The 125902-nt window shown below is 40.5% G+C and overlaps 1 protein-coding gene across 1 annotated transcript; it reads left to right on the top strand.

Moving 5' to 3' along the window:
* The first annotated feature begins 6364 nt into the window (after positions 1–6364).
* Positions 6365–123996, top strand: gad2 (glutamate decarboxylase 2). Its single transcript, XM_039753912.1, has 16 exons — positions 6365–7582; positions 7872–7931; positions 8086–8226; positions 11396–11629; positions 48343–48433; positions 64027–64139; positions 68324–68439; positions 91720–91799; positions 91907–91961; positions 94568–94684; positions 100377–100441; positions 106895–106973; positions 108691–108840; positions 109994–110101; positions 116358–116447; positions 120706–123996. Exons 1-16 carry the CDS (start codon positions 7510–7512, stop codon positions 120877–120879), a joined length of 1746 nt encoding a protein of 581 aa, XP_039609846.1. The 5' UTR covers positions 6365–7509; the 3' UTR covers positions 120880–123996.
* Positions 123997–125902: the final 1906 nt, after the last annotated feature.

Below are 125902 nucleotides of genomic sequence, written 5' to 3'. Positions count from 1 at the left end.
CTAGAGTCCTGGGTTTGGATAGATAGATAGATAGATAGATAGATAGATAGATAGATAGATAGATAGATAGATAGATAGATAGATAGATAGATAGATAGATAGATATAGATAGATAGAAATGAATGGCACTATATGATAGATAGATAGATAGATAGATAGATAGATAGATAGATAGATAGATAGATAGATAGATAGATAGATAGATAGACTATATGATAGATAGATAGATAGATAGATAGATAGATAGATAGATAGATAGATAGATAGATAGATAGATAGATAGAAATGAATGGCACTATATGATAGATAGATAGATAGATAGATAGATAGATAGATAGATAGATAGATAGATAGAAATGAATGGCACTATATGATAGATAGATAGATAGATAGATAGATAGATAGATAGATAGATAGATAGATAGATAGATAGGCAGACCTCCAAAGTTGTGGCAAAATGGCTTAAGGACAACAAGGTCAAGTTATTGGAGTGGCCATCACAAAACCCTGACCTCAAGCCGATTGAACTGAAAAAGCATGTGAGAGCAAGGAGGCCTACAAACATTTTCCAGTTACACCAGTTCTGTCTGGAGGAATGAGACAAAAATTCCACCAACTTATTGGAAGACAACCCAAAACATTTGGTTCAAGTGAAACAATTTAAAGACAATGATACCAAATAATAACAAAGTGTCTGTAAACTTGTGGCCCACAGGAATTGTGACATAGTAAATAGAAAGTGAACACTGTTTGGAAAAAATTACATTTGCCCTGCACAAAGTAGATGACTTAAATGATACATCAAATCTGTGGAGAGCTTAAAGCAAGTTCTAAAGAATTCACCCCAAGTATATGGAAACATCTGATTTTAACTGTACTTCCTCTATTTGTAGAAATGTGTAGAAAAGACAGGGACTTAATCATGAGAGTTTCTGTTATATGCTGTTATATGCCATTAGGTATGGGATATATCTCATTTATTTGTAAAATCAGTGTTAATGTCTATGATGCACCATTTATTGGAGTGACAAATGCAATGCACTTTACTACAAAATATTTTCATGATACCCTGCCCGGGGTTTGTTTCCTGCCTTGTGCCCTGTGTTGGCTGGGATTGGCTCCAGCAGACCCCCGTGACCCTGTAGATAGGATCTAGCGGGTTGAATAATGGATGGATGAATGGATATTTTCCTAATGTGCCATCTGTTGGAATGGCAAATGCAATGCATATGTTTCTGTTATAGGCCATTTAGTAAGGGACTTGTAAAAGCAGTGTTAATGTTGGTGATGTGCCATCTGTTGGAATGTACTAGCTGTGTAAGCCCGTGCTGGAAAAAGCCCAGGCTCCTAGAAAGCATGGATTCAGGCACTTCAATCAATTAATCAATGGCATCGGTCATGCATTAATGGCTAAACGAGGTTCTCTTTCCTTTGCAGTTTCGTTTGGCCGATGTGCTCGCCTTGCTTGTGTATTAGCGGCTAAGCAAATTTCTCATTTCTCGGTGGTTTCAGTTTGGTGACAGAGTCACTTTCTTTGAGTTTCATCCTGTAGCCTCGCACTCCTGGGCCGGACAGACACACCACTTCCATGCGTAGATGTTTGTAATGTATATGCCTCTGTTATATGCCATTTGGTATGGGATTTGTAAAAAAGCAATATTAATGTTTATGATGTAACTATTGGAATGACAAATGCAATGCATTTTATATTTACCACAAATATTCATGATGCACCATCTGTTGGAATGACAGACATAGCAACTGGATGGAAACACAAATAGATACACAGATAGTTATCCCTTTACAATAGATAACACCTACATACACATTGAAAAAAATATTGATTATTTTATGTGATATTCATATATTTTTGGGCACCAAATTCAAAATTGAAAATCATTTTTCTCTATCACGCAACATTTCTTCACAAATCACTTTTTAGCATTTTCTGCATGAGAGTTAACAACACAATGAGCGCTCAGTAAAAGGCACAATGACATTAATGCCGCTAAGAGAATAAACAAATTCAGGGGTCTTTGACTTGACAAACAAAAGAGAAGCTCATCTGTCTGTTGTCTCGTGTTTTACATATCATGACAGGATGGAGAAACAAAAAGGGTCGGGACTGTGTTGGCGGTGAGACCAGTATAGTCAGATGTCCCTTCTCCCCACCAGCTCATCAAAGTCCTAAATATGGCGGCATATAGATCTGCCATTGCTGTATTCTAAACTTTATGGGTACCCTGAAATGGGGGGACCATGTAGAAAAAGTGCCGTCATTTCAAAATATTGCGACCGAAATATATACAAATACATTTGAAGGTCTACAATGTGCACTTTAATCACGATGTCTCAATGGTCTGATTTAAAAAAAACGTAAACTTTGGAGCAAAGGCGTAAATATGTCTTTGTCCCAAACGTTATAGAAGACAACAAACAAAAAAGAAACAAAGAATTATAATCCACATAAATCAAAGAATCAAAGAGAAGAGACTTTAAACAGGAATTTGAGCCCCAGCCAGGGGTAGAACTCTGGCTGACATGTGACCCTTCGGTTAGTCGGTTTGTCGCAGGGCTTGATGTAATAAAGGAGGTCCATCTTGGATTCACCGTTAGCGGTGACGGACGACTTCTTGTTATGTGCGGAATATTTTTTTTCCCCTAACACGACATCAATATATTCCAAAGTTACACAACCTAAAGACGAATGAGGCCAAAAGCACTCTTGACACCGCCAAGCTAACCCTCCTGGCCACTAAAAGTCAAACCTAAAGCATTCCTTCCAACATCCCCGGTCTAATAAAACCAAAATAAGGACTGTCTGGATTATTATTACAAATAGAACCACATTCCAATGAAACCGCAATTCTGAAGGTATAAACGGCATCTAGCGGCGCATCATTCATAATCATTGGCTGTCGTAAATAAATAGATGCTTATTACGAGGCGAATCGAGTTCGCTGATTGAAATGATTACACAGTATGGAGGACATCAGCTGCATCAGGAGTCCTCAGCGCTCAGTGCTCCTCGGGGGATCCCTGTCACTCTTCATTCTCTTTCAAGCCCTTTTTAATTTATTAATCCGTTTATATTTCGGAGTTTTGTTCTTGGTTCTTCCATCCGTGCCCTTTCTTTCATCGCCATCGTGATTGTTTCATTTGAGACACAATTTATTTTTTTATTAATATTCTTTGAGTTTCTTTACTGCGTAACGATCTGCGGAAGAACAACACAAAAGTGAAATGGACTGAAGTGTAATAAAGTGGGCTCCTTGCCTCTTTGTATATTCAGTATTAAAGGTTTGGCTCTCATATACCTGATTTTTAAGAGTAGGCAGGCTCCGTCTGTATGCCGATTAGTTTTACTCTTTTTTTTTTTTAAATTGCTCCACTCTGTAGTGAGCAGACGCTCTCATTTATTTAGAAATAAATTGTAAATCTCACGTCACTGGCGAGCTGCGCCTGCTTTCAGAGACGATTTAGAGGGACCTCAAATACTGATGTGATTTTTCATTAAAGGTCAAGAGAAGAATGCAAATATTGTCACATTTAAAAAGGCGACAGACGGTTTAATCCAAAGATGGATTGCTGAAGGAAAGATTTTTAATTAAACAAACAATCCTGTCGAAATAAATGAGCGGCATTACGTGAACGAATCGAGAGAAAACGAAGAGCTTTTTACAGAGTTACCACTGAAGAATCTCAAGCCCACCCGTCCATCATTCCATTTTTTAAACCCTCTTTATTCAGTGCAGTCCACCGTTCACGTTCATAAATTAGTTCTGGCACAATTAAGAGCACAGCAGGAGTCAGTGCGCCAAGGCAAAACTAAAAGCGCTACATTAGGCTTCAAAATACACCACACCTTTACTGAACTACGCAGTGATGTGCGTTTTGGTTGAGCGGTGACTCAGCTGGTGTGTGTGTGTGTGTGTGTGTGTGTATGGTAGTCCTGTAATAGACTGATGACCTGCCGCACAGCTCAATCATATTTTTAGCCTAAGCACACTTTAATAATATTTAGTAAATGTGTGGTATATTTTGAAGGCACTCGATAGATAGATAGATAGATAGATAGATAGATAGATAGATAGATAGATAGATAGATAGATAGATAGATAGATAGATAATGGTCCAGATCTAATTATGCAGATCCAGATCGCCTGCATAACTTTGATTTATGTGGGGATGATTCCACTTCGGCACAAAGACGATTCTTCATGTCGTCAGTTCGCACACTTCTCGATGGTCCGGAATTTTTGGGATGAATTTCTATGTAATAAACTTAATAAGTTATAGCGTAATGAAAATTGCATAATTAGATCTGGACCACCCTATAGATAGATAGATAGATAGATAGATAGATAGATAGATAGATAGATAGATAGATAGATAGATAGATAGATAGATAGATAGATAGATAGATATGAAAGGCACTATATAAAAGATAAATAGTGTAAAGGGCAGCACATATACAGGCTGGCGTCCCAGTGGGAATTGGTCCATTCCTTTAACTGGCTGGGAGGCCAATATAATAGAGAGAGCCGAAGAAGCTCCATTTCAAAGCTGAAAACTCCCCTGACCCGGTAGATGGCAGTATCCTTGAGCTTCGGTAACCACAAGGAATGCTGGGAAATGTAGTGCAATACAGCAGCCCTGCTGGAGTCTGGGAGTGCTGCCAGAGGGTGCTGCAGGGAGCTATGCACCCTACTTTTGGGACTTCCAAACGACCAACGTCCATCAGGTTATGCCCTGGCACCAGCAGTACTCTTAGATTCAAGATATGAGGAGCCACTTGACCTTAATTAGGCGAGTTGGAGTCTGGTGGAAGAGGGCAAGAGACAGAGAAAGTGGGAAGAAGAATTGTGGCTACTTTATGGCACTTTTGACGCCTTTCTGCAAGATATATTGTCTGAATAAACATTTTATTTTTACCAGGCTTCAACGTATATCATACATTTACTGCATATTTAGAAGGTTGAACTGTGTGGCAGGTCAGCAGACGATTACATGTCCGTGAGGTTGTGTCTGAGGTTTGGGGGTGATAGATAGATAGATAGATAGATAGATAGATAGATAGATAGATAGATAGATAGATAGATAGATAGATAGATAGATAGATAGATAGGACACTACATAACACTGCTTGACTGATGTGAAAGGTGCTATAACTATCTTGATTTACAATCTTATTGCAAGTACAGTCAGATTTATAGATAGCAGACTACAGTATAAACACAAAATATACAACTTACAGGCTTTTATTCTAATTTTACCATTACACAGTAATTTTCTATAGAACATAAAACGTCATTAATACCCCCAAATTTCCTTAAGAGTTCTTATTTGATTGGTTTATGATAGATAGATAGATAGATAGATAGATAGATAGATAGATAGATAGATAGATAGATAGATAGATAGATAGATAGATAGATAGATAGATAGATTTTTTTTTTTATCAGAAAACGAGATTTGTACCAAAAGCACTCCTAACAAATCATTATTGTGCAACGTTTGTTCGGCTTCATTCTATTCTACGTCATTTTCAGCCATTTTTTTGAGTCGATCTTTATTTTAACAGATAAGGTATAAACGCGGCAGTATGCCGTTCTTTGTGTTTTGCATATTCACTTATCTAATTTCTATTTTTTATGTGTCACTGTATATAAATATTGGATGTATGCTACCAACACTTTTTTCGTTGATACAAAAGTTACATGCAGGCAGACATAATTAAATGATGGATTCCTTTTAATGATGTGACATAATCGACTGTTATAATTTATACTTTTGAATTAAATTTACAACAGAAAATTGAAAGACAACATTAAATCTTTAGATAGATAGATAGATAGATAGATAGATAGATAGATAGATAGATAGATAGATAGATAGATAGATAGATAGATAGATATGAAAGGCACTATATAATAGATAGATTCACTTCATATTATTTATAATAAGTAACACAACTAAGCTTCGAAATCTAATGTATTTTGTTATTTTCTATTTTTAGTTAAAATATGAAATACTTTTGTTTACAGAATTATTTTTGAAATATGTTTTAAAATCAAGGCAAAACAAATATTATTCTGGTTCCGATATTTAAAAAGACAACTAGTTCGCATTGCAAACGCTAAATATTTTAAACGTCGTTTCATCAACAAAGAAAAGGAAATAAGGCCAAATGAACGCTAATTCAAACCAACAGCCACTTCCACCGGCTTGCCGCTGTTTCTAGCATACCGTGCGTGACGCCAGGGCCGGGGGTCGCCGCGGTACCCAGAGGGGCCAGTCACGAGCCTCCACAATAAATGGACTGCAGACTCGAACGCTACGCTTGATCGGGCGCTCAGTTTGATTTCGCACAAAGGAGCTTCGCGCTGTCCCTAATGATGTCACTGTGTTCCCGAGCCTATTTGTATTCCTCTGTTTTATCTTGAAAGAGGCAGGCGTTCGGTAATGGGGGGACATAACAGATGTAAACGAAAACTGTTTGTTTAAAAAGCCTACGAGACTGTCGCTTTGACACGGGTTTTCTTTTTCGTTAAAACCTGCGCACGAGTAGATAAAAGGAAGATCGACTACTGTATATGATGTACCAGTTAAATGTGACGAGTATGAGTTAGTAGTCACGACTTCGTATCCGATGACTCACGAGAGAAGTTGTCTTCAGACGTTCAAGTGGAACCGAATTATAATATTTTATGCTGGTTTAACCCCCTCTTTTTCATCACATCATTGTTAATTCCTTTGGCAATTTCACGGTGGATTGGAGCAAATGCCCTATAAAATTAAAATCATCCATCTCTATGTGCAGAGTAAACCATGCGCTCCGCACAAAAAGGACACCTCTTTTTAGAATTCGAATTTTCGTAAAAAGCAACAGCGGATTTATCTTCTGTTATATTTGGACAAGCCCTTCCACTTTTAATTTAGATGGGACAACTGTTAAATAAGCCGCTGTCGCTGTGAAAGTGGACATTACCACACACCTCCTGATACCTTTGCAAGGTGCTCTTGCGATGTGCTCTGAATAATCTAACGACTGGGTGTCCAAAACAGAGCGACGCACGAAGTCCCTCTCGTCTCCGTCGAGCTCGTTCTCTCTCGCACACACACACACACACAGCAGCTGAAATGCTCCACGGCTGATGCGTATTCGCCTCGTCCATACCTGTGGCAATCTGGACACGGGAGAACAAAACAAAAAAAAAGGGCTGGAAGCCTTTTAGTGGTGCTTGAGGAAGAGAGATCCATCAGATCCTGAATGCCAACTGTTTCGTTTCGGCACCGCTGGCCAGGACAGCTTTCTTCAATCAGGAGGAAGGAAGTCAGCCACGAGATCAGCAGCTGCGCCGGCTGGACAGCTCCAGCTCGTCTCGCACTCAAGTCGGGGCAGGAGCACCAAGACGCGTCTGGGAAACGTCGCCTCCAATTGTGACAGCGATTTCTGTGTCTGCCATTCCGATGGGAGCTGCGTATTTGTCCTTATAAGCTGTCCCAATGGCATCGCAGGGCTTTTGGCCGTTTGGAGCCGAAGATGGGGGGGATAATATTAACCAAAGCCCCAGTGCACGTAAGTGTCGCCGGAATTCAGAAAAAAAATTATAAAGTTTACTAAATGCAGAATATACAGCATGGAAAAAGAATGTCATATTAATTGGCGTGACAAAAATGTATATCCAAAAATCTTTTGGAAAAGAAGTGTGCGTCCATAGACGTTTATTCTTTTACATACATGTACGCAAACACGTGTGTCTGTGTGGGGTGTACGTCTGTGTATACACTTTAATGGATATTGTCTGGTATTTGAGAAATTAGACATTTAAAAAAAATGATGCGTTAATTAATGTTTTATTTTTCAGCAAGAGCATGGTGTCAGGCTGCTCAGAAATTCACAGGAGGACTGGGATCCAAACTTTGTGGTAGGTTGTCTTTCAAATTATAGCCGAATGCTATTTGGAATAAAGAAATTGACAACACCTCAAAACAAATGGCAACAGTCTCTTAGTTGGATTAATGTTATGCATTTGTTTTTGTTTTTTTCGAGTATTGAATGACTTCCCCTGTTATCTGTAGCTCTCCTTTCTGTCGGCGAAGGCGAAAAAACGGGCAGTCCGGCAAGAAAACAACAAGAGGCAGGCGTAGAGAGCTGTGGGTGCAACAAGCCGTGCGGCTGCTACAAGTCCAACATCGACTTCTCGGTGCTCTACTCAACAGGTAACGAACGGCGGGACCTCGCAAAACCGCGACGCACTTGGCCCAATGTTTTCTTACAAAATTAGTTTTGAACTATTTGTTTTTGGATATTGTCATTTATATCGGCAAGATTCTTTTTGTGTCAAATTAGGCTTTCTTAAAATCACATTGAAGGAATAGAGCCACAGATAAGTTATATTAAAAAACAGGGCGCAACAGAGAACGGCAAAAGCGTGACAAGGCAGAAATCTGTAAACTATAGATTTTTATTGATTTATATTTATTGTAGCTAATAGCTAGTACCTATGTAATAATAATAATCATCATCTTTACCGTCATCATCATTTCTGTTAAGTATATAAATTTTGTATTATTATTATTGTTGTTGTTATTATTATTAGTAGTAGTAGTATTATTATAGTAATAAGAGGAGTAGTAGTAGTAGCGTGCTAGTGATGTCATGCTTTAAATATTTTGTTGTAAATCTTTTAGAACGTATGTCAACAAGAGTATCTAAAAAAATACAAACACTACACCTTTAGGCAGACAGACAGTCACAGACAGATATATATGAAAGACACTGCATGCCAGCCAACCAGACAGACAGATAGATAGATAGATAGATAGATAGATAGATAGATAGATAGATAGATAGATAGATAGATAGATAGATAGATAGATAGGAAAGGCATTATACATGAAAAAAATAAAATTAAAAAATTGAGGTTAAAATACAAATGGAAGCATCAAAGTGATACGACTATCAAAATCAAATCAGAGTCCCATTATTAGCCATGGTTTGATCTCGCCTTCAATTTAGGGCCGTTTACTGAGGCTGTAATTACAGATGATGACATCTTGGCAGAGCAACTAACACTTCATGGGTCTAGAGTCCTGGGTTTGGATAGATAGATAGATAGATAGATAGATAGATAGATAGATAGATAGATAGATAGATAGATAGATAGATAGATAGATGTCAATGTCAATTTATTTATAGCACATTTAAACAACATAGGAATGCTGTGGCCAAAGTGCTTTACAATAACAGAATAAAAGAAAACATACAAATAACATAAATAACATAAGTAGAAATAAAATATATAGATAGTATGAAAGGCACTATATATGTGTATATATGTATGTATGTGTGTATGTATATATATATATATATATATATATATATATATATATATATATATATATATATATATATATATATATATATATAAAATGTATGTTTGTTTACAATTATACATCTTCTGTTATATTAACAGGCACCAGTTTACAACATAAATAAAACATGTATAACCTACGGGCTTTTTTAGAGCGAGAGATAGATTCTTAACAATTCTGGTTCTTTAATGGCACTTTACTGGGTTTTGTGGGTTCTTGTAGAACCGTACGGCTTGACAATTAAGTCAGGAAAGACGCTTTCCCATATGAAGTTAGTTCTTTTTGGCATAGAAAAGGTTCCTAATATGTGGACATCTTTATTGTATAGTCGAATGACTCTAGCAGACTAAGAAAAGCGTAACTGAGCCTGTTCTGTGCTTTTGTGTGCAGCAAGGGTCTTTTAAAAATCAGAAGCCCTCTGATATTTTACAAGTCTGTTAGCACCTATTCATGGCTATTTATAGAACCTGTTACGGATATAAATAAATAACTGTTCTTTCTGGAATCTTCATGTTGATGGCTCTTTTGGGAACAAAAAAATAAAAAATCCTCTATATGGCATCGCTCTGAAGCGCTTTGGTGCCTTTATTTTTAACGGTGCAGATAGATAGATTTTATATATTAAAAAATATTTTATTGTAGTAAGTCTTGACAAAATGTAAACATTTAAAGCTAATATTATGGACATTGTAAAATGAGCGAGCAAATAGCTATTGGGTGTTTGAAATCGTTTGTTTGCACAGGATTTCGCCAGGGTGCGGCTAAACTTGGGGTTCGATTTTATAGATGACTTGATTTGACGCGTTATCATTTTCTGACAGACTTATTCGTTCATCTTTCAAACGCTTTGCTTTAAATGTGATTTTTACTAAAAGAATTAGATCGTTTTATTTGTATTTTTTTTAATTATATAGAATTCATTATTTATTTAACCTTTAAAATAAGTTTTAAAACGAAAATAATTTACACATCCTGCTGCGGATCAAAGCGCTCGCCTTCGGTACACTGATGTACATGAAGTGATTAAGTGGCGGTGGGACGCACATGAGGGTAGTTTAGTGGGGGGCGGGGGTTGCTAATGGGGCTCATTTTCGTCAATCATAACCACAGCCCCCCCGCCTGACGTGCTGAGATGAGCTGCGCTGCACGAACAATTAGTGGAGTTCACTCACACACACACACATAGAAAGATAGACAGAAAATAGAGGCACTTTATAAAATAAACATAGAAAAACAGAAGAAGGCGATAGATAGATAGATAGATAGATAGATAGATAGATAGATAGATAGATAGATAGATAGATAGATAGAAATAAAAGGAGCTTCATAATACTGATACTGTTGTGAAAGACACTATTACAGATGATTTTTGTTTTTCGATTTTAAAGCGATTTTTATTTACAAATACATTACAAGTACATTAATGGTAACATACTTCTGTTTTCCAAGTTAATAAAATCTTTTCCACCCACATGCTTTTCTACTAACATTTTACTACTTCACATTTATTTTCTACAGATACGTTTAAATGTATTAAGTCTTGGTAGAAATTAAAAATTTACTTAGTGTTTTATAGATAGATAGATAGATAGATAGATAGATAGATAGATAGATAGATAGATAGATAGATAGATAGATAGATAGATAGATATGAAAAACACTACTTAATGCTAATATAGACGCGAAAGGCACTATATTACAAACAGTTTAGATTACAGATAATTCAGGTTACTAACAATTATTATGATTAACAATATGTAATTGGATACCTTTAAAACATCAAAAATATCTAAAATTGATCATCTCAAAAAAATGAAAAGACGAAACAATAAACCTCTAGACAGACAAACAGATAGATTTATTGATTGTGAGTGCTATTACAATGATCGCACGCTTCCTATTAATTTGCCCCAGAATGTTCCAGATTGATGTCGTTAGTATGCTGCACACATGTCAGTCACACTTTGGCGTGCGCGTCTTTCACCCTCGCATGTCTGATTTTCTTCCCTCACAGATCTGTTACCTGCAAGTGAAGGTGAAGTAGCGACCCTCTCCTTCCTTCAAGAGGTTGTGGACATTTTGCTTCCTTACATTGTGAAAACATTTGATAGATCGACGAAGGTCATCGATTTTCGCTATCCAAATGAGCTACTACAGGAGAACAACTGGGAGCTTTCTGATAATCCGGAAACACTTGAAGATATTTTATTAAACTGCAGGACATCACTGAAATATGCCATAAAAACAGGTAATTCAAACGAGTTACGTTTTGGAGAAATAGACGAGTGTAAAAAAAGCTTTAAAAGTTGGAGTAAAGAAAGAAAAGAAAGAAAGATAGAGCCTTCTTTATTTCCTTAAACTGAATATGCTCATAAAACTGATGCGTACTCATAAAATAAATAAATCCAAAAGAATGCAAACACAAGTCTCGAAGTAACAAGTAATTGAAACAGAATAACATGTAAAACATCTTAAAACACAAATACAACCCAGGGTTTCTGAGCGAACGTATCAGTTCATATTCACGAGTCTGGATCCACTTAATGAAATTAAGTACAATTATACGAATTTATAGTATACATTTATAAATGTCTATAAAACATTTTTGTTGATTATAAATGGATGTTTTGGTGTGCACGTGTCAGTATCAGTAAATCAATATTATAATAGATTTGTGCATTTAAGGCTTCATTCACTCAGCCAGCTTTTTGAAGTTTGAGTAGACCGGAATGCAGTTCACATTTAGCTTCTGCTGCCTCTGATGCCACCAGAAGGTATAGGCTTCAAAGTCCAACTTTAGTAAATTACATTTTATTTATCTCCCCACTGAGTCAGCGCCATAATGTGGCAGAGTAGTTTGAGCGACCAATCATCCCCTGAGCGAAGTCGTTGACGGTCATGTTCTCCAAGTGTGACCTTTAATGACGGCAAGGTCGGAGGTGGGATCCTGACTTAGACTGACTCAGCCATCTCCCCATAACACCAAAGGGCCATCCAACTTTCTGGCGTCACTCGATGTCTTGCATACAGCCTGTCACGTGGAGTGACGTCATGGGTGGACTGCACACCGTCACTGGCACCGCAGTCTCTTCCTTCATTAAGTCTTTTTACTCTATCTATCTATCTATCTATCTATCTATCTATCTATCTATCTATCTATCTATCTATCTATCTATCTATCTATTACTTAGCGTCTTTCATATCTATCTATCTATCTATCTATCTATCTATCTATCTATCTATCTATCTATCTATCTATCTATCTATCTATCTATCTATCTATCTATCTATCTATCTATCTATCTGCCTTTCACATTTATCTATCTATCTATCTATCTATCTATCTATCTATCTATCTATCTATCTATCTATCTATCTATCTATCTATCTATCTATCTATTATATAGTGTCTTTCATATCTATATATCTATAGTGCCTTTCACATCTATCTATCTATCTATCTATCTATCTATCTATCTATCTATCTATCTATCTATCTATCTAACTATTACATAGCGTCTTTCATATCTATCTATCTATTGTAATAAGTGGAGACCAGAGGCGTGGAAAGGTTTGGGGCAGCCACCCATTTAATTCGGTTTCCTGGCTGCAAAAGTCTTTGAGGCATTGTAAACAGTTTTTACAACAGAGTCCAAAACAGAACTGCCTGCCAGAGCAAAGGCAGTGTGCTTTATAGCACAGAGGGCGGAAGTGATGTCGTCCTCTGGGCCGAAACTGGAAGTGACCTCATCCTTGGGGCCGGAGCCGGAAGTGATGTGTCCTTCCTGGAAATGGCGGCTCCTGGTGGGATTTCCCGGGTAAGACCTGCAGAGAACTCAGAAAGAGCGTCAGCGTACCCCGCTCCCCCCTGGGCAGATGTATAATCAGTATTTTCTAAGCCCTTCAGCTGCCTCCCATGCACACGTATGTGACACTATCTATGTATTTTAGTTTTTTCTCCTTGTTCTATCAAATAGTTATTTGTCTTTATATTATTTTTTTGTTATATTTTTATTAAATTGTCAATTGGCTTGTTTAATTTTATTTCTTAAACATTTTATAGAAGTCAACCAATTTCAAGTAAACCAAAGTTTACCTAAAACAAAAACTCAGTTAACATCTGCTAAAAGTTATCTTTAATCAGATGGGTAATTTTTTTTTATCTCAGATCAGTTAGGCTGATCACAACTAGCTATTATTTTTGAGCCCATTTAATAAATAAATAAATGAGATCTGCCCCTTTGATTTTTACAGCACAATACTTGTTAAAATCAGTCACTTTTGTTTTATTCAAGCTTCACTTGCTTTGTGTTCATTTGGATTTATGACTCATACTTTATAAAGATCTATAAAAATACATTTATAAGCAGTTTATTCTGAATGGATTGTAAAAATATGCTGCTAGATAAGTGTTGGTAGGGTTAGTTGTTTTACTGAAGACCATCATCATGACATTTATTATCTACATTTGGTTAACAAAAAAAAAAATGTAACAAAAAAAGCTTCAGAAGATGGCAAGAGCGGCCATTGTGCCGTAGTGATTAGTCCTCCAGTCCCGGATTCAGACTCCTGTCTTGATAATGTACATGTGTGTTCTTGCTGTGTTTCATCTTCCAGTCACCGTGTAAGTGTGTCTTGTAATGGAAGGCTATTCAATTCAACATTTACTTTTAATTTGCATGCTGGATTGCCAGCATCAGCTGACATTAATAAAATGGAACAACTGGGTTCTGAAAATGGATGGAGAAATGGAAAACAGGAATCAGTCAGATGATGTGTGGCTCTGTGCTCTACACACACTCTTCAAAATGGCCGCTCTTTAATTTCACTTACTGGGTTGTGTGGTTCCTCGCAGAGCCATTGCTCGACAGAGAACTATTTCTTTCTGGGAAGGGATTTTTTTGCATCTAAAATTGGTTCTTTGGGCTTTGAAAATATGTGGACAAAACAGAAATTGTTAACCCTTAGTATACTTTAAGATCAAGAAACCCGAGCTTAACCTGTGGAATTGTGTGCAGCAAGAATCCTTTTAAAATGAGGAGCTCGCTGCTGTTTCACAAATTCGTTGTCATCTCCTCATGGCTCTTTATGTAGAGATCTAAATAAAAAAATCAAAAAGGTTCTTTCTGAAACCTTCAACTCGATGATTCTTTTAGGAAACAAAAATTGGTTCCCTTGGGTCTTCACCCTGAAGGACCACTCTGGCGCCTTTTATTTTTAGGCGTGTCGGGTCCAGGAAGCTTTGCAGCTTAGCTGTTCAAATTGCAGTGACATGGCAGACATTTTTGACCGACTTGGTTTGAATGAAGGATGGTGCAAATAAAGTTCTAAAAGGCTGATCATACGAGGGGTGTTCAAAAAGTTTCCGCACTTTGTTTAAACTCCATTTATTAAGAGTTTCAAAAATATATGACATCAGTTTTCTACACAGTCACCTTCCATTGTGATGCAATTTTCCCAGCGATGTGCCAACTTTTTAATGCCCAATTATTACTCCTCCCGCCTTCACCATTTCAAAAGAAAACATAAAAGTGTGGAAACTTTTTTGAATGTTCCTCGTAATTTAGTGACAGAGGGCATCATTCTGCTATTTGCTAGGTGGGCTTTTCACAAGGTTACTTTGTTAGACTTATTATTACCACCACTACATACAGTATTCGGCTGATGACTTTATCAATGTTAGGAATCACAACAATGGTTTACATGCATTTGTGACACTGGCAGAAGAGCAGGCCGGAGTGATTTGCTCAGCAAACCCGTCACTGTCCCTTGTTGAATATGAGGGCCCACCAGAGGTCCAGGTGGAGTTTTAAGATCGGTGTCTCAGTTGAGTTTTGAATACAATGCTACCATGCCATACTACAGAGCAGTGCTTCCCAAACTCGGTCCTGAGGGCCCACTGTGGCTGTAGGTTTTTATTCCAGCCAAATTCCCATTTATTTAGAGGGTCTTTTTTCCATTCTTTAATTCTTACCTTTAGAAAAGCACAGCAGTATGATTTTTACATTTATATACTACTTGCCATCCCCTGCGGCTTCGCCCGCATATTAGTGAAACAGGACAGTGAGGAGGGTCCCGCCCAACTCCCTACCTCTGACATCATGTTTCCACCTCCCCTTTGCCCGCAGCCTCTGTCTCTGATTAATGTGTATATATCGTTCCATCAAGTGAAGTATAATTCTTAGCGTAATGAGAGAAGTTGCAAAATAAACCAGAATGTCCAAGCAAATTATAGAAAAAAAAAGATCTGAATCCGTTAAGTAGTTCTCTCGTTCATTAACTAAGTGGAGTTAAGGTTACCTTGCGAGGCAGACACGTGACTGAGGAAGGCCCTGCCCCCCTCCCCGCAGCCCGATGAGTCTCTCTCGGATTTGCGCTAATGCATCGGTACCACAAGCGAACTATGATACTTAGCGCGATGAGAGAAGTCGCAAAATCAACCGGAATGTTCCAGCAAATTATAGAAAAAAAATCTAAATCCGCTAAGTAGTTCTCTCGTTCGCTAGCTAAGTGGAGGTAAGGTTGCACCATGAGGCAAACACGTGAGTGAGGAGGGCTGCGCCCCCGATGAGTTTCTCTCGGATTCGTGCTAATAAAATGGTACCGCAAGCGAACTATGATACTTAGCGCGATGAGAGAAGTCGCAAAATCAACCGGATTGTTCAAGCAAATTATAGAAAAAAAATCTAAATCCGTTAAGTAGTTCTCTCGTTTGTTAGCTAAGTGGAGTTAAAGTTACGCCACGAGGCAGACGCGTGAGTGAGGAGGGCCCCGCCCCCCAATGAGTCTCTCTTGGATTTGCACTAATAAAATGGTACCGCAAGCGAACTATGATACTTAGCGCGATGAGAGAAGTTGCTAAATCAACCGGAATGTTCCAGCAAATTATAGAAAAAAAAAAAGATCTAAATCCGTTAAGTAGTTCTCTCGTTCATTAACTAAATGGAGTTAAAGTTACGCCACGAGGCAGATGCGTGAGTGAGGAGGGCCCCCAATGAGTCTCTCTTGGATTTGCGCTAATAAAATGGTACCGCAAGCGAACTATGATACTTAGCGCGATGAGAGAAGTTGCAAAATCAACCGGAATGTTCCAGCAAATTATAGAAAAAAAAATCAAAATCCGTTAAGTAGTTCTCTCGTTCGCTAGCTAAGTGGAGGTAAGGTTACACCATGAGGCAAACACATGAGTGAGGAGGGCCGCACCCCCGATGAGTTTCTCTCGGATTTGCGCTAATAAAATGGTACCGCAGCGAACTATGATACTTAGCGCGATGAGAGAAGTTGCAAAATCAACCGGAATGTTCCAGCAAATTATAGAAAAAAAAATCAAAATCCGTTAAGTAGTTCTCTCGTTCGCTAGCTAAGTGGAGGTAAGGTTACACCATGAGGCAAACACATGAGTGAGGAGGGCCGCACCCCCGATGAGTTTCTCTCGGATTTGCGCTAATAAAATGGTACCGCAAGCGAACTATGATACTTAGCGCGATGAGAGAAGTTGCAAAATCAACCGGAATGTTCCAGCAAATTATAGAAAAAAAAAGATCTAAATCCATTAAGTAGTTCTCTTGTTCGCTAACTAAGTGGAGTTAAGGTTATGCTGAGAGGCAGACACGTGACTGAGGAACGCCCTGCCCCCCTCCCCTCAGCCCAATGAGTCTCTCTCAGATTCACGCTAATAAAACGGTACCGCACGCGAACTATGATACTTAGGGCAATGAGAGACATCGCAAAATCTACCGGAATGTTCAAGCAAATTATAGAAAAAAAAGATCTAAATCCGTTAAGTAGTTCTCTCGTTCACTAACTAAGTGGAGTTTAGGTTACGCCACGAGGCAGACGCGTGAGTGAGGAGGGCCCCGCCCCCAATGAGTTTCTCTCGGATTTGCGCTAATAAAATGGTACCGCACGCAAACTATAATACTTAGCGCGATTAGAGAAGTCGCAAAATCAACTGGAATGTTCCAGCAAATTATAGAAAAAAACACAATCTGAATCCATTAAGTAGTTCTCTCGTGAAAAGTGGACAGACATACAAACGGGTCTAAAAAACTATAAGAAATTTCGTGCTGGGACCACGGCCCTTTTTAAAACCGTTTCTTATCGATCACCTAGGGTCCAAGGCTAACCTACATTCCAAATTTCAAGTCCCAAGTCCTCATGGTTTGGGAGATTTTGTGACGAGTGAGTCAGTGGTATTTGACTTATATATATGGATTTAGAAATATTTCTACTTTTGCTTTAAACGCTTACCTCTCTTTGGTTGTTGAAAATTGTTTTTTGTTTTTTTTTGCACCCTTCATTGTATCCTAATAATGATAATTAAAACAAACAGAACTGACCGCCAGGTAAACAGCACCGAATGATGAAAGGCTGCAATACCTTTAGCGTCAGACCCCACTAATTAGTAGATAATAAATGAATGAAAAATCAGGCTGAAAATTGTTCAAAAGGTAAAAAAAAAAACTATCCACTTATAAGCGCTTAGTACATTTTAATAAAAAATTACCAGACTTAGTTTTGTCATTTCTCCAATGAGTCTAAAACACAGAAACTGGGAAATAACAAGTCACTCCATTGAGCTAAGGAGTCCAATTAAAAACAGAAGTTGGTTGGAAGAAAAACGTGCAGCTATGGGGGGTTCCCCAGGACCGAGTTTGGGAAGCACTGCTAGAGAGTACTGTTACACCCCGAGAACAGCTCAATCCAAACCAGAGACGCAGAGATGAGAAGATGTCGGGATGAAATGAATGATTCTAGTTAAGATTAAATCTCAGTGTAAGTGTGGCTATGTGAGATAGAGGGCTGGCAACCCATCCAGTGTTGGTTAAGTTAGAGAAAGTGCAGGGAGAGCTGTGGAGATTCTTCTTACAATTTTGGACTACATAGGACAATAGAATAAGAAAATAAAAATGACGAGGAAAGGCTGCTCAGCCCTTAAAAGCTTGTCAATCCTATCCACTTAATTATTCTAAAATAACATCAAGTTGAGATTTGAAGGTCCCTACAGTCCTCCTCTCCACCGCACTATTTGGTTATTTATTCCAAGTGTCTGTGGTTCTTTAAACAAAGGAAAAACTTTCTAATATTTGTGCGGTCTGCCCTTAACAAGTTTCCAACTGTGTCCTTGATGCAGAATTTATTTTAAGGTAACAGCTGGGATCCACTGGATTAATACCTTTCATAATGTTAAACACTCCAGTCGTGTCACTTCTTAATGTCCATTTGCTTAAACTGAAAAGGTTCAACTCCTTCAAACTTTCCTCATAACTCAGATATCTTAGTCCTGAATCAGCCAGGTCGCTCACTTCTGCGGCCTTCCTCTACTACTGCTTTGTCTTTTTTTTGTAGTATGGAGACCAGAACTGCACACAGTACTTCAGGCCTCACCAGTGCGCTACATAAATTAAGCATAACCTCCCGTAACCATACAAGACCTCTAATATTATAAGAGACAGAAAGAGAGAGACAGAGATACAAACGACATTGAAAAAAGAAAAAAACGTCTTCCCAGCCGGGACTGTAGCAGTCCGCTGACAAAAGATGGTAAAGTCTTCACTTTAAACTCTTTCGAGACTCATTTTGTTTCTCCTTGTGTCCCAGAGCTGAATAGTTTTCCAAAAAAAAAAATATACTTATTTATGACAAACGTCACTCTGTTTTATGCTCTAAGAGCCTTTACACTATGTGAATTCACATATTGAAATTTAAGTCAAGTCAAGTCGGAGAGCATGCACTGGTACAGTGTGTTGCCTCACCCACCACACAACGAAACAACTCGGGATCCCGGTTGGCAACCTCCCAGGCAGACACGCGGTCCAGTCTCACCATCTGGAAATGACCCTCTATCTGCCGCAGCCAGGTGTTACATGGGTGACCCCTTGGCCTGGTTCAGCCACTCAGGTCCCCAACAATGAGGATCATATGAGCTGGTTTACCCTCGGGGAAACGTGCCACATGGCCGTAGTGCTGTAACTGACGCTCCCTCACAATGCAGGTAATGTGCCTCATTCAGGACTCCATGAGCAACAGCAACAGCAAAGTCAAAACAACAATAACCAAGGATTTTCCGGAGAGACACAGTACCAAAGGAGTCCAGTCTTCATCTAAGGTCACTGAATAGCGTCCATGTCTCGCAACCATATAGCAAGACAGGAAGGACCAGCACTCTAAAGACTTGAACCTTCATCCTTTTGCATAGATATCAGTAGGGCCACACACCCCTTTCCAGCGACCTCATGACCCCCCATGCTCTCCCAATTCGTTTACTGACTTCATAGGAAGAGTCACCAGAGACATGAATGTCACTGCCGAGGTAAGTAAACCTCTCAATGAGGTTGACACTCTCTCTGCAGACAGACACACTGCTGATGGCTGTGCTCAAAGAGGTCATTGTAAACCTGGAACTTGGTTTTTATCTCACTCACTCAGACTCCTCGCTCAGTCTCTCGAGCGCCCGATCAGAGCCTCCATTGGCTTCATGAAGATCACAGCATCGTCAGCAAAGTCAAGATCCGTGAATCGTTCTTCACCAACAGATGCCCCACAGCCACTGGACCCCAAATTCACCTTCTGATAAGAAAAAAAGGCCTGAAGTAATTGAGGAGCTGGTAATCCGTACCGTCCCCTAGCACACCATGTTGTTTGATAAAGTCCACTTGCCAGTTTGCCTCCCACAGATCTATGTCTGTGCAGTCATCCCAGGGTGAACGTTACCACAGGCGTGTCAGCTACACGAGCACATTCAGCACTACGATCAGATGGTGCACATACAGTGCATCCGGAAAGTATTCACAGCGCATCACTTTTTCCACATTTTGTTATGTTACAGCCTTATTCCAAAATGGATTAAATTCACTTCTTTCCTCAGAATTCTACACGCAACACCCCATAATGACAACGTGAAAAAAGTTTACTTAAGGTTTTTGCAAATTTACTAAAAATAAAAAAACTGAGAAATCACATGTACATAAGTATTCACAGCCTTTGCTTAATACTTTGTCAATGCACCTTTGGCAGCAATTACAGCCTCAAGTCTTTTTGAATATGATGCCACAAGCTTGGCACACCAATCCTTGGCCAGTTTCGCCCATTCCTCTTTGCAGCACCTCTCAAGCTCCATCAGGTTGAATGGGAAGCGTCGGTGCACAGCCATTTTAAGATCTCTCCAGAGATGTTTAATCGGATTCCAGTCTGGGCTCTGGCTGGGCCACTCGAGGACATTCACAGAGTTGTCCTGAAGCCACTCCTTTGATATCTTGGCTGTGTTCTTAGGGTCGTTGTCCTGCTGAAAGATGAACCGTCTCCCCAGTCCGAGGTCAAGAGCGCTCTGGAGCAGGTTTTCATCCAGGATGGTATTGGCCTGGTGATGAGAGATGCCTGGTTTCCTCCAAACGTGACGCCTGGCATTCACACCAAAGAGTTCAATCTTAGTCTCATCAGAGCAGAGAATTTTGTTTCTCATGGTCTGAGAGTCCTTCAGGTGCCTTTTGGCAAACTCCAGGCAGGCTGCCATGTGCCTTTTACTAAGGAGTGGCTTCCGTCTGGCCACTCTACCATACAGGCCTAATTGGTGGATTGCTGCAGAGATGGTTGTCCTTCTGGAAGGTTCTCCACTCTCCACAGAGGACCTATGGAGCTCTAACAGAGTGACCATCGGGTTCTTGGTCACCTCCCTGACTAAGACCCTTCTCCCCGGATCGCTGAGTTTAGATGGCCGGCCAGCTCTAGGAAGAGTCCTGGTGGTTTCGAACTGGATGATGGAGGCCACTGTGCACTTTGGGACCTTCAAAGCAGCAGAAATTTTTTAACCCTAACCCTAACCTTCCCCAGATTTGTGCTTTGTGACAATCCTGTCTCGGAGGTCTACAGACAATTCCTTTGACTTCATGCTTGGTTTGTGGTCTGACATGAACTGTCAACTGTGGGACCTTCTATAGACAGGTGTTGCGGTTGTTTTGTCTACACTACTCACACACATACAGGGATTCAACATCAAGTCAACAAGTCTAACACTCCTCCTAACAAAGAGGGTCTACCCATAACAAAACAATCAGTTTTATCGACGTTTACAGCTTTTTTTCACCCTTTGCCCCTGGATGTCAACTTTAATCGACATCTGCCATAAAACCCCTTGTATCAAAAGAAGTCGACATCCACCCTAAAAAAGTTAAGCAATTTCAGGTAGGGGTGTAAGAAATAAGACTAGAACAGCATAAAGTAGAAACAGCAAACCCCTGTATTGGTTGAGAAAAGAAATAAAAATTGTATTTTACAACGAGAGTTAATTACATCTTCTCAGATGAGAGTCCAGTCGTGACTCCAGCACAAAGAGATGGGTCGAGATGAATGGACACTGGAAATGTTAAAGCCATCAATCTTCTGGTCTACAGAGGAGGAAGAGGAAAGGCGTTAGTTTATAGCACCAACTTGTGGAACAGAGGGGAATTACCATAACTAGAACCCCTAAGCGTGACACGTGCTATTAGCCTTCTTGATCACGTCTGTCTACTACCTGGATGTTGATAGTGATGAGTCCACCATGACTCCCAGGCCCATCTCATAACGTGCAACTTCAACTTTCAGAGCTCCCATTGTGTATTCAACTCTAATAGTTTTACTTTCCATGTGTAACACTTTACATTTATTTAAATTAAATATATTAGATTTAATAAACTTTATATCTGGAAACAGAAAACATGTGACAACATTTTGATCATAATAAGTGATAACAATATGTAATTTATATTTTCTTGGAATATAAAAAATTGGGCGGTTTGGCAAATGACAGGAGACCATTCAGTTCATTGTGTTTTTTAGGATAATTAACAGTTACACTCCCCGAATACCTCATCTAGACACCCTTTAAAAGTTGTCGAGGTTTCCACTTCTGCTACACGACTAGGTCGTAAGCTCCAGTCACTGTGATTGAGTCTGTAACGTACGTCCCTTTAATTCCTACTCAAGCACATATTTCAATGTTCAATTGAAAAGAAAAAAAATTCTGCAGGATCTGTTAATTTGATGACCTTTGACCTAAATGAGGACCCCCCTTTCAGGGCTCTGATCTAAATTAGGTCCCCACACAACATTTTCTGCTTGGTGTAGTGTCAGTGAACCGACAAGGGTTTGTGAGGCAGCCAGGAGACAGAAAAAGGGGTCAAAACCAAGAGTTTAAAAATAAATGTTTTGAATCAAAAATGAGCAAAAGCAAACACATCCAAATTACATAAAAACAAGAGACAGTTCCTTATGAGCAAAATGCAGGGGACAAAAAGCAAAGATATCCAAAAATCATAAACCAAACACACAGGATTCCAATCAAATCAGTGCCCGCTCTGCATTTTTACTGCTGGGCGCAGTCCCTCATAATCAGGTGGCACTGCCTCCTTAGGCTCCACAATTAGGAGAAAGGGCAGATGTTTTATTGTATAAACTCCTATAATGACCTTACTTTCCCCTTTATTGTCTTTATTGTGTAGACCTTAATAAAATGCTGTCAATCCCATACACATAACGCTCTGTGATCAGGTGCTTCAGCACTTCATGCCCCCTACCCTTTCTCATCTGTAACCTCGGGCAATTAGACAAGGTAAAGAAACAGGCAGGAGTTAAGTTACATATTTAATTATGTATTATTGATAAAAATGCCCAGAAATATTAAGGAAGCAGAACACTATGTGAATATTGGCCAAATATAAGTAGTAGTGCACCTTGTGTCCACAGACGGCTCTCAGCTTATTTTCAGTCTAGCTTGCATTGCTACCACATGGCTTTTGAATGGAGTATTGAAGTGTGTGAAATATGGCTGCCCTGATAGACGTCTTTTCGTCAAGGCCAGATGATTAGAGAGAGAGAGAGGAATAGGCAAGGTGACCAACTTTATGCCATTCTTACCACAAAACACAAACCAATGGAGCGTTGTAGTACAGAATGGCCTCTAATTCCAAACCAATTATAAACAGCCATACTTTAGACCAATGGAATTTATTTACTTGTTCCTTCTAAGGCCATCTACCAATAAAGGTGCCCAGGTACATGGTGTGACAATTTAATTCCCAGAATGAACCCATAGAAAAAAAATTGAGAGTGCATCTGTGCACAAGCCGCCACGTTCACCTTCAAAGTACACTTTTTTTGCAATTATGTATTTAATTGGATGATTCTGTCATTGCTGAAAACATTACCTGCAACTCTGTTTCTGGAATACCCTTGAGTTCCTTTGGCATGTTATGCTGGACTGTCAGAAATGTCTGAAAACCTTCTTAATTTTGGGCAGAGCCAGAAATCACAAAGGGCTATTTGGGTGAATAGAGTGGATAATCTAATTTGGTAATTGATTTCTTAGGTAGGAAGTTGCAAACACTGAGAACGTCATAGTTTGGGGTATTCTCGTGATGGATGATCCATTTTTCCGACCACATTTCAGGTGTTTTCCATATAACAGAATCCTGTAACCTTTTCGGCACTTCTAAATAGCACCGTTGGTCGGCTGTTGATCCCTGCGTGATGAATTTGTGATGGACTGACTACCCCCTTCTGATCGATCCCCCTCAACCGTGTGATACAACACAGTCATTCCAGGAATTCAACTGTCACACCTCGTACAACTCATCCTCCAGTTGCTTTGTTTAGTCAGTTTATGGCTTTCCTAGAGGTTCTGTAAGTCCAAACGCAGTCACTCTTACCAAAGCTGATCTGATGCTCCATCCCTCTTACCATAAACTCCTCATCCTGAGTCCGCCCTAAAGTCTGGGTGTGCGAGCTGTTTAGACAAACCTCAAAGCACCTCTGTCAGCATCATAAAGTAAAACATGTCAAGCTTTACATTTGCGTTGTCTAGTTTACAAATAAAGACATACAAAGTATGTATCAGCTTATATACTAGAAATCACTCCCCTACCTTAGATAACAAATAAAACTGCTTAATACCAAATAGCAAAGTCATTAATAAACAACACACTATAACATAAAGAAAACACAGACATAAGACCCTCAGAAATATAATTAATTAAAAAATATATACAAAATAATACTAATAAAACAGTTAAATAAACAGGAAAACTCAAGCTGGGGGAAGAATTCTAACATAACCAGGACGTAAAGTGCAAAAAGCCATTTCAACTAGACTTGTGGTGGTAAAATGTATAAATATCAGAGTCCAACTCAAGCAAAATGCAAGCGTAAAACAATGCAGTTTTTGTACAATTGTTAGTTGTTGATTTCAGGGGGTCTACAGCTAACTGCCGTTCTTATAAAACAGGGGTGTCCACACTTTTTCGGCTTGTGAGCTGCTTTTAAAATGACCAGGTCAAAATGATCTACCTACATTAAAAATTATATATATATAATATATGTGTGTGTATATATATATATATATATATATATATATATATATATATATATATATATATATATATACACATACTGAGTATATTTTATACATAAAATGTATGTTGTCGTACCTTGCATAACTGAATAACCTTTATGGCACAATAACAATTCCATACATTTATGGTCACAACGGTATTTGGACTTAATAATCGTCATGTGGGGAAAAGCCTGACTCGTATAAATAAGCAGAGCCAAATAATGCAGTCAAGGAGCTTTTGAATTCACCTGAGTGAAAAATGACGGCTGTCCAATTAACTGCAATTTTAGTTCCCTTTCTTTTCTCTTTCTCAGATCGCTTTTTGGAAGGACGTCAGTTTCGTAGTTTTTATGAACAGTTCAAAAGTGCCTTTCCACATTTTTCTTCTTTGGAATAGCAATGATAGATTGACAGATGAGACAAACGCACTTCGATTGTGACATTGTGAGAAAAAAATCCTCTTCCAATTCCACATCCAGCCCATACCCTCCCGAAAATAATTTTTTTTAAATCCCTTCTTTAGTCGATATAAATTGGAAAGCTAACTAGATTACAGCTGGAGTTTTGCAGTAGCTCGCGCGTGTGTTAGAAGAGAAGAGATCTCAGACTGGCTGCCCTGTATGTCAATCAAGTGGCAAATGCCATAGGGAGGATATATGATAGACTAACGTTTAAAATAAAATTTTTTTGAATGCAATGCGATCTGCCTGCACTACCTTTGCGATCTACCGGTCGATCGCGATCGACGCATTGGCCACCCCTGTTATAAAACATAACTTTTTCTAAAGAAGTACCTGGCGGAAATGTAAACTCTGTGTTGAAGTCTTGAGTTAAAATTGTTGGCTGTAGCAGACCGCGATGGACACCCGGTCGTTGTTTTGTTTTTTTTGGATTTGATATGCATTGTTAATCCCTGAGGGGAACTAGCCATTTCACATGATCTTTTTGGGGTCACAGTGCAGGGTCAGCCAATGTACAGCCCCACCTAGAGCAAGTTGCAGGTTAAGGGCCTTGTTCATCTGCCCAATGAAGAAGAACCCCTTCTGGCAGTAATGAGATTTGAACCGGCAACCCTCGAGTTACTAAGTGTCTACATGAAATACTGAATCGGTATAATCTGCAGATAATGCAGTTGTGAGGTTTGTTTTAGGATGTGTTTATTCTCTGTATTCATAATGGCTTACAGGGCCACACTTAGGGAGCCCCTTTCCTCTGGCATTCATCTCTGCATAAGTTAAGTGACGTTTTGGTTTACTCGCTTGTACTTGTTTACTTTTATAGATCATTTAACATACAGTTAATATATCAGATATGTATGTCAGGGCATCTTGGGGCTGTCGATGATTTCTACAATTAATCTGGCGCCCTGCCCGGGGTTTGTTTCCTGCCTTGCTCCCTGTGTTGGTTGGGATTGGCTCCAGCACACCCCTGTGACCCTGTAGTTAGGATATAGCAGGTTGGATAATGGATGGATGATTGTACATTTTTACTGCAAAAAAAAAACCCAGGAATTTAGGGCGCATGTTTTAATGTTTTGTGTTATCACAAAGTCGCTTATTTACAAACAATGAGTTGTTTTGGGCTATTTTTTTTAATCTCTATTATATTGTTGCTATGATTTTCATCCATCTGGCACCCTGGTTTTCATGCTTGTCTATATATTTTATCATTGCACAATCACAGAGTGAGAAAACTTCAGTTCAGCTTGCTTTGCTACCACATGGCCTTTGAATGGAGGATTGAAGCAGGCCTCATGCTTGTCTCAAAATGGCCGCTGAGATCGAGTTCTCTTCATTATGACCTTCCGTTTATGGACAGATGGTGAGAGAGAGAGAAGGGTAAAGGCTAGGTGACCAACGTTACAGTATTCTTAGCACAAAAATACAAACCCATGGGGCATAGTATTACAGAATGGCTTCTGATTTAAAAACAAATCCTAAACAGCCATGCTTTAGACCAATGGAATTAATCTTCCAGTTCCTTTCTCACCAGTTACCAATGAAAATACTCAGGTACAATTCACCCCCACCACCCCCCTGTTTGTTTAGTCAGAGGGAAACCTCCCCTTCTCCATTTTATGATAATATTTACTCATATCACACTTAAATAGCTCCAAGGGGGGCCCACACCCCAGGCTTCGATGGTAAATACTTAATCCTCTGTCCTCTCGTCGTCGACACTGCCCCCACTGCCCCTACTTTCCAGTGTTATTTTTGTGTACATCAGGTATTGACCTAGATTTTTGGGCATATTCGCTGTTTTTAAGCTGTCCTTGGGCTATACATTTTTTAAGGACCTGGCAACCCTGATTAAGGTCAAAATATAAAAATTCATATCTCCGATTATTAATTAACTGAGGTTGTGTTTTAACTTGGTTCCTCTTAACTGTCTGTGAGTGATCATGATTGACTGCACCTGGTAGCTTCTCTGTGGTGCTTATTTGAACACTAATTGTATTGACCAACACACATTACAATGGCAAAGTCCAATGAGCTCAGTGCAGATGTGAGAAAGAGGACCATAGATTTCCACAAGTCAATAGTGCCATTTCTAAACAACTTCAGATTCCAAAATCATAAGTTCAACTATTCGTTAACTACACGTTTTTTGGAGCTGTAGTCACTTTGTCAAGGTCTGGAAGAAGACCCAAACTGATACCCTCATTTGAGAGAAAACTGTTCCTGGTGGTCAGATACAATCCAAGAACCAGCAATCAATAGGTCTGCCATGAAACTGAACGCTGCTGGAACGCCAGTGTCACTGTCCACAATCAAGTGAATTTTACATGACCATGGGTTGAGAGGCTGCTATCCAAGAAAGATGTCTCAGCATCTTCAAGCTCAACTAAAGTGTGTGGCTGATCACATTTAAAAAGAAAAGCCATCTGCATAAAGGTTTTATGGTCATAACAGACCAAGATTGAGATGTGTGGATACAAAGACTAGAGATATGTTTGGAAAGAAAATGGTGAGAACACCATTCCATTTGTTAAGCATGGTGGTGGTAGCATTGTTCTTTGGGGTTGCTTTGCTGCTGGTGAAACTGGTGCATTGCATAAAGTCAACGGGTTCTAATAGAACAATGACCCTAAACACCCTTCATGCTAACATGAAATCAGGCTAAACATGAATTCCTGACCCCAACCTTAAGAAACCAACAAATCTGGTTGGAGTCCACCAATTCTGCTAAGGAGAAGAAGAAGTATCCATATAGAATTCTGCTAGAAGTTTGTTGATGGCTACCAGAAGTATCTGATCAAGGTGAAACATGCTAAGGGACTTTTAACCAGATATTAGGTGTGGTGTATGGCTATCAAGCTTGATTGAAGTTTATGGCTGATCACATGGACAAAGCAATATTCCTCTGTATGAAGGTTTTATGGTCAGAAGTGACCAAGATTGAGATGTGTGGCTACAAAGACTAGAGGTATGTTTAGAAGAGAAACAGTGAGGCATTCAACCCCAAGAGCACTGTTCCATCTGTTAAGCATGGTGGTGGTAGCATTGTTCTTTGGGGTTGCATTGCTGCTGGTGGAACTGGTGCATTGTATAAAGTCAATGGGATAACAATGAAGGAGGATTACTTCAGAATTCTTCACCACAACTTTGGTCCATCAGCCTTAAGGTTGAATCTTGGACAAAACTGGGTTCTATAACAGGACCATGACCCTAAACACCATTCAGATATAGTTTTGGAATGGCTAAATCAAGCTACAATGAAATGAGGCAAAGCATGAATTCCTGACCCCAACCTTAAGAAACCAACACATTTGGTTGGAGTCTACCAATTCTGCCAAGAAGAATGGTCAAATTTCCATCCAGAATTCTGCTAGAAGCTTGTTGATGGCTACCAGAAGTATCAGATCAAGGTAAAACATGCTAAGGGACTTCTAAACAAATATTATGTGTGATGTATGGCTATGAAGCTCGACTGAAGATTATGGCTGATCACATGGAAAAAGCAAAATCAATCTGTATGAAGGTTTTATGGTCAGAAGAGACCAAGATTGTGATGTGTGGCTACAAAGACTAGAGGTATGTTTGCAGGAGAAATGGTGAGGCATTCAACCCTAAGCACACTGCTCTATTTGTTAAGCATGGTGGTGGTAGCATCGTTCTTTAAGGTTGCTTTGCTGTCGGTGGAATTGGTGTATTGCATAAAGTCGACGAATTAATGAAACAGGAGGATTACTTCAGAATTCTTCATCACAACTTTGGTATATCAGCTAGAAGGCTGAATCTTGGATACAATGACCGTAAGCACTCTTCAGATTTGGTTTTGAAATGGCTAAAGCAGGCTAACATGAAATATTTGGAAAGGTCTTCCAAAAGTCCTTAAAAAAACAACAAATTTAGTTGGAGTCTACCAATTCTGCCAAGAACAGTGCTCAAATATCCATCTAGAATTCTGCTAGAAGCTTGTTGATGGCTACCAGAAGTATGAAACATGCTAAAGGACTTTTAACCAAATATTAGGTGTATTCTTTGGCTATAAAGCGCAACTAAAGTTTATGGCTGATCACATGAAAAACGCAAAATCCATTTGTATAAAGGTTTTATGGTCAGAAGAGACCAAGATTGAAATGTATGGCTACAATGACCTGAAGTATGTATGGAAGAGAAAAGGTGAATCATTCAACCCCAAGAACATTACAATACAATACATTTTATTTTTGTATAGCCCAAAATCACACAGGAAGTGCTGCAATGGGCTTTAACAGGCCCTGCCTCTTGACAGCCCCCCAGCCTTGACTCTCTAAGAAGACAAGGAAAAACTCCCAAAAAAACCTTGTAGGAAAAAATGGAAGAAACCTTGGGAAAGGCAGTTCAAAGAGAGACCCCTTTCCAGGTAGGTTGGGAATGCAGTGGGTGTCAAAAGAAAAGGGGGTCAATACAATACAATACAATACACATAACAGAACAAATCCTCAATATAGTATATTGTTCCTACTGTCAAGCTTTGTGGTGGAGGCATCATTCTCTGCGGCTGCTTTGAGGCCAGTGGAACTTTATCTTCAGCTTCTAGGATTCTTGCTTTGCCGCACCTCATTTACATTTGCCTTTGTGTTTATCGCTTGTCTCTGCTCCCTTATCTTTGCTTTCTTTACATTTTTAATTTTCTGTACTTGACCCTTGCATTCTTTTTTGCAGGGTCGGACCCTCTTATTAAATGGCTACTTTCAGGTGCAGCAGCCACGTACTGCACAGTTGCTCTTTAAGGCATCTGCTGCCCCAGACACTTTGCTGTGGTATTAGTTTGCTTCATTCTTTGGGTTCTTTCTTCTTCTTGTTTGTAAGAGTTCTTGGACTCTGTTGGCTTTGATTGTATTTTTTAGCGTTTGTGCTTTTGAAGTTTATGTTATGAACTTTTGGTTTAGTTGTTAATTCTGTAGTAGCTATCAATTTTAGTTAGTGCATTTTTGTTGTTCTTTTCATTTCTTTGTTTTGAATTTGGAATTTTAACTTTTTTTAGATTTTATATTTTTAATATTGAATTCTTTCTTTTTGTGTTGAACTGACTGATAAGCAACCTGAATAAAATTTTTTTATTAGAAGATTTGGATCAGGGAAAAAAGAATGTTTTATTATTAAAGGGAGTAAACGTTACCCTGGTCAAATATCAGGCAATGGTTTAGAAGTGTTATATTTTGGCCTGTCGCTGGGGTTCATATCCTTGTTTCATGTCCCTTTTGTTCCTTTTTGTCTTATTAATGTTGTTGCTTTTGTTAATTATTTGCATTGTTCCTTGTCTTTGATTTTGCCTCTGAGCCATTGTCATGTGCCTTGTGTCTTGTGGGTGGATTCCCCAAGCAGAAGGGGCTGCCTTCAGCCTTACAAAGGTGGGGGTACTCCTACAGTTCCTGGCGGTTCATACAAATGCACCAAGGAGTCGGTGAATTTACTTGTTTATTTTGCGGTGCTTGTGCTTTTTGTGATTTCATTCGATTTTGACATTCTGCTGTTTTTTGACCATTACAGCATTGGGACTTTGTATTGGATTGTCTTATTGTTTTGGTCAACTTCTATTGCCTTTTGTGCTCCATGTTGTTCCAAAGTGTTTTGGAAGGACACATCTTTTTTTATTTTAAGATTCTATATTTGTATTAATATTTAGCTTAGGTGTGATGATATACCCCCTAATATGTGCATTTCTAAGCATTTTTTGGACTCTCCGTTTATAAAAGGTAACTATGCATCTGATATAACCTATCAAATCACCGGAACCAGATAACATTCAGATAACATTTATCCTCAAGTGCTTAAACTAGCCATTGACATATAACTTTAGAAAGTCCTCATTCTGGCTTTATTTCTAGCCAAAAGACAGAGATTTAACATCAGAGATACTAGGGTGGCACCACCTCCTGAGGCTCCATTCACAAGCCACAGAAAATGGTAGCACATTTAAAGTTGCAGAACAAAACATTAAATACCCATAAATACATGTAATGCCACACAGGGATCCCAGCCATCCACCACAATATTTACTGTATATAAATACCATATACAGTTTATATATATATATATATATATATATATATATATATATATATATATATATATATATATATATATATATATATATATATACAGCGATCCCCCACTAGTACACTAGTACATCCTACCTGTAGTGTACTTTGCAGCATTTGGTTTTCAGCAGTCACTACAGTAGACAAAGAGTTTTGCGTTACAGTACCCAGATGATTTCTTACAAGCCCCGTAATTGGCTGAAAGAGGAGACTCAACCAATCCGAGCGGGATTTTCATTCTCTTGGGCTCTGATTGGCTGCTGCTAACGTGGGTCCCCGACGGATCTCAGTTCTCTGTGTATTGCATAACTTCGATTGTTGTGAACTTTTCATTTTGTTTTAAGCCTTACGATGGCTCCCAAGCAACCTGCATCTTCTAAGCCTTCTGGTAGTAGCGAGCCTAAGCACCAGAAGAAGAAGACCTTGACCATTCAGGAGAATATAAAACTCATAGATATGCTTTGGGGAGGAAAGAGTTACGCGGACTTCGCTCACCATTACAAGTTTACATGTGTTTAAAGCGTGTGGGAGGGGTATTTTAAGGCTTAAACTATAAAACAAAATGTATTTATATGGTCTTTCTATATCGTGGATTTTCACCTATCGCTGATGGGTCTGGAACGTAACTTCCACGATAGGCGGGGGACCACTGTATAGGACGTTCAAAAAGTTTCTGCACTTTTTTTTAACTCTATGTAATAAGAGTTTCAAAAAATAAAATGACATCACTTTTCACACAGTCGCCTTCATTTGCAATGCAATTTTCCCAGCGTCGTATTGACTTTTTAATGCCCAATTACTACTCCTCTTGCCTTCACAGTTTCCAATGAAAATATAAAAGTGCAGAAACTTTTTGAACGTCCCTCATACATAAATCAGTTCATTGATATTAGCAGTTAAACACTACTTAAATGTAAATATATACTTATAGGTTTTTAAACACTTTAGTTATTCATTGCATCACAGCTTTTTTTGCTGTTAAAATATGCATTCACTATATTTATACAGGCGTGTTTCCTTTTTTCTTTAGTGTATCAAATAGACATTCGTAATTCTTGAGGTGTAATTATAAGTACGGATTACCACTTTAATGAGGCAGTACTTGTTTCTTACCAAAACTTGTGTTATATGACACACAGCAACAAATAAAAAACACACAAATCTTTAAAAAAAAGTCACAAATGTACAGGATGGTCCAGATCTAATTATGCAGGTCCAGATCGTCTGGATGACTTTGATTTATGCGGGGACAATTCCAGTTCGGAGCGAAAACGATTCTTCATGTCGTCAGTTCACACACTTCCCGATGGTCTGGGATTTTTCGGCTAATTTTCTATGTCATAAACTTAATAAGTTATAACATAATGAAAATGGCATAATTAGATCTGGACCACCCTATATACACCGTCCATAAGATGTTTAATAAGAAAATACACAGCTAACAGGCTTAACAAGTTTACAAGTCAAAATAGACAGATTTTGCTGTTACACTAACAAGTCGGTTATTTATTAAACAGCACTTTCAAATTTATCTTTATCTTTTCTTTTTCCAAATAAGAAGAACAGAAGAGAGAGTAGGGGTTAGTGCCGATTTTGGAGCCACCATGAATAGTAATGCTGTCCAAACTCAAATGGGGTCACATTTTAATTAAAGAACAAAATAAAAAAAGTCTGAATTCATTAAAGTAGTCTAACTGTACAGGGTGACTTGTCTGATTCCTTTTTCTCAGCTTATTACTCTACTTTCTTTAACATAAAGGCTAATAATCCAATCGTCTCTCGCTCTCTGGTAAAACAAACCTTGACTTGTTGCTCTTTGTTTACACTGCTGGACGTTTGCTGTGCATTAATTCAACTACTGTAACACGTCACATAAAGGACCACTGCAATTATTCTACTGTAAAGCTTAGAAGAGCAGGGGCTGATAAGATTGTTTTTTGTGATCAGCTAATTTTACTGACTACCAATCAAGTCTTTTGTAGCGAGAATCAGCCGATATAGCTTGGCGGATGATTGATCGGAGCATCCCTACTTGGGGACTAGAGAAGCATTGATGAAGTAATGAAGTATGTCAGACCTGTGGGCAAACATGTGATTTGAGCTAACCACTGTGCCGTCGTGCATATGTACGGGCGCCATTGTCATCCTTACCACCGTCACCGTCACCTCCTCTACCTCTTAAATCAGCGGTTCTCAAACTTTCATATTTCACAGAGCCCCCGACCCTCTACCAGGATTAATTCTGCGGCCCCTGCATAATATAAAATAGATGAGAATAACCCAAGATACAACTAACAAAGGTATGATACTCGTGCGGTGTCGCGGTATCCTATAATTTTTACTTCCATAAGATTTGCATGTGTTCGGCTAACTTTGATGAAATATTTGCAATTTATTTTTTAAGTGCTTTAATAACTGTTAAAATGCCTTGTGTGGTTTTTGGTAGTAATTCTAATCCCAAAAACAATGAATAAATGATTTATTCTTATTTAATTATTTTTTTATGTAAAGACATGATTAAATATGTTTTAATTTTTAAAAATCTCGTAAACAAGGACACCGATCAAGTCAATCTGCGTGAGAGGAACGTATTTCCGTCCGACAAATATTATACCGCTGTTAGTTGTATCATGAAAATAACCCAATACTCAGTAAATTATTTAACTAAATTTGGCAATATTGGATATGCTGCCAATGTGGTGTAGTCATGCCGCATTATCACCTGATCTACTGTTACCCAAATGTTTGCGACAGATACCGATACATCTCGAACTTTCTGGACTGAAAATACGTGATTATAAAAGCAGCAGCAGCGGCGACGCTCATCATAGAAACAAACTTCAAATAGAAAAGGTGCTCCGAGTGTCTCGATATCTCGAATATCAAACCAAACCTGGACAGGCCGTGTACTTTAAAGCAGGCACATATTAGTCATTAGATCTCGTGTCTTAGAAATGTTTTATTTTAATTTTAGTTATAATGCATTCATTGTGATTATATGCTTGCAAATTTAAATTTAAATTAAAAATGTAAAAAGTTCATTTTGATGTCTTGTTCATTTATTCGACACCCCTTTGTACAGCTAGGGGAGTGCGCCCCACAGTTTGAGTACCACTGTCTTAAATTATTCTTGAGGCAGATTGAAGACTTAAGTGCCAGCTTAAGTGAAAAATTAAGCAAAAACATACTAAGAAATTGCAACACAAACACTGACTTAATCAGTTTTAATGCGAAAAGATGCCAACGAAAGAAGAAAAGAAGTGGCCGCTAGGGTGGAGAAAAGAAGAGCTGCTCAGGAAGCAGCAAGCACATCAACCTCTGAGCAAACGAATGGTAAACGTACAGAGAAAGAGGATGACAACTAGGAATGCTCAAGTCAAGTGTATTCACTGCACGTTATCGTATTATCATTACTGGTATAAAATAAAAGTCTATTGTATTATACTTTGGTTCTTCTTAATACCTTTTGAGATGAGCTACCGCCCTTGGAATTTCTGTGCATATAACAAATGTCCATTCTCATTGTTTATAGGACATCTGCTGAGTTCTTAGTCATCTCTTAGTCATCCTTCAGTACATTGTGTACATCGCATCAACCTTTCTTCTGGTACATTCTTTATTTGACCATCTCAGTATTTTTCCTAAACCAGTTTTTATATTTCAATGTACATTTTGTTGTTCACTTGACCTTTATCTGGTTTCCTGGTGTACCTGAACAGGTTTCTGACATTTATTAACCCTTTATGCTATTTGTTCAAGACGAATGCCATGTTACCCTAAAATTATTCTTCCAAAATCTCTGATGGTGAACCTACTTAAAGATGACCTTCCACGGTCTGCTTTAAAAATCCGACATTTCCATGATCTGTTAGAGTCAGGTAAAGTACACAAAAGGACAGCAGTTAACAGTTTTTCAAAGGATTATGAATTCCACGTGCCTTAACATATTTTTTTAGATCCTCTGGCAGAAAGGATTATGAGAAATGCCTACTGCCAAGTTCCAAGCCTTCACTAATACTGGGCTTTGTTGCAGTGTGTCAATCACGACCTCATTTAAACACTTCAGAACAAATGGAGTCTACTGAGCGCAGAAATGAGATCTTTTGTAACACTGGCAGATACAGCTTCAGAGCGCTTGGCTCATCTTATTCCAGCTTTCAAGGCAGCAATAATTTTCATTTCAGGTAAAAATGGTTCTGAACTCATTTCCTTAACTTTTTAATGAAAATGACATTAGCCTTATTTTTTTTTTTCAAGGCATTTAAATTGATTTTAAGATTAGCAATAGAGTAGGAAAATGGTTCTGTCTCAAAAATCTCAGAGTGACTGCTCTTAGGAGTAAAAACATTTTATCAGTTTTCCTAAACTACTTCTAAATTCACCAGCGTTTAGCTTTTTTTAAAAATGTTTTATTTTATTTTATCTTATTTGACGAAAACATACAGAGCCCCTGAGGGGACACGGTGTATTGGATAAGGAGAGTCTCGCAGAGAGATTAAGGGGGATCACTAAGCAGACGGACACGTCAAACGACTCTAGAAGACAATGGGGCACAATGCAAGAGTGAACACAACTTCAGTAACTACGACTAGTTGCAGTATAACCGTTACTTTATGTGGTACTTCCCATGACCGTTACATCTGTGGATCATTCATTGTTAAATATACGCCCATAATCGGGATTAACTCTTGCTTTTTCATTTCAGTGTTTATTACAGTATTATTCATGATGTTGCAAATGTGTGCTGCTTAGCATAATATCCTACCTTATTATGTTTTGAATATTATTATTATTATTATTATTATTATTATTATTATTATTATTATTACTATCTTTGTGGTGAAGCTACAGCATTAATATCAGAAAACTATGAAACGTCATCATGGGTGTTAATTTGCCTTGAAATCGTGATGTTGTTCATTCTCAGATGTGGCACCTACTCTTCTCTAGGACTGCGAATAGGACATTTTGTAATGTCTACTCATGGCCTACTCTGAGGTAGGATAAATTCTATCTAGGACTGGGAATAAGACGTTTCATAATGTCTTCTCATGGCCTACTCTGAGGGAGGATAAATTCTAATCCGAGTCAGACTTCTAGCGCAATTCGTAAGAGTAATTCTAATATCTAATATGTAAAGCAGAGTTGATGTATGTTTGTTTGTCCGCCATACAAATCTGCACCGGGCATCCGGTCACCACCAAACTGGGCATGGGGCTCCTTTGTGACCAGGAGGAGGTTATGGGGTATGTTTGGTTGGGAAAAATGTTTGGGGTGAATTGCAGGCACCTTTTCACCGACAGTTTCGCACATGTCCCCATACTGCCAACAGGAGAAGGGCTGCTGATGCAAGACCGGATGAATCATCTCAAGAAAGGGAAACCAGGCTGTCTGCCAAAAGAGAAGGGCTGCTGATGCAACAGCGGATGAAGCACCTGAAGAAAGGGAAGGCAGGCTGTAGTCGATGTATGTTTGTTTGTCCGCCATACAAATCTGCACCGGGCGTCTGATCGCCACCAAACTGGGCATGGGGCTCCTTTGTGACCAGGAGGAGGTCATGGGGTATGTTTGGTTGGGAAAAATGTCTGATGCAAGTGCAGATGAAACATCTCAAGAAAGGGAAACCAGGCTGTCTGCCAACAGGTGAAGGGCTGCTGCTGCAACACGTAGACAAATGCAGCACAATTTTAAAAATATGGCTTTCGCATACAACAGACAGGGTGCATATCATGAACATCCTGACGCTGTTATTGGCCGAATGGATCATATCTGTGTTTATTGTAGAGCTCTAAAATGGAAAGGAGAGTCACTGGGATTGTGTTGCTCAAATGGGAAGGTGCAACTGCCATCTCTACTTTGTCCACCTGAACCTCTACACTCTTTGATGTCAGGATCAACACCAATTGCAAAGCATTTCTTGAACAACATCAGGAAGTACAATTCCTGTTTTCAAATGGCTTCTTTTGGTGTAACTAGACAAATATGAGAGAGTGGGCTCGTGCCCACATTCAAAGTGCAAAGTCAAGTTTACCACACAATAGGATCATTACTTCCATTAACTGATGGGACAATTGAGTTCCTTCTGATCTACTTCATGGGAGATATTTCCACGACAGCGCATCATGGACACAGCAGAATACCGAACGTGAGACTGGACATTGTGATGGATTTAGAATGATTCCTTCATGAGAACAACGCATACGTCACCCTTTTCAAGACTGCACTTGAACGTATGTCAACAGATGATTATAAAGTTGTCATAAGAGCTGACAAAATGCCATAGGGAGAACATCACCGACGATTCAATTCTCCAACACTTGATGAGGTTGCCATTGTAATGGTAGGCAATGACTTTGGGAGGCGGGACATTATCCTTGAGAAAAGCAACAGAAGTCTTCAGCATGTGGCAGACACACACTGGTCGTATGATGCCCTTCAGTATTCACTAATCTTTTGGCAAGGCAAAGATGGGTATTACTTTGGAAGTCCACAAACAGATCCATCTATGAGCAATTCTGTTGCTGGCAGGAAACTCAGTGCAATGGACTTTTGTGCTTACTGACTAATGAGAATCACATCTTGAAATGCAGGCAACTTTTCCATCAATACATATTATCGAAGCAACTATCATAACAGGTTGCGCAAGACGTGAAAATGTTTTCATACCAAGAATACCGCTGATTCTGAATGATTTACCCTTTGATTTCAAACGGCTACAATTTCCTGTTTGTTTTTGCTTTTGCTATGTCAATAAATAAGGCTCAAGGGCAATCACTGCAAGTTGCTGGCATCAATTTGGAAAACAACAACAACAACATTTATTTCTATAGCACATTTTCATACAAAAAAATGTAGCTCAAAGTGCTTTACAAAATGAAGAATAGAAAAATAAAAGACACAGTAAGAAAATAAAATAAGTCAACATTAATTAACATAGAATAAGTAAGGTCCGATGGCCAGGGTGGACAGAAAAAACAAAAACAAACAAAAAAAAAACTCCAGACGGCTGGAGAAAAAAATAAAATCTGTAGGGATTCCAGACCATTAGACTGCCCAGTCCTCTCTGGGCAATCTACCTAACATAAGTCAAACAGTCCTCTTTGGATTTAGGGTTCTCACGGAAGGACTTGATGAAGATGGTCACGTAGACTTCTGGCTTTTAATCCATCCATCATTGTTGGAGCATCATGAAGCTTTGAGTAGGTGGAGGTGGCGCAGGCCACCACCACAAAGAAACCGGAAAAAGAAACAGAAGAGAGAGTAGGGGTCAGTACGGATTTTAGAGCCACAATGAATAATTATTATGATGAATTGAACATACAGAGTATCAGGATTAAGTTAAAGTGAAGTTAGGAGAAAGCCATGTTAAAGTAATGTGTTTTCAGCAGTGTTTTAAAGTGCTCTACTGTATCAGCCTGGTGAATTCCTACTGGCAGGCTATTCCAGATTTTAGGTGCATAACAACAGAAGGCCGCCTCACCACTTCTTTTAAGTTTAGCTTTTGGAATTCTAAGGAGACACTCATTTGAGGATCTAAGGTTACGATTTGGAATATAAGGTGTCAGACATTCCGATATATAAGATGGAGTGAGATTATTTAAGGTTTTACAAACCATAAGCAGAATTTTAAAGTCAATTCTGAAAGACACAGGTAACCAGTGTAGTGACATCAAAACTGGAGAAATGTGCTCGGGTTTTTTTTTCCTAGTTAGGATTCTAGCAGCTGCATTCTGCACTCGTTGCAAGTGATTTATGTCTTTTTTGGGTAGTCCTGAGAGGAGTGCGTTACAGTAATCTAGTCGACTGAAAACAAACGTGTGAACTAGTTTTTCAGCATTTTTCAATGATATAAGAGGTCTAACTTTTGCTGTGTTTCTTAAGTGAAAAAATGCTGTCCTAGGGATCTGATTAATATGCGATTTAAAATTCAGATTACAGTCAACAATTACCCCTAAACTTTTTACCTCCGTCTTAACTTTTAATCCTAATGCATCAAGTTTATTTCTGATAACCTCAATGAATTTATTATTGCCAATCACTATGCCAAATCCATGCTTTTCACTCAGACAGCTCTACGTAGCATGTTCTAGAGTGGGCAATTCTCAGAGTTTGCTCATTTTCGCACCACAAAGGAAAACAAAAAAATATAGTGTATCCAAAGGTTCTGGAATAACCATTTGTATTACCTATTACAATAAAATGTGAATCAGAAAACTGTTTGTTTTGTTTCTATGATGTGTTTCTTTCATTTGGGAAATTCATTATACATTCCCAGGCAACACCAGGTACTCCTGCTAGTACTTGATAAATACGAGCCCTGGTGAGAACTTTCTTCATGGCCCCATGTTTTTTGATTTTTTTTTTTTTTTGGTGTGTTCCCATCCTATGTAGGAAAGAATCTCAAAGAGTTTTCATACACATAGTCCATTTGCTTTGAACTAAATCAGAATCACATCTACTTTGCATTTGCCAGTACTTAATGTAAGGGAATATAGTTAGCGAAATTCAGCAGCTGAGCACAACATCACATATCTTATATGTAAACGTCTACACGTGGAAGTGTGTGCGTCTGTCCAGCCCGGAAGTGGTAAGGGCTCCACCTCCAAAGAAACAGAAAACTCGCTTAGCCACTAATAACACAAGTAAGGCCAGCACGTTGGCAAAGCGAAACCTCCAAAGAAGGACAAAGTTGCTTAGCCGCTAACAAAACGGTATCCCTTTTACTTTTCCTCCCTCTGCTAAGGCACAAGCGATGCAAGCATGTCGGCAAAATGAAACCTCCTAAGAGAGAGATGCCCAGAGTAGTTCCTTTCAATTACCTGACATCTCTACATTTCATTCTTTTTTCTATTTCAATAGTTTCTAGGACTCTGGGCTTTTTTACAGCACAGGCGTACCCAGCTAGTCTTATATATAAACATCTACGCGTGGAAGTGTGTGAGTCTGTCTGTCTGGCCCGGAAGTGCAGGACTACAGCATGAAGCTTGAAGAAAGCGACTCTATTGCCAAAGTGAAACCACCGAGAAAAAGGAGAAACTCGCTTAGCCTCTAATACACAAGTGAGGTGAGCACATTGGCAAAACGAAACCTCCGAAGAAAGAGATACTCGCTTAGCCACTAATGCACAAGAGAGGCGAGCACATTGGCAAAACGAAACCTCAGAAGAAAGAGATACTCGCTTAGCCACTAATACACAAGAGAGGCGAGCACATTGGCAAAACGAAACCTCCGAAGAAAGAGATACTCGCTTAGCCACTAATGCACAAGAGAGCACGTTGCCAAAACGAAACCTCCTAGGAGAGAGATGCCCAGAGTAGTTCCTTTCAATTAACTGACATCACTACATTTCAGTTTTTTTTCTGACGATTTTAATACTTTCTCGGACCCTGGGATTTTTACAGCACGGGCTTACACAGCTAGTAAATAACATATATAACATAAGTTAAGCAACATACATTAAAATAGTTGCAGAATACTGAAGTTTTACAGTAGATGTGAAAGCACATGGGTGTTTAGTGTGTATGCACACACTGATGCTGTATCGGTTCTAAAAGTTTGACTTCGGTATCGTTCAATCTAAAGCAAATAATGGACAGCTCCCACCATTCCACTCCAGCCTCCCTGATGTGTGGCACAATCTGACACCTCCCTACCATGCTGTTCCCATTCAAATTAATTGTGGTTTCCGAGCAAGACAAAGGAGCGAGTCTCCGGCACTTTAAAGAGGGGAAGTTGTCTCTTGTGGAGTTTCCAGTGTTGCCGAATCTCCCCGTGGAGCTTTCAGTACATTCAAGAGCTGAGCACAATGTCTTTTAAACCTACTGTTTACTTCTGTCACTGAACGTACCGAACTGCTGGTACTGTATACCACACATTCTTACACATACACACATGTGTATATGAATACACACACACCTTCATATATTAAAGAAAACACAAATGCGTGAGGAAGCCAGGGTAAGCTATTTGGCTCTGGCAAAGAAACTGTTTAGGTGTCTATTAGATTGAGTTTTTATTGACCAAAAGCGTTTACCAGAACAATTGATGACCTGAGTGAGATGAGTCAGTGGTGATGCTTTACTGGTTTATGACGCTCAGTGCCTTCAGATCCGCAACACATGGAAGAGCACAGCTAATTATCCTCTCAGTAGGCCTTACAACGCATTGTAATTTATTGTTGGAGTGGACCGCTGCTGAACCAAACCAGTCAACAATCGAAAATGTGATTACAGTACACTTTCAATTATGGCATTGTAGAATTGTACCAAAATGATACAGGATGAAACTCAGGCAATTTGACAGAGTAAATGAACAGGCGGGAGTTAAGTTACACATTTAGTTATATATTATTTGATAATATGCCCAAAAATATTAAGCAGGTGTGTTAAAATATGAATATTGGAAAACCGTACCCTCACGGCCTAAGCATCCATAGGCGTCTTTGAGTTTATCTTCTGTATAGCCTGCTCTTTGCTACCACATGGCTTTTGAATGGAGTATTGAAACCGGCCAAGTGCCAGTCTCAATATGGCTACCGAGACAGAGTTGTCTTCGCCATGGTCTTCTCTTCATGGCCAGATGGTGAGGGGGAGAAGTTAAAGGCAAAGTGACCAACTTTATACCATTCTTACCACTAAACACAAACCAATGGAGCATCATCATACAGAATGGCCTCCAATTCTAAACCAGTCATAAACAGTCATACTTTAGACCAACGGAATTAATGTTCCAGTTCCTTTCTGACCAGTTACCAGTGAAAGCACTCAGGTACAACTCAAACCCCAGTTTGTATGTTTAGTCAGAGTGAGAATTCCCCATTTTATGATGGTGTTTACTCATATCACTCTCAAATATCTCCAAGAGGGCCACATTCCCCTGGATTTCACACTTGTATATATACTTCATCGTTGCAAAATCAACGAGGGAGACCAACCAAGTTTAGTTTAGATTGCTTTGCTACCACATGACCTTTGAATGGTGTATTAAACAGGCCACATGCCTGTCTCAGTATGTCTGCTGAAATAGAGATGGTCATGGTCTTCTCTTCATGGCCAGATGGTGAGAGAGAGAGAGGTAAAGGCAAGGTAACCAACTTTGTACCATTCTTACCACAAAACACAAACCAGTGGCGTGTTGTAGTACAGAATTGCCTCCAATTCCAAACCAATCATAAACAGCCACACTTTAGATCAATAGAATTAATTTACTTGTCCTATCCAGGACCATCTACCAATGAAAGCACTCCGGGGCAACTCATCCCCCAGTTGCTTTGTTTATGCAGTTTATGGCCTTCCTCAGGGGGATGGCTTAGACATTCATGTAAGTCCAAACACTGACACCCTTGCCAAGCTGGTTTGCTACATGTGCCACCCCCTTGCCATAAATTTCACATTAAAAGACTCGGGGATTGGGAGAGTGTGATGGATATACACTCCACTACAGTGACTCCATGACAAGCTCTGCTGAGGGCTTACATCAATTTCCTTTAGACAGTAGACGTACAGAATGTATTTGGTTTCACTGTATGATGCTGTCTATAATGATACTCTCTAATACCTTTAATGTCACTTCTATTTTAATTTTCTCAAATCCTGTGTCTGCTGTCTTTAGGCCTCTATTTATTTGTTAATAATGTTCACTTTGGAATATTTGATTCACATTTGCTACGCAGTATCAAAGTTAATGTGCTTCCAATGTCCACATCGTGCCAAAAGTGCGATCGCTCTGACAGGATGACCCACCTATCTGCATCACTCTTGCAATGTAAGATTGAGGGATTTGATTGGTGGTTGCAAAGGAAAGTCATTTTTCACCAACTCTGTATGGGGTTGGTTTGATCTACCCGATCACAACTGAATCTTCACCTTTTTTCTGGTGGTCAACTGCTACCTGATCCAATCATGTGAGAGAAAAAGAGGCTGAAAGGCTGAATCAGCTGCTGGAATTGAACTGATTGATCGGTACTAGTGCAGGTTGTTTTATGCAAACTTAGCCATGTGTGGATGTATTTTTTTACTGTGGTTGCCTAATTACCGGTAGAAATGTTTGGTATGGTATCACTTTAGATTAGGTGTCCTTAATTACTGTTTACTATACTTACCATGTAATTGCCTATATAGTTACTTAGTAACTAAACGTTATTACCTTGTATTTACTGCGTAACAATGCTGTGGTTAAGCTCTTAATTGTATTGTTATTCCACAATTTATATGCATACCTCCTTATAAAACTGTGAAATAACAATTACAATTTAGTACTTAATTATAGTATTACAATGTAAGAACAAGGTAATAACACCTACTTACTAGGAATTATACAGGTAATTACATGGTAAGTACAGCATAATTATGGACACCTAATCTGAAGTAATATGAAATGTTTCCCATAATGCACAGTATTTCCTTTAGTTAGATCGGTCCCCATGTCAGATCACATACATACCTCACGCAGAGTCTCAATATGGTTGTTTCGGTTCACATCAGAGTTTGATTGGTGCGTTCATATCTGTCTAAACCAGGGGTCTACAAACTTTTTTTCCCCTTAGAGCTACTTTCACAAAATGAAAATGGCCGAGAGCTTCTCATGTTTTCTAACGTTTATTCTCATAGCTTATTTCAACCCAAATAAACAGAATAAGCTTGTTTTCCCTTAACATTGACAAAATGTTGGTGTCCACAACTTACATTTTGCATTAAAACATCACAAAAAATATTGACTTCAGCTGCAAGTGCATTTTGTATGTTTGTATGCATTTTCTATTGTATCTCACACTATTGAATTAAAACATGAATGCTGTCAAAACAAAACAATGCAATTACAACTACACAGATATGAGTTATTGATTTGTCATTTTGTTCCATGTCACTGTGTCACTTTATTCACATGTCCAGTTGCAGGTGTGATGCGTTGTTTAGTTAGTCAGATGACTGGCACTGAGGTGTTTGGTGGAGTGGAGCCACTGAGGTTCACTTTTATGGAGTCATTTCAATGTTCGTCTGTCCGTCGTGTTCTGAACTTTGACTTCATGACATTCATGTCAGACTCACAGAGATATGGAGACCCAAACAAAGCAGACATTTTCAGAACTGCTTCGTGAAGATTCTTATAGTTATTTGGCTCTACTAAGCTCTAGAAATGCTGAGAATGCTGTTGAGACTTTAACTGCACATTATTTTGAAGGTTTACTAATATATAATACGTATATAAAATCCAATGTCTCTCTGTCTGTATGTCTGTCCGCTTTTCACAAGAGAACTACTTAACGGATTTAGATCAGGTTTTTTTCTATAATTTGCTTGAACATTCCAGTTGATTTTGCGACTTCTCTCACTTCGCTTTGTATCAGAGTTGGCTTGCGGTAACAACGTATTTCCACGAATCCAAGAAACATGCAGCGGGCCGAGGGGAGGGGTCTTCCTCACTCACTCGCCAGCTTCGGAGCGTGTGCCTTAACTCCACTTAGCTAGCGAACGAGAGAACAATTGAATTGAACTTTGTCTGATATTTAAAATAAAGTGTTACTTAGGTCTTGATGAGTTTGAGTTCGGATATTCTCTTAAGTGTATGCCACATTGAAAAGATAGATTGCAATTCAGATTGTGGATCGCAATATGATTTTTTGGAAAGATCACCCACCCCTAATTTGACTAATCAAGTTTTCAAATTTATGTAGGATTCGTTAACCCTTTGGTGAGCTACTTGGAAAGGGATTGTGAGCTACCGTTGTGAGCGAGCGACGTGTTGGAGACCCCTGGTCTAAATGAACCAGACTTTAATCACTCCAGAGTTTGAAAAAAAAAATCTCTAAATAAATTATATCTGAAAGTGAGTCCACTTTATTGTTCACAGGTTTGGCTTAAGGCATTTTAGCAAGAATTGTGGCTTTCCACTGTCTCCTCATGATCAGATGTGGACATGTGTTACTTGAGCGTTAAGGTTTGAAAAAGGGGAACATAACAGCAGTGATATGAAAACCACAGTACAGGCTATGTTTTTATTAATTTTCTAGCATTATTATTTTCAACTATTATTGCTGTTATTCTAATTTTGTATGGCTTGTTTATTTATTTTCTAATTGGCAATGACAGTTCACAATATTTTAACATGGGTACCGCAATATTTGTTACAGTTATCTGTTACCGGTGATGTGGGCATGACATTGTGACATCACATGGGCATGGCTATGGTGTCATCATGTCGATACCATTTAATCCAAACCTTGGGATTCTTAATAGAAAAGGATCATAGGTGGTGCAGTTAGTTAGCGTAAAAACTGAAGAATAGGCTCAGAAACTTTTGTTTCTTTGCTTTATGACTTAGAACTTTGAAATATTGTTTTGAACGTCAGTGTTGAATTGCTTTTGGTTATATTTTGGTATTAGATCCTTGCCTGTTTCTTGCCAATGGTTTCTCAAAAGTCCAATGTATTACTTTTAATTTCCTGTTCTTTTTTATTCAAGCTGAATACAGGGTGGCAACTGTTTTGAAAAGAAATTAAATCAGGAGTAAAGGAAATGTATAAATTAGCCACAGCCAACTCCTGTCAGATTGATAATTTAGAAATAAAGATGAATATGATAGCCTCATGCAGGTAAGGCTGCCAAGTTTAAAAGGATGACCAAACATGGAAACAAGCAGAAATATTGGGTACATTTATACAACTCTCCCATTCAATGTGTTTATCAGTTTTGTCCATTTTCCTATTTTTTAACTCTCTATCAAGTAATAAAGAACCAATTGTATGATTGAACTCTCTAGTCCTCGATTCTCTCCGTGTCTGTAGTACCGGCCTCAGATAGAAGTGTTTAAGTTGGTATTTTTGACAGGAAAGTAGGAAAGCATATAGAAGCTAGTTAAAGTAGGCAGGTGCTCGAAATGCTTGTGTTAGAGTCAAGGGGAGAATACATCACGGTAATCTGTCCTGGTAGAGACAAAATTACTTTGTTCTAGAAACTGGGACACAAGATGTAGTGCTTGGGTCTCCCTGTTATTATTGAAGGTTTTAATAAATGTGAATAAGGTCTGAACAAAAAAATACACAATGAAAACAAGGTTCAGAACTCAAAGATGGTTCCTAGATCTTCATGATTCAATGGCTTCCAATGGCTAGTGTGGCTCCAGCAGATGTGAATCTGAAAATAAATGTCAACTTATTACTTAGAAGGGAATGGGACAAGAAGGGAGGGGACTTCTTGGGAAGATCCAGAAGTAAGGTCATCATTCTTCCTTGACCTCCTCCTTTATTTTTTGGGCAGGACAAGGAAGGGGGTTTAATACTTGTCCTTCAGCTTAACCCGTCTGTCATGGTTTGGTCTGAATATTGACATTTTGTAGCCAGAGATGCTATATTCTCAACTGTTGTCAGGGTCAAATCCCGCATTTCTAGGGGCTACGTCTCCAGGGTCGTGGCCTTGACTTAATTGACAGATGGCGTTAAAGGTCAACCTTTTGCTCGGAGCTTTATCCAACCTATGGATAAAATCCTTACTTTCATTTTGACTTGTTGTGTGTTTACTATCCTTGTCATGCCTGGTTTTCATCTTATAGCCTGTTTTATTACCTCAATTTTTGCCTTTCATCTGGGTTGCTTTGTTTTGCCTTTCTATATTCTCTTTTGTTTTGCCCTTTGTCTATCCATCCATCCATCCATCCATCCATCCATTATCCAGCCTGCTATATCGTAACTACTGGAGCCAATCCCAGCCAACACAGAGTGCAAGGCAGGAAACAAACCCTGAGAAGGGCACCAGCCCACCGCAGGGCGTGCACACGCACACACACACCAGGGACAATTTAGAATCACCAATGCACTGTGGGAGAAAACCCACGCAGACTTGGGGAGAACATGCATACTCCACGCAGGGAGGACCCGGGAAGCGAACCCAGGTCTCCTTACTGCGTGGCAGCAGTGCTACCCACTGTGCCACCGTGCCGCCCTTGTCTATCCAGTGATCTGAAACAAAGACCGACCACACTCCTTGGGTACTGTGTTTCTTCAGAGAATACTTGGGTACCGCTGGTTGGACTTTGTGTTGCTCATGGAGTCCCGAATGAGGCCTGTTATCTGCATTGTGAGGGAGCATCAGTTACTGCACTACGGCCATGTGGCGCGATTCCCTGAGGGTGATCCAGTTTGCATGGTCCTCATTGTTGAGGACTCGAGTGGCTGGACCAGGCCAAAGGGACGCCCACATAACACCTGACTGCGGCAGATAGAGGGTCATTTCCGAAGGGTGGGACTGGACCACATGTCTGCCTGCCTGCCTTGCCAACCAGGATCCCAAACTGTTTTGTCGTGTGGTGTGTGGTGAGGAAACGCGCTGTACCAGTAAATGCTCCCAAACCTAACCTGACCTGACCTGACTGCCTTTTGCCCGCTTCTTTCGGTTTATGAGTTATCTGAGTAAATCAGTTATCTGTTTCCTACCGAGTCAGGACACCGTCCCTGGTGTTTTCACTTGTGCAGAACCCCCAACATACTCCGAAAGTACACTTTTTTTTAAATTTTTCTGCATTGCAGCATACTTATTTGTCACTAGTGGACATCTGGTGTCGTGAAAAAAGTTACACTGTTATAGAAGTGGATAAGCAAATCTGTGGGGATGCAATCCACGGATAGCAAAGATTTGAGGCTCTGCTTTCTACTCTGCTCAGAGCTGCATCTTGTCATCTACCTGATGCTGAAGGAATAAACTTTGATTTCCAGCAAATCATATCCTCCCCAAACTGGATTTAGAAAATAGATGCTGTGTATAAAATGAGTGTACATGTGAGGAGAGGTGGTGGTAGAGATTTAAATGTAAGCTTTTCATGGACGACTGCGGCGAAATTGGGTTTCCCATTCAATAAGGAGATTTTCTTGACAGGAACGAAACCCCCCAGGTAGGGTTGCTTTTTCTGCATATTTTGTGTTTGAGGTGAGTCCCCCAGAGGTATTTCTGGTTATGGGGTCCCAAACGACCTTTGAACGGTCATCACGTTTTACTGCGGGCTGCATGCCGCCAAGAGCAAATGATTCTCATTTGTATAAGTGAATGCTAAAATGGCTTTCTTTTTCTGTTTATAGGCCATCCTAGATATTTCAATCAGCTCTCAACAGGATTAGATATGGTTGGCTTAGCAGCGGACTGGCTGACATCTACTGCTAATACTAACATGTGAGTATTTGCTTTTATGGCGCTCTGACATCTCGCCGCTTGATGTTTCACGTAGAAATGTCTGGAATGTCAAAGTCTTTGTTATTTTAGCATTTAAAGAATACTTTTAATAAAAATGCGCTTATGGTATTTATTGGATAATCGCCATGTTGCTCTTCAACGGCCACTAGAGAGGTTTCTTTTTTTTTTTGAGAGAGAAACAAAAAACAAAGCATCTTTCAAAAAGCAAATGACATTAAGAAATGAAAAAGGGGGGGAATACGGCCAGCATGTCCTGAATAAACAAGAATTCAGTATTTGTTTTGTGTCTCACGCTGGTTTTCTGGTAAAATGAAGACGTCCCTGCTTACAATGGCAGAATCCTGAAATCTCCAGTGAATGTGGATTAATTTAGAGTTGTTAGAATGATAATTAGTTTTATAAATGAGCTCCATTGTCATTTGGGATCTTATTTTTTTAGGGTGGGGGAATAGGACTGAGCAGGATATGAATCTTAAACCACACACAGTGTAGTGCCATCTACAGGGATATTCTTATCATCACCTTTGCTAAAATCCATCACATGTAATCCCACGGCTTCCTTGGCTTGTCAAATTTTCCACACACTTCCCCTATGGCAGTGCAATGTTTTTCAAAAGATTGTAAATAATAAAGGGTCTGCTTACCATTGTCAACATGTCACAGCAGGCTGCACCTGCCAATATGACATCTGTCCTTATCCTGCTAGATCTCTCCTCTGCCATCGACGCGGTCAACCACCAGATCCTCTTTGCCATTCTCTCTGACTTTGACATCACTGGGATTGCCCTCAGGTGATATGAGTCGTACCTCTTGAGCAGATCCTACCATGAGTCCTGGCATGGCGAGAAGTCAAGGGTGCATCAGACAAGCATGAGGGAGCCCCGAAGATCGATGCTGGGCCTTCTCTTCTTCTGCCTTTTTTCCTCCTCACTGGTCCCTTAATCATTGAGTCCCATAGTTTCTCTTATTTAGTGCTATGCAAATGATACACAGCTGTATCTGTGGTTCCAGCCAGATGACCACATGGTATCAGCTAAAATCACTGCATGTCTCATTGGATGAAGGAACGCTATTGTATCTCCTGCTAAACCTAGCAATTACGGATCCTTTTGCTCAGCTCACCCATCAGCTCAGCAACCTATTTCAGTTCATTATCACTAACACCCTGCAAGTCAGTACATAATCTTATGGTGGTGATCGATGACCGACTGTCTTTCATAGACCATATTGCTACAGTCTCTCCGTCTTGCAGATCCACTCTGTATGATATTGACAAGACTGGTCCGTACCTAAAGTAAATAGATTTAAGAGAGATTACAGCACAAAACTTGGTCCAAGCTTTGGTCTTTGTCATGTCTGGACTACTGCAATTCTCCTCTGGATGGTGCACCAGCATGTGTCACCATATTGAAAGATCTGCAGCAGTATATCTGGTGTCTAGTCAGCCGAGGAGGGTATATGTCACTCCTTTCTTCACATCACTACATTGGCTTCTTGTAGCGGCACATATTAATGTTCAAATCCTTGACTCTTGCCTACATAGTAGTCACTGGGTCAGTACATATTTTCACACACGTGTGATTAGGAGGAAGCTAAGTGGACCAAGTGGAGGTAATTACTCACTGGGCCAGGGTTACACTAAACCTACTTCTGTTTTCTCTGTAGGCTAAATACAGGAAACACCTACCTGATTTAACAGCAATGATGTCACTTTCCGTTTCTGGTGCCAAGAATCAAGTCACTTCCAGTCCCGGCGCCAAGTATGACGTCACTTCCGGTTCTGGCCCTTTGATGACATCACCTCCACTTTTGGCATTTAAAACTGCCATCATCTCAGCACTGTAAAAGCATCAGTCTCAACACACAAAAGAAGGTTTGGGGCAGCCACCCTTATAAAAGGGTAATGAGTAAAGCAAGTAGTGCTCTGTTTGAGTTCCATGGTGAGATGTAGGCAGTTTTAAATGCCAAAAGTGGAGGTGGTGTCATCAAAAGGCCTGAAGCGGAGGTAACGCTGTTCTTGGAAGTGACATTGAATCAGGCAGGTTTTCCCATATTTGGCCTGCAGAGATAACAGAGGTAGGTTTAGTGCACCCCGCCACCCACTGGCCTGGCGGGTAATTACCTCGAATTGGTCCACTCAGCTCTCTCCTAATCGCACATGTGTGACACAACCTTATTCATGACCTCTAACCTTTCCTAGGAATGTCTTTAGTTTTATGAGTCAGCTTTGTTTTCATTTCCTCTGTATGTTGTAATCAGTGGTTCTCAACCTGTGGGGCAGGCTCCCCTAGGGGGGCACGAAGTAACAAAGAGGGGGGCGCCAAGATGTGAAAAAAAGAAAACAAGAATCAAAAATATGAAAAAAAACATCTGTTGAAACCAAAACAAATTAACTTAAACTACATTCTGATACTAGAACAATACATATAGAGTTAGATAAATGTCGATAAAAGTTAAGTAGGTATAATAAAATATCCATCCGTTTTCCAACCCGCTGAATCCGAACACAGGGTCACGGGGGTCTGCTGGAGCCAATCCCAGCCAACACAGGGCACAAGGCAGGAACCAATCCTGGGCAGGGTGCCAACCCACCACAGGACACACACAAACACACCAAGCAGCCAATTTAGAATCACCAATCCACCTAACCTGCATGTCTTTGGACGGAAACCGGAGCGCCCGGAGGAAACCCACGCAGACACGGGGAGAACATGCAAACTCCACGCAGGGAGGACCCGGGAAGCGAACCCGGGTCACCTAACTGCGAGGCAGCAGCGCCACCATGCCGCCTAAAATATGCATCTACATTTCAAAAAAATGTTAGGGGGGAGCGCGATTCAAACTGTTATGAAAACTCGGGTCGCAAAGAAACAGAAACGCTGTTGTAATCTGTTATTAGATCATAATTAGTTCGTAAGAATTACTTGTGAACGTTTTGATATCACTTCAGGGTTTTTTTTTTTTCTCCGGCACCTACTTTCTGTGTAAGAAATGAAATGTTTGTAATGTCTGTATGTTGTCTTTTATGCACCTGTTTTCTATGTCTGCACATTAAGTCTGGAGAAATGCAATTTCGTTCAGCTATGCATCCATTGTTGTACTGTTGTATGGTATTAATGACAATAAAGTTCACTTACTTACTTACTTACTCCAGACTCACCACTACGAGAAAACCCAAACATGTGATATACTGTTTGACTCATCTTAATGTCTGCTTATGCAAAATATCCCCTTAACCCATTTATGCCTAGGGTTGAAATTTTTGAGTTTGTGCATGAAATTCACATATGTTAAGTAGAAAAATATAAGGAACAAGAATTTGAAGAGGAAAAAAAAACATTACATTCCATTGTTGAGTTATGTGGCGTTCCAAAATTGGAACACTAGGCAAATCCACTTCTTACATTATAGATAACGTATAAAATTACCTGACTTTCATTCCAATAATGGAACACGAGGCATTAATGGGTTAATTTTGACTCTCTAGAACAGAACATTTGTCATTTGCAGGCCATTGTTGGACCATATTTCATGCAGGAAATGACACTCTTATGTTAAAAAGTAAACCAATAGGTGTCTTCAACAACAGTAATTAGAAGGACCTCAAGTTGTGCATACCACAATAACTGGCCACAGGGGTTCACCCCCTAATAGGATATGAAGGGTCAAATGTATTCCTTTTCACAAAACTGGGTATCAGTGATAGATAGATAGATAGATAGATAGATAGATAGATAGATAGATAGATAGATAGATAGATAGATAGATACTTTATTAATCCCAAGGGGAAATTCACAGTGATATAAGTATATAGAGTGTCATTTTATTCTGTGGTTACTGGTCATGAATACAATAATATTTTGGAGATTTGATTCTTTAATGGTGGTCCTAGCCCTCTGAGAGCCTCTCCCAGAAAGCTAAAAATAATAAATTTTAAACATAAGCATGTGGAATATTGTTTTACAATACTTCAAGGTCAGTGATGACGAATATGATGTTATTTTTTTATTTTTGATTCTTTGCTATTTTGTTTTTGGATCTTTTGTGTTCATAAGAATTACTTATGATTGCATTGTACATCACCTCTTGTCTGGGTAGACTTGAAATTAGGTTTGGCTTGTTTCTGGCGTTTCATCATCTGGCTGCACTTTAGATTCTCATGGCGTCTTTACTCAGACATCACAACTGTGATTTTGTGTTACAACTTCCTTCTTGAAATAGCAGACTGGTAAAGATGGAGCTGTTAGGAATGTGTTAGGTAAGTGAGAGTCTAACCATTTTGTTTATCTATGTTGTTTTCTGCTTTGAAATACTTTACTTTATCATTATTGCAGTTTTCTATGGGTGCCACTTTTATGTTTATCAAGTGGATTCAAAAAGCATTCAGACTCTTCTTCACTGTCTGCACACTTAATTGTGTTATATATTATTTTTAATGTATAAATTTGCAATTTTTGTACATTTCTCTAAACTTAATAAGAAACATGTTTTCCGAAAGGTTTGCAGATCAAAAAAAAATCAAAAAGTAAAATCTTGTTCATCTAATTATTCAGATCCTTTGCTTGTGGCACTCCAAATTGTGCTCAAGTACATCCTGTTTGCTTTAATTAGACTGGAAAACTTGATTTGGACTCGACCTGTGGCAAATCAGATTGCTTTAGAAAGGCACACTGCCAGGCTTTGGCCTACATGGGCCTAAAAGGGGTTTTGGCTTTAAAGTTTAAAAATGCCTTTAAAGTCGTAAAATATCTAGGATGACTCTCAAATAAGATAAACTGTCATAAAACTCTGACTTGAAAATATTTCATAACAGGATTTTTTTTCTAAATTAGAGTAAAATAAGAATGAAAAAGCTCAAAAGGAACATAAAGGAGGTGCCTGAAAGGAAATCAAGTCCAGGAACAGGATCCAAAACAGACACCCAATAACCAGAGCAAAAGAAAATCAAAAAAGAGTAAATCCAATACAAAAACAGCACTTACAAATGACTCCTACAGACCGAAATCCATCAGTCCTGAGATCCTCTACCGCAGGCGTTCCCAAACCTTTGGACGTCAAGTACCACCTGAGGTTAAGTGAGTTGCGTTGCGTACCACCCGCACCTTGTTGAAAGGGAGGGAGAGCTGTAAGGGGGGGAGTTCGGGTCTAAACCGCCCCAAAATCTGAATAAAAACTTAAGAATTGGAAGAAATTATGCATAAAATTAATGAAAAAATTTGTGCATGTACATAAAATGATAAATTCCACCCCGAAACTAAATCCTGCCTTCGGCCAGTATGTGACACAGTTACCGAAGACGAAATGGTTTCGGCTTTGTACTTAGATCTAGTGACTACGATGCAATACACCGGCAGTGCACGTATAACGACAAACGCGAGCGGTTTCTGTGAGGCAGAGTCACCTAAGACTAAATAGTGTCGGCGTTGTGCTTTCATCTAGTGACCAAAAGCTCAAACAGTGAAGAAGTAGAAGTTGACTTCCGCGAAACGGAATTATGGTAGCGTTAAATGAACTAAATACTGATTCGAATAATAGGTTTTATTTATTCAGATGATGAAATTTCACACCACACTAAATTTGGGAATCCACGTATTATTGTATTTAAACAGTTTCATTGGTTTTTGCTCACAACAGGCTTGTCATAAAGGGTTTTGCAAGGATAAATTAAATTTCAGGGACTGCGATGCGTACCACCTGAAAAGGCTCCGAGTACCACAGTTTGGGAACCACTGCTCTACTGCAGCTCTTGAACAGCCAGAGAGATGCCCCAGGAGTGGTGGTTTATGTACCTGCATTCCAGTCCACCAAGGCCTTCTGCCTTCAGCCGCCACCCAGGTCACACTGCACGCAACCCCTACTCCTCCTACAGGTGGTGGGCCCACAGGAGGACAGTCCCATGTTACTTATTTGGGCTATGCCTGACCAGGCCCTGTGGTAGGGCCAGCCACCAGGTGCTTGTCTGCAGACATTGCTCCCAGGCTTGGCTCTAGGAGGAGGCCCTGGTAACCCCATACCAGACAGGGTACTTTTTTCAAATTTATGGGTTTGCATTATTAGGGGTTTTGAACTACTTTTGTCTGACCCCTCACCTGGGAGAAAATTGTCTTGAGAGGCCCTACCAGGAGTTTCTGCTCCTCCTGGATGAATCCTTTTAGAGAATTTAACGGCATGGTCAGCTGGGAGGAGACCCTGTGGAAGACCCAAGGCTTGCTGGGAAGAAATCACCCAGATGGAAAGGGAACAACTTGGGATTTCACAATATGAGTTGGCAAGTGTGGCTGGAGAAAATGACATTTGGGCCTCACATGACCCAGATAAGCGGTGAAAAATGAATGAATGAATGAATGTCTCAGGAGTGGTGATGTCAGGGTAGCTCTGCCTCTTGGGGTACCATGAACAGGGCACAAGGAATAGACACACATTTAAAGACATAGTAAACAATTAATGAAAATGAACAAAACCATCAGTGACAGCATGAAAAAATGAAAAATAATCGTTCAAATTGCACAATAAACCATAAAATAAACATAAGCCAGGGAGTAGACATTGGTTAATTATCTAAATGTTACCCACTAGCAAACATGCCAGCACCTACGCACACCAGGGAGCCCTTCAGTGGGGACAGAACATAAGAAATTTGACAAATGAGAGGGGAGCAGTCTCAATATTTTATCCAGGCGACTGTCATGAAATTACTTCAAACTGCTTCTGGCCCGAATGCAGCCAAGGTGGTGTATGTATCCCGCCAATGCCGGGTGATGCACATTCAATACGTACCAAGGATCGTACTGGAAGCACTGGTCACGCAATTTAGAAGTCGTCATGGAAACTACATCCACCTGATGGAAGCAAAGTGGCGTGGCTGTGTATATTGGGTTTGGCTGCTAATTTCGAGAAACTGTCCAAATTTGAGGTAAGTTGTGGTAAGGTAAAAATACGTACCAGCTTACTGTTTGCTTATGTGCTATATTCAAATTAACAATCTCCACTTAATTTAGCATCTGCTTGACAGCAAAAGTACAAATAATTTCATATATAATTGTAAATAAATTTAGGCAACAAGGGGTTAAAGGTTGTCAAAGTTTCTGCTTTAATTGCATGTGTTAGTAGTTGTTTACCAAATTCCCACAACTCTTTACATACAGAAGGGCTTCCTGGCTTCAGTTCAAAATGCACTTCCCTTTAATTCCCACTGATGTCCTCAAGTATGTGATTCACCATTAAGATGAAGGAATTCTGATGGCTCCACTTTATCAATTTCTTTAAGGATTTTGAAGACCTGGATTAGATCCTCATGCAGTGCCCTCTGCTTGAAATTAAACAGTTTTAATTTTCGGCATCTGTCACAGAAGGTCATGTCCTTAAGTCCCATGATGCACTTGGCTGCTCTCCTCTGCACAGCTTCAAATGCTGCTATGACTTTCTTGTAGCTTGGTGACCAGAATTGTACACGATACTCCAGATGTGGCCTCACTAATTCATTATACAATCTGAGCATAATTTCCCTTGATTTCTATTCAAACAGTTTTAACAATATTACATTTTGTTCGGCTTTTATTAATCATATCTACACATTGCTTAGAGGATGAGATCTTTGTGTCAGCATACACCCCTGAATCCTTTTCAGAGGTGTGACAGTGTGGGTTGACTCCTTGCTCCCTCTTCCATTATGGGAACCTCTCGAACCCGACACCATCGATAATGTAACCGGACAAGCAGAGCTGATGAGGACAAAACACACCAAGCAAGGGGATAGGGGAAAAGTGCAAGTGCTTTTATTAAAACAAATCAAAATCATGGTGTCCCAAAGTGCAGTGCTCACAACTGTTAATAAATAACTAATCCATAAAAAAAAAAGTGCAATTGTGGATGTTAAAATCAACAAATAGAAAAATCTGTTAAAAACGAGGTTCAGATTCAGACAGGAGTCTTCGTAAAATGCTCAGACCCCAGTGCTTCCCTTTTAAAAACCGACGCCTGTCCAGCTTATCCTTTTAGGACCTCACAGCATGGAGAGACATCTACCAACAGGCACAGACACCCATCAGCTCTGGCCTGTGTCCCCTCCACCCGTTCCACGGGCAATCTTATACCGGCGCACCATGCAGGACCATCTGGGTCTGTATCGTGCACGGGAACCACTCTCACAACGCTACCACGCCCCCCTCCTCACAAAGACGCGAGTGTGGTGATCAATTATTTAAACCTCCAATCAGATGTGGACCCCAATTTACCGCAAGAAGTTGCTTCCTGCAGAACAGTGACAGTAACATCTGTGAATTTCACAAGTTTACTAAGTATATTGGAATAAGTTTCATTAATCTTCTTCTTCTCTTGGCTGCTCCCATTAGGGGTTGCCACAGTGGATCATCTTCTTCCATATCTTTCTCAACCTTGTTCTGTTACACCCATCATCTGCATGTCTTCTCTCACTACATTCATAAACCTTTTCTTAGGCCTTCCTCTTTTCCTCTTCCCTGGCACCTCTATCCTTAGCATTAATATAATTCAGAAAAAATAATGGATCTAGGAAAGAACCTTGAGAGACTCCACTGATGACCTCACTCCATGTCGAGCAGTCTCCTCTCCTCTCATCTGTATTCTTTGTCTTCTATTGGTTAACCAACTTGTGATCTACTTTTGTAGGCAATCTCTGTTGACTACGGTCTCTAGTTTTTGAATTATTCTTCGGTGTGGGACTGAGCCCAAGGGTTTTTGAAATCTTAGGGTCACAAAAAGCTTAAAGGTCACCAGCTGCACCACAGAACGGCCACATGAGTGACTCAGTTACTCAACCACCAGGAAAAGGTAAACAGAAAAGGTACAAATTCCATAACCAAAAGAACAGAAAACAAATTAGACGATATCTGAGTAAGCCTGTCTTCTTATCACTGCCCACACTTAAAAATGGCTTTTTTAAGGTGGTGGTGCCTTCACTAACACTTCCCTCCATGTGAATAGTGTTTTTCAGGAAGCCTCGCCTTTTCTTTCTCTTTTCCGATTCCTTCATCCTGTGATATGCTGCCTTTGTTATGTTGCTTCCAGGTGTTCAATTTCTTGGCAGCATGCAGACGCTTAATGTGCCTCCTGATGTTCTGTAATCTGCAAGTGATTGCACATGTACCTATAATGTATGTATATATATATATATTGTGAACGCTGGCCCGGACACAGACAGATGGACATCATAATTTCACCACACACCGTTTATTTAACAACTACTATGTACAAACTCTACTGTGCAGTCACACCCCAGTGCCTCCAGCACCGATCCCCCAAAGTACAGGCCACACTCATCCAGTCTAGGTGCCTTTCTCCGGGCCGCCTCCCGTCCTCGCTCTAGCTCCGTCTTCCTTCCTCTCGACTCTCCCCACGACTGCTGGGAGGCGGCCCCTTTTATGGGAACCCGGATGGGCTCCAGATGCTTCCCAGCACTCCTCTGCAGACACGCCCTTGTGTGGCGGAAGTGCCGGCTGCGCACCCGGAAGCCGTCTGGGTGTCCCCTGTTGTCTTCCCCCCTGCACTTCCTGGTGTGACGGAAGTGCTGGGCTCCAGGGCTGTTCAGGCAGTGGGGCGCCGCCTGGCGGTGGCCACAGGCCCCTACAGGGCTGGGCTTCCATGCCCCTTTCCCGAGGCCACCAACATAACCAGGGCGGACACCCCCTCGTGGTCTGGTGGAGATACAGGCAACTCCTCCGGTCCTCCTGGGCGTCCCGGCCGGGCTCCTGCCTTGGCCGGATGTGGCAGATGATGGTCTGGAAGTGGGGCGCCGCCTGGCGGTGACCACGGGCCCCTACAGGGCTGGGCTTCCATGCCCTCTACCCGAGGCCACCAGCGTAACCAGGACGGACGCCCCCTCGCGGTCTGGAGGAGGAACAAGCCCTCCTCTGGTCCTCCTGGGTGTCCCGGCCGGGTGCCACAATATATATGTATATATATATAAAAAAGTCAATGCATGTGTGTTCCAGCATCACTTCCAAACAGGTGAAGCGATTTTCATGAAACTTGATACACATGTTTTTCATTGGTCGACTAAAAATACTGTAGGGTGAAATCAACCCTAACCCACCACCTTCTGCATAGGGTAGGGGGTGATCTTGCTGTCTTTTATGCAGGTTATTATCCAGTAGACACTTGGAATGGCCACCAGAGAGCGAACTGGAGGTGACTGCCAGCATTCTTTAGGTTTGAGCAGCACCGCACCCCTGTTGCTTTTGAAATTAGAGTTGGCCGGTTCCGAGCATCAACGGGAAGATAACATACATACAAGACCACAAGACAAGCACATTAGTGAGTCTTCATTGTTTGATAATTTATTTTTAGTTTTAAAGTTGAGTTTTTTTTTATAATTATATATTTTTCTCAAACAATTAAAAAAAAAACAAAAAAACTTTATTTTCCTCCCGGGCAACGCTGGGCATTTCAGCTAGTTACACCATAAATAGCAAAGTTTATTACTGACACTCACATTCTCTTCCATAAGTGAAGGCCACATAGGCTTAAGTGGAAACTTGGACTGGTGAAGTATGTAGAAGGAGTTTTAATAAATAACACAACACAAATAACTTTATTATTTCAAGTAGCCAGCGATAATACAATTGGAGTAGTCGGCATGATCCTCTTCACTGATTATTGCCGAGAAAAACAGGAAGGAAGCAAACCATCTTTGTTTGTGTGTAGGAAATAACTGAAAGTTATTAAACTACATTGGATTCAGGAAGTTTTCAGACTTCTTCAGTTTTTTTCACATTTTGTTATGTTGATGATAAAATCATTTATTTTCCTTCCACGTGAAGCAACACTTCATACCTCAGAATACTCGAGATACAATCGCAATCAGCTTCTCACTGATCTTTCAAGCCTGCTCCTCTTCTAATCTCCTCGTTTCCCAGTCTTTTCTTCCATGTTCACCATGCCTAATGAGTAAAGGGATTGTTACAAGTCTTTCAATGCTCAAATAGTCATTTATTGCACTCATTTGTCTCCATAATAGGAAATAAGAAATGAAAACATATTTTAGTGGCATCAGGCCTTTATTTGACTTAAACCACAGAAGATATTGAAAAGCTCAATTTCTTCTAAGTACTGTATGAGTCAATTTTAATGGAGGCCTATATCTTTTGGAATGGGGCTATATATTTAAGTCTACATATACTATATAATAAAACGCTATGGTCTGTGTGTCCAGTCCCTCCAGTTGGTTTTGGTGATGCAAAGAAATAGGAATTTTGAGAGTGAGACATGTGGGGAGAAGTAAAGGCGCATGCTGAGAGATGCGCCTTCAAAGATGGAAAGTATTAAACAGGAGGTGAGAATGGCGTCTCGAAAATGAGAAGAAAGCTTTACGGGAGCACACTTGAGAGGTGAAGTGCCATTGAATAGATAGTCAGACACACAGGTATACGGAGGAAAGGCACTGAAGGTAGACATAGGACAAGAGATAGTAAATATTTCTTAATTATTCTATTACCTGTCTTTGACAGATACTGTAGCTAGCAGTATATGTTTTGTGATGGACGACACCCGTGGTTCGGGTTCCTTTCCTGGCCAGGAGACCAATGTAGTGAGTAGTGTGAAAGTTAATTTTTACTGCTGAATATGATTTTCACAAATTGATTATATACGATTATACCGAATAACTTCAGTCCTTGTTAGCTGTTACCTTTTGCCTTTAGAACTCTAAACAGTAAACCCCCGATTCTCTAAAGAATCGTAAATCCAAGAATGGCAATCACTTTCTGTTCCCTTATGATCATTATCAAGAATTAGCAAAATATGGGTGTGTGGCAAACCCCTCTTCTGAAACTCTATAACGTGGATAATTGCTTTAATGGTCCCAAATTGTACTACAATAGTAGTACAATCCTACTATTGTAGGATCTAATGCACTCCATAAAGTTTTTACTTTCGGGTACATCGTTAGTCAAAAGATTCTGTAAATATTCAGGATATTCATCCAAAGGAGGCAACTTAACTTGACACTTTTGACAACAACGTGTAAACCCGTCAGTTCTATTGCCTGTTTTTTCTTCAAGAAAGTTAAGTGAATGACAATGACTGCAAATGACAATCATTAATCCCAATGAACTTTCATGACCAGTGGACTCATTCTAGAATGCGTTCTCAGCTATCTGGTGGAATTGTTCAGCCGCTGTCCATCATTCCTCTCTTTGGCTTTTTCTTTGTTGGAATACTGAACATCTTAAACCTTCTAAATCAGCCTTTCTGCAGTTTCCTCTGATATTCTTTGTGATGAACAATTGCCCAAGCCTTCCAAACGCTTCTCCCGTTGTTCTGTTGTCTCGTTTGCACGCCTATACGATACCTGGGTTTGACTCTAGGAAGCCGCTGGATTTGACGCTGAGGCGCTGTGCGCGTACGCTTTCTGCACAGCTTGCTTCTGGCGTCTGGCATCCAGGCACATATACAACCTTCATTTAGTAATGTAGATATTTTAATTAAAGCCTCCTGATCTGTGACCCAGTCCCGCTGCTGCTTCTCTGCCAGGGCAAGTATGGATAAGGGAACCAGAATAATCTATCGTTACAGAATCCTGACTCCAAGGGTCCTGCTTATCAGTAACTAGCAAGGATGTGAGAAATGAAACTAATCACAAACTACTGCAATTGAGAAGTGTATTTAAGAAGTGTTACCACCATCTGTAATTCAGTCACATCCTTTCATGTACTGAGTGTCTTCTCGTACATGTTAATAAAGGTATTGTTCTCATCCTGGACCGGCTTTGTGATTTAACTTTAAAAGTTGGCACTGCAAGCACATCCTGCCTCTCCCACTCACCCACAGTGCCAGATAAGGTATTTTCTGTCAGTTTTATGTGGGAGGCCAGGTTCTGAACACTGAATGACCTGACAAGCCCTTTCAGGAGGAAAAGCAGGGTGTTCCCTGCCTCACCCAGAATATTGGCCAGAGATGCCAACAATGCAGTGAATATGTTGGCATCCTGACACGTACAATGGAGGTATGGGGGAGACAGTCTGTTCGGACTACTTGCTCCACCGACATTCTAGGTGGAAGTGACCCTTTGCTATGATACATGTACAGACATCCGCAGGGCATGCTGGGAACTGTAGTCCCATCTGGCAGCACTGTTGGGTTCTATGGGTGCCGTCAGGGCCTGCTATAGTGATTTATGATTCCTACTTTGTGGGGCTTCTGCCTGGGCCTGGAAGTGCTTTCTATGGGCAATGTCTTGGCCCTGGAAGTGCTCCCGCATCATAAATAAAATGAGCCGCTCTGCATCCACCAGGTGATTTGGGCAAAAGCACCCACTGCACACCCAAACTACCTGGAAAGGGGTCTCTCTTTGAACTGCCTTTCCCGAGGTTTCTTCCATTTTTTCCCTACTGGGGATTTTTTTTTGGAGTTTTTCCTTGTCTTCTTAGAGAGTCAAGGCTGGGGGGCTGTCAAGAGGCATTCTGGCACTCCTTGTGTGATTTTGGGCTATACAAAAATCAATTGAATTGTATTATAAATTGTATTGTTGGAGTGGAAGCAGAAAGAAAGAAAACAGAATTATATACTGTACTATTTTCTATAAGAAGCTTATGTTGAAGGTACTTTATTGTAATAAACCTTCAATCTGAACCCGATACTTGTGGGGTTTGGGGTTCTGTGGCACCCCCTACAGGTCGCAATTTAGTAGAATAAAATACCGATGGCAAAAATTTTGAAAAAACAGAAACTGTTTTGGTGATCTGGAAAGATGTTTTAGCACATCAAGCACAAAAACAGAAGGGACAGACCCCAGCTGCCCACCACCCTGTGACAGATAAATGGAATGGAGGACAGTTTTTCACATTGCCAAGAACCAGCATGTCGATTATGGTATGTAGAGCCGTTCAGTGTATTCCTCACCTAATTTGTTCTGGCTTTCTCTTGTGTGGAGTCAGCAGGAGTTACAAAGGCATCAGATGAATTTTTATGCCTCTGCGCTTCAGTAAATGCCAGACGTTACCACTTTGCAATGTGTTGGTGTCTAGTAAAGGTCACTGCTCTTTACGCATGGATTAAAGATCTATTTGACAAAAGATCATTCTTGCAAATTTTAAAAAGTTTAATAAACCACGTGAAATCATGCCAAATTAAACAAGCCAGTGTCGATGCTATGTTGTGTTAAGCCAGGCGACGTATGCAAAAAATGCTACACGGAAAACAGAAGGCTTTCAGTATGATGCTGCTTAGAACAACATAGCATCATCTTCTCAATCCTGTATAATTCTGTCTGGGTCGTGGGGAGCCAGTCTCAGGTGCAGGGTATGAACAAACCCTTGGCAAGGTGTCAGTTCATTTCAGGGCATTGTGGGATACATAAAATGAAAACAGGTCAAGAGAAAAATTAAAAGTGCTTGTAAAATTAGGGAGTATCATGGATACATTACAAATTAAAACAAGTTGATTTTTAGCAACTGATGTTAAATGACAGGTGTGGCCAACAGGGGGCATTGCAGCACTCCAGACCCCAGACACAATTGCACAGAGATAAGTCTCAGTATAATTAAAAGATTTACTTTCATACAAATACTTTAAAAGAGGCCAGTTTAGAACTGGATACACTGGCATCCCGGCAAGTTTGGAATGAGGAACAATGTCCAGCTAGGATGCCAGTGTGATAGAAGGACTGGGTGAGACAACTGGTCAGGGCTGCATACTCCCTCAATGTATTAATGCAATGCAATCCTGGGCAGTGCTACCAGTATGGATGCCCACAAAGCATGCTGGGAACTGTAGTCCCTTGTAGGTGCTGTGAGGGTTTGTGATCCATACTCTCAACAACTTCTGTTCGGGCTATGCCCTAGCGCTGAAAGTACTCCCGGGTCTAAGATAATGGAAGCCATTTTACCTCAACCAAGCGAGTCGGAGATGGGAGCAGAAGTGGACAACAACAACAACATTTATTTATATAACACATATTCATACAAAAAAATGTAGCTCAAAGTGCTTTACAAAATGAAGAATGGAAAAATAGAAGACACAATAAAAAATAAACATAATTCAACATTAATTAACATAGAATAAGTAAGGTCCGATGGCCAGGGTGGACAGAAAAAACAAAAAAACTCCAAAGGCTGGAGAAAAAAAATAAAATCTGCAGGGATTCCAGACCAAGAGACCGCCCAGTCCCCTCTGGGACAACCCTCGCCTGGGAGGAGTGAAGGGATTAGAGAGAAAGAGAGAAGAGGAGAAGGGAACATTTGTGAATACACAGTGTGTAAGAACCTTGTTGTAAGGTATTTTGGTTAATAAAACCTGTTTTATCTGAAGTCAGAACTCATGTAGTTGTGGTTCTGTTTGGTGTGCTGCAGCGTCTCCTACTGGTCACAGTAGCAAAATAACCAAATGTGTAAAAAGTGAAGGGGTCGAAAGACTTTTCTGAAGGCACTGAAAATTTAAAAGTGACACGTGGGAAGGGAAGGGTTTATTAAATCAGATCCCTGAACCTAAAAGGTAGTAAGTGTTTCAAAAATTCTTAATATCTATAAAAATATTATGTGCTCACTAAAACTATGGATAAATTAAGCAGTAATTTAAAGGCTTTCTCTAATATATTTTAGGTTCACTTATGAAATTGCGCCAGTTTTTGTCCTGCTGGAACATGTCACTCTGAAAAAAATGAGAGAAATCATTGGCTGGCCTGATGGAAAAGGGGATGGAATTTTCTCACCAGGTACGTACGCTAGCACAAATGTTGCTACTTCAGACAAAAAAATATGCATCAAGTAACCTTCCTTTAACAAATGCCTTATGTTCAATGATGTTCTATGTTCTGTAATGAACCTACCATCCACCCATTCATTTTCTAAAGCCACTCATCCATGTTCAGGTCCTTGGGCCTCATGTATAAAAGGTGCGTACACTCGTTTCCACACTCACTTCCAGATGTATAAAAATCTCAACTTGCCGTAAAGCTATACACATTTCCATGGCAGCCTCACGCCATACGTACGCAAGTTTCTGCTCGGTTTTGCAAACGGGTGGCACCCAACGTCAAAGCAGTGCTACAGTTTCTGTGTCATTTCCTTTCTCTTTTAGATTCACATCCATTTTATCAAATACACCAAAGTTAATTGCATATCGTCTATAAATTTAAGGCATTTGATTGTAATCATTCTGTAACAACATAATGGTGCATGGAATGGCCATGCTATTACAACTACCATGGCTGCTTTAGCATTGTTAGAAGACATTGCAAATGGAAGAATTAGAAGAGAGTGCGTATTTACAGATGATGATGACAACTGGCTTCTAAGTCAATTTTGATTTCCAAGAGCTATCCTCTTGGAGCTGTTAGGATTTATACTTGATATCATTTTTTATGATGAAACACATTAAAGTATGTATATAACATTTTATAGATAAATTGTTAAGTTCATTTAAATAATGTATACTGTTAATAATTAAACATGTGGAAACATGGTGGCACAGAGGTAGCGATTAGATGGTACCCCGTTCAGGGATTGCTCCTACCTTATGCTCTATGCTTGCCGGGACTGGCATGACCGTGGATGCATGGATGGATGGATGGATGGAATAATTAAATGAAGATTTTTTTAATGTTCCTTAAAAGTTTTGAAGAATCAACGTTTTACATTTATCATACACGCTTGTGTGGCGATTCGTTATGTGGTGAAAGAAACAGAAAGACAGGAATTGGGGGTTTTGTATGTTTGACAGAGACAGTACTGCTGCAATAAATTATTCCATGCAGGGTCACATGCGTGTCATAGCAAGCATCTTGCAGGAGGCAGGAATAATCCCTGTACGGGGCACCAGCTCTTTGCTACCGCTGTGCCACCTTGCCCCCACATGTTTAATACATACTTTAATGCATTTCATCATGAAAACGATATCAAGTGTACATCTTAGCATTCTAAAATGCTCAGAGAGCTGTAATATCATGAATGTATTGTATTCTGTGTGGCGATCACTGCCTGCGTGTTCCTGTCAGCATAAGAGAAAGGCCGTTTAAGAAGTACTTTAGTTACAATGGGATTTGAGAAACTGTAGTAAATTAAAAAAGGGTTTTAAGATGAAGTTTACAACGTTCTACTTTAATGACAAAATAAACTATAAGATTAAGTGGAAATTTTGAGATTAAAGTCAACATTTCGACTTTAATCTCGACATAGACATTTTTGTCTTCACTGTGTCCCTTTTTTTTTTTTTCTTATGCGGCTCTAATAAACTTCCATATGACACTCAGACATCACCTTATCATGTCAACTTTGATATCTGACCAGGGGCCTCATTTATAAACGGTGTGTACGCACAGAAATGTTGCGTAAGAACATTTCCACGTTCAAATCGCGATGTATTAAACCTACACTTGGCGTAAAGCCACGCAATTTTCCACGGTACCTCATACCCTGTAGTACGTAAGTTCTCTGCTCGGTTTTGCAGACTGGCGGCACCCAGCGTCAAAGCACTGCTACTGTTCCTGTGTGGTTACTCTTTATTTTCCTGACGCGGCTTTATAAATACACTGAAACTAACCGCATATTGTTTATTAGTGTAACGCATCTGATTGTAATTAACTTGTAACAATATAATGGTCCAGGGAACAGCCATAGTATTCCAAATACCATAACTGCTTTAGCGTTGTTACTCTCTTCTTCTTCTTCTTCTTCTTTCAGCTGCTCCCATTAGGAGTTGCCACAGCGGATCATCTTTTCCCATATTACTCTCACTGCACCACTCGGAGTATTTATATCACTGTATCTGAGTGTGAATCACAGCAGCAGCTGATCGCAAAAAGAATAATCGGTATACAGCTTCAAGGACACGCTGTCTCAGCCACTGCAAAACGTTTTAAAACCTTTCCTGTACAGACCTCGCGGTTCAGAAACAGTTTCATCCCAAGAACTTTAAATGCACTCAATCAATTGCTCCTTGTAGAACTGTTTGTACTTATAAGTACAATCACCCCACTGTAAACTTGCACTACAGTTATAATTTTACACAACCTGAGCCACTTTATAAAGCGCGTATTTATATATGATGACGATACCATTTTTAAGATGAAATGCAGCAAAATATGTTTATTAAATTATACAGATAAAACTTTAACTTCATTTAAATAATCTATATTCTTCACTTGGAGTGTCGTTAAGGATAGAATAATTAAACATGTACTACGAAGATATTTCAATGTTCCTGAAACGTTTTGAAGAATCGGCGCTAAGCTTACAGATGGCTTAACGTCCATTACAGAGCTGATTGTGTGGCGATCCACCATGCATAAGATAACATATTGACATTGGACATTCTCTATTGGACATAGAGCCGCCCATGAGTACTGCTGCAATAAATAATTTCATCGAAGGTCGCACACAATCACTGCGCCGTGAAACCCATGTTTAATAACGTGCTTTAACTATCATCATGAAAATGATATCACGTATACATCTCAGTATTTTAGTTATTCAGAGAGCTGTAATATCACGAATGTCATGGATTCTGTGTCCTGTCGGAGGAAGAGAACCGCTAGACGCATGTAGTGATTCACACACATAGAGCACATAGAAGATCACATACAAAACAAAGCATTTAACGTGCTATACTTTAATTACGATGTGATTTGAGAAACTGGTTAATTAAACGATTTTAAGATGAAGTTTATGATGTTCTATTTTAATGACAAAATAAACTACGTGATTAAAGTGGAAATGTCGAGATTGAAGTTGACATTTCGTGCTTTTCCCCACTGTGTGGCTTTTTTCTCTGTACCCTAATAAGCTTTCATATGACACTCAGACAGTGGCCTACAACTCGCCTTTTCATTGCGACTTTGATATGTGACTTCTTTTTTATTTCCGACACTGTGCAACTTTGTGAACGTAAGATTTCAAGTTTCTCCAACACGCTATGTCACTCGATCAACTTCATTTTGTTGATTATACCACGGTTTATTTGAACAAATAGTATGTTTTTCCTTTGCCTCCACTTGGTATTTGCTGTAATTCTTATATTTTTCCCCGTGCTTTTCCCATTGTCTTTTCACAGAAGGCTGAGCTTAAGGGTGATTTATATTGATTTGCATATTCAAAGAGGCGTAATTCAGGGAGGAGTTGGGGCGTTACATAAACCGTGTGCACGAGCGTTACTTTTCACGCTGACTGGGATTTATGTAGTGGAAGAACGTGGAAGTTGGAGTACACACAGATTCCTGCATCTGGATTTTTCTGTGCGTAAGCACATTTCGGCTTTTGTGCTTACGCCATGTTATAGTGCGAGTTCTACGCACGGCGTTATACATGAGGCCCCAGGTCTTTTTAATTTCAGGCACTGTGAGACTTTCTGAACTTGAATTTTTGAGTGTCTTCCCCAAAATGTGCCACTCCATCAGTTTCCTTTTGTTGTTTGTACCACTCCTTAAGCCACCAAACAGTATGTTTATCCTAGCCTCAGCTTCACCGAGCAGGACCTCCATTTCACATTCACTGAGGTTCTGTTCAGAGGATCAATTGAGTGCTTTGGATCCCATGATGTCCATGTACCAAACTTAAAAGCCCAGTTCACATCATTTTCCCTTTTTTCACTTTCGTTTTGTTGGTTGACTTCATTTTTCTTTATATGCTTAAACTTTGCCCATTTTTTTTTAATCAGATTGTTCCTATCTTTAGCTCAGAAAGAAGAAATCTTTGCTGTTTTATTCTAAAGTATATCTTTATTGAACTTTTCTTCATAACTGAGGAGAGGTTCACAGACAGAAATAACTGAACCTTCACATGGACACATGAAGTGAGAAGGAGAAATGTTTCTGTAGCCATTTCATTGTCAATAGTAAACATCTAAGGTGAGAATGATGAGAAATGGGATTAAGTGATGAAGTTGCACTTGACTTTACTACAGGTGGTTCCATATCTAATATGTATGCCATGCTGGTTGCCCGATACAAGATGTTTCCCGAAGTGAAGGAGAAGGGAATGTCAGCAGTGCCGAGGCTGATTGCGTTCACTTCCGAACATGTAAGTCTGTTTTTTTTATGTATTTTTTCACTATTGCTTTGGGGCATCTGTTGGTGAAGAAAAACTCACTGATCTTGACTTTGCTGATGATGTCAATGAAGGTTCTGATCGGGGCTCTCGAGAGACGGAGTGAGGAGTTTGAATGTCTGGGCTTGCGAGTGTACTGATAAAAACCAAGAGCCAGGCCTTTAATGACCTCTTGGGCACAGCTGTCAGCAGCGTGTATGTCTTCGGAGAGAATGTTGACCTCGTCGAGAAGTTTGCTTACTTCGGTTGTGACATTCATGTGTCTGGTGACTCTTCCTGTGAAGTCAGTAGATGGATTGGGAGAGTATGGGGGGGTGGGTCATGAGGTTGCTGGGAAGAGGTGTGTGGCACTCCCGATATCTCTGCAAAAAGATGAAGGTCCAAGTCTTTAGAGTCCTGGTGCTTCCTGTTTTGCTATATAGTTGTGAGACATGGACGCTATCCAGTGATCTGAGACGAAGACTGGACTCCTTCGGTACTGTGTCTCTTCGGAGAATGGTTTGACTTTGTGTTGCTCGCAGAGTCCCGAATGAGGCACATTACCTGCATTGTGTGGGAGCGTCAGTTACGGCATTATGGCCATGTGGCGCGATCCCTCAAGGGTGATCCGGCTCGCAGGATCCTCAACGTTGAAGACCCAAGTGGCTGGACCAGGCCAAGGGGATGCCCATGTAACATCTAGCTGTGGCAGATATATGGTCATCTCTGGAGGGGGGAGACTGGACCGTGTGTCTACATGGGGGGTTGCCAACCAGGATCCTGAGCTGTTTCATTATGTGGTCAATGCGGCAACGCGCTGTACCAGTGCATGCTCCCCAACCTGACCTGACCTGACTCATTTTATTTTCTCTTTTTCAAGCCATTAATTAACCTTGGAATTTCAGATCAAAGGAGATCCAAAGCAAAGCACATTACATTGTTGCTTTGTTTCTTATCCATTTTTTTTCATTTTGGTTTGCGGGGAGATGAGGTTGAGGTGGGGATTTCTGGTCCAATAATTTTAGAAATGATGCTTCCAGCTGCCTATAATAACCTAAGAAATTGTGCAGCTTGAAGTGAGTCATCACGTAAATCCTGTTTAGCTAAAGCCCCTTAACCAATGCCTGCCACACAATGTTCAGAAGCCTCCCCACCACCCACGAAAGCTTAGAGTTCTGAAGCAGAACGAATCTCAAGCTTAATATTTATCATAGCTCCACAACATTTCACATCAATCAGCGTCATCAAGCCTGGAGGACTCCAAGAAAAGCCTTTTAATCCCGTTGCATGTTGTTTTCATGGATAATTGTTTCAATTTCAGACTTCATTTACTGAGTCTGCTTAATCCAATTTTTTGGGTTACAATCCTGACAGAATGAACTCCGGACCAGTTCATATCCACATTGGACCAGTTCTGAGTGCCTAATTAGTTTAGTATGCATATCAGGAAGAAAACTTGAACTTAATACATAAGAACCAAGTCCTGTGGCCAATTGGTGCTTTATCTAGGAGCAGATTCCTACCTTGCTTACAGTACTGCTGAAGTTGGCCCCAGCCTGACGCACACCCCTACATTAAATTAGGCGGGTTAGAGAATATTCTAGTAGGGCATTGGTCTCAAAATCCAGATCATTGAGGGGGCCGCCTTGGCTGCAGGTTTTCATTCTAAACCTTTTCTTAATTAGTGACCTGTTTTTGCTGCTAATTAACTTCTTTTGAATAAATTTTACTTGTCTTGATCTTGAAGGCTCAGACCCCCCAATTGTTTCTATATTCTCAATTAGCAGTCAAACAATAATGAGATACAAAATGAGCCAAAACAACAAACTGTGTCCATCACACAAGATCTGAAAATAAAGAAAGATGGAGGACTCAGGAATGTTGATCTGCTCAGGTCCACAAAACATTTTAACAGCGCTGCTCTTAGAATAGAGAAAATCATCAATTTCAGAAATAGATAGATAGATAGATAGATAGATAGATAGATAGATAGATAGATAGATAGATAGATAGATAGATAGATAGATAGATAGATAGATAGATAGATATATGAAAGGCACTATATAATAGATAGATAGATAGATAGATAGATAGATAGATAGATAGATAGATAGATAGATAGATAGATACTTTATTAATCCCAAGGGGAAAAGCACATACTCCAGCAGCAGCATACTGATAAAGAACAATAAAACAAAATTTAATTAAGGAGTGATAACAATGCAGGTAAAACAGACAATAACTTTATATAATGTTAATGTTTACCTCCCCGGGTGGAATTGAAGAGTCGCATAGTGTGGGGTCTCCTCAGTCTGTCAGCGGAGCAGGACGGTGACAGCAGTCTGTTGCTGAAGCTGCTCCTCTGGCTGGAGATGAGACTGTTCAGTGGATGCAGTGGATTCTTCATGATTGACAGGAGTTTGCTTAGTGCCCGTTGCTCTGCCACGGATGTTAAAATGTCCAGCTCCGTGCCAACAATAGAGCCTGCCTTTCTCACCAGTTTGTCCAGGCGTGAGGCGTCCTTCTTCTTTATGCTGCCTCCCTAGCACACCACCGCATAGAAGAGGGTGCTCGCCACAACCGTCTGTTAGAACATCTGCAGCATCTTATTGCAGATGTTGAATGATGCCAGCCTTCTAAAGAAGTATAATCGGCTCTGTCCTCTCTTGCACAGAGCATCAGTATTGGTAGACCAGTCCAATTTATCATCCAGCTGCACTCCCAGGTATTTATAGGTCTGTACCCTCTGCACAGTCACCTCTGATGATCACGGGGGTCCATGAGGGGCCTGGGCCTCCTAAAATCCACCACCAGTTCCTTGGTCTTGCTGGTGTTAAGGTGTAAGTGGTTTGAGTCGCACCATTTAACAAAGTCTTTGATTAGCTTCCTGTACTCCTCCTCCTGCCCACTCCTGATGCAGCCCACAATAGCAGTGTCATCAGCGAACTTTTGCATGTGACACGACTCCGAGTTGTATTGGAAGTCTGATGTATATTGGCTGAACAGGACAGGAGAAAGTACAGTCCCCTGCGGTGCTCCTGTGTTGCTGACCACAATGTCAGACCTGCAGTTCCCAAGACACACATATTGAGGTCTGTCTGTAAGATAGTCCACGATCCATGCCACCAGTTATGAATCTACTCCCATCTCTGTCAGCTTGTCCTTAAAGGGTAGAGGTTGGATGGTGTTGAAGGCAGTAGAGAAGTCCAGAAATGTAATTCTTACAGCACCACTGCCTCTGTCCAAGTGGGAGAGGGATCAGTGTAGCTTATAGATGATGGCATCCTCCGCTCCCACCTTCTCCTGATATGTGAACTGCAGAGGGTCGAGAACCTGTGGCCTCAGGTGGTGAAGCAGCAGCCGCTCCATGGTCTTCATCACATGTGACGTCAGAGCGACATAGAAATAGAAATGTCTGCTATTGCACAATGAGATAAGCAACAAGCCATGGGATTAAAGAACGGGTTGAATTAACAACAAGACTCGATGCCTAATTGAGCAAATCATTAGAGTTGAAGGCCCTGACGCTTCACATTTCATTTCTGTTTGGGTGCCAGGAAAGAAGGAAAGAAATGAAGCAATTCAGAGGAACGATGGAGAAATTCAGGGAAACAAATCTTAAAAAAAACAAGTCAATTAAAATTAAACGAAAAGCAATTAATTAGCAGCATAAACTGGTTACCAATTAAGAAAAGGGTTAGAATGAAAACCTCCACCCACCGAAGCCCTCCAGCACTGGAGTTTGAGACCACTGTAGTAGGGTATGGTATATAAAAACTGAGATCACCTCCTTCCTTTCGATTCTGGTTCCATGCTCCTCTTTAATTTTTTTTGTTGAATTTCTCCATTCTTCACCTCTCCTCTATCTAGCAGACATTAGGCGCTTTCCCACCTGTGGCCTGTAGGGGGTAGCACTGAGGCCCAAATCTTCAGACACACACACAGAAGTCCAGGTTTAAAACAAGCATTTTTTGAACAGTGTATCTTTAAGAGATTTCTTTTCACAATGCACAATCCTTTTTTTCTCCTCTCTTCCACTCCTCCCTGTTACAAGTTACAAGCTGCATGAAGAAGGGGCCTAAACTGCCTTGAAAGCTTGCATATTGTAATCTGTTCAGTTAGCCAATAAAAGGTTTCATTTTGCCTGACATCTCATTGCATCCGTTATTGTTAACACGGTACAACATCCTACTGCTATTCCTCCCAGGCGAGTGCTCACCGTCTCCTCTCCCAGGTGAAGTGGTGGGTGTAATTTAGGGCCCCAACCAAGAAGTACTTCCAGTCCCAACTGCTTGTCTCCAGAAAGCACTTTCAGGGTCAGAAAGAACCTGAGCTTTCACTTCCCAACATCTTCCCCAACAGAGCAGGCTTATTGGACAACAACTCCCATGGTTTCCCCTTTGGGCGTCCATACCAGGGTTCTCCATAAGGGATGCTGCCGCCAGGGGCAGTCTCCCATTGTTCCATATATGTGTTGTCCCAACCTGGAAAGAGTCCGTTACTCCAATCATTTAGTCCTAGCATTCCAGCTGGGCTTGTGATTCCCATCCATTGCTGCTGAGATTCCAGTACCGTTGCTCTTCCCTTCTGTATAATTCATTATATTGGATTCCCATCTAGGTTAGGGAAGGTAGTCCTTTTCGGCTGGAACACCAGTCTGTCCATTACACACCGCAGTCACTTCTTTTCAAAAACCAGGGTCTTTTTAGAAATTCATCAGCTTTTGTAGCATCCACATCACAGGAACTCAGGTCGTTTGTAGTTCCCGGTACTTTTTTTAGCTCCTACTTCAGGGTGTGTACTAATCGTGCAACTAGGAACTATCATTGGTGGGGTGATCAATTGTGCTGACAAGAACTTGAATACTATTCTTGTATCAAAACATATGTTATTACTTTTAAATCTGAATTTCATTCCAGTATTAATGATATGCAACAGTAAATCAAAAATCAAAGGAAATTTGAAAATTATGTGGTAACTGTAATGGACAGAATCTGATAAAATATAACATGCTCATGATGACTTATGGGTAGTTTGAACACGCACAGTGCAGGACTCTAGCCGAAGCCAATGTCAAATGAACATGGACGTTCCACTACGGAATTGCACCATTGTTGAAAAACGCGCCATAGCGAGATTTCATGGGGTGGGGGTCACCTGATTTGTCCTTTTGTTATTTTGGCTGAAGACACACATTGGTTTATTCTTTTGTTATAAAAGTGTTGTCTCCTGTACCAAATATGGTCAACAAAATGGCCTAAATTTGAGAGGGACAAAAAATAGGGGGATCCCAAAAAAAGCTCAAAGTCTTGCGTAATTAGATGTCAGGATGTGTATCGTATGAGAGAGTTTTTTCGTACCAGTGAATCAAGAGGTGGCAGACAAAAAAAAACTATAGTGACTTCAAAGCATTCAGAAGTAGTTCTTATGAATCTAAACATTTCCTGTTTGTACTTGAGGAGCCAGTGGCATTACTATATTGTAAGAAACAAGACAGAGATAGTCAAAGTGTTGGGGCACCCTTAGGTGAACCTCACATAATTTGGTTATCAAAGATTTTCAAAGTGAACTATGCAAAAAGTCTTCTTCAGACGCGAGTCCTAATTGACTGCTTAAGACGGCACTTCTTCTGGTCATATGGCAACCAAGAAGGAAGAGTTGGTTCCAGAAGGAAGAAAAGTCGGTGATGTCGGTGAAAGGGAGCTGTCTGCAGAGGGAGGAAGAGAAAGAATGTTATCGCACAGCTCCATCTCCTGGAGCGGTGGAGAATTACTATTGCCCTTAAACTGTCTCTTATAGGAACATGCACGTTAAGAGCATCTATGTATAAATATACAGATATGTTTTTATATATATATATATAGATATATAGCTAGCCACAGTACCTATCAAAGACAGGTAATAGAATAATTTTAAAATATATCTCTTGCCCTACGTGTATGTCTTTCTTCCATATTCACTTGTGTCTTAACCTCTCTTTACCGGCGTTCCCTTTCTTGAACGTATCCCCATAAAATACAATACAACATTTATTTATATAGCACATTTTCATACAAAAAATGTAGCTTAAAGTGCTTTACATAATGAAAAATAAAAAAAAAATACATAGTAAAATAAAACAAGTCAACATTAAAAACAGATTAAGAGTAAGGTCCAATGGCCAGGGGACAGAAAAACAAAAACTCCAGACGGCTGGAGAAAAAATAAAATCTGTAGGGTTCCAGGCCATGAGACCACCCAGTCCCCTCTGAGCATTCTACCTAACATAAACGAAATAGTCCTCTTTGTATTTAGGGTTCTCACGGAAGGACTTGATGATGATGGTCATGCAGACTTCTGGCTTTTAGTCCATCAATGTTGGAGCATCATGATGCTTTGAGTAGGTGGTGGTGGCGCAGCCGCCACCACAAAGAAACCGGAAAAAGAAACAGAAGAGAGAGTAGGGGTCAGTACGGATTTTAGAGCCACCATGAATAGTTATTATGAATGAATTGAACATACAGAGTATCAGGATTAAATTAAATGAAGTTATGAGAAGGCCATGTTAAAGTAATGTGTTTTCAGCAGTGTTTTAAAGTGCTCTACTGTATCAGCCTGGCGAATTCCTATTGGCAGGCTATTCCAGATTTTAGGTGCATAACAGCAGAAGGCCGCCTCACCACTTCTTTTAAGTTTAGCTTTTGGAATTCTAAGGAGACACTCATTTGAGAATCTAAGGTTACGATTTGGAATATAAGGGTGTCAGACATTCCGATATATAAGATGGAGTGAGATTATTTAAGGCTTTATAAACCATAAGCAGAATTTTAAAGTCAATCCTGAATGACACAGGTAACCAGTGTAGTGACATCAAAACTGGAGAAATGTGTTCGGATTTTCTTTTCCTAGTTAGGATTCTAGCAGCTGCATTCTGCACTCGTTGCAAACGATTTATGTCTTTTTTGGGTAGTCCTGAGAGGAGTGCGTTACAGTAATCTAGTCGACTGAAAACAAAAGCGTGAACTAATTTCTCAGCATCTTTCAATGATATAAGAGGTCTAACTTTTGCTATGTTTCTTAAGTGAAAAAATGCTGTCCTAGTGGTCTGATGAATATGCGATTTAAAATTCAGATTACAGTCAATGTTACCCCTAAGTTTTTTACTTCCGTCTTGACTTTTAATCCTAATGCATCAAGTTTATTTCTGATAACCTCATTGAATCCATTATTGCCAATCACTAAAATTTCAGTTTTCTCTTTATTTAGCTTGAGAAAATTACTATTCATCCATTCAGAAATACCAGTAAGACATTGTGTTAGTGAATCAAAGAGTCGGGTCATCAGGCGCTATTGATAAGTACAGCTGTGTGTCATCAGCATAGCTGTGGTAGCTCACGTTGTGCCCTGAGATAATCTGACCTAACGGAAGCATGTAGATTGAGAAGAGCAGCGGACCCAGGATAGAGCCTTGTGGAACACCATATGGATATCATGTGTCTTTGAGTTGTGATTACCACAACTAACAAAGAATTTTCTCCCTGCCAGGTAGGATTCAAACCAATTTAAGACACTGCCAGAGAGGCCCACCCATTGACTAAGGCGATTTCTAAGAATATTGTGATCAATGGTGTCAAATGCAGCACTCAGATCTAAGAGGATGAGAACAGATAAATGGCCTCTGTCTGCATTTACCGCAAATCATTTACTACTTTAACGAGTGCAGTTTCTGTGCTGTGATTTGTTCTAAAACCTGACTGAAATTTATCAAGAATAGCATGTTTATTTAGGTGGTCATTTAACTGCATAATGACTGCCTTCTCTAGAACTTTACTTAAGAAGGGCAGGTTAGAGATGGGTCTAAAATTTTCAAAGCAGAGGGGTCAAGATTATTTTCTTGAGTAGGGGTTTAACTACAGCAGTCTTAAGACAGTCTGGGAAGACCCCGTATCTAATGACGAATTTACTATGTCCAGAATATAATCAATTAGCACACCCAATATTTCTTTGAAAAAACTTGTTGCTATTGGGTCAAGGACGCAGGTGAAGGGTTTCAGTTGAGAGATTATTTTATATAAATCAGGTAAATCTATCCTGGTGAAAGAATTGAGTTTGTTTATAACGGAGTACTGGGGCTCAGGAGGATCCGCAGTGTTGGGGAGATATACTATGTTATTTCTAATATCATTAGTTTTTTGATTGAAAAATACGGCAATAGCCTCACAGGTTTCACTGGAAGCATTTTGGAGACATTCCTTTGAGTTACCTGGGTTTAGCAGACGATCAATTGTAGAAAATAAGACTCTGGGATTACTAGCATTGTTATTTATAATCTTAGAGAAATAGCAGCGCTCTCAAGACGGACAGTGTTATTGTATTCTGTTATTTTAACTTTTAATATCTCATAGTGGATAGTTAGTTTAGTTTCCTCCATTTACGCTCAGCTCTACGGCATGTTCTCTTTAAATCAGACACTCTTTGGGTCTTCCATGGTATAACAATGCTAGAAGATTTTTCACTGTCTTTTCGGGTGCAACTATGTCAACAGCAGCTCTCACTTTAGTATTAAATCTTTCCACCTTACTATTTACATAATCCTCGCTATTATAGTTTGCACTATAAACGGACTGATTGCTTAGAATGTTTGTAAGTTTTAAAGCTGCTGATGAGTCAAAGAAGCGTTTTTTAACAATATGCTTCTCATGAATGTTTTCTATCATTATTTCTATATTAAATAGTAGAAGAAAATGGTCTGATAGACCAATATCAATGACCTGCTTTACATCAACTTTAGTCCTTTGGTAATTACTAAGTCTAACGCATGACCTGCTTTATGTGTAGGCTGATTAACGAGCTGTCTCAAATCAAAAGAGTCCAGGAGGTTCATGAATTCTTTACTTTTAGGTCACACTGATTATCAATATGAAAGTTAAAGTCGCCGACTATTAAGAGTGTGTCATAGTTCGTAATTAAAATTGACATTAAGTCAGAGAATCCCTCAAAGAAAGACTCGTTACATTTAGGAGGTCTATACACGGATAATACTAGAACTTGAGAATCTCCATGAATAACAACGGTGAGATACTGAAAGGACTTGAATTTACAAAAACTAACATCTTTACATTTTAACCGGCTCGAGTAAATGTTTTCCAAGCCGCTGCCCTTCTTTCCCTGGCAATCCGCAAGAGTAAAACTGTAATCCGGAGGTGCAAATTCGATTAGAACAGCCGCGTCGTCTGAGCTTAGCCACGTTTCACTTAGTGCAATAAAATCAAGTTTTCTATCACTAATAAGATCGTTAATAAAAAACGTCTTGTTAGTTAAGGCTCTAACATTTAATAGTGCCATATTCAGGGGTAGAGCTGAATTCTGTGCGTTATTGATATTTGGAACAGAAGCTAGGTTATTTTTGTTAGCGCCGCTCTGTGTGTATTTTTTATGTAATCTATAATCTGTTTTTATAGTTTTAATACATTGTTCATCTAAAGTAGTAATTACAATTAAATTATTGGTGTTTGTGCCGCACTGCCTAGATTTTTTACATGCATTAAGATTGGTTATTAGAGCATTAATGTTGTGCACTTCTACGGAAGACTTTGTTAAGCAATTATCATGTCCTAGCAAAGCAGTAGCATTACGGAAGGGGTTAAGAGTAGAAAAAGACAGTCAAGAGAGACGGATTACCTTAGTGATGTTTTCGGAGAGGACCCGGGCGCCGAATCTATTTGGATGCAGGCCATCCCTCTTGAAGAAACGCAGCCTTTCTCAAAAGAGGTCCCAGTTGTTGATGAACCCGAAGTCTTGATTCTTGCAGAAGCCTTTCAGCCAGTTGTTTAATCCTAGCAGACGACTTTAGTATTCATTTACGAGAGGTAGTGGACCCGAAATGAAGATCTTTGCCGATGGGGTCCTCTCCTTCGTGTCTTTAATTAGTGCTGCGAAGTCAGCCTTAAGAATCTCCGACTGTCGGTGCCTTATGTCATTTACGCCGGCGTGTAACACAATAGATCCAACTGCACTCTTCTTCTTGTGCTTCTCGTAGACTGTCGGCGCACGTCTCAACACATCTCGGACACGAGCACCGGGAAAACAAGAAACAAAAGATTTCCGATTAGGGCATGTGATATTGAGGTTTCTTACAATAGAATCACCTACCACGATTACATCACCCGGGGTTGAAGGCAAACTGGGGACGCGGAGAGGGTCGAAACGGTTCTGCGTCGAGATGCTCGCCTGTGCCGATGGAGGTGTTCTAGCCTTGCATATATATATATATACATGCCAAGGTTTTCATTGGTGTCTTTGTCGCTCCAATGAGGCGCGGGGGTGATGCTTACTTTTTCTTGGAAGTGAGCGGCATGACGCAGGGTTGATGTTACGTCGACTTCAGATGGCGAGGATGGTTTATCCAGCAGCCGAGCCTTCAAATCTCTAAGGTACCTTCGACTGTACAGGAGTTTCTGAATCTGTTTGTCGAGTACCTGGAGTTCTTCTACGACGACAGAAACGCGATTCATCTCACTGCCGGCCATTGTCTGCTTCTGCTTCCGCTTCCACTTTGTGCCCTAGGAAAGAATGAGAGAGATTAGAAGATCCCACAGGGATCACAGGGCCAGCTTCTCAGACTCTGTCATTATTTTCGAGGTGCCTTCCTCACCTCCTGTCAGTATGTGCCTTTAGTCCTCCTCGTGCATCTTACACTTGCACTTCCTCTTTCATCACATCACCAAAGCCACACTGACCAATTACATCAAAGCTAAACTGACCAATCAGATTGCTATGAGGGACTGAACACACAGACCTTAGTTTTTATTGCATAATCAATATCACATAAAAGACACAGCATCCCGACTGCCATTGATGGTTTCTTACCCGGCTACAAAGTCCAGAAGGGTGGAAGGAGACCACCTCTTGGGGCCATGTTTTCCTCTAGCATCCTCCTTATGGTAGGCCACCCATGTACACAACCCACAGGGATGCCCTGCTGGGTTTCTTGAGACCTGCCAGGATGAGCTGTGGGGAGCAGGATTCCTTATTTTAAGGAGGTTCCGCCTGACCCAGAAATGCTTCCTAGTTGCAATGTGGTGGAATCAAAAGTATAATAAGGATCCAGCATAAAGGAAGAAAGACAGAAATATATATTTCACATTTCCAACCCTCAGCCCCTAAACCCATCCCCCTGTTCCCCCAGCTCTTTGATCAAATGTGTGTACTGTATATCAGGACACATTCAGACCTCGGCGCACACAGCAAGAAGTAAAGCCATTTCTTTTTTTTCTGCTTCAGCCCCTGTCCATAAGTACACTTTATTGTTCAAAGGAAGCTGATTAAGTTCTAATAAAGCAGTAATCATCAGTCTTTGTGCTGTAATCGTTATGAGGCTGCGTTCGAAAGGCAGGTCTTCCACAGATCTCCCTAATCAGATGTGACCATGACGTAACCTTGATCACTGAATCATGCCTTCATGTGTGACAAACCAACTCATCGATCACTGCAGGCGCATTTAGACCCTAAGAATAGACCACGATAAGAGAATGCCTTAGGTGTTGCTTGTTTCTTTCTGAACTTTACTTTGATAATTAACATGTCAAATTGAAAAGAAAAAGTAAGTAGGGTTTATTAAACCATTACATACAGTATTAGTAACTATATACAAAAATATAGACTGTGTTTACCATTCCTGCTTATTTGCATTCAAATTAAGTTGTTACCCAGCTTGCCTTATATCTTCTTTTGTTATCCTGTTCCAAATGTTGAGACTGGTAATGCTGCTTGGCCCATCAATCATTAAACTTGGGCTTATTTTCAATCTGGTTATTAGCACGACTGAGCTGGAAATAGGTGCCTTCAGACCTTTGATTTTATTGATTTATTCAGTTTCATCTCTGCAGTTGAGCTATTAGTGCTTAACGTCCCCTCTGGAGTTCGTGAATGAGGGTCACTTCCATTGCTAATCACTGAAGCGTTGAACACAAGAGCAAGGATGAACAATTCATGCAAATTAAATACAGATTAACTCTAATAATAGACAGAATTCTCCTCTGTTTGTCTCTGGAGTCTATCTATCTACAGTATCTATCTATTGTGGATGAGTGACAAAGGGGAAAATAAGTTGAGGGGCCAACTGGGCCACCCTGTTTAATGCTTTAATTCAGGTCCAAAATGAAATCCCTCCTTCAGAGGATGCTTGGCTTTATAGCTCAGTGGAGGTAGGGACACTATTGTTAACATCAGCAACCCCTCTCATACCAGAGTGGAGACCCCAGCAGATGTCTATCTATCTATCTATCTATCTATCTATCTATCTATCTATCTATCTATCTATCTATCTATCTATCTATCTATCTATCTATCTATCTGTCAATGGGTAAACAGCAAAAAATAAATGAAAACACACTTATATAAAAATAGATATTTATTTAGTATAGCATAAATTTAGGTAGAGTTCCTATTTATACTGTAGTATTGTTTTTTAAGTCTCTGTAGTTGAGTCCACAACCGTATATTTTTGTAGCATTCTTTTCTTCCTAATCCTTGTAGCTGGAAACACGTGAAGAGATCAAATAACACTTGAGTGATAAAGCCCCTAAATCTTGAGAGTCGGGTTAACTTGGTGGGCATTTTGCAAATAGCATAATCTTTTTTTTTTTTATTTAATGGGAAGTATGAGAAAGAAAAAGATTTGTGTTTGTAAATGCTTTTCTTGTTGTTTTTTTCCCTCTTTTTTATTATTTTTTATGACACATTACTGGCTTTGTTCCTTTTCACTATAAATGAGGAAAGATGCTGTAAATAAAATGTATCATTATTATTATTATTATTATTATTATTATTATTATTATTATTATTATTATTATTATTATTCAAAGTATTTTCTGGGATAGTCCTGTTGCTACCTCCTGTATTGGGCCTAGGCCAAGTTTTAGGGCAGATTTATGTGGAGGGTATACGTGTCTGTGTTGTCTGTGGAGGGTTGTCTATGTAATGTAAATGACTGCTTTCTGTGTATGTTGTGGAAAACGTACCCCCAAACACAGACAGACCGACACCAGAATGTCCAAAACACACTTCTTTTATTTTGAGTTCTTTAAGCACCACAATGCCTTCTCTCACCAACTCTCTTTCCTTTTGTCTTTGTCGTCTTCTTCTTCTTTTTCCTCTTTCTCTCTCTCTCTCTCTCGACCTCCTTCCTCCTCCTCACAAGCTTTGTCTCCTTCCTCCCAACTCTGGCTCGTTTACTGGAAGGAGGCGGCCCCTTTTATTATGACCCGGATGAGCCCCAGGTGCTCTCCCTGACGTCACTTCCTGGTGTGGCGGAAGTGTCAGGAATGCACCTGGAAGCACTCCGGGTCTTCTCGGAATTATTTCCGGCAGCACTTCCTGGTGTGGCGGAAGTGCTGCCATCCAGGATTCCCTCACTGTCCGGGCGCCCCCTGGCGGTGGCCTCGTCCTCTCACGAGCGTCCCAGCTCCCTCCTTGTGGCCCCCAAATAGGCCCGGGTGGCTGCCCTCTCGTGGCCGAGGAGTAACATTGTCCACGTCAGGGACTATCCAGGCGCCCTGGCCGGGCAGCGTCCCCGCTCATCTTTGACAATGTGTATTGGTTTATATTGTGCCCTCCAAGGGACGTTCCAGCACCCCAAAATCCAGACACAACCACATAGACACAAATCCCAGTTTGGATTAGAGGTGTATTGTGCACAAAGACCTCAGCCAGGCTTTTTTATACAGTTGCACAATCCACCATATCCTGTAACTCTTCTTCATTATCCCTGTCTCTCTCTGCCTCTCTTTTCTCCTCCACTCCTCCAAAGCAAGCTTTGTCCATCCTCCACTCCTGACTTGTTCTTTCCTGGGTGAGTCGGAGCTACTCCTTTAATCCCAGACCTGGGAGTACTTCTGGTGTTGGGACATGGTCTGTCAGAAGCAGTTCCGAGTCAGGTGGAGGTCCCATGAAATAGTGATTTTACATCTCCACAGAAACCCCACCATTCCATATCCCAACCACCGGTGGCACCAAACAGAAGCCAAGCTGCATTCCCAAACTCCAGTTCCCAACATGCCCTGTGGGTATTCTAGCCCAGCAATGCTGGCCATTGAACATAACAGGAGTAGAAGTACTCAGAAGTTTTTGTCTCGCCTGGTTCTTCCATTGCACTGGCCTTCCCAGTTGGATAAGGGTTTGTGTTCCATCCTGTCCGGGATGTGAGCCAGTGTGTGAGCAACTTGTAATATCTGCAGTCTTTTGTGTAATGAATGTGGAGTAACATGACAGCAATGAGCAAAGTGTTTATCTTGTCCATTCTCTGCAGGCAGCATACTTCTTCAGTCAGTTCGGTCTTCTACTTGTTATTAGTTATTTAAATCAGACAGAATGGTTCCACAGTGGTAGTGCTGTTGCCTTGCATTTGGGAGACCGGGTCCTCCCTGCGTGGAGCTTGCATGTTCTCCACGTGCCTGTGTGGGTTTCCTTTGGATGCTTTGGGTTCCTTCCACAGCCCAGAGATGTGCAGGTTTGGTAGTCCTAAATTGGCCTAGTGTGTGGTTTTGTGTTAGTGTTTGTGACTGTCCAGAGTTTATTCCTTTTTTGTACCCTGTGTTAGCTGGGATAGGCTTCAGTGCCCCTTGCAACCCTATTAAGGACTAATTGAGTTAGACATTCGAATGAGTGTTATTACAATTTTCTATAAATATTGCAAATTTTTTATGCTCAGGAAAATTATTGGGGCAGCATGATGCCCAGTTAGTCCCCATTGGTGCCTCATAGCTTGGTTATACTGCTGGCCCATTCACTGTCTGTGTGACATTTGTGTATTAAAGCGGGTTTTTCACCGACATTCCAAAAACCTGCTCATGAAGTTCTTTGGAGCTCCTAACCAAGCTTGAGGGTGCCTAAGTGAACCATCCAGAGTCGGTTCCCACCTTATACTCCCATGATAACCTTCAGCTCCCTGTGGACCTGCAATGGAAAAATCAGATTTAGAGCATTGATAGAGCAATGAACTAAATCCTTTTATAAATTAGAAATAATTAAACAATAACAAAAAAAAAAAGGTTAACATCTTGCATCCAAAAAAGTGTCATCCATCCATCCATTTTCTAACCCGCTGAATCCGAATACAGGGTCATGGGGGTCTGCTGGAGCCAATCCCAGCCAACACAGGGCACAAGGCAGGAACCAATCCTGGGTAGGGTGCCAACCCACCGCAGGACACACACAAACACACACTAGGGCCAATGTAGAATCGCCAATCCACCTAATCTGCATTGCTTTGGATTGCGGGAGGAAACCGGAGCGCCCAGAGGAAACCCACGCAGACATGGGGAGAACGTGCAAACTCCACGCAGGGAGGACCTGGGAAGCGAACCCAGGTCCCCTAACTGCGAGGCAGCAGCGCTACCACTGCGCCACCGTGCCGCCCAAAAAAGTGTTATGAAGCAAAATTGGATCAAATCGATTTTTATGTTTAACTAGCTGACCCCCACGGCTCTGCCCATGTAGTAATGAAACAGGACAAACTTTAAAAACCAATAAAAAAAATGTAAAAAAAAGTAATTCTGGCCAAGCGGAAGGTAGGTACACTCCAACATCAAACGTCTGCACTGTATCTAATCTTGTTCAGCTCTGATGGGTGAGCTTTCCCCGCGTGGGGAGAAAAGCACGTGGCCGTGATATCTCTGCCAATTAGCAGGTACTCTCTAAAAGACACGTAGCTCTGATCACTCTCTCAAAAATGTCAAACGATACTCCATAATAATCTGTAGATGATAATGTCTGCTGAACAAACAGGTATCGCTAGCTCAGCAGAGACAACGTGCACTCCAACACATGGCGAGAGGCAGAGCGACTCGAACAGAGGCTGGCACGTGTGTGAGAAAGGCCTCGCCCGGCTCCCCACTCCTGATGTCCTGCCTCCACTTCCCCTAGGACTCAAATAAATCGGTCCCACAAGAGAACTATGATACTTAGCACGATGAGAGAAGTCGCAAAATCAACTGAAATGTTCAGGCAAATTATGGAAAAAAAACGCGATCTAAATCCGTTAAGTAGTTCTTTTAATGAAACGCAGACAAACATACATATAGACAGACAGACTTGGATTTTAAGTATATACTAGGGGGCTCGGCCCCCTGCTCACTTCGCTCGCCCACCATTGTTACATATGCATTATTTTCACTTTTACTTTAAAACTTTTGTAAAAACAATACTTGTCCTTTATTTCCGGCCCTGGGCGTGGTTACATTTCTTTCTCACAGGACGTATAATGCTGCTCATGTTGCGAAGGTTGAACCCACGTTAAGAAGATGCCATCAGATCAGCTGCTGTCTTTCTGCTGCTGCTGCTGCTGCTGGCGAGCTGCATGTTTTGTTTTGTTTAAAAACCTGTACAGCAGCTGTCCTTTTGCCACTTTGCGTCTCTGTCGCTCGCATTGTGAAGGGGTGGAGGGGCTGAACACACGTAAGGAAAAGCAGTCGGATGATCTGCTGACTTGCTGCTGCTGGAGAGCTGCGTGTTCTGCTTGCCGCTTTTCGTTGTTTTAAGAGCTGGGAGCACATGAAGCGCGCCTGCCAAAAGCATTTCAACAACTGCTAGGTTAGATGTCCGTAAACTTGTTTTAAATATTGTCTCATTGTCTCGCGTGACGTTATGCGGGAATTGTCTTCCAAGAAGATCACGTCTTGTCTCCCTAGTCTCCCTCCCAAGATTTTTTTTTATAATGCAGAGATATACTTGCCGTCCCCCGCAGCTCCACCCATGTAGTAGAGAAACAGGGCAAACTTTAAAAATCAATAAACAAAATGATATCGCTAGCTAAGCAGAGACAAGTTACACTCCAAAACGCAGAACTACACTGACTCGAAAGGAGGCTGGCGCATGAGTGAGGAGGGCCAGGCCCGGCGCCCTACTCCTGAAGTGACGCTTCCCCTTCCCCTGGGCCAGCAGCCTCTGTCTCAGATTAGTGCGACTATATCGCTCCTGCAAGCAAACTATGATTATATATATATGATTATGTGAAGTATCTATCTATCTATCTATCTATCTATCTATCTATCTATCTATCTATCTATCTATCTATCTATTATCTATCTATATATATATATATAGTAATATATACATATATATCTCTCTATATAAACTTCATTTGGATCTTGATCTTTGTTTGTCCACGAATGAATTAAAAGAAGAAGCACTAGATGGCAGTAGAGAGACAGCTAAAACATAGGCATTGCATTAAGAATCTCCTCCAGGCTTATACTACTGAAGACTGTAGTACGCCAGTCACACCTCAAAACACAGACATTCAAACTAAACAAATTGTTGTGCTTTAAATTAACTAAAGACATCTTCATTTAGATCTTGATCTTTATTTGTCCGAATTCCACTCATGCGTAGACCACCTTCCAGTTTAGTATGTTGTTGTTACTCACGGATGTCAACAATGTGGCGGAATAACGAAAGGGGTGGTGGACAGTGTTACGCTGATTAGCTCCTGAGGCCTGGTTAGAGAATGAGATTGCCGAAGATAAAAGGTACGTGCCTACGTAACATATGAATGAAAGAAAGACAGTGGGTAAAATGAATGAGAATGTAACAGCACGTTCCGGAAATTATTATTGTTACGTTGTAGCCGGCGAGTGCTGCGCGTGTCACAGTTGTACTGTGGCTTGCTCACATGTCAGTGAAGTGATCTCTATTTATGCATTAAAGAGCCTGGATATCTATGTGTCCCCCTTTATAACCATTGCTCCGTGTATATTGCCTTACTCTTTGGATTGTCACAAAGCAACCTGCGAGATTGGAAAAAGGTTGAGAAGAGATCGTGAGAGGAAGCGACAGTGTCGTGAAAACGAGATGGACTGTGAACGGACAGAAGCAGAAATGCTCCTACACCACCACATATTTACTATTCGGACAGTGATTCCGAGTAGGCCATTCCTATCGAATCAGTGTCCAAGGGTTTTCTTTTGTAATTTTGTTTCCCTTATAAAAAATCATAATGCTGTGCTAAAGGGCCCAGTTCACGACTGGCAGCCGCGTTTAAACAGGTAGCCCTTCACAGACAACTTTAACACGCCAACGTAGTTGGGCACATGCTAGTATATATATATAATATTTACATCTGAAAATGAAGCCTAAGGTTCTTTGCTAAGATCCATCCTTCAGAGGCAACTCTCGCCCTGCAGGTGTTGATAAAAATGAACTCCATTAAAAGCAGATTAATGGCTTAACGTTATCTCTGCAGGAAAGCCATAGCTTTACAGCCGCCCGCTTCTGCATGATCAAATTAGGCTCTTACTGAAAGGGTTTTACTTCAAAGATACAGCGACCACTAGCGTGCTTTCATTTGGAGTGATGGGATGACTGCTAGAAGAAAGTTTCACTGGGACGCTGTCCGAATTGTGTTATTTATCGTATTTGCTTATAGATATGTCAAGAATGTTATAAAGGAGCAAAAGTAATGTCAAGATTTTGCCTTCTGTAAGACTGATTGACTTTTGAAGAATATTCTGCAGCCTTTTGGAGCCAAAGAACAATACAGCCTGACATGACTAAGGAGTGATTTTTGTCCTTTTACTATTTCACTGAAAGTTACACAACATCATTTTTCAAACTTCCTCCTCAGTATTTGTCCCGCGCTAATGCAGGGTCAGCCAACTCACTCGTTTCTCTCAATTTCTCCCGATCTAGAGTGTCGCTTTAGCGTGTCGCATGTCATCCTTCAGTCTATCGAGTCATTGCTTCTTGAGGTGTCCACGTGGTCATTAACCTTATGGGCTTAGACCAACGGTAATCTTTGCTACAGGAGCGGTTTTCTTTTTGGACAACGTGGCCATACCATCACAAGTAGGTTTCCCGTATCTAATCACTAATGGGTGCTCCTGCCATATCCTGCAACAACAACAATTTAATTGATTTCTTGTACAGCCCAAAATCACACAAAGAATACATTTATGGGCTTTAACAGGCCCTGTTATTTGATAGGCCCTACTGAGCCTTGACTCACTAAGAAGACAAGAAAAATTAAATTTGAAATCCATTAAATCATCACAGAAGGACTTGAGCAGCATACAGGATTGGGCAGATTTGTGGCAGATGAAATTTAATGTTAGTAAATTTAAAGTATTACACATAGGAAGTAAAATTATTGAGGTTTGAATACACAATGGGAGGTCAGAATATCGAGAGTACACCTTATGATAAGGATTTAGGAGTCATGGTGGACTCTAAGCTATCGACTTCTTGTCAGTGTTCAGAAGCCATCAAGAAGGCTAACAGAATGTCAGGTTATATAGCGCCTTGATGTGTGGAGTACAAGTCGCAGGAGGTGCTGCTCAAGTCTTTATAACACACTGGTGAGGCCCCATCTGGAGTCCTGTGTGCAGTTTTGGTGTACAGTCTACAAAAGGACATAGCAGCGCTACAAAAAGGTCCAGAGAAGAGCAACTTGGCTGATTCCAGGGCTACAGGGGATAAATTATGAGGAAAGATTAAAAGAGCTGAGCCTTTACAGTTTAAGCAAAAGAAGGTTAACATGAGACATGACTGAAGTGTTTAAAAGTATGAAGGGACACTTGGAATAAGCTATCAAGTAGACATGACATGATAGACAATAAGACTTCAGGGACTTTCAAAACTTGACTTAATGTATTTTTAGAAGAATTAGGTGGATATTACTGGCGAGCTTTGTTGGGCTGAATGCCTTGTTCTCATCTCGTCTTGTTCTGTTATATTTGTACCTTTTGTGAAAGTGTTTCTTTGATATTTGGACTTCAGGCTTCACATATTATACACTTCATGTCTACATTTTGTCAATCTATAATAATAAAAGGCAAAGCCCTCACTGACTCACTGACTGACTGACTGACTCACTCAGTCACTCACTCACCACTAATTCTCCAACTTCCCGTGTAGGTAGAAGGCTGAAATTTGGCAGGTTTATTCCTTACAGCTTACTTACAAAAGTTAAGCAGGTTTCATTTCGAAATTCTACACGTAACGGTCATAACGGTCGACAATGTTATTTATGGCCCCATCTTCACGAAATTTGGTAGGCGGCTTCCCTGTGCTAACCGAAACTGATGTATGTACTTATTTCAATGGTATGACACCACTGTCGGCCGCCATATTGAACTTTCCAACGACACTAATTCTCCAACTTCCCGTGTAGGTAGAAGGCTGACCCCATCTTCACGAAATTTGGTAGGCGGCTTCCCTGCGCTAACCAAACCGATGTAACGGCCCCATCTTATTTGTGGTATGACGCCACTGTCGGCCGCCATATTGAACTTTCCAACGTCACTAATTCTCCAACTTCCCGTGTAGGGAGAAGGCTGAAATTTGACAGGCTAATTCGTTACAGCTTACTTACAAAAGTTAAGCAGGTTTCATTTCGAAATTGATCGCGTAACGGTCATAACGGTCGACAATGTCCGCCATGGTGAACTTTCTTATTTATAGCCCCGTCTTCACGAAATTTGGTAGGTGGCTTCCCTGCACTAACCGAAACCAATGTACGTACTTATTTCGGTGGTATGATGCCACTGTCGGCCGCCATATTGAACTTTTCAACGGTCTTTGTTACTTATGGGCCCATCTTCAAGAAATTTGGTACGCAGGTTCCCAACACTAACTAAATCCTACTTACGTACATTTATACGTCCATAGCCTGCAGCTTGGTCACCGTGTGAGGCGGCGTTGGGTCCCCAATCCTCACACCTCCCACTTTGTTGGCTGCCTGCCTATATAAGGCCGTCTGTCGCTCCAGTCTCTACATTCCCTTCCTTGCTTCGCCATGGGATTCATGTCTCCCTGCTGATAACTGCAGCCTTTTTATTTAATCCACGGCTTCTCCACTGTTTTATTGTTCGTTTATTACGATTATTGTTATTGTGTAGGTATTTTAGACTTACTTTACATTGTTCAGGTACCCATTTCCTTTATCGTTCCAACCGTAATCCCATTAACATGTATATTGAGGTGATCACCATGAATCAAAGAACTGTCACTTACTGAGTGGTTTCCATGCCCGGAGATGCCACCTGCCTTTTTTTCATTCTCTTTGTTACATATTGCACGGCCGTATCAGGCTCACTCTTGATATCCGGAGGAACATTATGTCTTATGTATTGAATGACTGGAACAGGTTCAAGGTGTGGATTGATGACGGTATAGGAGATAATTAGACTACACAGGAGCACTAGAAGAGTGAAATGCTTAAGCCCTTCACCTATGCATCTGCATGTGAGTTGATGGCTGCCGCTGAATTGTTGTCGCTTTCAGGTGTACCGAAATGGCCAAATATTTTACACCTTTGGACAACCACAAATGCCTCTTAAACATCTTAGATTCACAGGTGACGATTTCAGTAGTGGACACTTTGATATTTATGAATGTTTAAACTCTCAAAAGCTGGATGTGAAGTTATCGATGAAACCGGTTGTATACTTACAACGCTTGACAGATGCCGAATGTCTCTTCAACATAAGTCCTACAAATACTGTCGTAATTGAAACAAACAATGAAACTCAAACCGATCATGACAGCAGCAATCCAAGCTGTGAGATTTGAAACAAGATTACAGTTCACATGGCCAACTGTACGTTGCATGCTCAAGAGTAAGCTCAGTGCACAGCTTGGTCATATTATAACCGGAGGGCCGAACTCACAATGTGGTATACAAAGAGATCCTTAACAAATAATTATTGGTATATTTTCCCTCAGTTTAAAAAGTTTCATTTTCTTCTTAATAAAAATGTTAAGGCAGTACTTCGCCGCTGCGAAGCGTGGGTATTTTGCTAGTTATTATTAAAACATGAAAAACGTTTCTGTTTTAAAGATGTGTTTACATAGATCATTGTAGACATGGAACACACATGAAATGCAAGTCTTCCAAATAACGATATAGTATTTATAAAAGGTCTCATTTTGTTTGACTTCTCACTCTATACAACTCTAAGCAACTGACACGCAGGTAAACAGACTTGAGCTGAGAAAACTGTGTGGAGTGGGGGATGTGATAGCAGACTGCTGGCTGCTTATTGACACATTTACAGAACAAAAGACACTGATGGAGAGGTGCGAAGTGATTTAAGGTGGGACGGATCTACGAGGCTCTGGTAATTCTAGTGTTAAATCTACTAAAAAAAAACCTTTTTAGGGAAAAAAATGTGAAGAAATATTGAGAAAGGAAATTCCAAGTAGGTTGGGCATGAAATGAGTGCCAAAAAATTGGGGTAAATACAACACACAAAACAGAAAACAAGTAGTTCTCTTCACCAAGCTTTTAGTTTTTTTTGTCAGATGTTTCCATGGTATACAGAAGTATAATTACAGACATTTTATACGTTTCAAAGGCTTTTATTGACAATTACATTAAGTTTACACAAAGAGTTCATATTTGCAGTGTTGGCCCTTCTTCAGTTTTCCTGGTTTCCATTTCTGCATTTTTGTTCAGGAATATACCCGTGTAATAATTCATTTCATTTATACAGCACTTTTCAAGGTATTCAGAGCACTTTACACAGTGATTGGAGAGCCACTTCAACCACCATTATTGTGCAGCATCCACCTGGATGATGCGATGGCATCCATTTTGCGCTAGTACGCACACCACATATTTGCTATTAGGTGAAGTGGTGAAAGATAGTTAGCTAATCAGAGACAGGGGTTGACTAGGGGGCCAGAATGACTATAGTAGGCAATTTAGCCAGGACATCGAGATACACCCCACACTTTATGAAAGATGCCCAGAGATCTTTAATGACCACAGAGAGTCAGGACCTCAAGTTTACGTCTCATCCGGAGGGACTACATCCTTTATACAGCACAGTGTCCCCGTCCCTGCACTGCTGCATTGGGATCCACTTTCAGAACACAAGGTTGGCACCCCCTGCTGGCCTCACCAACACCTCTTCCAGAAACAACCCAAGCTTTTTTTCTGGTTGGTCTCCCATCCTATTACTGGAACACGCTTAGCTTCAGGTGGGTGACCCATTCTGAAGTACACGTGGTATGGCTGTAGATGATGAGAATTAATCTCTTAAAATGGCAATGATCATATTCTGGTTCTTTATTCGCAAACTATTGATGGTATTTGAATTTGTGTGCCCAGATGTGTAAGTAGAGTGCAGAAGGGGAATGAAATGAAGAGCTAGTTAATGTAAATTAGGCACATCTTTAAAATGTATTACATTTGTTATATTTTGATGTTTGTGGGCTGAAGCAATTAAATGTACAGCAAAATGAAAAAAGTATTTGCTATGCTTATGTCAAGGCTGCTCCTTTATTCCTTTTCAGAGTCACTTTTCCATTAAGAAGGGGGCTGCAGCACTGGGAATCGGTACCGACAGTGTTGTTTTAGTCAAGGTTGATGAGAGGTACGTTTACAATATTTATTTATTTTTATTTTTTTTAACTTTTTACATAACTGATGTCATTAAGGCTACTAAACATTCATGTAATAAAATGTAGTTTCCTTCCACAGAGGTAAAATGATCCCATCTGATCTGGAACGAAGAATCATTGAAGCCAAACAAAAGGTAACCAATAGGCCCCGGCTTCAGACCAAAATATCAAGATTTATGAAATACTAGAGGTGGGCATGATGTGACAAAATCCCAAAAATCCAACAACTAATATTATAACTGACAAATCCTGTTAAATGAACCCCCTAGAGCCGGGCCTGTTTCAGGGGAAAGTCTGCTGTATGAACATAAATTTATTTAATGTTTTCTTTTTTAATAGATAGATAGATAGATAGATAGATAGATAGATAGATAGATAGATAGATAGATAGATAGATAGATAGATAGATAGATAGATAGATAGATAGATGATGGATCTTCTAATGCATCATTTGATAGTAACGATCCATCCATTATCTAACCCACTATATCCTAACTACAGGGTTACGGGGGCTCTGCTGGGGACAATTTTTTTCTGTAATTTGCTTGAACATTCCGGTTGATTTTGTGACTTCTCTCATTGCGCTAAGAATCACAATTCACTAGCAGGAGCGATATATTCACGCTAATCCGAGAGACAGAGGCTGCGGGCCGAGGATAGGGCGAAGCATGACGTTAGGAGTGGGGACCCTTCTCTCTGTCCTGTTTCACTACAACAAGTGCAAAGCTGAGGGGGATGGCTAGTATGTTTATAAAAGTATTTTTACTTTTACAAATTAGACTACACTTAGTGGAGAACAAGTCTGGAAACCATCCAGTCCATCAAGCTCATCTGTTTAGCTGTCCCATCCAGATCCTTCCTAAAGATTTTCAAGGTTTCTGCTTCAACTCCATATCTCAGTAGTTTGTTCCAAATTCCCACAACTCTTTGTGTAAAGACGTGCTTCCTGGCTTCAGTTTTTAATGCACTTCCCTTAATTTCCGCTGGTGTCCTCAATTACGTGATTCCCCCTTAAGCCAATGGATGTTCTGCATCAAAGTCTTTGAGGATTTTTGAAGACCTGGGTGAGGTCCCCACACAGTCTCCTCTGCTTGAGACTAAACGGGTTGAATTCTCACAGTCTGTCACAGTAGGACAGGGGTGTCCAAGTCCAACCCTGGAGGGCTGCAGTCGCTGAAGGTTTTCCTTCCTGACACTTTTTTTAATGAGTAACCATTTATTTATTTATATGAGAGCAACCATTAAGAAGGATATCAGGGAGACTAAAAGACAGATGGAGAGGAATACAGCAGATAAGGCAAAAGAAGATCATAAGAGATTGCTTCAGTATTTTATTAGCAAAAAAACAGTCAAGAAGGAGGTGAAGTGCATCAGGTATACTAAAGGGGAATTAAAAGATACAGACAGTGAAATAGCAGATGCCCTAAACTTACATTTTTCTGAGGTCTTTACAAGTGAGCAAGTGGATAACCTGCCAGAGGTAAACGCGACTACTAAGGAGGTACGGAGAGATTTGGAAATTGTAGAGGGAGAAGTGCTGCTCAGATTAAATAGGCTGAAATCAATCAAATCACCGGGACCAGATAATATTTATCCTCGTGCTCTTAAGGAGGCTAGACAGTACAGATATAAACCCTTGACACATATTTTTAGGAAGTCACTGCGCACTGGAGAGATTCCGAAGGACTTGAAAATGGCAAATATCATCCCATTATATAAAAAGGGTGACAGGGCAGATTGAAGCAACTATACACCAGTAAGCTTAACCTGCATCACAGGAAAATGAATGGAAGGAATCATTAAGGATACGATTGAGCTACACATGGCATGGATAGGAGTTATTAGGAACAGTCAACATGAGGTCAGAAGAGGGAGGTCGTGTTTTACTAACATGCTGGAATTCTATGAGGAGGCAACAAAAGGATACGATCAAAGTGGAGCTTATGATATTATTTATCTGGACTTTCAGAAAGCATTTGATGAGGTGCCACAAGAGAGGTTGGGCATCAAAATAAAAGAAGTGGCAGTTCAGGGTGATGTTTGTAGATGAGTGAAGAATTGGCTCAGACACAGGAAGCAGAGGGTGGTGGTGTGAGGAACCTCATTAGAACTGGCCGATGTTAAGAGTGGTGACCAGCAGGGTTCAGTGCTAGGGCCGCTGCTATTTTTAATATACTGTATATAAATGATTTAGATAGGAATATACAGAGGTGTGAAAAACTATTTGCCCCCTTCCTGATTTCTTATTCTTTTGCATGTTTGTCACATAAAATGTTTCTGATCATCAAACACATTTAACCATTTAGTCAAATATAACACAAGTAAACACAAAATGCAGTTTTTAAATGATGGTTTTAATTATTTATGGAGAAAAAAAATCCAAACCTACATGGCCCTGTGTGAAAAAGTAATTGCCCCCTGAACCTAATAACTGGTTGGGCCACCCTTAGCAGCAATAACTGCAATCAAGCGTTTGCGATAACTTGCAATGAGTCTTTTACAGCGCTCTGGAGGAATTTTGGCCCACTCATCTTTGCAGAAAACTGCAAGTTTGTCCTTTATGAATAACACCCTATGAATGGATATATACAGTATATATAAGTGTTTATTACAGTTTTACAACTACTAAGCCTTTTCGACTTTTATTCAATATTTGCATTTGTATCTCAGCACCTTCAAATCTCGTTATTATGTTAAGAGGAAAATCATTTCTGACATACACTTTTGTTTCATTTTCCAGGGTTATGTGCCATTTTTTGTGAGTGCTACAGCTGGCACCACCGTGTATGGCGCATTTGATCCCCTCATAGCCATCGCAGATGTGTGCAGGAAGTACAAGATTTGGATGCACGTTGACGTAAGTACGGACAGAAAGTCGTAATGAATCAAGAACATCACTTGGTACAACTTTTTAGCTGGTATAAATAATGGAGCCTTGACACAAAAAGAGGTTTGGGGCAGCCTCCCATATACTTGACAAATGGCTGCTAAAGCGGAAAAAAGGTTGCAAGGAAATGGTCTTTACAGACAAGAGTCCAAAATAGAACTGAGGTCTGGTACAGACATGGTGGGTTTTAAAAATGGAGGGAGGATTTGACGTCTCCGGGGTGGAACCGGAAATGACATCATAGGGCCCAGGTAGAATTTCCCGCATTTGGTCTGCGGGGAAAAAAGAGAAAAGGTCAGTGCACTCTGCCACCCCCTGGTCTGACTTGGAATTACCTTCTTTCAAGCCTTTGTGACACAGCACAAGTTGCTTTATCACTGTCTCTTCCTGGAAAACTGCAGCAAAAGCAATCTGCAAAAAACGTCTTCAACAAAGTATTCAGCCTCCATCACATTTTTCACATTAAGGTGCAGTCCTTGTGCTAAAATCATTTAAATTAATTTCTTCCTCATTAAACAACACTTGATATTCAGGAATGGCAAAGCCAAAACAGGATTTTAGGAGATTTTGCAAATTTATTACAAATAGAAAAACGGAATATGCCATTGACATGAGTATTCAGACCCTTAGCTACGACATTTGAAATTTGATGTATTCCATTCCATTGATCGTCCTTGAGATGTTTCTACACCTTGTTTGGAGTTCACCTGTGGTCAGAGGATTAGGGAAGGCACACAACTGTCTGTTGAAGGTCCCACAGTGGAGCGAAAACCAAAGTTATGAGTTTGCTTCTTCCTATCTGGTACTCTCTTTAACCGTGGCTTCTGTGGAGTCCATCCCAATTACAACCCTTGTTATCAGACAGTTATCTGTCTTTTCACAAGGTGGTTTCCCACCGCTGGAACTTTTATGAGGATCCAGGAGCTTTTTACAAACTCAAGAACTTTGCTAGTGCTTCCACCACAGGACCCTGGGCCATTTGTAGTTCTAGGTAATTATTTTTGACTCCTACTCCAGGGTATGTACTTTGTATTCAACCAGAAACAATCATGGTTGGAGCTCGGATGATGAATTTTGATGACTGGTTGACGACAAGCACTGGCAGCATCTTACAAATCTGTTGAGAGAGTTATTGGTGAAGGTGGAGCACTGCATTATTCTTCATAGCCGCCAGCCATACACTGAACTGAAGCAATAAGCAGAGGTTTCAGGGGGAAGTCACCTGTGAACCCCTGAATGCAACTCACTTCCTGCTGTATCACTCTTTGCATGTGACAGGATTTTCCTGTTGTGTGATGAGACCGTAATAAACGAAAGTGGCCAGGACCCAAAAAATGGCCCAGAGTCTACATTATAAAGAAACAAACCATAGGGAGTCACTTTTAGACATGCTAGTGGGCGGAGCTCATTTCATTGTTGTGGACTCCGCCCCCTTATGTCAGATTCTCCATAAAAGCACCACTTGTGGTCGCACTCCTGACAAAGGCTTCAACTGAAGACAGCAGAGCAGCCTGACTCTGAGTGCAGCAGAGAAATTTTTCAAGTTATAATTATTCAGGTTATCTGAGTTTTTAAAATTATTCAAGTCATTCAGTTGCTTTTTTTCCTACAAAAGACTCCAAACATGAGACATGAAAGGAAGTCAATTATCATTTTAATGAAGTGCTATAAGAAAAGCTTGTGGAGTCTTTGGTTATCATAAGAAAAATAAAAATTATCATATATTTGCTGCCATTCAAAAATAATTAGTGAAAGCACTGCAGCTGACAGGAACATTTAGGGAGAAATACATGGAGCAATATTCCAAAAAATTGTGAAAATCATTTTGAGGGAAATTTTAATTATAAAATTGGTCTTTTCCATATGTTCAGGTTGGGTGGTGAAAAAAATTGGTAAGAGGTCGGCATTTTGATGTATTAAATGCATATTTCTTTGTGAACATTTAAATATAACAAGTGATGTATTTTAATAAGGTGGCACGGTGGCGCAGTGGGTAGTGCTGCTGCCTCGCAGTTAGGAGACCCGGGTTCGCTTAACAGGTCCTCCCTGCATGGAGTTTGCATGTTCTCCCCGTTTCTGCGAGGGTTTCCTCCCACAGTCCAAAGACATGCAGGTTAGGTGCATTGGCGATTCTAAATTGTCCCTAGTGTGTGTTGTTGGTGTGTGTGTGTGTCCGCCCTGAGGTGGACTGGCGCCCTGCCCAGGGTTTGTTTCCTGTTTTGCACCCTGTGTTGGCTGGGATTGGCTCCAGCAGACCCCCGTGACCATGTAGTTAGGATATATCGGGTTGGATAATGGATGGATGTATTTTAATACATTTTTAAATGATTTTATTTAACTTGGCTCCTTTGTCTGTTTGTTTGTCTGGGTCAAATCTTGCAACTGATTTTAAACCTACTTTTGGCGAAGCAAATTTCTTCAAATTTGCATACTGTGGTAGACTAGCCCGGACACAAACCCGCAGATACAGGATGTCCCGAATTCACACAGATTTTATTTAAATTCCAGCACACATCACAGTGTCCATGCACCAAACACCTTTCTGAGTCTGTTTCTCTCGCTTCTGGACTTCTACGACCGCCTTTCCTCTAGTCCTCCCGAGCAATACCTTCTTCCTCCCGACTCCGGCTCTCCTGTTTGAGCTCCAGGTGCTCCCTGACAAACTTCCGGCAGCACTTCCTGGTGTGGGAGAAGTGCCGCATGAGCTCCCGGAAGCTCTCCGGGGTTGTCCCATCTAGGGCTCCACAATCCTACGGGCGCCCCCTGGTGGTGACCATGGGCCCCAATAGGGTTGATACTCGGTTCCCGTGACCCCCATACAGACCAGAGCTGCTACCCTCTCTTGGTCCAAGGGAGGTATAATCCCTCTCCCAGTCCTTCCAGGTGTCCTGGCTGGGCATTAGCCCCCCGTCGTCTGCCACAATACATGTTCAGTGTCGATGACAATACAATAATCCGTCAAAACCGATTTAATTACATAACAAATTCTGCCGTAATCAATGGTAATGCAATTCCAATTAATGCACAGATAACAATGAAGCATCAGAGCACACACAGCAAAAGACTCATTGCCCCCAAATGCAGAACCGAACGCCACAGGAGATCTTTTCTACCTGTGGCAATAAGGCTTTATAACTCCTCTTCGTTCTGTAGGTGATCTTTTTCAGCCTTTATGGCAGAATGCTAGTCCCATCCTGTCATCACAAGCAGCTAGCTCATTTTATTCAGGCACAAGTACTAAGTGACTTTTCATAACCTACACTAATAATCTGTATTTAATAATAATCTGTTATATTCTTGTATATTTGCACAATTGTCATATGCTTTGTCATATGCTGTCGTATTTTTGTACATTTGCATAACTTTATCTGTTTACCTTTTTATCTCTATTTTTCTCTATCTCACTGATCACTTCTACCACTTTCTTTTATGTGGAATTGCTCCCTGGACACTTTTTATTGTTTCTTTGTATCAGTATACTGCTGCTGGACTATGTGAATTTCCCCTTGGGATTAATAAAGTATCTATCTATCTATCTATCTATCTATCTATCTATCTATCTATCTATCTATCTATCTATCTATCTATCTATCTATCTATCTATCTAACTGTCATATTTTTGTATATTTGCACGATTACTATTTTTCTCTTTTTAAATCTTCATTGTACTATCTTTATTTCTCTTGTTGCACTGAACATGCCAATGACATAAGAATTTCCCTCGGGATGAATAAAGTTCTTATCTTATCTTATCTTGTCTTAATGCGATATAAGAGCATACAAGTGGGAGACGCATCACATTTCCTCTTCCGGTGAGTGGAGTCAGTAAATACGTGTTCAGACTTTACTTGTTTACTCTTGCGTAGGAGTTGCCTTGATGATCACGGCGGGGGAGAATTGCCTTAAGCTTGCCATTCTGCCATTGATATTTTTTTCGCAGCAATCGAGCACTAATGCATTCAATCAATTAAGAGAATAGCTACTTTCATCATCTATATACAATATATATAATTCACTAAGGGCATGCAAGACACAGAGCGCAAGCCAGACACTGAGGGCATGCAAGACAGTGAGCGCAAGTAAGACAGAGCCCCACCTGCCAACTCTAACCCTTCTACTGCGTCATGGGATGCGTCATGGACAGACAGAGCCACGCACGCCAACTGTAACCGTCCTCCTGAGTACGCAACAACTCACCAAACACAGCCTCAGTCGCTTTCATCTATGCAAAAGTCCACATGCACCTCTGATCCACGTTGACTTTACACCGCACACAAGACAGAGAGCCACGATCGCCAATTCACCGAGCCCCACCCACCAACTCTAACTAAGGGCAAGCAAGACAGAGAGCCCCACCCACCAACTCTAACTAAGGGCAAGCAAGACAGAGAGCCCCGCCCACCAACTCTAAGACCATGGGATACGCACGCATTTAGTGTATAAATGGATATAAATAATTGCATGTAAGCGATTCACCAAAATCTGTTGTATGTAAACGATACTGTTTAAAACGTTTTTGTTTTTTTCATCAGAAAACCCGGTTTCCATGTCTACCTGTATTAGTTTAAATGGCACTTTTACCACTCGCAATCGGGCGGACGCGCTGACGTATCGTGTCGACTGGGCAACACAGTGAATGCGGCGTCTATCTATATATGTCTATGTTTTCCGTAGCCTGCTACAGTAAGGTACTCTCTCGACCATTGGCATTGGTTTCGCTCCTTGTTATTTTCGTTATACTGAGATGGGGGTTTCCTAAGCCTTTGTTATACTAAATTCCTTTCTCGCCGTTTTCTGTTCCTATTCTTACACCGCCATATGCAATGGCAGGCTTCGGCTAGTAAAATATAAAAAGCATAACAACATTGTAATCTCACACCATGCTAAACAAGTTTCAAAAATGGTTTGAATCGATTCATTTATGTGCTCCCCACAATTTTATTTAGTCACATACAACCACAAAAACTGTGATTAAGGAAAAATGTATTTTTTGCTTTTTAGTGCATTTATAAATATCCATCCTCCAACCCGCTATATCCTAACGACAGGGTCACAGGGGTCTGCTGGAGCCAATCCCAGCCAACACAGGACGCAAGGCAGGAAACAAACCCCGAGCAGGGCACACACACGCCTAGAAGACACTACGGACAATTTTAGGATCGCCAATGCACCTAACCTGCATGTCTTTGGACTGTGGGAGGAAACCCACGCAGACACGGGGAGAACATGCAAACTCCACGCAGGTCTCCTAACTGCGAGGCAGCAGCGCTACCCACTGCGCCACCCACATTTATAACTAAAGTAAATAAAATCGTTTTACTTAAAAAACATTTTTTATATATTTTATTGTTTATGATGGCGACGTCTTGCATGTTCAGATGTGCAAGTAGGAATTTATCATTCTCTGGACATGTTACGAAACGTCTGCTACTATTATATGTTTACACTTTCTAATTATTAAAAATAATTGCAAAATACACTCACTTATTTAGACCTATCCTCCTTTTGCTCTCAAAACAGCCTCAGTTCTTAATGGTATGGATTCCACATGACGTTCTAAATATCACTTTGAGATTCTGGTCCATGTTGACTCATCCAGAATGTACATTTGTCTCTCCCCATGTTCACTAATTCTCTTTGTCTTGTTTTGTTGCTGCTGTAGGGAGCCTGGGGTGGAAGCCTCGTCATGTCCAGGAAGCACAGATGGAAGTTAAATGGGATTGACAGGTATCCGATTTGCTTATTTCACATTTCCAACTGAAGGTGCTCAATAAGCTTGACACTGGGGCCCCAGGCTCATTTGTGGGCTATAGCCTCGATAACTGCCATTAACCACTGCGGTTTTGATCGACGTTTCTGAGAAGGAGATTACAGAAGATGTTGTCTTCATTAAAAGGTGTTCATTTGTATCATTTCATTACTCCCAGTATTGCCAAGTACATCCATTATTTTCTTAGCTGTTTAGTTTATCGGGTTACTCTGAGCTGTGCTGGTGTGAGTGTGTGTGACGTGTTTTTGAACTGGGCCCACTGTCTGATGCTGCCCCGTGTGACTATCTAGTTGAACTGGTGGGTTCTTAATAATCAACAAACAAATTGGCATGTAAATAAACTAATGAAGATCACAGCTGGTTAACTGTACACACAATGTAACCCATTTTAAGGAGATTTCCACCACAGAACACAGACAGAAATAATACATTCTCTTTTGTTATTGAAGATTTACATTTTTATTTTATGAATTGCAGTCATAGGTATTGATTGTGACCGGAAGGTACAGACACACAAAGAATTGCCAAATAGTGTTGAGGCTCTAACTGGGCACAGCCTCTTTAATCTTCTTCTTCTTCTTTTGGCTGCTCCCATTAGGGGTCGTCAGCAGTGGATCATCTTCTTCCATATCTTCCTGTCCTCTGCATCTTGCTCTGTTACACCCATCACCTGCATGTCTTCTCTCACCACATCCATAAACGTTCTCTTAGGCCTTCCTCTTCCCTGGCAGCTCTATCCTTAGCATCCTTCTCCCAATATACCCAGCATCTCTCCTCTGCACATGTCCAAACCAATGCAATCTCGCCTCTCTGACTTTGTCTCCCAATCTGAGCTGACCCTCTAATGTCCTCCTTTCTAATCCTGTCCATCCCTGTCACACCCAAGCAAACCTTAGCATCTTTAACTCCAGAGCATATCTCCACTTCTCCAGGGTCTCCTCAACCTGCTCCCTACTCTCGCTACAGATCACAATGTCATCAGCAAACATCACCGTCCACGGGGACTCCTGTCTAATCTCATCTATCAAACTGTGCATCACCATTGCAAATAAGAAAGGGCTCAGAGCCGATCCCTGATGTAATTCCACCTCCAACTTGAATCCATCCGTCACTCCTACCACAGACCGATACCACTGTCACACTTCCCTTGTACATATCCTGTACAACTCTTACGTACTTCTCGGTCACTCCCGACTTCCTCGTACAATACCACAGCTCTTCTCGAGTCACCCTATCATATGCTTTCTCCAGGTCCACAAAGACACAAAGCAACTCCTTCTGGCCTCCTCTAAACTTCTCCACCAACATCCTCAGAGTAAACATCACATCTGTGGTGCTCTTTCTTGGCATGAAACCACACTGCTGCTCACTAATCATCACCTCACTTCTTAACCGAGCTTCCACTACTCTTCCCCATAACTTCATGCTGTGGCTCATCAATTTTATCCCCGTGTAGTTACTAAAGCTCCGCAAATCCCACTTATTCTTAAAAACTGGTACCAATACACTTCTTCTCCACTCCTTAGTCATCTTCTCACTTTCCAAGGGTGCAACCTCTTTAATACAGAATGAAAAGAATAAGGAGTCCAAAGCTGCACAATGAAAAAGCCAGCCGGTAATGATCCACAGGTTCAAATTCTGTGTCAGAAGTAGGGTAGCTTCACTCAGGAGCTCTGTCCTTCATGAGGGTCTGAACATAGAGGGAGCCATCAGACTCGAAGGGTTGGTGCTTGCTCTGGTACCATTGGCAGGGTTAGTCCACATCCCTGGACGCCTTCTCTGAACTGCAACAGCACCCCTTCACAGTCTTTACCTTAACAGAGCTGGAAGATGATGCCGTGGTACACATGCATGTGTTCTGTCAGCAAACTGGAAGATAAACCTTTGAGCAAAAATTGGGAGGTGCACATGAAAAAACAAAACAAAAAAATATATAAAATAAAATGAAACCGAAGCCTAATACGAGAGACAATAATTGTGGTCAAGAGAAAAAGAGGGTAAAAACCAAAAGCACACACGAGAAACTTTGAACATTTCAGAGATTTGCTATTCACAGATCGGTTACAAATTTGTATCCAGAAGTTGACAAAAGTGGATACATTCAAATATCTAGGATCAGTGGTAACAGTGTAGGAATTTTCTCTATTTTGTGTGAACTGTTTTACTTTGATTCGCTATCCCGGGTCCTCCCTGCGTAGAGTTTGCACGTTCTCCCCGTGTCTGCGTGGGTTTCCTCCTGGTGCTCCAGTTTTCTCCCACAGTCCAAAGACATTAAGGTTAGGTGCACTGGTGAAAAACAGACATTCCCTCTGACTAAAAGTCGTGTAATCTGACATCAACTTACAAGGATGAATGGGTGCCGTTTTTGTAGAATTTCAGTGTTATCCTCAGTGCTCTCAAAGCTTTCCTCTGAGTTCTTGTTTTCTCCAACTGTCAAAAGTTCCTTCTGCTTGACATCTGTCTGTCAAAAATTGTGCCTTGTGTGTGTGTGTGTGTGCCCTGCGGTGGGCTGGCGCCCTGCCCGGGGTTTGTTTCCTGCCATGCACCCTGTGTTGGCTGGGATTGGCTCCAGCAGACCCCCGTGACCCTGTAGTTAGGATATAGTGGGTTGGATAATGGATGGATGGATGAAATAGCAAAAAAGAAAAGTGCTTGCTAAGAAAAGTGCTGTTCAAAGCTTAAATCTTGTTTCATTTCTAATCATTACAAATCACTTCTAAACGTTTCTGAACCATTTTAAAATGGTCGGAAAACTGGATGCCTATCCCATTTCTATGCTGACCTGTGTACTGGGACCTGTTCTAAATATCAACTGACACAATTAACACACTATATCTTGGTTATAGCTAGAAAGTTCTACCTCTTATTAACTTACAGGGGGACCATTGTCTATGAGTATGAGTAAGCAAACATCCATCCATTTTCTAACCCGCTGAATCCGAATACAGGGTCACGGGGGTCTGCTGGAGCCAATCCCAGCCAACACAGGGCACAAGGCAGGAACCAATCCTGGGCAGGATTGTGGGAGGAAACCGGAGCGCCCGGAGGAAACCCACACAGACAACATGCAAACTCCACGCAGGGAGGACCCGGGAAGCGAACCCGGGTCTCCTAACTGCAAGGCAGCAGCGCTACCACTGCGCCACCGTGCCACCTTTTTATACCGGGTCCTGGGGTCTGCTGGAGCCAATCCCAGCCAACACAGGGCACAAGGCAGGAACCAATCCTGGGCAGGGTGCCAACCCACCGCAGGACACACCAAGCACACACTAGGGCCAATCTAGAATCGCCAATCCACCTAACCTGCATGTCTTTGGATTGTGGGAGGAAACCGGAGCGCCCAGAGGTATGCAGACATGGGGAGAACATGCAAACTCCACGCAGGGAGGACCCGGGAAGCAAACCCGGGTCTCCTAACTGCGAGGCAGCAGCGCTACCACTGCGCCACCGTGCCGCCCCGTAAGCAAACACTAATATGAATTTAACTTAACTTTAAGCTTGACTTTCTAAGATTGTCTCTAACACATGTGGTATAGTGGGTCTGTGGCTTAAAAAAAAAATAGGGCCAGATTTAAATCCATAAGGCTGTGTCACTCTCCTTAGGTGCAATTGCACGACCACAGGGAGTTAATGAGGTAGTTGGGGCAAGTCGCACCAGCACATGTGGGTGCGATCATTCTCAATTGCTTCATTGGCTTCCTGCGGCATGTAATTAACGGAGACAGGTGTGTATTTATACTGGCCAGCACAAAAGGAGAGGGAAGGAATCAAAGAAAAGTAAAAGGATCCAAAGGAAAGTGAGATTAGATGACGTGAAAGGCAGGCTTGGGAAGGACGATCTGGCCACCTGGAAGGAGGAGACAGTACATACATGGGCCCCGTGAAGGAGTGTTGGCGCTCTAAGGGATAGTTCGCCCCACTGAATATGTGGGTGGAGTGTAGCGAGCAAGACAGGTGCCCTCCTTAGGCTTCCGAGGTGCAACCAAGTGAGCGTGAAAGAAGAAGGGAGGAGAGCCGACCTCGGATGGTCTGGCTAAGATGTCCGGAGGCGGTCAAGATGGGGGTCGGCATAATGGAGCTGGTGGCTGCCGAGTCTCCGCCATTTACGCAAGCAATAGGTGAGCCGGGGAGAATGAGAAGGAGTTGGGCTGAGATCAGGAGATGTTAGCCTGCATTTTTAACCTCTGATTTTTAATGGATTTATTTTTGGATTTTGCGGTGGGCTGGCACCCTGCCCGGGGTTTGTTTCCTGCCTTGTGCCCTGTGTTGGCTGGGATTGGCTCCAGCAGACCCCCGTGACCCTGTATTACGATATAGCGGGTTGGATAATGGATGAATGGATGGATTTCTTGATTTTATTTTATCGCCACTTTTCGCTGGATTTATATATGTGCTGTTTTTAGAACACTGCACAATTGACACTTTTTTTGGTTATACTTTTGTTTTCACTATTTTCTTTTTAAATAAAAGCACTTGGGCACTTTTTCCACCATCCTCTGGCATCATCAGAGAAGTGTCCTCATTTGTCAGCTCATCTCGGTCATAACTATCGAAGGTGTTGGTTCAGCAGACTCCCGTGTGAGAAGAGGGAGTCTGTAGGGGACCGGCAGCGTCACAACACATATATATTTGTTTTTCTTGTGGCGGTGAGTGCTCCCCCAGTGTGCGTCCCCCTCTCCAAGAATAATGCATGAGGAGGCACAAAATATATTAAATGCTGCGTGTGTTGATTTTGTAACAAAAGACAGGGAGGGTCACCTAAGGGGTGTACAAAGAAAATGGCAAAGAAACACAATGCAGCTGCTCCTCAGAGCCTTGTCTGCCACTTCAAGAGGCCCTCCTGCCAACAGAGCCTGTTTAAGTGGGTCAAACCCAAAGAGAGATTAAAATGTCCTGATTTTAGTGTTTTCTGAATTTCTTGTTGTTATGGTTTTTATTTTTATTGGTATATCTCAACCACCTCTGATGTGAACAGGTATGGTGTTAAGTTTGAGTGTGATGAGTAGTAGGGGTGGTCTTGTCTTCTATTCAGATTTGATTCTTTGTTTTTGGATGATGTTACCGAGACTCTGCCTCCCTACAACTGGTTCAGTCACACTACACAACCTTTCCAGTGTTTTGCCAGTCGTTGACTTTGTTTATGTCATTTTTAGCTGCACGTTCTCCCGTGATAAACAGTCATGAAGTCTGACATCCCGAGCGACTCAATCCATCCAGTCTCTGACTTCATCGATAATCAAAATCAAAAAGCTGTGACTATGCGTTAAGTCGTAAGGATGGACTTGTGTGTGTGAGAGCTGACAACCGATGAGCACTCACCCAAACATACAATACCCAAATAATGCAAAGACAAGAAATAAGGAACGCCAGTGTACTGGGCCTGGCAAACAGAAGAGAGACTTGCCTGTCTGATGTGTCCTTTACACCCCGTGACAGAATGGGAACAAACAAAAAAAATCGGGAGTGGTCTCCCCTGGAATTTCTCATATACTCAGATATGGGGATGGATGTTTGAGGAGTAAACCACAAGATAATTATTATATTTTTATATCATCAACATTAAAGAACCATCAACAATGAATCAAATCAAATTAATAATTTATTGAACAATTATTAGCAAAGTAAAGTTGAACAAATCGGACTCTGCAGCTGCATGAATAAAAGGCAAAATACCACTTCCGGTTAACAGAAATGGCCCAAAAGTTGATAGAAATCTGCCTTTTGTACCTTAATAGTTGTAGGCAAAATTTGGTTAACCTAAGTGAAAGCATACTCAAGTTATCGTGTTTACATACAGACAGACATAATTCCAAAAATGGTATTTTCAGACTCAGGGAGGTCTAAAACGTCAAGATTCATCAAAATCACAAAACTGAATTTTTGGAGGATTCCAATACTTTCCCAATACTTAATATACGAGAAAGTCAGGGAGGTCTAAAATGCCGAGATTCATCAAAATCTCAACATCAAATCTTTGGACGATTACAATATTTTCTCTATACTTCATATACGAGAAAGTAAAAAAGCATAGATTGCTACTGAATTTGCCATACCTGTAAAGTCTTTACACATACAGTGACTATGTCAGAAAAAGAGGCATAACTCTTTAGAATTCTTTAGAAATGTGAAACTGTGCTGGCAAGTCATCATGCACTCAGGTAATTAAACATACCCTGCAAAACGAGTCCTGTAATATGAAAATACCAGCCAACGAGATCAGCAACTCAGTCCTGAAGTCTGACATTCCCTTTGACTAAAAGTCGTGTAATCAACTTACAAGGATGAATGGGTGCCATATTTGTAGAATTTCAATGTTATCCTCAGTGCTCTTAATGCTTTCCTGTGTTTTCTTGTTTTCTCCAACTGTCCAAAGTTCCTTCTGTTTGACATCTGTCTGTTTAAATTTTAAGGGCCAACTCTGTCACTTGGAACCCACACAAGATGATGTCTGTCCCACTGCAGTGCTCTGCTCTACTGATCAGAGAAGAGGTTAGTTCTGGCACTGGTGCATCTTTTCTGCAGGAAAAGCTTACTGTAAAATAAAAATGGTAAAGCAGAAAGATGAATTACAGAGATGTGATGAATTATAATAATTCTGATGTTGAAACATAGGTATGGCATTATACATGATAGATAGATAGATAGATAGATAGATAGATAGATAGATAGATAGATAGATAGATAGATAGATAGATATGAAAAGTACTATATAATAGATAGATAGATAGATAGATAGATAGATAGATAGATAGATAGATATGAAAGGCACAATAGATAGATAGATAGATAGATAGATAGATAGATAGATAGATAGATAGATAGATATGAAAGGCATGATAGATAGATAGATAGATAGATAGATAGATAGATAGATAGATAGATAGATAGATAGATAGATAGATAGATAGATAGATAGATAGATAGATAGATAGATAGATAGATAGATAGATAGATAGATAGATGTGTAGTAATAAAGTGCATTGCATTTTTCATTCCAACAGATGGCACACCACAGATAGATAGATAGATAGATAGATAGATAGATAGATAGATAGATAGATAGATAGATAGATAGATAGGGGGTGCTGTCATCCCTTTGAACCCTCAGATCAGACGCCAGACACCAGATATAAGTCCAAAATGTTGACTTTTTATTATAATAATGTGCACAAAGCACCTTCCACTCCACAATATTCATAAACACAATAATAATTAATCACAATCCTCCACTCTCAGGCACGTTGTTCCCTTCCTCCCAACTCAGCTTGCCCATCCGGGATCTTCCACAGTCCTTTATACTTTGTAGTCCTTGACCCGGAAGTGCTTCTGATCCCTCAGTCCATGTGATTATCCAGCACTTCCAGGTCAAGTGAAAACTCCTTTTCTTCAACCCGGAAGTACGTCGTTTCTTCTGTCCCTGTGACTGTGACACACTTCCGGGCTGTATTGAAAATATAAGTCTCTGGGCCTCCTTGCAGCGTCCCCTGGTGGCCCCAATGTTATCCAGCAGGGCTGTGCATTAAAACTCCACATATCATGATGCCCTGCTGGAATTCGGGGCATCTCCACGTCGCAGGGAGGGCTCCATCTGGTGGCTTGGGGGTATTGGCCGGGATGGACTGCCAGCCATATATCACAATAGATAGATAGATAAAGTCTTCAGACTTTTTTCCCAACTTTGGAGCTGAAGGGGAAATCAAAGAAAAAGGGGTCTTTGTCTCATTAACATTAAGGAGGGATCTGTAACACCTTGATTTATTTGCACATACTGTAGGTCAGGTTTTGTTTACCATGGTGGTAACGTGGTTACAGGTTTAACAACTGCAACACCATCAATGCAGGTAGAATATTAATTACACATGATGTATGTAGCTAGGTGGAATTTAATATTAATGGAACCAACCATCTTCTTGTTGTTGACATAAAACAATGAGTTCAGTCCAAAGAGTTATTTTTTTTGAGTGCACTTTAGTAATCGTCTCCAATTAGCAAGACATGAATAAAAGACTGAGATCCATGGTGAGCGTAGAGAGTTCACACAATAAAGACTTTAGCACAGCATACTTGTGAGCAAAGGACAGAAGAAAAAAAAAAGAACTTTTTATAAATGGGGGCCTTGTCCTTCTGACTGATATAATAGTACATTTTAAACAAATCTACCAATTGTAACATATCTTTAATTTCTGTAATCTTGATCTATCAATAGGGATTGATGCAAAAATGCAACCAGATGCATGCCTGCTACCTCTTCCAGCAAGATAAGCACTATGACCTCTCATATGATACGGGAGACAAAGCTCTTCAGTGTGGTCGCCATGTTGACATTTTTAAACTGTGGCTGATGTGGAGAGCAAAGGTAAGTATTAAAGGTAAAAACCATGAAGATAGAGGATTCTGTGATTTCATTTATAAGTATTTAGTACTAGGATGTTGTACCGTGTTAGCCATTATGAATGTAGTGAGAAGTCAAGCAAAATGACCCGTTTTTATTGGCTAACTAATAAGATTACAATGTGCAGGCGTTTGAGGCAACTCAGGCCCCTTCTGCAGTAAACGATGGCAAATATAGGTTGGCAACTTGGCCGGGATGGTTCAAGGACCCTTAACCAAAAGATTGGCAGAAGGGGCCAATGAACTAATGGAGACACTGGCATCCAGGAGCATCTTTACAAAAGAACCTTACACCGCCTGGGAGGCCAGTATAGCATAACAGAGAGAAGGGGGGGGGGCAACTGGCTTTGACTATTTGATCCCCCCATCATAATAGGTGGCAGCATTCCTGGGTTTCTGTACCCATTTGGACAACCGCAGGGCATGCTGGGATTCGTAGTCCAATGGGAAAACCCAAGATGCTGCAGAGATTTGCCACTCCTACTTTATAGGACTTCCAACAAGCCATGTCCTAGCACCGGAAGTTCTCCTGGGTACTGGATAAAAGGAGCAGCTCTGCTTCACCTCAGAAAGTCAGAATCAGCAGGTGGAGGATGAAGCTCACCTGGAGCAGTGGAAGGAGAAGAAGGAAGAGAAAGAAGAAGCAATTGTGCATGTGTGTGACCTTAAAAATAAGCCGTGTAAAATAATTTATTAAATGAACCTTGGACTTGATATGGTGCCAGTGTTTCTTAGGTTTGGGGCTCAGTGGCGCCCCCTGGATGTCAGAAAATCTAAAAATATAAATTCCTGATCTACATTAAGTTGATCAAAGAATATATTTTTTTAATCTTATGAAATTTTTAAAAATGAACAGTGAGTACTAATGGGACAACTAATAACAATTTACATATTAAATAAAATACCTAAATGACATGGTTTCTACTTATTATAAAGCTCTGCCAAAGATAATACTTTTAACATTTTTCTGGGCGACACTATAATAATCAACATAACCAAATAAAAGTTTAACAATTTATTATTCTTCACTGTAGTTTACTTTTGTTTTGTTTCCTTCCTTTAGTATGTCATATCCCAGGGTGTTGTAACCCTAATTTGGTGTTTCTCTTTTTCATTAGGGTACCATAGGATTTGAAGCTCAAATTGACAAATGCTTAGAACTTTCGGAATACCTGTACAATAAAATCAAGAACCGAGAAGGCTATGAGATGATATTTGACGGCAAAGTAAGTTCTCCTATTCACAGCGTATTTCCTCATATTTACCAGATTGTATGTGTTAGGACTGGAATGTGGGCTAGGGCTTCACCCTGGACCTTCTCTCTGCCTGCCTGTAACCTCTGGATGATCCCATTTGTGTCTTATTGCTTAGCAACTTTTATTATAGGCATTTTACCAGCACAGGAACTTTGTTTTCAGGAACCAATGAGTTCCAGTATGATGTAGGCCCTGGTCACTTTTGTGTTGCATGTTCCCACCAAACAACAGGAACCTTTATGCAAAATCAGCCATGGTATCTGTTAAAGACATGTAATAGAAGAATTTCAAAATACATTCTGTGTACCTTCAGTGCCTTTCCTCTCTATTCATGTATATGTTAACGCCTCATCACTGGCGCTCCGTCCCTTGAACGAATTCCCATAAAGCCTGCTTCTTAGACTCTGTCATTATTTTTGAGGCATCTTTTCTTGCCTCCTGTCCGGTTTTAAACTTGCCATCTTTGAAGGCGACTGTCTCAATGTGCTTCGTATGCCTTTACTCCACCTTGTGCATCTCACACACTCGCACTTCCTCTTTCATTGGGTCACCAAAGTCATACTGACCAATCAGATTGCTCTGAAGGACTGGACACAGACTTTGGTATTACCTAGTAAATCTGTGACGTGCAAAGAGGAATGATGTAATGCAAAGTGTGGCACAACTGGAAGTTCATGGGTGTTCCAGGCACGGTACTGCTTTAAAGCAAAATGGAGATCATGAAGGAGATTATTGCTACTATGTGGTGCATGGCATAGTGCACTAAGGAGGCGGCTATGAATTGCGATGTAGGAAAATAGAATTTTAGTAAATCTGTTGTTGGTTTTGTTCTCTCCGAATTTTGTTTATTTGATAATGTGTTTATTAATTTTGTCTAATGCTGTAACAGGTTAACATTACATATGTTTAATTTGCTCTGTTATTTTTAACTGCCCTGCCTCCTGTATGTAGAGCCTCAGGAGGCGGGGCCAGCAGATTATGCAGCCGGGTGAGAGGACTTCAGTCTGCAGTATAAATGGAGAAGCTGCTATTCTCAGGTTCAATTTTGGTGGTTTTGATTGCTGATCTTATGTTTTGCTCATTTCTTGATGCTCAGATTTCCTGGCTTTCAACCCCTGCTATTGCTTTAAAGATTAAGTTTGGTATTTTTCCAAGTTCCAAGTTATTTCTTCACAATTACGGTATATATTAATTTTTGGACCATACGTTCTGTAGGAAAACACATCCTCATGATAAAGAGTAAACCATTAGGTGTGTTCAGCAAACAATGATCTGAAGGGCTTGTGCTTGCCATATCAAATGACCCCAAAGGTTCACCCTCTAATGGGATACGAAGGGTCAAAGTTACTCCTGTTCTCAAAACTCAAAGCAGTTTTGGTCTCCAGGCTACAAAATGGACCCAGAAAGGGTCCAGAGAAGAGCAACTAGGCTGGGTCCAGGGCTACAGGGGATGAGTTATGAGGAAAGATTAAAAGAGCTGAGCCTTTAAGAAAAAGGAAGATTAAGAGGAGACCTGACTGAAGCGTTTAAAATTATGAAGGGAATTAGACGGTGACTTTAAAACGACTTCATCAAGAACACGGGGACACAGTTGGAAACTTGTTAAAGGTAAATTTCTCACAAACATTAGGAAGTTTTTCTTTACACAAAGAACGACAGACACTTGGAATGAGCGACCAAGTAGTGTGGTAGACAGTAAGACGTTAGGGACTTTCAAAACTCGACTTGATGTTTTTTTGGAAGAAATAAGTGGACAGGACTGGTGAGCTTTGTTGGGATGAATGGTCTGTTCTCGTCTAGAGGGTTCTAATGTTCTAATGAGTGTCGTTTTATGCTATTTCAAGGTTGTTTTTAATATTTTTGGTATTTGATTCTTTAGTGGTAGCCCTCTAAGAGCTACTCCCAGAAAGTAAGAAATTTCACATATAAGCATCATTTTAGACTATCTCAATGACACTCATTATGAATATGATGTTATTTTTGATTTTTGATCTTTTACTAGGGATGTAGCCCTCTATGGACCTCCATCAGAGAGCGAAAATTGACCAATTCCAATGACAGTAGAATATAGTTGTTACGCTTTAGACCCCTAACTGAGTTTGTGGATTTCAGTCATTGTGTGACCATGAGCAAGTCACTTGACGTGCTTGTGCTCCAATTCAAAAACTAAAAAGAAATGTCACCAATTGTATCATAAATGGTGTAAGTCACCTTGGATATAGACGTCAGCCAAATGAGTAAATGTAAATCTTCATTATGTACTTCTCGTTCTTGAAGTAAATCATTAGATTTCTTATTAACATTCTGAATTAGGGTGGCTTATGCTAATTCAGACTTTTTTTTATAATATTGTTCTGTTTATTTATTTATTTTTTTTTGTTTAATTATTATATTACTTTTATTTTATTTGGTTATTATTTAGCATCTCTGTGTGTGTCTTGCAATACTCTCATGTCCCTTGCATTTTGTGGGTGGATCCCATAGAGGCAGGGCCACCTGTCCATCACAGTTAAGGGACCGCCCCCAGCCCTTTAAAGGCATAATGACAAAAAAATAAGAAGCAGATAATGTGGATAAGGGTGTAAGAACTGGCACGGTATGAAAAACAGCCTTATTGTTTATTACCTGGTGTTTAGTATGTTTGGCCATTGTATGTATGCTGGTTGAAAAAGTCTAAGTGAAATTAGATTAGATTAGGTAAACTTCATAAACCCCATGGGGAAATTCAGATACAACAGCAGAAACATAAAAGACTTCAGGCACCCAGGACACATCATGCAGCCAATCAATCAATCAATAAATAAATGCATAAATAAACTTAACAAGAACATCAGGTGGTAGCACTGAATTGCGTGATAGCAGTGGGCACAAAGGACGCCCACAGGCATATGTGAAATAAACCTGTGGCTAAAAGACAGCACTTCCTTGAGGGGATGGAATAGATTCATGATATCATCAAATTTTGTCATCATCCCCTTTTTCACAATAGCTTACAGTGTGTTCAGGGCTAACCCGGTGATGGAGCTGGCACACGTCAAAAGACCGGGGTCTTCTTATCAAGTCCAGACCGCTCCGGCCTCTGTGTTGTCAGACCAGTCCAATTTGTGGTTCATGTGAACTCCTAGCTACCTGTAGCTCTGCACCAATTCTATGTCCTCCCCCTGGATGGTGACTGGTCTCAGAGGCTCCTTAGCATGCCTGAGGTCCACCACCAGTTCTTTTGTCTTGCTGTTGTTGAGTTGCAAGTTGTTGTCCCTGCACCACAAGACAAATTCCTCCACAATCTTCCTGTACTCTGACTCATCTCCATTATTAATGCAGTTTATGATGGATGAGTCATCTGAAAATGTCTGTAGATGGCAAGTGGTGGTATTGTGCTGGAAGTCTGTTGTGTAGAGAGGTACTCAGTAAGGGGTACTGGACAGTTCCTTGAGGTGCTCCAGTATTAAACACCACCATTTCTGAAACACAGTCTCTCCGCCTCACAAACTGCTGTCTGTTGGTCAAGTAGGCCATGATCCAGAAGATGGTGGGAGCATCAAAATGCAAAGCCTTCAGCTTCTTTCCCAGTCGATGATGCAGGATGGTGTTAAAAGCAGTGATAAAGTCAAGGAACCTGATCCTGACTGTGGTACCGGTCTTGTCCATGTGGGAGTAAGCGAGTAACTTATAGGCTGTCAATAAATGTAAATCAGAGCACTACTGATCATTACTTCTAAAATAAAGATAATAATGGTATGTGCTCAAGAGCCCTAAAGTACATAAGTCCCAAACAGATCCAAAAATGCCCACTAGCAGGGAAAACACCTTCAAAAACCCTGGCTAGAGATATAAAGGGGTCATGTAAAATCTCTCTATTATTAAAAAAGAATCCTGGAGAGAAACAGTAGGGCGTTGAGACGTGATGTTCACGTTAAGATCACGGAAGACACAGGTCCTGGCACATCTGCCACAGGTCCTGGCACATGTATCTTCATTGACGCTGGAACTGCTGACAGCAGCGGCACAGTGAATTCTTGACGTGTATAGAAACATCTCACCTCCTGAAATTCCAGTGAATGCCTCCAAACTCATTGGACGTCACATCATCCTACAACACGGTGGTGACCCCATATCTACTGCTAAGGCAACACAGGAGATTTTCAAAACTAAAACATGGAAAATTCTTGACTGGCCAAGCTAGTCTCCCAATCCATATGATGAAGAGAAACCTTAAGGGGACAAGCCTCAGAAACAAGCAGGAACTGAAGATGGCTTCATTAGGGGCTTGGCAGAGCAACACCTGAGAAGATCCTCAGCATCTAATGACATCTATGAATTGCAGGCTTCAAGAACTCATCGCATGCATGGGATATGCAACAAAGTCCTAAATGTGACTGCTTTAATTGACCTGCCATCACTGTGTCCCAAATGTTATGGTGCCCTGGAATGGGGGGATCGTGTAGAAAATGTGTTGTCTTTTCTACATGGTGTGATCGAAATGCATGCAAATCCCCTTAAATGAAAGTCTGCAATGTGCACTTTAATCCCAAAGTCTGAATTGTTTGATTTGTAAACCGTGGAACAGTGGGGGTAATCAAAGAGAAACCTGTCTTTATTCCATACATCATGCAGGGCACTGTACCTTCTCTGACTCTTTATCTGTTGTATCTGGGAAATTCTCATTAAACGCCCCCTGTGGTAGGCTAAAAAAAAAGATCACGGAAGACACTTAAAAAACCCGCGCGACGAAAGAGATTGGCCACGGAGCATCTCGCAGGGACCTTAAACATGAGACTTTGTGCCAAGAGATTGACCCAGGACTGTCTCGCAATGACGTAGAACATGAAAAAGGGAAAGTAATCACCATGGACCAGGTGTCACTAAAAAAAAGCTGGACAAAGCGAGGTCAGAAATAAAAGACAAAGAGTAGAAAACAAAGTAAAATGTCATAAAGAGGTTAAAAAACAAGGGGGGCAAACACATGCAGAGCAGGTTAGAGAAAATGAAAACTGGAATTCAAAAGACTCAAAAAAAACGTAGACATGAAACACACGCAGAGCAAGATACAGAATATGAAAGCAGAAAAAAATGACCGTGTCAAAACAAAGAAAGTAAAGATCACATTAGCGCAAAGAAAGACAAATTATTACTCAGAGAAATAACGAAAAGGCGAATAGGGATTTAATATATGGACATAGGTGATATGTCAGAAGTATGGAAATATTGTAAGGCTTTGAAGTTTAAGTCAAGAGAATATCAAAAACAGAGTTTACTTCACATGCATTTATTGGTTACTTTGCAAAAAAAAATGATTAACTGCTGATGATGTCGATTGTTTTGTCCGTGCTGAAATTCCAAACAGAGAAACCTATCCAGAATTATGAAGTCATTAAACACGTCTCACTGACCTCATTAAAAAGATTCAGCACGTTGGGACTCGAAAGATTCCAAATATTGTTTTTACAGAAGTTCTGAAATAAAAGTGAAACTAATGAAACAGCAACAATTTAAAGAAAAAAAATCCGGAAAAACAAAAATGGGGGTTGGCGAGCGAAGCGAGCAGGGGGCAAAGCCCCCTGGTCTTTCTAAAAAAAGATTTATTAATACAAAAATGCTCCCTGGAGCACAAAAGTCTACAATGGAAGGGCAAAGGCAATCCAAAGCGAACAAAAGCCCCAATACGAAATTCAAAGCCAAGTGAAAAACAGAGCACTGATTCAAAAATTCAAATAATTTTAATTATTTAATTATATTAAATAATATAAATAAATATATAAATAAAATTTAATATTATAATAATAATAATATTATTATAATAATCCAAATCTCAAGAGAACACACCACACTACAAGCACATTATGATGCACAACAAAGAACTGTGGGTTGCCCCCCACCTTATAAGGGTGAGGCCAGCCCCTTGCGGTGATTGGCAGGTGGACCCACCTCTTGGGGGACCACCCACAAATTATATGGAACATAACACAGGCATAAATAATAGAGCAGGGAATAAACAAAATCAACATTAACATAAATTAAAGTGAACAAAAAGGACATGAAACAAGGATCTGAACCCCCACCAGGGGAGGAACCCTGGCTGAAATATTGCATACCAAATATCTGCAGCAAACAAGAAGCGATTGCAGTTAGTCTTTAATATAAAATGTGTCTAAAGTCAATTCATTTTCACTCATTCAAACAGAAATCCTTGCTATTAGATTTTTAACACTCCTGCCTTTTTGTTTAGCCTCAGCATACCAACGTGTGTTTCTGGTATATCCCACCGAGTCTCCGGTATGTGGAAGATAAAGATGAGAGAATGAAACGATTGCATAAGGTAAGCACTTTTGACTTTTTGTGTTTAATGTATGTTGTATTTTATGATAATGTAAGGTGCCGTCAAACGGTAGTAAGGACAGAACTCAGGTGAAATGTTGGGGGCCACCCCATTTACTCAAAAAGCATTTAAATAAAAAAAATAACAAGGGCGCAATGGTGCAGTGACTAGCAAAATGTAAATAGCCGTTGGATAGCGTAAGGTTGCTGTAGATCACCGTCAAGAATTTGGTTTGGAGTGCATCTTGCGGGTTACTTGTCTCCCAAATAAGACTCTTCCTTCAAAACATGTAATCCACCTAAAGCGTAGCATGTTCTGGCCCAGCCAGTAATTGGATTGGAGTCCATCTTGGGCTGTTGCTGGAAGAGGTGTCAGTAAATGTAAAGTATTACACATAGTAAGTAAAAATGTTAGGTCTGAATACACAATGGGCGGTCGGAAAATCAAGAGTACACCTTATGAGAAGGATATAGGAGTCATAGTGGACTCTAAGCTATCAACTTCCAGACAGTGTTCAGAAGCCATTAAGAAGGCTAACAGAATGTCAGGTTATATAGCGCCTTGATGTTTGGAGTACAAGTCAAAGGAGGTTCTGCTCAACCTTTATAATACACTGGTGAGGCCTTATCTGGAGTCCTGTGTGAAGTTTTGGTCTCCCGGCTACAAAAAGGACATAGCAGCGTTAGGAAAGGTCCAGAGAAGAGCGACTAGACTGATTCCAAGTCTGCAGGGGATGAGTTATGAGGAAAGATTAAAAGAGCTGAGCCTTTACAGTTTAAGTAAAATGAGATTAAGAGGTGACATGATGGAAGTGTTTAAAATCACGAAGGGAATTAGTCCAGTGGATCGAGACGGTGACTTCAAAATGAGTCCATCAAGAACACGGGGACACAGCTGGAACTTTGTTAAGGGTAAAATTTGCGCAAACATTAGGAAATTTCTCTTTATACAAAGAAGGATAGACACTTGGAATAAGCGACCAAGTAGTGTGGTAGACAATAAGGACTTTAGGGACTTTCAAAACTTGACTTTGGAAGAAATAAGTGGATAGGACTGGCAAGCTGTGGTGGGTTGGTGCTCTGCCTAGGGTGTGTTTCCTGCCTTGCGCCCTGTGTTGGCTGGGATTGGCTCCAGCAGACCCTGTAGTTAGGATATAGCAGGTTGGACAATGGATGGATGGATGGATTGGGAAGCTTTGTTGGGCTGAATGGCCTGTTCTCGTCTAGACTGTTCTGATGTTCTTCTATGGTCCTCAGCTGTATCTATGAATCACCTTAACTTGGTCAGTCATAAAATTTGGCACCTGACTGTACTGACTTATTCTCATACATAATGTTTACACATAAAAATTGGTTAAACACATAGTACAACAAAGCAACTTCAAACTAACATAAATGCTATATATAAAAGAATAATATCTTTGAGATATGGCCATTTTACAGAAGAGAAAAGGAAAATTAAAACTAACCAGCAACTCCCTGGGAGAAAATAAACCTCCAAGGCGTCCACTGTTGATTCTAACTGAAGCAGGTCTCATTGGTCACTTGTAAGAAATAAATTGAGAGAGCTTCGAAAATTTTCATTAACTAACTTGGTGGACTAAAATGGTCTTCTATTGTTTCTGTACTGACGCAAATCAGTATTTTAGTGAGATGGGCCATGAGTTGAGACATAGTCAAAAAACATGACAAGATTGTGGTCAAAAAATCAGGAAACCCTAATATGTGACCCAAAAATTTAAAAAATGGAGTCAAAAACATTGTAAACTGTAGGATTAAAAATAAACAGACGCACATACTGGTCTTTTAGTGGTTTATTTGTGAAACTCAAATCGTGTCTATGATGTCACATGTCACCCATTGCATAATCACATTATAGTTATTGAGACAAAATGGCAGAAATCAACACAATATCACAGTGTGATGGTCCAGGTCAGCTCCACACTCCTCGATTGCTTCCAGGAGCCTCTTGTACCCGAAACTGCCGTTCACGTACCTGAGGATGAGCTGGGCAGATGAGGACACACAGTCAGCAAGGGGTCGGTGCAAAGTGTCGAGTTCATTTATTTACAACAAGAAGTAGTGTCCAAACATGCAGTGCAAAAATCTTCAATAAAATAAACAAATAATCAATTATATCTGTGATGAGTTAAAAATCCAATAAATAAAACCGGAATAAAACCACACAGAAATCGGGTCCTCTCTTTTCTTTCACCTTCTTTCTATGCCCAGTGCGTCCCCTATTTCTTTGTTTCCTCAGCTCACCCAACAGGTCTTGCAACTGGCGGAGACACCAGTAGTTGCGGTCCTCAGTTCCAACTCCTGTCTTGGCTGCCTCCGTTGGCGTCTGCCGGACCGCTCAGAGCCAGCTGTCGTCCTGTCTGCCCCCAAGCAGTCTTGGGGTCTTTGGGATCCCTAGAAAGAACCCCATCACCATTTTACCTGCTCCTTCATTAATTCAGTGCCACTTCTCGAATTTAGGAATGAATTGCCTCGTATAGCATGGGTCCCCATGTCCTCCTGTTGTCCAACTGGGAACCAAACCCCTTCCCAGGCCGGGTTGAGCCTCCATTCTTATTAAGTTTCCACCATGGCCTGCCAGCTGGGTAAGGTATCAGTCTGCATCTCAGGTAGAATGCTCTTCCATCGATTGTGGTATTCACAGTTTCTGCAGTCAGTATTCATGACGTCTGCTTATAACGCATTACCTAAGTGACATAACAACACATTACTTTCGGTGCTAGCAACTTGGAATTGTATAGTGCAAATTGTGGGTACCACAAACAAGAGAAAATGGGGTTGCAATAAACAGCAATATCAAAATTTGTAGGCAAATAAGAGTAATGAAATAATGTCAGGTCAATTTCTAACCCGCTTAATCTAGACCAGGGTTGACGGTGGCACTGGAGCCAATCCCAGCTAGCAAAGGATGCAAGGCAAGAAGAAAGCCTGGACAGGACGACCCTCCACACACGCCACATACACACTATAGCCAATTCACCTAACCAGCATGTCTTTGGACTGTAACAGGAAACTCACGCAGACCAGAGACGCAAACCCTGGTCTCCTTATGACGGGGCAGCAGTGCCACCGTGCCACCCTAATGAAATAACAGTTGTGAACTTGGCCCGGACACAGACAGGCGGACATCTTGTTTAAAACCACCACACGTTTATTTACAGTATTTATAATTAATACAATGGTCACAAAGACCCAGTCCAATGGTCACACAGACCTTAATCACGTGCACAAACCCCACACCAATCACAGTCCTGGCCACAATGCCTTGTCTTCGGGCCGCCTCCACAGCTCCTCTTGCCTCGTCCTCCTTCCACCCGACTCTAGCCTCGAATGAATGGAGACGGCCCCTTTTATAGAGGACCCGGATGAGCAGCAGGTGTTCCCGGCATTCCTCCGTTGGCCACGCCCCAGTGTGGCGGAAGTGCCGGCTGTCCTCCTGACAGCCCTCCGGGTAATACCAAAGGTCTTCCCCCCAGCACTTCCTGCTGTGGCGGAAGTGCTGGGGCAACAAGTCTCCAAGACATCGGGGCGCCTCCTGGCGGTGACCACGGGCCCCTACAGGGAAAGGCTTCCATGCCCTTGACCCGTGGCCCCCAAAGCAACCCGGAAGGCAAATCACACGTGATCCAGGCAGGGCTCTGACCCTCTTCCGGTCCCTCCTGGCATCCCGGCCGGGTCATGGCCCCTGGCATCCCTGACACAGTATAAAATGAAACTATGAAGTTCAAAGGCATGGCAAAATGTCATTGGCTTGCTGATCAAAATGTATTATATGCATAATGGAATTCCAAGCATAACAATAAAAGTGTGAGTGAAATGCAATTGTAATCTGAAAGAAATATTTTTTTATCAAACTTTTGTTCGAAAATTACATTCCAATTACATAAAGCATGCTGTCAACAAATCAGTAAACTATTAGAATCAACACTTTATCATGCAAGCTTCCGGGTACCCAAACAAACCTTTTTGGTTGGTTATTTTTGAATTGTTATTGAATATTCCAGTTTTTGATCCTTATCTCTATTTTATTTATTTAGATTTTTGTCTCGTGGTTTGGTTTTGGTTTACGGTGCATTTGTCTTTTTGGTGTTTGATCCTTTTATTTTTTAATTTTGAGTACATCTCTTCTCCCAGTTACTGTTTCATATTTTTTTGCTAGTTGACACAAACAAACGAAACAAAGGAAAATAAAAATAAACATAAGCCAGTGGATTTTTTTTTTTGTTTCCTGCTGACAGGTAGCTCCAGTGATCAAGGCAAGAATGATGGAGTATGGGACCACGATGGTAAGTTACCAGCCGCAGGGGGACAAGGTGAATTTTTTCCGCATGGTCATCTCAAACCCCGCAGCAAGCTTTGAAGACATTGATTTTCTCATTGAAGAAATAGAACGGCTTGGACAAGATTTATAACTCTGCGTATTCCAAATTGTTTGGTAGCCAAATGAGATGCTTGTGCTGAATGTAACTGTATTTCTTTCCTCGATTTATTCCTTCAGAATTATCTATTTCTGTAATGTGGTGTAGACGTAAACAAGAAAACGTGAACAACATTTGATCTGTTTAAATGTTTTATACGTAATCCAGAAACCTGCATAATATCCAGTGAAACAATGACCAAGTCGACATCATTTCATTTGAGGAGGCTTATTTGCTCAGAGCATGGTAAATGCGGCTGAACGTGGAAAATGTTGAAGGTAGGCAAGCTCCTCCTGAAATTCCAATCAAATGCTTACGTACTCCTCGAGCGTTTTTGAATTATGAAGTATGACAATCCCTGCTGAGAATGCTGGATAATCTTAAAAAGCACCAGAATGCAAGCAAACCGAGGCTGACGTTTTTACTTCCTGATTTTGGAACGTCACAGAAGAGAAACGCTAAACTGCAATTGAGCAGCCATCTTGTTGTAATTACCCCAATCTCTTGGTATTTGTTGCCGTTATTTGCTCCAATTATGTGACTCCACAAAGTGCAGATAAACTTACTTACATGTCCAGGAAGTCATCAGAAGTATGAAGCACAAGCCATTTTTATTGTTGATTTCATGCACAAAACATGGACAATTGCAGGCCGTATTACCAGAATCTAATTTAACCAAGGGGTGGAGTGTATATGCATCTCATAAATAGCCCAACTGCATAGAATTCTGAATTGAATTTGAAATCTTTCAACGGTCCAGTTAATTCACAAATACTAATTTTATTCAGCACATTTTCAAGCTCACAACCCAATTCAGTTGTTGAGGGGAGCCCGGTATACAACTCTGGACAAAGGACTCCAGTGACATAGATTTGAATTAATGGATTGAGTAAAATGGTTTCCGCTCTCAGCATCTCCTTCTCTGTCAAATTGGGTTCAGACTTTACTATGCACACCCATGTCAGGTTATTGCAGCCTTCACTGTGGTTGCTCCATTTCAGGTTGTGGTCCCACTGAAGTCAAACATTTTTTTATGGCCCACCATATCCTCATCAATTAGTGCATATGCAATTGGCTGGTTTTACAGCTTATTATTATAATAAGCTGTTAAGTTTTATTTGGAATGTGTCTTTCACCCACTTATATATTATATACTAAATATATATTAAATATAGTATTTACTTTACTTTAAATACTTGGGTGTTATTCTGGTTCTAATATGCCCTTTGCAGTCTTAAGTCTCCTTTAGGGGGTAATGGCTTTCTCTTGACTGTGTTGAACCACTAGGCAACTACAGTCGTTGTTTTTGGCTCCAAGGGGATGCTGGTCTTTAATTCATCCATAGTTCCCTCATACATTTTTTCATGTATCCGCTCTCATCAGGCTGCAGTAGCACTCCATCACATTGTTCCCCTGAGACCTCAGGCCCCGTTATTCTCTCTTTACCGTCTTTTTCCTTTCATTAATTTTGTGCCAGACTTTCTGTTCTCCAATGAACCCCTACTTCCAACGGGCCAGTCAGAAATGCTAACCAACATACACTAATGGTCAAAAATTCTACAACACTTCAGTTCTTCTTCACTTCTGAAGGTTCCTCTCAAATTTCACGGCCATTCCCTGACATTATGCTTCCCCCTTCACATCACCAGCAGATTTTCTTTTCTCCTACCACTACTGTTGTGTCAGAACATTTACTGTGAACCAGCAATGGTCACAAACGTGTGCTAGAATCTACTTATGGCAAGCAGCAGTGAGAATATTATGAGGTCCTGACAATTTCTTGACGCGTAAGAATTGCGGAATCAACAAATAGCACTTTGTAACGCTTTTTCATGATGTAACATTTATTATATGAGTCCATGTGTATTTTGGTAAAATGTAACCGCGTAAATGAAAATGTAGTCACTGTGTCAAAATTAAGATGTTTATAATGTTTAGGGTTTAGAAATTAAAAGTAAGATGACTTATTTAGATTTCTTGACAGTATAACTGTTTTTGGAGTAAATATGGCAAAGACTTGAGAAATGAGCCTTGAGCCCACAGCGGACGCCGGAGAGACCACGGTGGACTCGTTTTGTGCTTTTGGACAAATTTGTACATCGCATCTGTGTGCATTACAGGTAATAACTGCAGCAATTTACGTAATGCATTTTTAGCACTGTTCTAATAGTGAGTTTTGGTGACCAGATACTTGAAATGTTAAATTCTATGGTTTACTTATTTATTTTATTTTATATTGTAAATTCTGTCATGATTTATAGAAATAAATATTTATCCATTTTAGTATTCATTAAATACTGCCAAACAAAATATAACGTATATCCTTAGAGATGTAATGCAAGTTGCAAATTTATTATGCAAAATAATTTAAATATTAAGGCTTGTGCTCTTTAATCATTGAGATGTGCAAATATGGCAAAGCTGAATCTTATATACGCTAAACATACTGTGTGTGTGTGTGTGCGTGTGTGTGTGCGTGTGTGTGTGTGTGTGTGTGTTGTGGTCATCCAAGGTAATGACGGGTTGAAAAATGTCAGGGCGCCAACGCAGCCTTGTCCCGTTTCAATATAAACTGGAAATGAATCTGAAAGGTTGCCGGTTCAAATCCTGTTAACTACCAGCATGGATTCTACTCCATTAGGCCCTTGAGCAAAGCCCTTAACCTCACATTTGCTTCAGGGGTGCTGTACAATGGCTGACCCTGCACTCTAACTGACCAAATGATCATGCAAAAAGACAATTTCCCCTCGGGGGGATTAATAAAGTGTATCAAATTAAAATCAACCAGCACTCAATAGCACAAATACAGACAAAAACAGTTCACCCTCTGCAGTTCCAAGAAATAAACTGTTGCATTTCAAAGCTTCTTTATGAGATGTGTGTATTCTGGGCTTGGTGGAACTCCATCTCTTCTGCCTCCAAGGGAGGGTGAGCTTTTATGGTCCTGGGACCAGAAGGGGTGGAGTCAGTTACCCTTACTGGACAGTTACTTGGCAATGTGGAGGCAAAGGAAGATGACACATTTAGTAGAGTCCCCCCTCATGGCCTACAGTGGTATTAGATACCTGGGAGAAACCCAGATGTTAACTCTCTGATGTGTATGTATGACAGTGGGTGTGCATATATATATATATATATATATATATATATATATATATATATATATATATATATATATATATATATATATATATATATATATGCATTAATGTACAAAATTGATAGAGATGTATGTTTTGTTGTAGATACAAAATACTTGCACACTATCCGTTTTATTTTCTATGTACAGATGTTCCAATAGACAGTGACAATGAAATACATTGAGTTTGATTGTTATGTTATACACAGATAGATAGATAGATAGATAGATAGATAGATAGATAGATAGATAGATAGATAGATAGATAGATAGATAGATAGATAGATTTTGACCTAGTTCTACCAGTAGCTTCCTTCTATCAGGATGGTGTTATGCCCCTTTGGGGTTTTCCAATACCTTCTGTTCTACCATATTTTTGTCTCCTTGTCTCTGACAAGCCCAGGTTTCCCATTGGCAGATTTATAAATATTTCTATTTCTCGCATGCCAGCTTATAATGACAGTTCCTGCAGCCACCAGGGTACAATTTATATTGCTAGAGCCGTCTCAGTCTCTTCCAGGAAGCATTTATACAGAACTGGTAAAATGAATTCATATGTAAATACATATAAATGTTGGTAAAAGAGTGTTTAAATATTGTATTTATATATATATACATATATATATATATATATATACATATATATATATATATATACATATATATATATATATATATATATATATATATATATATATATATATATATACATATATATATATATATATATATATATATATATATATATATATATATATATATATATATATAAAAAGCCGAGCAAGAATTGAAAGAGGCATCATTTCTTGGACCTGAGCCTATGAGGATGGAGCTCCCATCCTACTATATAAATGTGTGTATATGTATATATATATATATGTATATGTATATATATATATATGATTTTTAAAATGATCAGACTCGACACCCTTAAAAAAGGTTTGGGGCAGCCACCCATATAATATCCCTGGCTGCAATGGGTTTTGAGAATTAACACAGATGTACTTTGATGGAGTCCAAACAAGAACTGAATCATTGTTGCTAAGATGGTGGCTTTAAATGATGTAAGGAACCAGAAGTGACGTACTTCTGGGTGCCGGAACCGGAAGTGATGTTTTCAGGGTTGAATCAGACAGGTTTTCCTGTGTTTAATCTGCCGAGATAACAGAAGAAGGTTTTACACACCCTGCCACCTCCTGGCCTGGCGTGGAATTACCCTCACTTAGTCCATAAAGCTTCCTCGTGCTTGCACATGTGTGACAAAGTGTATATATAAAAAATATATTTATTTATAGTAGCGAGGTGAAATGAGGGGGCATGACAAAGTTGAAGCCTTCAGGTGCCAACTGGGCAAAAGCCCATTTAAATTCAAACAAAAGACACAAAAAGTATGCACCTCGGTGTCCTCTCTCTGTGACATTACATAAGCATTTCTGGCTTGGCTCAGCACAGAAGCAAGGTCAACATAGAAATGAGACACCACCTTCCAGGACTGTTCTCTTGCAGACAGAAAGGGGCAGAGCTTTCTTTGCTTCCATGCCCATAAGTGTCAGTTTCTCAAGTCTGTGTGGAAAGACGGAGACAAGAGTGCTAGTGACAGTGCCCCCACTTATCACAGGGTGGTACAACTTACTTCAGGCAAACCTGAAAGGTGACTGTCTGGCATGCATGCCTGGCAATATATATTATATATATATATACATACACACACACACACATACATACACACAGTATGTACCAGGTATATAGTAATGTGAGCATGAGTGAATGTGTAAGTGCGTACGTATGTGAGTGCTGCTTTATTGGCTTTGTTTTAATGTCAGTATCAGTTTAGATCCTTCAGTGTAAGGGTCATGCACTTTATTGTCTCCATTTTTA

Source organism: Polypterus senegalus, chromosome 5 (assembly GCF_016835505.1).
Source record: "Polypterus senegalus isolate Bchr_013 chromosome 5, ASM1683550v1, whole genome shotgun sequence".
Taxonomy (NCBI): Eukaryota; Metazoa; Chordata; class Cladistia; order Polypteriformes; family Polypteridae; genus Polypterus; species Polypterus senegalus.
Note: the sequence above shows the minus strand (reverse complement) of the source record. Positions and strands in the feature narration are given on the sequence as shown.

Bases quoted from the DNA above. Each gene is read 5' to 3' on its own strand.
- gad2 (XM_039753912.1), top strand. From the start codon at position 7,510: ATGGCATCGCAGGGCTTTTGGCCGTTTGGAGCCGAAGATGGGGGGGAT. The intron at 68,440-91,719 runs GTAAGTCTGTTT...ATTCCTTTTCAG, and splicing joins TTGCGTTCACTTCCGAACAT to AGTCACTTTTCCATTAAGAA. The intron at 91,962-94,567 runs GTAACCAATAGG...TTCATTTTCCAG, and splicing joins TCATTGAAGCCAAACAAAAG to GGTTATGTGCCATTTTTTGT.